Source organism: Pyrus communis, chromosome 2 (assembly GCF_041283825.1).
Source record: "Pyrus communis isolate YQ-2024b chromosome 2, ASM4128382v1, whole genome shotgun sequence".
Classification (NCBI taxonomy): Eukaryota; Viridiplantae; Streptophyta; class Magnoliopsida; order Rosales; family Rosaceae; genus Pyrus; species Pyrus communis.
In genome coordinates, this window is record NC_142566.1 from 7,848,484 (window position 1) to 7,992,662 (window position 144,179).

The 144,179-nt window shown below is 38.4% G+C and overlaps 5 protein-coding genes, 2 long non-coding RNA genes and 1 pseudogene across 8 annotated transcripts; 6 read left to right on the plus strand and 2 right to left on the minus strand.

The window, feature by feature from the left end:
- The first annotated feature begins 15,432 nt into the window (after positions 1 to 15,432).
- Positions 15,433 to 17,028, plus strand: LOC148698476 (cytochrome P450 714C2-like). Its single transcript, XM_088678206.1, has 3 exons — positions 15,433 to 15,674; positions 16,138 to 16,291; positions 16,603 to 17,028. The coding sequence occupies exons 1-3, from the start codon at positions 15,433 to 15,435 to the stop codon at positions 17,026 to 17,028; spliced, it is 822 nt and encodes a 273-aa protein (XP_088534332.1).
- A 7,084-nt stretch (positions 17,029 to 24,112) lies between these two features.
- Positions 24,113 to 28,571, plus strand: LOC148698477 (cytochrome P450 714C2-like; annotated as a pseudogene).
- A 7,772-nt stretch (positions 28,572 to 36,343) lies between these two features.
- LOC148698478 (cytochrome c oxidase-assembly factor COX23, mitochondrial-like) lies at positions 36,344 to 39,260 on the minus strand. The gene is made up of 3 exons (XM_088683734.1): positions 39,073 to 39,260; positions 37,261 to 37,337; positions 36,344 to 36,660 (listed from the first exon to the last, which is right to left on the minus strand). The coding sequence occupies exons 1-3, from the start codon at positions 39,161 to 39,163 to the stop codon at positions 36,613 to 36,615; spliced, it is 216 nt and encodes a 71-aa protein (XP_088539860.1). The 5' UTR covers positions 39,164 to 39,260; the 3' UTR covers positions 36,344 to 36,612.
- An 18,512-nt stretch (positions 39,261 to 57,772) lies between these two features.
- LOC148698479 (uncharacterized) lies at positions 57,773 to 59,281 on the plus strand. The gene is made up of 2 exons (XR_015951823.1): positions 57,773 to 58,172; positions 58,275 to 59,281. It is a non-coding gene; the product is annotated as an uncharacterized LOC148698479 (long non-coding RNA).
- A 6,137-nt stretch (positions 59,282 to 65,418) lies between these two features.
- Positions 65,419 to 68,225, minus strand: LOC148698480 (agamous-like MADS-box protein AGL62). Its single transcript, XM_088677073.1, has one exon. The coding sequence runs from the start codon at positions 66,232 to 66,234 to the stop codon at positions 65,530 to 65,532; it is 705 nt and encodes a 234-aa protein (XP_088533199.1). The 5' UTR covers positions 66,235 to 68,225; the 3' UTR covers positions 65,419 to 65,529.
- Positions 68,226 to 76,295: 8,070 nt separating this feature from the next.
- LOC148698481 (rac-like GTP-binding protein RAC2) lies at positions 76,296 to 82,188 on the plus strand. 2 transcript variants are annotated; one of them, XM_088683739.1, is made up of 7 exons: positions 76,296 to 76,650; positions 76,812 to 76,899; positions 80,224 to 80,333; positions 80,485 to 80,548; positions 81,161 to 81,225; positions 81,387 to 81,452; positions 81,884 to 82,188. In XM_088683739.1, exons 1-7 carry the CDS (start codon positions 76,495 to 76,497, stop codon positions 81,980 to 81,982), a joined length of 648 nt encoding a protein of 215 aa, XP_088539865.1. In that variant the 5' UTR covers positions 76,296 to 76,494; the 3' UTR covers positions 81,983 to 82,188. The 2 variants fall into 2 exon arrangements, with proteins under 2 accessions (XP_088539865.1, XP_088539867.1); XM_088683741.1 differs by having other exon boundaries at positions 81,387 to 81,456; positions 81,884 to 82,044.
- A 6,898-nt stretch (positions 82,189 to 89,086) lies between these two features.
- On the plus strand, positions 89,087 to 92,041 carry LOC148698482 (uncharacterized). The gene is made up of 2 exons (XR_015955486.1): positions 89,087 to 90,412; positions 90,539 to 92,041. It is a non-coding gene; the product is annotated as an uncharacterized LOC148698482 (long non-coding RNA).
- An 11,121-nt stretch (positions 92,042 to 103,162) lies between these two features.
- On the plus strand, positions 103,163 to 123,443 carry LOC148698483 (uncharacterized protein At1g28695-like). The gene is made up of 3 exons (XM_088683749.1): positions 103,163 to 103,531; positions 103,639 to 104,049; positions 122,689 to 123,443. The coding sequence occupies exons 1-3, from the start codon at positions 103,205 to 103,207 to the stop codon at positions 123,229 to 123,231; spliced, it is 1,281 nt and encodes a 426-aa protein (XP_088539875.1). The 5' UTR covers positions 103,163 to 103,204; the 3' UTR covers positions 123,232 to 123,443.
- Positions 123,444 to 144,179: the final 20,736 nt, after the last annotated feature.

A 144,179-nucleotide genomic window follows, 5' to 3' on the forward strand; every position in this document is an offset into this window, starting at 1 on the left:
TGTATATGCATTGGGAGTCTTGTACCCATGCATGTACAAATGCTTCTATCACCCTGCCGCCCAAAGTCGAGTTCAAAAGTAATCCAGTGACTCGTGTTTACGTAAGTTGGTGGTCAAAGGTACGTTATGCGAACTTGGGGACGGCAAGTGGTACCAATTCTTCTCATTCACGCCTTGATGTATCGAGAAGGGGTTGTTCTGTGGTTCCTATGCAACTGATACCTTTTGACTGTGCAAGTGTTGCTACTTTGCAAGATAGACCAGTGGTTTTAGCTTTTGTTTCTAACAGCTTTCTTTGTTTTCTTTAGGTTGGGTCTTCTTGTTCTTTTGACTTGGCGATCATAGGCATTTATTCCTATACGGAGATGCTATTTGGAGGTGACTTACCTACAGTGGGGAGATTGGGGATCTGCCTGGTACAGAGCTTGTTCCAAATCCGCCAAGTTTCCCAAGTTTATCGTGTGTAGGTGGAGGTATGCAACAGCCCATCATGCGTTCAATACCTTTGCCAGCTAGCTCTGAGATCTCTCTAAGAGGGCCAAACCTTAATGGTACTGAACAACTTATTCATCGCATCAATCTTCGTGTGGCAATGGATATCAAGAGCCATATTAAGGGGATGATTTCAAAATGCCCGTTGGAGAACCTTGCGTTGCTTAAGGAGGATTTGTCGAAGCTTGTTTCTGCAATTGACAATCTTAACGTTGATTTTTCATCCTTGAAGATCAAGATTGCCGAACTTATGGCCGCCTCAACTGAGTAATCTTCCTTGCGTGTTATTTCCTCGAAGAAGTTGAGTCCAGATGTTAGAACTCACCAGCTTGCGGCAATAGACTTATCACTAACCCAAGTCCGGTCTTCTTAACAAGCTGTTTTGGGAGATTATCAAGCCACAGAGACTTCTTTAGCTTCCGTCCAGGTACGTCTAGATACATTCATACGAGAGCAATAACAGCTGGGCATCGAAGCATCAAGACTTGAAAGTGTTATCGGGGAGCAGGGAGCTACATTTTCTCAATGCCAAGAGGAGATTTTACGCCTAGAACAAGAGAAAGGCATGGCTATGGAATTGCCCATCTTGTCTCTCACCTAGGTAGAGACTTTGAAGACTTTGGAAGGCTTGTTTGAAGATCACCTCCGTAGTTTTAGGGACATAGTTTTCGAGTAGTAACTTCTGCCTTTTTTTTTTTGTTTTTTTTTTTTTGTAATCAGACTTCTTCCTTTAAAGAAATAAAGTGTTTGCATTCTTGAATTTGCTCTTTATTTTTCAAAATGTTTGTGTTTTTTGTTGATGATGTGACTGTACTTGAAGTTTTGAAGTTTCAAGTTGCCTACTTACCCTTGGTTGAGGAGAGATCAAGTCATGACGTAGTTCAAATGAGTGATGGGTTTTTTTTTTTCTTTTTTTTTTTTTTTTTTGATGATTTTAATGGTGACTTTGATGATGATTTTGCCATACACAGTTTATGCTCTTACGGGCCAGGAGCGTGGTGCGTTTGCTTAGGGGTAGTAGTGCTTCAAAAATATGTCGTTGATGGGGCCAATCTTCAAGCTGTCTTCTGCCATGATTAAGTAGGCGCCGTTGGTGTAAACCTCTTGTATTACGTAAGGTCCATCCCACTTTGATGTGAACTTGCTTTTTGTCTTGTGAGTTGTGATGATATGCCTACGCAATGCCAGTACATGATCTCCGGCTTGGAAAGACCTTGGGCGGACTTTCTTATTGAATGCCTTGGATAGTCGTGCTTGGTAGCATTCCAAGTGTTGTTGAGCTTCGAGCCTTCTTTCATCCAGCGCTTCCAACTCTTGAAGGCGCAACTTTGCATTTTCTTCATCAGTCAAGCCTTCTTGTATAGCCATCCTTAGTGAGGGGATTTGACTTTCACGCGGTAGAACAGCTTCTACGCCATATACAAGAGAATAAGGCGTAGCTTAGGTGGGAGTTCTATGTATAGTCCTATATGCCCAAAGTGCTTCACTTATTCTTTCATGCCAATCTCTCTTTGTTCGGCCGATTACTTTTTTCAGGAGGTTGCACAGCATCTTGTTGAATTCTTCGGCGAGGCCATTAGCTGGAACATGATACATGGAAGATTATGCTGCTTGAACTTGTATTTGTCACAGAGCTCATCCATGAGTCGGTTGGAGAACTGTTTTCCATTGTCAGTGATAATGTAGTGAGGCATACCATATCGGTGGATGATATGCTCCTTGATGAAACGAATGACAATTTCCTTTTTGACTTCCCTTAGGGGTATGGCTTTAGCCCACTTGGAGAAGTAATCTGTTGCAGCTAGGATGTAAGCTTCTCTTACAAATGATTTTGGCGTAATTGGTCCTACGACGTCCAACCCCTATACGTCGAACGGCCATGAATCAACTGTAGGGTGTAAGAGTTCAGGCGGTTAATGTATGAAATTGGCGTGGAATTGGCAGGCTTGGCACCTTTTAGCATGTTCCAGGTAGTCCTTCACCATGCTTGGCCAGTAGTAACCCATTCTTTTGAGCTGGAAATATAGCTTTGGTCCAGACTGATGCGCCCCACACACATCTGAATGCACTTCTTCCATGGCTTGATTGGCTTCTTCCTCACCTAGGCATCTCATGAGCACTCCTTCAAAAGAGCGTAAGTAGAGTGTTCCTTTGTAGTAAAGGAAGCGAGGTGCTCGTCTACGTATTTCGGAACGGTGTCTAAGATCATCTGGAAGCTTTCCATGCTCTAAGTAGTCGATCAGCGGCTATCTCCACTCTTCAACTTCGACTGGAAGTACTGAGATGACATTTGTATCATCCAGTAACATTTCATTAACGAGCGGGATCACCCATCTTTGGAAAACTGGCACGTCTGCAGCTTCATCTTTTCCTAGTGTCATACTCGAGGCTAGATTGACGAGAGCATCTGCCATTTGATTTTCCTTTCTTGGCACATGTTCTAACGTTACTGCCTCGAACTTTTGTAGCAGTTGAGTTGCCAGCTAGAAGTATGGGACGGGATCATCTTTCCTCACCTCATATTCAGTTAAGAGTTGATTGATTATGAGCTTGGAGTCGCCATATACCTCAAGAGTTGTGATTTCCATGTTGATCGCCACTTGGAGCCCGATTATTAGCGCTTGGTACTCAGCGACATTGTTGGAGCATAGCTCACTCAGTTGGAATGAGTAAGGTAGTATTTGCCTTTGTGGCGACACGAATACTACTTCTGCCTCTGCTCCGTCTGCTCGTGCGGATCCGTCGAAGAACATCGTCCATGTCAGGAAGATGTCGATGTAGAACACCTCCTCGTCAAGCAAGTCGTTTGAGATTTTCCAATCAGCTGGGATTGGGTGATCGACAAGGAAGTCTGCTAGCGCTTCTCCTTTGATGACTTTAGCTGAGACGTAGATGATCTCGTATTGATTAAGAAGCAAAGCCCATTTAGCGAGTCGCCCTGTCAAGACTGGCTTGGACATGACGTATTTGACAGGATCAGCTTTAGCAACTAGGTGAATAGTGTAAGCATGCATATAATGTCTGAGCTTCTAATTGACGAACACCAGAGTGAGGCACATCTTTTCTATTGGGGAGTAGTTCAATTCAGCGCCGATGAGAGTTTGACTGAGGTAATACAGTGCTCCTTCTTTCTGGGATTCATTCTCTTGTGCCAAGAGTGCTCCAACTGAACTTTCCTGAGCAGCAATATACAATATGAGCGGTTTCCCGGGCACAGGTGCCCCCAGGACAGGTGGACTTGACAAATATTTCTTTATGCTTTCAAAAGCATTATGGCATGCTTCGTCCCATACGAATGGAACATCTTTCTTCATGAGGCGACTAAACGGTTGACAACGCCCTGCGAGGTTGGAGATGAAGCATCTGATGAAGGCTAGCCGTCCTTGTAGACTTTTCAGCTCGTGCAGGTTTCTTGGCTCGGGCATGCTTTGAATGGCCTTAATCTTTGATTGGTCCACTTCAATACCATGGTGCTTGACGATGAAGCCGAGGAATTTTCCAAAGGTGACACTAAACGCACACTTTAATGGGTTCATCTTGAGGTTGTATTTTTGCAACCTTTCAAACGTTATTCGCAAATCCTTCAAGTGATCTGATCTTTTCTTTGTCTTGACCACCACATCATCTACGTAACATTCTATGTTTTTGTGCAGCATGTCATTGAAAATTTTCTGCATTGCGCGTTGATACGTAGCTCCAGCGTTCTTTAGACCAAATGGCATCACCTTGTAGCAGTAGATACCTTTTGGAGTACGAAAGGCTGTTAGTTTCTCGTCTTCGAGGGCCATGCGAATTTGATTGTACCCAGAAGAGCCATCCATGAATGATAATGCCTTATGGCCAGTGGTTGCGTCCACCATGATTTCAATGATTGGCAAGGGGAAGTCGTCCTTCGGGCAAGCATCGTTAAGGTCCCGGAAGTCTACACAAACACGTATTTGTCCTGATTTCTTAAGGACAATGACGATGTTGGAGATCCACTTAGGGTATTTCACTTCTCGAATAAAGCCTGCTTCGATTAGCTTGTTGATCTCGACCTTAATTGTGGGATGAGCTCGAATCGATAGCGTCTTTGAGTTTGCTTTATCGGTCATGTTCCAGGCTTGACTGTAAGATAATGCACAGCGATGATAGGGTCCAGGCCGGGCATTTCTTTGTAGGTCCAAGCAAAGACATATTTGTACTCTAATAGTAGTTGGTAATACTCCTCTATCTCATCCGTACTTAATAATGCACTTACGAAGATAGGCTTTGGTTCCTCGCTTGTGCCTAAGTTTAGTTCCTTGAGATCATCAACCGTGGCTTGCTCCCCATCTTCGAGCTGTGGTGGTGCAGCAGTGACATCTATTGTACCCATTTGTAAATTTCTTAAAATATTTTCTTTTTTAAATGTGAAAAGATTTAACTAGCTACATAATATAATTGCAACTCAAACAAAGAAGTCAAATTTCCGCTTGAGAGTTTGAAAACTTAATATGTGAACTTGTCTAATAGGTGAATATTAACATTAATAAATTATAAGTTATAACTGGAAGAAATCAAGCATTATAATGCTAATTCCAATATTATTTTGATCAAAGAGAGACTTTGGCAGCGGTCCTTAGCTAGCTCTCAATGTTCTTTAGTTGAAACCTTATTGGTTACATTAATGTAATAATGTATTTGTACATAGGTTACTATATTTTTTTAAATTAAAAATTGAAGTTTTTAGTTGTTTATATTAATGAGATTTTAAATAAAACCCAATATTTGTGATATTAAAGATATTAAAATTTTATACTCTCCAATATATTTTGTCTCTGTGTGTGTGTGTATGTATGTATATATATAAACATGGGTAATATCCTCAAAATTAACAAAAAAATTTATTGCACCAAAACATGGGTACATTCTTCAAAACCACAAAAAAAAAAAAAAAAAAAAAAAAAAAAAAAAAAAATCAAGCTTAATAACATTATTAAATTTCTTCAATTAAACTTGACATGGATACATTTTTAAAATAACGAAAAAGAATGTACCCATATAAGTTTAAAATTGGATTAAAAAAAATGAAAGGATTTTACAAATAAAAAAAAAAAGTACATTTTATATATAATAAATTGGTATATTTAAGAATAGGTACATTTAAGATTACAATATTGAAAATCTTTTTATAAAAAACTAATGGGTGTTGTAAGCCTATTTGATTGAACGATGTAGGGTTTAAAGAGAGAGAGGGGGCACCGGCCACAATAAGATAGAAGAGAGATTGATTTAATTGTAAGGTGTGTTTGATTCACCCCATTGTGCCTTTATTTATAGTAGTAGGATAGGTAAAAACATTTCCCTTTAGGATTACAACATTTAATAGGTAATGTAGTCCTAATAGGAATATAATATACTTTCTCACATCTCCTAAGATTTACACAATCACATTCCTATTCTAAATATGACTGCAACACTCCCCTTGAGTGTGTAAATACTCAACAAACCATCGCATCAGATCTTCAGCAGATAAGGTGGAATGTTGATGAAGTCATCGGCACAATGGGGGATCGCAAGTCTCAAATTTAACTGAAGTATGCATTTGTAGTAAAATTCACAAAACCTCACTATGGTAAAACCCAAGGCATAGGGAACTCAACAGACGAAGTATGCATAATGTCTTTAAACAAACGTCAAACTGGACGAAGGTAAAGAACTCAACGGAGTATGATCATCCCAGGATGGGTGCCTCATTAAAACCTTGTTAGGTAGCAAAAACCCAGTGGGAAAAATGCTCCTAATTGTAGGAAAAAGAGTACATTAAGATCATGTGAGTATGCTTCTAGATACTCCTCCTGAGTTAGACATAACTTCTAAATAAGAGAACTACAAACGATTCAACTCAGATAATTTACGCATACTGATTCCTTGGAAAAGCTTCTGAAAAGTAAACTTGGGCAACAACTTGGTGAAGAGATCGGCCAGGTTGTCCTAGGAACGGATTTGCTTGACTTCAATGTTCTGATGCTACTGCTGCTGGTGTGAGTAAAAGAACTTCGGCGCTATGTGCTTGGTGTTGTCTTCCTTGATGTATCCCTTCTTCAACTGCTTGATACATGTTGCATTGTCTACAAAGATCGTCGTACAAAGGTCAACAACTAATGTAAGACCATTAGTGCTTCGAATGTGTCCCATAATTTCTCTCAGCCAAAAACACTCACGCGATGCTTCATGTAAGGCAAGAATCTCAGCATGGTTAAACGAAGTTGCAACTAGCATTTGCTTGGTAGACCTTCAAGATATAGCGGTGTCTCCAACGATAAAGACATAACCCATTTGAGAACGTGCTTTATGTGGGTCAGACAGATATCCAGCATCTGTGTAACGAACAAGGTGAGAATCAATCTTGAGTACCATAGAGTTCGGTAACATTTGGAGATTTACGGGTATAGAACAAGCCCAAATCCGTTGTACCTTTGAGGTAACATAAAATGTCTTTAACACCATTCCAATGCCTGCGTGTGGGCGCATTGCTGTATTTAGCCAATAGATTCACAGCGAAGGAGATGTCAGGTCTAGTGCACTGAACCAAGTACAAGAAAGTCCCAATTGCACTTAGGTAAGGAACTTCGGGTTCCAAAATCTCTTCCTTATCCTCGTTTGGACGGAAATGATCTCATTGAGCATCTAGAGTCCAAACGATCATGGGTGTACTCGAAGGCTTTGCTTTATCCTCATTAAAATGAAGCAACACCTTTTCGGCGTAGTTCAATTGATGTACTAGGATTCCATCCGAACAATGATCGATCTCCAGGCCGAGGCAATATCGAGTTTTCCCAATATCCTTCATCTCAAATTTCGATTTCAAGTGTACAACAATTTCTTTAAGCTCTACGAGAGTCCCAATGAGATTCATGTCATCGACATAACCTACAACGATTGCAAATCTGGAATGTGACTTCTTTATGAATATGTATAGGCATAGCTCATTGTTCACATAATCCTGACTTGTCAAATATTCTCTCAAACGATTATACCACATTCGCCCGGATTGTTTCAATCCATAGAGCGACCTCCTCAACCTAATTGAGAGAGTATTCTGTGGTCTAGAACTATTTGAGCCAGTCAATGGAAGTCCTTCTGGAACTTCATGTATATTTCCGTATCTAGATCCCTATAGAGATATGCGGTTACCACGTCCATAAGCTGCATATTCAGTTTTTCAGAAACTACCAAACTGATTAGGTAGCAAAACGTTATAACGTCCATTACGGGGGAATAAGTCTCCTCGTAATTAATCCCAGGGCACTAAGAGAAGCCTTACGCTACGAGGTGTGCTTTATATCGCACTATTTCATTATTCTCATTACGTTTCCTCACGAAACCCACTTGTAGCCAACAGGCTTCATGCATGGTGGTGTAGAAAGGATAGGTCCAAATACCTTACGTTTCGCGAGCAAATCGAGTTCGGCCTAGATTGATTGTTTCCAATTTGACCAATCAGTTCTACGTCGGCATTCATTGACGGAACATGATTTAATGTCATTGCTAAGCATGATGTCAGTAGCTACTGAGTACAAGAATATATCGTTGACGATCATCTCATTCCTATTCCAAACCTCATCCAATACTATGTAGTGGACTGAAATCCCACGATTCTCGGGAGGCCGACATGTTTCATCTGAAGCATCACCGTAATCTAAAATAATCTCATGGGTTGAAATAGATGAGTAAACGATGGTTGGATTCAAACTAGGGTTACTAGTTGGTGCCATTTTCCTCTTCCAGGGTTGTGAATCCTTTGAACCAAGGGGTCTGCCACGCTTCATGGTCGAAGCAAGTAATAGGCTAGCCACCAATGTACCTTGCCGCGTGGAGGGTGCGGCCTCCCTATCTTCGGGGATGGTCCTGTTTTCCCAAGCGGGTTGTTAACTTACGCAGGGTATATCTATCGTTGCAGGTGTGTTTGCAGCGGGTATATGTGATCTTGTTATCTTTGCTAGATCATTAAAAGCATCCGGCATGCTTTGAGCAATACTCCGAAGATCTATAATTCGTCGCCCTCAGTTTCAGGCTAGGCAGTGCGGGGATCTAAATGAGACATAGTGGGAGCATACCACCACAATTCGCGGAGTTCTACAGGAATGTTAGCCATGCTTATCTCCCTCTAACGACGGGAAGACTATCTTATCAAAGTGACAATCCGCAAAACATGCGGTAAATAAATCTCCTATCAAGGGTTCTAAGTATTGAACAATTGATGGCGAATCATAACTGACATAGATTCCCATTTTTCTCTGAGGACCCATTTTGGTATGTAGCAACGGCGCTATTGGCACATAAATGGCACACTCAAAACACCCGTAAATACGAGACGTAAGGCTCATATCTAGTGACCAACTATAACTGTGAATGTGGTTGGGTAGCGATGAGCCTCATGTGGGCCAACATAGCTGCGTGCAATATTGCATAACCCCAGGCAGATATTGATAATTTGGTTCTCATAACCAAAGTCTGAGTTATCAATTGAAGGCGCTTTATGAAAGCTTCTGCCAGGCCGTTTTGGGTGTGAACATGGGGCACAGGATGTTCCACATCAATCCCTTCTGACATGCAATAATCGTCAAAAGTCTGTGACATAAACTCTCCAGCATTATTCAGTCGAATCGACTTGATCGGATAATCAGGGTGGTGAGCCCTTAGCTTAATGATTTGAGCTAAGAGTTTAGCGAATGTGGCGTTACGTGTGGACAACAAGCAAACATGTGACCATCATGTCGATGCATCAACTAACACCATAAAGTATCTAAATGGTCCACAGGTTTGTTGGATAAGTCCACAAATGTCCCCTTGAATCCTCTGAAGAAATTTAGGGGGGTCGTTAATAATCTTTGTATATGATGGTTGAGTATTCAACTTCCTTAAAGAAGAAGCTTTGCATGGCATGAGTCCAACATAGGGATGTAAATTATGCCCGTGTGAAGATTTGAGGATACGGCGCATCATGTCATGTCCAAGATGTCCCAAACGGTCATGCCAAAGCAACAAAGTGTCCTGGAACTTAGGCATAGGGCCGGCCACACTGTGGGCTTCTATGCCGCGAATGGTTGTGATGTACAACCCACTCGGCAAGCGTTCCAACTTCTCGTGAATATGTTTCTGGCCACATTCATACGAAGTGATACAAAGAAATTCAAAACCATAATCTTCAGTGGTTTCAAGATGATATTGATTATCTCGAATATCTCTAAAACTCAACAACGTTCTTCCAGAACATGGAGAATAGAGTGCCTCCTTAATGGTCAGAATTGTACCATTGAACAACATGATACGTGCCTTTCCGTATCCTTCAATCAGGTTGGATGAGCCTGAGAAAGTTGTCAAATGAGCTTTCTTGGGTATGAAGTTAGTAAAATAGAGTTTTTCATGCAAGATGGTGTGCGTGGTTGCACTATTTGCCAGACAACTAACTTCCCCACTAGACATACCTAGAAATAAATTGATTGAATTGGTCACATGCATAGATATAAGTCTATTCATTCAAATAAGCAATTCGAGACAATAATATCCATTCAAATAACAATCCATAATTCAAAACAAACCAAAACCAAACAAATTATTCCAAATGCTTAGGAAAATTGTTCAAAATTAAACCATAAACCTAGCAAAATAGGGGGTAGGGCCGGCCACTCCTAGTGGGTTCGACCACTAGGGGTAAACACCCTAAAAACATGTCAAATTGAGCTTCACGTCTTGAACCCACTTTAGATAGTTTTTTCCAGAGACTTCTAGAGCAAAGAAATCAAGTTTGTTCATGTTCAACATGTCCCTAAAACAGAGGAAAAAAAACGTGAGTAGTCACATGGTAAGCCATAGACATATATCGTAGAACATATAGGTTCTATAAACATGTATTGGTTTAATTTATGCATGAAAACTACAGGTTTCATGTGGTATGTTTTGAATGAAAACTTCGGGTTTCAAAGGCACTAAATTTGAAACTGCAGGTTCAATTTAGTTTTATGAACAATTAGTTCATAATGAGAGGTTCCTGCAAGAAACACAGAATGCAATACACTAATTTGAATATAGTGGATATAAGGTTCTTCGGGAACTCAAGTGTGAGAGTTTCATTACTATGAAAGTATGTGACGGTTCAAAGTATAAAAATAAATTATTGAATCGTTAATGTCCAAAAGTGATCTTCAAGTCAATAATTTTGGATTCATTATCAGATTAATGGACTGCATATCACTTTTAATTAATTCAATAAATCGGGCCATACGGGGTTGATTGTAGAAGCTAGATAAGATTAAAATAATATTATTAGATCGAAAATATAGCCCCAAAATAATTTGGGCTTGGTGTCGTGGGTAAAAGACACGGGTTGGGTGCCTTAAGTATAAGGCAAGGCCCAAAAAAAGGACCTCGAGTCATGGCTGCAGGCCACGGGGTGGAAGAAATCCCCCAGCCGTAGCTGGGTTTTCATTTGGGCCGAAGGAGGGTGCATGGGACAAGGCCTAGCAGGAGCTAACTTTATGGGTGATGCATGGGAGGACAAAAACCTAGCCCTGTAGGCTGGCATGTGGGTTCGAGTGAAGGCCCAGCCTTAAAAAGGCTGGTGTCATGGCTGTGGGCCAATGCAGCAGGATGGCCATGGGACTTCAGGTCCTGCCGAGGTGAGTGCCAGGCCGAGGCCTGGTGGCTACTTCCACAGTGATGGTGCGGTGGTATGCCGTACCATGTCCAATCCCATTTTTTTTCTTTTCTTTTTTCAAAAATCCCTTAGGGTTTAGGAAAAACCCTAAATATGCTTCTAATTTTTCTATATAGTTTGACTCACAAATTTCACATAACAATTTAATTGTGCGATGCATGAAACAAATATATATATTGACAAATATATAAACATATACATTATATATATCAAAAGGAAAATATAAACAGAAAGGGGTTCATGCATCATGGAGAATGTTTTCATGCTTCGTGGACGTTTCAAATATCTTCTTTTATTTTAAGCGTACTTGATTAGCAGAAAACGAATAAGCCCTTGAATTTGGTGGATGACAGCCTCCTCCTACGATGCGTCAATTCCTCAGCTTCAGGTAACAGCGTGCCAATAATGTGTTGTAGGCCTATTTGATTGAATGATCTAGGGTTCAGAGAGAGAAAGGGGAGCCGGCCACAATAAGAGAGAAGAGAGATGGATTTAATTGTGCGGTGTGTTTGATTCACCCCATTGTGCCTTTATTTATAGTAGTAGGATAGGTAAAAACCTTTCCCTTTAGGATTACAATATTTAATAGGTAATCTAGTCCTAATATGAATATAAGATACTCTCTCATATCTCCTAGGATTTACGCTCTTAAGTTTGAGTGCAATTATTAATTCATACCTTATTTATAGAACACTACAACGTTTATATGTATCTAATATAAAGATAAATTACAATTTACACTCTTAAGTTTGAGTGCAATTGTTTATTCTACCTTATTTTTAAAACACTACAAAGTCATACACAAAGTTGTAGTTACAATGTCATACCTTCGTTAGTCAATTCGTCAACGTTTAGATTTTCATTATATTAAGTACATATTTTCACATAAATTATATCTGACTTTTAGATGATTAATACATGTAAACATTGTACCCATTTGTAAATTTCTTAAAATATTTTCTTTTTTACATGTGAAAAGATTTAACTAACCCTAGCTAGATAATAGAGAGAAAAAAACGTCACACATGATATAATTGCAACTCGAACAAAGAAGTCAAATTTCCGCTTGAGAATTTGAAAACTTAATATATGAACTTGTCTAATAGGTGAATATTAACATTATAAGTTATAACTGGAAGATATCAAGCATTATAATGCTAATTCCAATATTATTTTGATCAAAGAGAGACTTTGGATGCAGTCATTAGCTAGCTATCAATGTTTTTTAGCTGAAACCTTATTGACACACCCCAATCCAAAAATTGGGGTGTGTTGGCCATCATGTGAGGTGACATAGCCAAGTGCGCAATGTGGAAGTAATAGAGAGGAAAACAAGGAAGTAAAGTCGACAAGATAATTTACAATAAAAAGATCAGTGAGTGATAGTGACAACATGGAAGGAAAAAGGCAAAGTAGAAGTTCAAGTATCCTAGGTGCAATCCAGAAAAAACAAACACTACACAAGTGATAACTAGAAAGTCCTACATGGAGGGTGCTCTGTTAGAAATGCCACGATGCCTCTTTCGTCACCCACGTCCTCGCTACCTACAACTTGGAGGGGCGCAAAACAGAAAACGTGAGTGGGCAAAAAAAAAAGCTTTTCAAAATCATTTGATTCTCAAAAGTTATAACCCCTCTCTGTAACACCCGTATACTTTCCAAAAAATATTATACGTACTCGTATATCAAATCATGCTAAAAACGATAAAGCTCAAATATGCCATGCCAGAATATGCTGCGTCAGAATATCCAAACAAATAGTATAAGCATCAAGCAGGTGAGATAAAACAAATCATAATATGCCAGTAATATCAGTACGTCAGCCAGAGTCACCTAAAGTGACATGTATGGTTGAAACTATACCTCCTCAACCACTATCCTACACACAAGTCGGAACCACCTATAGTGGTCTGTACGACAGGCTAGTGTATATAAATACGCTCAGTGCTACGATCACGTGAAGGCTGTACGATGTATCGCGGGTCACCTATGAGTCAGAACCTCATATAGTGGTCTGTACGACAGGCTGGCACCTACCTTGGATCCAAGATGAGCATACGGTGCGGGAGGTGAACGATCACGTAAAGGCTAGGCCCTACTCTGGTAGAGCACAATCACCAAGGTGCAGGAATATAAGCTATAACTCAATCTCATCAACACCACATCTATCACTAACAATATACTCACCTGACTTACCTGAGCGTCCGCGGCACCAAAGCATAACCAACACAATCACAATAATAATAATGATGATGTTCGACATGGCATTTCAATTATAAAACCATTAAAACGTAATTTCTGGAAAGATACCAATCAATAAATATATACTGAAAACAAAAGCCCACTCACTGATACGTAAAAGGATCACAAGCCCCGAGCCTCGCGTGGCTGCGCTCGTCCTCCGGATAGTCCTCACCTATATGTGAAACAACTATATAAACGTCAAATTAATGCACATAACCAACCTTAGGTAATAACTTCTCATACATTGCTTAAATGGGGTGTTTGAATATATCAATGTGCTCTACTCAACCTCACGAACATCCCTATATTTTTAAAATAATTTTCTGACCTCCCACGCTCTGCCACGCGCCTGGTAAGCGTGCGAAACCTTAATGGCGTGAGGGAATATTCCATTAAAACCCTAGCAAACGTTAACAGTCGTTACCTAACGCCGTTAGAATATTCCGTTAACTCTGACAGAATATTCTCCTCCTTTTCCGGTGAGCCTCGCCGACCATCGCCGTCAGTGCCGCCGTCTGCAACTCAAATTTCATCGAAAACTAGGAAAAACTTCAAACCTTAATATCTTCTTCATTTCTCAACCAAATTCCATGAAATTTGAAACAAAATGAAGCTTACAACGAGTAGAACAAAACCTTACCACTTTGGGGACCTAAAACAAATGGAATCTCACTAGAGAAACATCGATAATCCGGCCAAACCTGCAACTCGACGAACTCGAGCTTCCCGATGTCCAAAACACGTAAAAATTACTCCCCAAGCTTCGTGAAGACGTCCTAAAGCTTCCTAGAACCTTAAAAACTTCTAAAAACCTCACGATCACGTGTGCATAAACAGCGGGTTCTCGGGTTTTCGAATGTCTCACGTCCTAAAAATGGTATGGATGAGTTCCTGGGCTTGCAAGGAATCCAAAACTAACCTTTAAACCTTCGATCCGTGCGTGGAAAGTTAGTTTGAAGTTCGTCCGTACGATGAGGAAGAAAAATGGAAGAAAGTTCGAGAAAGAAGGGAGAGAAAGGTCCATGAGAAAGAGATGGGTGTATGTGAGTGTGTGGTCCAGATGGCAACCCACTAACCAAAAACAAAACAAACCAAACACCCTACAACGCAAATTAACATCCAAGGGCAAAATCGTCATTTCACACCTACGGTACAAATGATTCGGGACGGGCTGTCACACTTATTGGTTACATTAATGTAATAATGTATTTGTACGTAGGTCACTATATTTTTTTAAATTAAAAATTGAAGTTTTTAGTTGTTTATACTATTGAGATTTTAAATAAAACCCAATATTTGTGATATTAAAAATATTAAAATTTTATTCTCTCCAATATATTTTGTCTGTGTCTGTGTGTGTGTGTGTGTGTGTAAACATGGGTACAATCCTCAAAATTAACAAAAAAATTATTATACCAAAACATGGGTACATTCTTCAAAACCACAACAACAACAACAACAACAAAAGAAGAAAAAAAAAAAAAAAAAAAAAAAAAAAGATATCAAGCTTAATAACGTTAGTAAATTTCTTCGATTAAAATTGACATGGATACATTTTTAAATCAACAAAAAAGAATGTACCCATATAAGTTTAAAATTGGATTAAAAAAATGAACGGATTTTATCTATAAAAAAAAAAAAAGGTACATTTTATATATAATAAATTGGTATATTTAAGAATGGGTACATTAAGATTACAATTTTGAAAATCCTTTCTATAAAAAACTACAAACTTATTCTATTTTTTTTTTTTTTTTTTTTTTGGAAATATTTTGAATTGATAATTAATTAGGAGTTTAATAAAGTTGTGAATATTAAAATCTTAAATCAATTACTAATTTTTATTTTAAACAATTTTGTGACTAACATGTAAATTCATATTATATTAATACTACGGACTTCGATGAAAATTGGAAAACTAATATGATTTCAGTCAATAAGCATTAGTAACTAGGGACTAGATACTAATTTTTTCTATTATAAATTATACGTGCAATTTTTTTTTTCCCAAGGGCATGGTGCACATGATGGTGGAGTCTACAACCTCAATGCTGAGAACTTGGGAAAGTAAAATCGAAAGCCATGGAGGAATTGCAGAAATTCGAGTTGATGAGTATTTGAGTAACTTAGCTGCAGATATAATCTCAAGAGCTTGTTTTCAGAGGAATTATCATCAAGGAGAAGAAATATTCCTAAAACTTAGGAATCGAAGAAACCTTCTGTGCAAGGAACTCATGACGGGGATTCCAGGCCTAAGGTATGATATAATCACATATGATCTAATTCATATAATAAAACATTCTCTTTCTTAATTCATATAATATTACAGTCTAGTTGTATTAGTTTTTCTCCACTTTTTAAATGAGAGATTTCATGTTCGACAATCATAAATGGTATTTTCGATACCTAATTAAGGCTGATCAGTTACTGTTTTCCTCAATATTTTTGTTATACAATCAGAAAAAATAAAATAAAAAATAAAAAATAAAAAGTTCAAGTAGATACTAGAATGCTTTATATAAGAAACACTAATTCCTCCACTTAAAAAAATATTAATTTTTGAGAAAAAAAATTTTTTACATGACCATCTAGTTGAATGGTACCAATCTCTATTTTATTAGAAGAGGTCATAGGTTTAAATCTCATGAACCACAACAACAACAACAACTGAATAGGAATAACAACATACATTTCATATGATGAAAATACATAACTGCAAGAATCTGGATTGATGTTACTACTGCCCTTGCAACATCATGGAGCTTGATGTTACTAGCAGCACATCCAGATTGGCAAGCTCGTGTTCGGGCTGAGGTGCTCGAAATCTGTGGGAATAAGCCTCCAGACGCAGATATGCTCCAAAGCATGAAAGTGGTATGCATTATGCTTCATGATAATGTTAATTACCAATCCATAAAAGATATCATTATTGCAAGTTCACATGGTAATTAAGACGATTTTCATTGCTTGCGTAATTTTCCACTGCCAGACTTATGCTGCCAAATAATGTTCAAGGATTTTATGCGGTGAAACCTAAGAAATCAATATGATGAAATTGTACTAGGCAGAAAAACATGGTCTGGGAGTATGATATATTAAGCTTTAAGATAGTTACAAGAAACATACCTGTCTAAAATTAAATGTTAATTACCAATTTACCACCTTTTCATTTGCATTTGTTGCAGCTAAAAATGGTGATCCAGGAGGTATTGCGTCTCTATCCATTAGTACTCTTTGCATCAAGAGAGGCCTTTGAGACTATCAAATTCAAAAACATTGTGATTCCGAAAGGTTGTCACCTTCAAATACCAATCACCTATCTACACCAGAACCCCGACATATGGGGACCGGATGCGCACAAGTTCAACCCAGAAAGATTTTCCAATGGTATTCTCGAAGCTTGCCAGCCTCCGCAAGCCTACATGCCATTTGGAATGGGTCCTAATATTTGTGTTGGCCAACACTTAGCTATGGCAGAAGTCAAGGTGATTCTTGCATTAAGTCTATCTAAGTTTTGCTTTTCCCTCTCACCCGCATATCAGCACTCCCCTGTGTATAACTTGGTTACTGTACCTGAACATGGTATTCTTCTCCATGTAAAAGGAGTGTGAATTCTTGATGTCTTTGAGAATGTCAAATTGCTTCTGTATTTTCAGATAGTGTGAATGTGCCATAGGCTTGAACAAAATCATGCAGGGGAATTATGCTGTTATCAACTTGTTAAATAATCTGTCACTGGAACAAATTCTGCAGTGAACCATATGCTAAATTGCTTATGTATTTTTTATCATTTAAGTTCTGTTTCCTACGGTCGTCTGCCGTGAGATTTGAGATCAAGACATTATCCTAACAAAATCAATGCCCACCGCTTTAACCCAAGGTGTATGCTTGTGCCCGTTCTTGTGAAACCATACCGTGAACCCTTTTGCAGAACAATCTTAGAACTAGGTTCACTCACTATAGCAACACACTTCCTTGGATGCAAGACCCCACAATGAGCCTCACGGGCTGCCATATGCCTCCACCCACCGCGGTAGCTGTGGTTCGACGGCCAAATTTCTGATTTCGAAAGGGCATTTACCTGGAATAGACATTATTTTTACACATGATCAGATTCTTGTCGGAAAACAACGAAGAAGTTTTAGGTGGGCTAATGCTTAGCGGGTTGATTTGCCACCTACGATGGGATATGCTGACTTGGGTTTTGGGGATATTTTCCCCTGGGGTGATAGGTTACGTTTTGGTGGCATCCGTTGTCACCAGAAGTGGCCATAAATGGTTGAGAACTTGTCATTGCAAATTTCCGCTGTCCTTTGTGCATCTGTAAAACAATCAACACCTTTAATTAAGGACCAAAAGCCTCACATGCCCACGATGGGAGGGGGGGAAGGGGAAGGTTTGGCCAATGGATCTCTGGTGACTAAGTTAGTTTCTTTAAAAAGAGTAAGTGTTTATGGCTTTTTGGGGTAGCAAAAGCTTACCAAAATTTGGTAGAGATGAAGGTATTTATAGGACGAGGTGGACGTCCATAAGGTTAAGGGTTTGCCTTACACATGGCAGCGTCCTATTGGCCAAGGTGTGTCATCCGTTGGATGTATAAGGAAAGAATATCCTAAGATATTAAATAGGAGAAAATATTTTGGGATAATGGTGAAAGTATCTCTAATTGATTGTAATAGGGATTCCTTACTTGATTGAATTGATCTTCAATTGGGACAGTATTAAAGATAGGATTTAGTAACTAACCCTATCTTTAACACCTTTGACTTTTTCATACCATGAGCATAGGAGATTTGAGTAGTCATAGTCAATTGCTTGGACCTTCAGCGATGATGAGCTGCGCGTGGGAGCAATTGAGGGTTTTTGCCCATTTAATGAGGGCAATCTTGTCTTTGTTGAGCAAAAGTCTATGTGTCATCTTCTGGATTTCTAAGATTATTTCTTGCTCAACAAATGCTCCCACACATGTTAGACTGCAAGCAGAAAAGGGTAGTAGGTATAGAGATCCCAAGCTTATTAGGCATGCAGAGAGTTGTTTCCCAATTTGATGTAGATTTTTCACCTTGTTTTGGAAACAGAGTCTTCATGAGAAAAAGAAGCCAATTGCCACCAAGACTTAATTAAGCATGTCTTAAGCAAAGGGCAAAATAAACCCATCCCTTAGTTTTCTTCTTTACTTACCCCTGCGAAGAGTTGATCGTCGTTGTTCTTTCTTATTCGTGTCGCACCAATGTAAGAAAAAATTAATTTTCTTTCTTCTTTATTTTTCTAAAGCCTTGGGGCTCGATGGAATGGCTCGGCAGGGGCCAAGGAAAAGATTGGGCAACCACAAGGCTATAGTACAGGTAGGGCAGCTCGTGGGAATTGTTGCAGGTTGGCGCGACTCGGCTGGCTGGCTGGGGCCCAAACTTGGCTTGGTTTGGGCCGAGGAGAATGGTGCAGGGCCGTGCTAGTAGGTTAGCTTGCATACTGGACCTTCATTTGAGAAGAAGTCTTTTTGCTACTTCTAGAAAGCCAGAAGTTTAGCTGCTTCCAACATCCAAGTCCAAAGATAAAGTGAAGTATCCATCTGTGGCTAAGTTTGGATCGGTTTCTAAAAGGCTTGCCACTAAGAAAAGTAGGGAAGGAAAGTTCGTCACTTGGAAAAGTGGATTCAGCTGTTAAAGAGGCGTCGAAGCATGCTCCTTCTGCTACTGCCACGTCTGTGTTGCTTGCCAAGAAGGAGGGAACTGCTTGAGTTTGATTTCTCAGTTGCCGTAGATGGAGCAGTTGAGGATGGAACTACAAAGATCGGAGTTGTTGAAGATGAAATGTCGGATAAGCAAACTGTTGAGCGCAAAGTGGCTGTTGAAGATAGGATGGCTGCTAAAGAGCCCAAGGTCATCCAAGCTACTAAATGAGTAGTCTACTTTGTTTAGCTAGTGTTGGATTTTGATGACCTTCATGCAAGTTTATCAATTTCTACAAATTTAATAAACTGCCTTCTTCACTTTACTCTATCTTTGTTTTTCTTGAAACTTTGATTGGTTAAAGCATGTTGCAAAACTTTTCATAGAACCGTTGGTTGGGCACGATGTTAGGGCGTCGAGCTGTTGAGTTCATCATGAGCTACTGCCCCCTGGCCATTTGCTACTTAGTTGGTCTTTGAGTATTCGAACATTTGAGTTGCGTGGCCTGTATCACAACATGATAAAGATCTGTGGGATATGATAATCGTTAACTAATCACATCAAAATGATTTTTTATGTGGAAATTCATAGGTAGTTTGCCCTCTTCTATTGAAGAGTAAACTCATAGGTGTCTGGAAATTAGTTTACCCTATCGCACTAGAGAGCAGACCCAGATGGGTGTCGAGGAATTAGTTTACCCTCTCGCACTAAAGAGCAGACCCAGATAGGTGTCAGGGAATCAGTTTACCCTCTCATATTAGAGAGCATGGAAGTCATTATGAGTGCAGCTGAGGAAGGCTAAATTATTGGACAATTGAAATAATCCTCAGCCTATGAGGTCTTATTCGACGATCTGCTTGTGGATTCCGCATAAAGGTGTAAATGGGGAGCGCAATGAGCTACTCCCGGACCTTTACCAAGTCTTGCGTCATCCTTAGATGTTTCGTTGTATACTCTCTTGAGGCTTGGTTGGTGGTCATCTGATAATCTAAATGGATTGCAAGCTTCTTTACCTAAGCCAGGGGCTTTTAGTAAAGCCTCGTATTTTGCACTATCGTTAGATGCTTTGAAGTTAGGAGTAACACTGACCTAATCGACCCAGCAGGGAATGGTAGAGCATTAGTTGGTGTGGCGGGAAGCCGTAGGACAAGTTTGGCACGGCTTGGAACCACTGTGCAGAATGGGTGTGGCTGGGAACTGCAATTCATTCTTGAGGTTACAAATGATCTGGTTGATCGGGACTAAGAACTTAGTGCATGCTTTGGGCGTCGAGCTCATTTTCTTTAGGGAATGGTCCCTTCACTTGCCTCTCGACTTGTTCTCGTTGTTTGACCTCTTTACATTGTCATGGGGTGTCGGAGCCTTCAACTTCCCCCGGTGGTGACCTACGAGTTTATGCTACCCTTCTTGTGTCATGCTCATTCATGTCGTGGTTGTGGTACACGTCGTTTGTTTTTAGCTGGCAAGCGGGCTGCTCGTGGTTAAGCTTGGCGTAGATTGCCAATAAAACTTGAGTTTGAGCATTTCCACTTCCATCTAGATGTGCCTCCGTTGGGGCGATGACACCTCAGTTGCCTTTGGTGGTGGTTTGCATGTCTGTGCTCCTTCTCATGGGGATTTGCTTGTCTGTGTCACGACTGCGTTACACATCGTTTGTCTTTAGCTAGCAAGCGGGCTACTTGTGACTACGCTAGGCATTGAGTTCCAGTTGAACTTGAGTTATAGTATCCTTAATTTTCTTCATGTTCCCTATGTTGCCTGCTCCAGTATAAGGTGGAAGGAACTCCCTACGAGCCATGTCCAGAGTAAACGATGCGCCTTATTTGGGTTTTGAGTGTTCATCAAAGCATGGACGTGCATTCACCGTTAGCCTTTCTGAGAGGTGGCCACTTTCTCAACGCACTAAGGCAGGAGAAAATGTTTCCCTGAAGGCCAATAAGGGAATGCATGCAACCTGAACGCCAAGTTCATGGTTTGTTAGGCCGCTACTTGTTGTGACGCCTTTGGAAAGAATATCATCCCCAGCTTTTGTCCTTCTTAGGGACACCTCATCAAGGGTGCACTGCTTGTTGATGTGCTCGAGGAGTTGACTCGTCAAAGTAGACTCGTGCGCGAGGGCACTTGTCAAGTTCGTAGTCTGCTGGGATATGTGTGAATTGCTATTTGGAGTGGAGCAGCTTGTTTGAAGTGCATCTCCGTGATTGATGGAAGTGTAGTGGACATCAAGCGTGAAATTCGAGTTTCAACGAGCCAAATCAGGATAAAACAGGTCAAAAACACCGAAAACAGGTCTGAAACATAGAAAAACGATTCTAGAAAATGGTTGCCACAGCCGGTCTGGGCGCACAAAGGTATTGATCCAAGTTCTTGGGTTGGGCTAACCCACGTGGCTGCAAGTTGGAGCATATGGACTTGCGAATGGGGGCCTACTGAATTGGCGCGCGCTAAACTTCTCTAAAATGGTTTTCTGCATGAGCCAGTGCCTTAACCTGCTTTGGATGCTTGCTTTTGGACTTCGACCAACTCCTAGCATTCCTAAGGCTCGCGGCTTGAGCCGCATTAGGGAAATTTCTGCAATATTTCTCCATGGGCCTTATGGTCCCAAGCTTCGCTGTTGCACTAGTGGATACCATGCTTCCACATAATGGGCCTCCTCATTTGGGCTTCATCTGTCTGCGTGTGACACCAGCTCGGGCTGGGTTTTGATTGGCTGCAGAAAGTAAGCCATGCCAGTGGCAATGGGTGGTGGCAGCCACCAGTGCTCCGTGATTCGCTGTGTGGGTGAAAACCCAAGTTTGTAGGGAACACCGTTCTTCGTGGTTTCAAAATTCCCGTCATCGTATTTCTTCCTCAGGGCTACTCAAAGAATTTATATAAAAATTCTAGGAATAGGATTATATGGAAAAAATTACGTTTAAACGAAAAATTCGAAACGTTAAATGTGAGAGTCTTCTTCGAGCGTTTGAATAAAACACTAAATGAAAGCACCAATTTATCGGTGTAAATTTCTACCGTCCTTTGCTTTGACGAAAATATACCAGCAAAACAATCAACACCTTTGATCAATGACCAAAAGCCCCATGCACCCACAATGAGTTAGGGAAGCGGGAAGAGGGGAGGCTTGACCAATGGATTTCCGATGCATAAGTTAATTTCTCTAAAAAGAGTAAGTGTTTTGGGTTTTTGGGGGTAGTAAAAGTTTACCAAAATTTGGTGGAGATTGATGTATTTGTAGGAGGAGGTGGCCGTCCATAGGGTTAGGGTTTTGCCTTACACATGGCGGCATCCTATTGGCCAAGCTGTGTCATTCGTTGGATAAATGAGGAAAGAATATTCCCAATATATTAATTAGGAGAAAATATCTTGAGATAATGGTGCAAGTATCCCTAATTGATTGTGATGAGATTCCTTACTTGATTGAGTTGATCTTCAATTGAGAATGTATTAAAAATAGGATTTAGTAATTAACCCTATTTTTAATACTTTTGACTTTTCCATGCCAAGAGCAGGGGAGCTTTGAGCAGTCGTTGTCAGTTGTTTGGACCTTCAAAGATGATGAGCTGCACATGGGAGCAGTTGACGGTCATGCCCATTTAAAAAGGGTAATCTTGTCTTTCTTGAGAAAAAATCCACGTGTTGTCTCGAATTATTTTTTACTCCACATAACTCATGTACTTGGGCTCTACCCAACTCAAAATTAGATTGAAAAGATCAATTTAAATTTAAAATTACAAAAATTTCATTAACTCCACCGAAAAAAAAAAAAAAATATGACGAAATTCAATTACATAACAGTGGTTGCTGGTGGTGATTTACATGATTATTTTTTTAGGAAAACTAATGGAAATGGCTTGAAAACTTTGAGTTTTAACGATAAGGAAAAAATAAAGGGTAAATTTTTAGTGTAAAAATGTGGTTTTTCATTAAAGTGAACAATATCGAGAGTTTTTCATTAAAGCTCTTTTTTTTTTCCCCCATCTACAGTTTGCTGCAACCTTATTCTATGATTAAATTCCAAGCATCCAATCTGCTGCATCCTCTCCTTCCATTTTTTTTTTTAATTACCCTTTTGCATTTTATTTTTGGGTAACTGACTGTAGCAAGTTACAGTCAAAACTCCTTCAACTTTTATTAAAACAGCAAACTCAAATTTACAAGCAAACTAAAGGTCCAACTTAAAAGTATACACAACCAGAAAATGGCCAAAACCAACACCAAAAATACGAAAGAAGGCCCAACAATAGTAAAGCCCAAAAAACACACAACAGCCTATAAGCTTCTACTGAAGTCCCTCCACCGACAGAGATCCAAGCCAGCCAACTCAAAACATCAACCACCATTGAGTAACCCTGCCTCAGACACCACCGCCAACCCCGAACAACAACTAGATCACAATCATTAACAATAAATAGCTGGCACCAAAAAGAGATTAGCCAACTACCAGTAAGAAGCTCGGGAAAACCCACGAGCAACACTGCCGAAAACGAGAGACAGCAATGAGAATGTGGTGGTGTGGGAAACACCCGAGCTAGGAAAAACATCCCAGCTCTACACATGAACTCAATAGGAAATATGGCTAAAGATCGGACTGAGGAAGAGATGGGGAGAGGTATACTGACTGGAATTGAAGAAGAGGACAAGCCGAAGAGAAAAGAAGGGAGAAACATCAATAGAAACGAAAAGAAAAGAAGAAGAAGAAAAGAGGAAAGAGGAAAGAGGATATGGCAACCGACCCCAGCCGAAGCTAGGGCCGGTACCACCGAAGGAATGGAGAAAGGAAAGGCTCACACAAATGGCGAGAAGGGCTCTCAATCTAGAGAGAAAAGCTCTCACTTTTGGAGAGAAGCGTTACCCTTTTGCAGTTATGTATGCTAATTTTAAATTCACATATATTTGAGTCATATACCCGTACGACACCAGAGTGGACTTCGATTATATAAACTCCCAACTCTCAAGTAATTTATGGGTAACAAATCTAATAGTTAGACATAGAGAGGACCAAGAGAGGATCAGTGGTAGGAACAAAATGGAAGGAGAGGTCGGAGGAGTGGCAGCACCGAAGATCATACTATCAGTACTTGTAGGTGGGTTTCTGGTCTTGTTTTTCTATCTGTGTGAACTTGTGGTTTTCAGGCCTAAACGGCTGAGATCAAGGCTCCAAAAGCAAGGATTTAGAGGGCCTCCTCCTTCATTTCTTCTGGGAAACCTCACTGCAATAAAAATCAAGATCAAAAGCAAGAGCCAGGCCGACACCAACTGAGACTGTTAATCGTGATGGCGTTGATGTAGCAGCGTCTATTTCTCATGAATGGCCTTCAAAAGTCTTCCCCCTACATAGAGCCCTGGACAAAAGAATATGGTACGTACTACGTAGGTACTCTCTTCCATATAATTCTACATCCAATGATCTAAATGATTTGTCTATCTTTTTTTCTTGAAAATGTTGAAATATTAGTTCTCTTCGTGAAATAAATATACCAACTGAAGAAAGTTAAGATTCTACTATAAAACGAATTAGTAATAAGGGGAATAACTCAACTACTGACAAACATATACAAAATCTCTCATTTCCCAATTATGAGATTCAATCTCAACATCAACACACTATTTCTAACATATATAAACCTTTTTCTTCTATTTTTTTCTACTTCAATGGGGAAAAGCAATCGAGGAAGGTGTACTAGGCTTTTTTTTTTAAGACTTATTTTCTCTCAATGATAAAATAGGAAATTTAGAAAAAAAAATTTCTTCTTGTTGTAGGGTTTCAATACAATATCTCTTACTTAATACCTTCTAATTTGGAAGATAGTTACGACCTGTTATGTATTGCTGGCAGGGCCAACATTCATGTTTGCAGCTGCACACGTACAAAAACCATATGTAACAGATGTGGAGTTGCTGAAGCAAATCTTTGTTCTTAGGGAACACGACTGGGATTTCCAGGGTTATTGTGCCACTGTTGGGTGAAGGCCTTACATCATCAAATGGTTCAAGCTGGGCCCACCAAAGAAAAGTGATTGCTCCTGAATTGTATTTGGATAAGGTTAAGGTATATCATCTAACAGTAATTTTTTTTTTTTTTTTTTCACGTTTTTATAAGCTCGAAATGATTTCAGGAATTTGGATACAATATTTACATTTATGTAAAAGGTATATGATAGTTTGCACTCTCAAGTTTAACAGCAGTATCATACTTCATCTTCAAAACACTGTAATGTTATATACGAAATTATGTTGTAGTTGCAATGTCATACATCTGTGATCAGATGGTTATTATATTAAATAGATATATTCGCATAAGTTATATATGATCGTTGGAATTCGTCTTCGGTGAAAAGATTTTGAACAAACGATATTATCCACACTAAGGGGAAGGGGGGTGAGCTAAGTCTCACAATGAGTTAGCAATAATGTGGTTCAAATTCGTCTTTGTTAAGAATCGAACCTAAAACCTCTTCCTTATAAATGAAGAAGAATACCTTTATTTTGAGAATTTGAAATCTTAATATGTGAACTTGTCTAATAGGAGAATATTAACATTATAAATATAACTAGAAGAAATCGAGCATTATAATGTTAATTCATGTATGCCTTTAATTCAGTTATAAATCATCACTGCAATTCTTTTTTCCAAGGGCATGGTGAACATAATGGTGGCGTCTACAATCTCAATGCTAAGAACTTGGGAAAGTGAAATCGAAAGCCATGGAGGAATTGCAGAAATTAGAGTTAATGAACATTTGAGTAACTTATCTTCAGATATAATCTCAAGAGCTTGTTTTAAGAGGAATTATCGTCAAGGAGAAGAAATATTCCTAAAATTTAGGCTCTAAGAGCAGTTCCACCGTGGTGTTTAGCCCGGTGGACAAGTGATGGAACAGTGCCAGATAGCCCGGCCTTGATGCTCCAGCATGTGCCAGCCTGGGGGAGAGGCCTGACATGAGTTGCCAGTCCCAAAGCCCGAAGGCAACCTGACGCCTAGACGTCAGCCACTTTTTTTATTTTTTTCTGTCAGGCCTCGAACTCCTCCAACATCGCCCCGATCTCGTCCACTATCCCCATCCTCTCCACCTCCAGCGGTGGTCACGGCAAAGGAGGATAAGGAGCTGACGGAGGATTCGAAACATGCGATTCTAGCGTCTGTGATGCGAGAGACGAAAACTGTGCAGCTGAGGATGTGGCGGTGGAGGAGAAGAAGGGGAGGAAGGATAGGTAGCAGAGTAGTGGTTGGCGAGTAGGAAGAGGGAGAGGGAGATGAGGGCGATGGCCGTAATTTTGATGCAAGTTGGAGTCTTTAGCATGTCAGTGGCGGTGGCCGCGAAGGCCGTCATGATTGGATTTGATTTTCTCAGGAATGCGAAGTAAACAACTGGAAAATTTTGAAGGGAAAACAGAGGATGGGTGTTAATGGAAATTAAGTAATTTAATTAATTAAAAATTAAATGGAAAATTAAATAATCGCGTAGTGGACTTTGCGAAATTACAAATAAAATTATTTTGTATTATTTTATAAATAAAAAAATAGAAATATTTTATTGTTAATTGTCAGGGCTATTCAGTGTAGAGGTAGAGATGCAAAATGTGGTTACTGTTCATTAAGGGCAGTTACTGTTCACTGGATGGATAGCATAGTGGATAGCCCTAGGGAGCCTCGACCACGATGGAACTGCTCTAAGAGACCCTTTGTGCAAGGAACTCATAACGAGGACAAGCTTAGGCTTAAGGTATGATAATCACATATAAACTAATTCATATTACATAACATTCTCTTCCTTGATTGAAATAGTGGCATCACTAGTAATAAAATGTAGTAGTATTAATTATTCTGCACTTCTAAATGGAAGATCTCATGTTCAACTATCATAAAGATTGGCCTAAGGCCTATTGTGTGGCTTACTCCCCATTACTCAAATATTTTTGTTATAAAAAAAAAAGGTTCTAGTACGTAGTATAAGAAATACTAATACCCCTTCACTTGAAAAAAAAAAATACTATTTTTGAAAAATATAAATTTTTACAATGACTATCTAGTTCAGTGGAGGGGTGTCAATCACCATTTTGTTAGAAGACATCCTACGTTTAAATCTCATGAACAATAGTAATTAGCATGATTTATTATAACTGCTCTTACTTGTATGGCCTTTGGATAACAACATCCATTTCATATGATGAAAATACTTAATTTCTATTGCATTTTTTGTTCTCCACATTTGTCTTTATTAAATGATTCCAGACTGTAACTTTTTTGTTGCTTGGACCATGGTGATAGACTCTTTCCTACGAAAGATAATAGAGAGAGATATGGAGATTAGAGAAAGAAATTAATTCAATGATATTAAAGGTGGTCAAACAACGTGTTGAAGCTGCATATGAGAAAGATTTAGTGCAAATGATTCTTGAGGGAGCCAAAAATTCTGCCGACAACAGTGCCCTATTACACAAGAATTTCATTGTTGATAACTGCAAGACTCTGTTCTTTGCTGGCCATGATACTACTGCCCTTGCAACATCATGGGCCTTGACGTTACTAGCAGCACATCCAGATTGGCAAGCTCGTGCTCGTGCTGAGGTGCTCGAAATCTGCCGGGATAAGCCTCTAGATGCAGATATGCTCCGAAGCATGAAAGTGGTATGCCATTATGCTTCATGTCAATGTTAATTATAAACATTTCACTGCAAGTTCGGATGGTAATTAAGACGATTTTCATAGCTCGCGTACTGCCAGATAAACATTGATGTCGTCAGACAAAACCCATAATGTTCAAGGATTTTAGGTAGAGAAGCCTAAGATAGATAGAAGAAATATACCTGCCTAAGATTAAATGTTGATTACCAATTTACCACCTTTGCATTTTGCATTTGTTGCAGCTAACAATGGTGATTCATGAGGTATTGCGTCTCTATTCGTTAGGACGCTTTGCAGCTAGAGATGCCTTTGAGACTATCACATTAACAAACATTGTGATTCCGAAGGGTTGTGTCCTTAAATACCAATAGCCTATCTACACCAGAACCCTGACATATGGGGACCGGATGCGCACAAGTTCAACCCAGAAAGATTAATTCTCAAAGCTTGCCAGCCTCCGCAAGCCCACATGCCATTTGGAATGGGTGCTAATATATGTGCTGGCCAACACTTAGCTATGACAGGACTGAAGGTGATTCTTGCATTGAGTCTATCTAAGTTTTGCTTCTCCCTCTCACCCGCATATCAGCACTCCCCTGTGTATAACTTGGCCACTGCACCAGAATATGGTATTCTTCTCCATGTAAAAAGAGTGTGAATTCTTGATGTCTTTGAGAATATGTCAAATTGCTTCTGTATTTTCAAATAGTATGAAAGTGCCATAGGCTCGAACAGATATCATTGCAGGGAAAATATGATGTTATCAACTTGTTAAATAATCTGTCAGTTGAACAAATTCTGCAGTGAACAATTTGCTAAATTGCTTATGTATTTTTTATAATATAAGTCTTATTTCCCACAGTCGTCCGCCGTGAGATTTGAGATCAAGACATTCTCCTAATCAATTTCATTCAATGAATACTTCAATTTCATTCAATGAATAATTTCAATGTAAACTTTGGTATATATACAGATACATTTCTGATAACCTTTCTATCCTTAGCTAACTTAACTAATTACAATCAAGTCCCCTAAGCAACACAACTAACTGGATACATTTGTAACAAACTATTTTATAACTGTGCAAGTATTATTTGGCTCTTTACACTCCCTCTAGCTAAGCTTGGGGTGCAGAAAATGTACCAAGAGGAAGCTTGGATTGCAGAAATCTAAATATGTGCTTAGAAAAGGATTTTGTATGAATGTCAGCTATTTGATCTTGACTCCAAACATAGAGAACCTTGACAAGATTAGCGAAGACCAACTCTCTTATGTAATGATAATCTATTTCTACATACTTTGTCCTAGCAAGAAAAACAGGGTTAGAAGCAAGAGAGATGGCTAAGATATTATCACATTAACAAGTCGAAACTCAAGATAAAGGAAAGCCAATGTCACAGAACACTTTGCAGATCTAAGTGATTTCAGTAGTTGTATGTGCCAAAGACCTATACTCAGCCTTAGTTGATAATCTAGCAACTGTGGGTTGCTTTGCGGCACTCCAACTAATGAGATTGTTATTTAGAAATACACATTAACCACTTGTGCATCATCTATCAAAGGTGCAGCATGCCCAATCTGCATTTGAATATGCAGAAAGATGTAAAGACCCTTTTTTGAACCATAAGCCATGAGTGAGATCCCTTTGCAAAATCTGAGTATCCTTTTTGCTGCCTATATGTGTTGTTCTCTTAGAGAATGCATGAATTGGCAGACTTGATTAACTACAAATGAGAGATTAGGTCTTGACCATACCTAACAATTGATCTATACTCAGTGGGATTAGTGAGAAAATGACCACTATGATCAAGCTTAGTTGTCCTAAGAAGAGTTAAACAAGGTTTAGCACCTTCCGTGTTTGTTTTTCCTAGAAGATCAAGTAAATACTTGCTTTGATGTAGAAAGATGTCATCAGAGGATCTTTGAACTTCCAAACCCAAGAAGTAATGAAGTGGAACAAATCCGAAACTGGGAAAACTTGACTTAGTTGAGTAATGAACTTTTGACAGAGCGAAGCATTTAGTCATGTAAACAAGATATCATCTACATAAACCAATACTGTGACAAGAACTGGTGCTTGTAAGACAAATAGAGAATATCTGATGATGATTGTTTAAACCCAAAACTGTGCAAAGCTTGAAACAGTTTGGCAAACGAAGCTCTTGGAGCTTGTTTTAAGCCATACAAAGACTTTCTTAACTTGCAAACATGATGAGGCAAGTTTGAATCAACAAAACCAAGTGGTTGCTGCATAATCAACAAAACCAAGTGGTTGCTGCATAAAGACATCCTCCTTTAAATCTCCATGATGAAAAGCATTACTAATGTCTAATTGGTTGAAAAACCAATCAAATTAAACAACCATGGACAATAAAATTCTAATAGTGACTAGTTTTGCAACTGGACTAAAATTCTCTTCATGGTCAATGCCTTCCTGTTTGTGAAATCCTTTTGCTACTAATCTAGCTTTATACCTGTCCACTAGGCCATCAGGTTTCCTTTTGATCCTACATACTGATTTACATCCATCAACATTCTAAGAGGAAAATGATGGAACCAAAGACAAAGTGCCTATGAGTTGAAGAGCATTGAATTCCTCTTGCGTAGCTAATCTCTAGTGAGCATACTTTGAAGCTTGTAAATATGTGGTTGGAACATAATCAACAGGTAATGGACACTTGGTTACAGAGTAAGCTTTAGGTTTGAATACCTGCCTTTGATCATGTAACCGTATGATGAGTGTTTGCAGCATTAGTAGGAGTAATTGGTACTTGATGGTGATTTGTGATTGGCATTGGTACTTGATGGTGATTTGTGATTGGCATTGTGAGATGATCAGTAGGTGGCATTGTGAGAGGATCTGTAAGTGGCATTGTGGGTGGCTTTGTAATTGGCACTGCAACTGGCATTGTGGAAGATAAGGTGACTGATGGAACTCTTTGAGTAGAGGGATGACTTTGTTGAACTAAGAAGTGTAGATCAAATGGAGATTCATTGTGGCGATGAGGGGATGAAGATGCTGCTGAGATAATTGTAGTTATAGAAGTGTGAAATGGAAAAGTAAATTTATCAAATTTCACATGTCTTGAAATGTAGATTCTTTGAGTAACTGGATCAAGACATCTATAACCTTTATGCTGTAAATTGTACCCCAAGAAAGCACAACACTTGTTTTTACCTTCTAACTTGAATGAAACATATGGTTTGAACCATGGAAAACAACTGCAACCAAATATTTTGAGCTTTAAATAAAATGGGAAAGTTTTGAAAATGAGCTTCTAAGGAAAAGTAGTTAATCCAAAAATAGGTAATCTATTGATAAGATAGGTTGCAGTGGAGAAAGCTTTAACCCAGTACAAGTTTTGGAACAAGGGAAACAACCAATAATGTTCTTGCTGTTTCAACCAAATATTTGTGCTTTCTTTGAGCACAACCATTTTGCTCAGGTGTATGTGGACAACTGAGTTGATGAGATATGCCATTTGATTTAAGAAAAGAGGTAAACAATGTACAAGTAAATTCCGTAAATTCATCCCTTGAGTTTGATCTCAAACACTTTATTTTATTTCCAAGAAAAGTTTCAACATAGTTTTCGAACATAACAAATGTAGAATACAGGGCCGATTTGGCCTTTAAGGAAAAAAGCAAGTGTATTTACTAAAGTCATCCACAATTAACAAGTAATACTTATAAACACACACAGAAACAACAAGTGATGGGCCTCATACATCACAATGTACCAAGTCCAAACTACTGGTTGAAGAGGAACTAGATACAAAAAATGGCAGCTTCTGTTTTTTGGCAATTACACAATCTAGGCAGAAGAAATCAACAAAGTGCTTGCCTTGTAATGCAAGTTTATTTCTAGAAATCTTCTAAAGATAGAAGATAAGGGATGTCCCAAACGACTATGCTACACTTTGACCTTTAACACTAACAAGAGCATGACTGACCAACTGGGGAGGATGGTGAATATCAGAAGCACCTTGAATTGGATAAAAATCATCTCTAACTGGTCCCCGCAAAAGCATATTCCTTGTAGAACAATCCTTAACATATGATCTATTTGAAGTTAAAGTCAAAGAATGGTAATTGTCCTTGGGGAATTGATATGCAGATAATAAATTGTGTTTGATTTTAGGAACATGTAAAACATTGATCAACTTAAATGAAGAACAAGTAGAGTTTAATGAAGAACTAGTATGATGAATTGATAGACCTTTACCATCGCCAATGTAGATCTTATCTTCACCAATGTATAGGTAGGAAATGAGATATGTAGGATATCATTGGTAATATGTAATGTTGCTCCAGAGTCAAGAATTGATGAAGGAGGTGGCTTAGAGACATAGTGAGTGTACATAATAGCAAGTTTGGTAGGATGAACCTTTCCAAAGATATCTGGACTCATGTGGTCATAACAGTTAATAGCCTCATGACTTGTAAATCCATATATTTGACAATGAAGAGGAACCTTGTGAGCGAAAACCTTGATAATTGGATATGTTGAAGCCTAATTTCCATGATTGTTTCCATGAAAATTTTGATTGCCACGATTACCATGATTATTATTAAATCGGTTGTTACCATGACCATAGTTAGAGTTATAGCTAAATGATTGTTGCAGAGGCTGATTTTGAGCTACATATGCTTGGGATGGATGTGGTGAATGAAGTAAAGGTGGTTAAGCTTAGAAATTAAAGGCCTGAAAAGGTTCAGTGACAGTTGAAGAAATTGCCTTTGACGATGAGCCATTGATAATTCTTTGGTGAGTAAAAGTCCACTTGAAGAAATTGCCTTTTGACGATGAGCCATTAAGAATTCTTTGGTGAATAAAAGTCCATGGAGCTCATCTAAAGTTGTAGATAAGAGACGAAAATTGATCGAATCAATGAATGACTCAAATTCTTTAGGCAATCCATGAAATGTTGCAGCAATTAGGTATGATCGGACACTGAAGCTCCAACGACAGTTAAAGAGTCAGATATCTCTTTGATTTGCTATAGATAATCAGAATTTGAGAGATCCATTCTAAAGAGATTGAAGACGAGAACGAAGCTGGTGGATATGAGCATTAAAGACTCATCTGAATCGCTGTTCCAGCTTAAGCCATAGTTTCCAAGACAGAGAAACTCCAATCGTCAAAGGAACGATATCTTCCGAGAGTGTAGAATTTAACCAGATTAAGAGATTTTGATCTTTTTCATATCACGATTCGAACTAAGGACTGAGAGATTGATCCGGAAGTAAAGGTTTCAGACAAGGCTCAAATCCGTCAATAATTCCAATGAGTTTGTAGCGTCTGAAAATCGGATCGAAGAGCACACACCATGGAAGATAATTGAATCTCTTGAACTTGATTAGAACCATGCTTCCAATATTCTAAAATGTGAGAGATGAGTAGCTGTTCATCGAGTTAGGGTTTGGAGCAGATTGATTTGGGAGAGAAGAAGACGAATCAAACGGAGAATCTATGAAAATAGAGAATCAAGATTCAGAGATGAACACAACCGGTGAGAAATCAAGAATTCAGGTATGAATTCAAGTAAGAATTGGATGAAAAATGAAGCGGAAGAAGATTGAGATGTCAACGAGTATAGGAAACTTAGCTTGTAAGGAAACCTCAGTTGTAAAAAAATATTTCGATTTCATTCAATGAATAATTTCAATGTACACTTTGTTATATATACATATACATTTCTGATGTCCTTTCTATCCTTAGCTATCATTTCCCGACCCGCGAATAAGGACTATTCACGAGTTAAGATGTGAGCCATATCTTAGCTATAGAAATAAATTCTACAACCAAGATATGGTGGAAAATAAAATAAAATTATAATGATTACACACACATCACATAACAAAATCTTACATAAAATTTATCAAATACACAGCGGAATAACGTTAGTGCATAAATTAGTTTACAACAAAAACTACCAATTAAATAATAATAAAATTGTAACAATTCTTTCAATGCATAAAATATATGCAAATGAGATGCATGAATGTACTCACTCCCTTCTAATCCCACTAACACATACCTAAGGTACCAAGCATTCACATCCCATACCATGCTTATACCACTTGGCTCCAGATACCTTAGAATACGAGTTAACTCTTGTTCATCCCTTAAACCCAATTCTCATAATTAAATTCTCAATTTTCACTTTATTTGTATAGGCACTTCCCTTGGCGCCCAATTGTATATTCAAGCCCTTCTCCCGACCCTGACATATACATGGTTCATTATTTTAGATTTAAGGCATTCTTCATCCCTTGAATATCCTCACTACTCAAACACAACTCAACTCTTTTTCTTACTTTACAAGAATGCATATGTATATGTCATGTAACATGGATATCAATAATCACATGCTCTAAAAAATCTGCAACACTAATCAAATTGTTAGTATCCAAAATTGTATTATATTATCACTAATATATTATTGATAACATACAATAATCTAATTGAGAAATATTACTTTACCATTTTACTCCATCTATCTTTGGGTGATATTGATAAATAACCCCATTTGAGTTCCATAGAGCAATTCTGTTGGGTAAGCTTTCATGCATTTTCTGGGATTTGTCTCTTATTTTATAGCATTCTTAAGGGAAGTAAATGGAAATTTTTGATGGTTTGGTAGGAGTGTTTCTCATGACAATGATCTCAAGAAGTAAACGCATAAACAACACAAGATTTAAGTGGTTCGCCAAATCAACTACATCCACTGGGGTTTGCTTTCATTGTATTTCACTATATATGAGAGGCTTATAAATACAATGAAAGATGGCTTAAAGCTTTAGCAATATATAAAAGAAAGATAAGAGGTAATATGAAAGGGAGAATGGCTTTTTGTTGGAGTTGGTTCTTTTTCTTTATTTTTTTCTTCTTCCTCTCTCTTTTCTCCATGTCCCTTCCATTGGTTCTTGCTCCTTCCTTTATAGAGATTGCATGATATCTTCCTCTACAAAAAATCTTCCAAGTGTGAAACCAAATGTTGTGCCAATCATTAGACATAAAATGTGTTCCAATAATAAGGCAACAAGTGTTGTCCTAATCATTAGCCATGAAATGTGGTCCAATAGAAAAACAACAAATGTTAAGCTAATCCTTAGCCCTAATATGTGTTCTAATAGAAACACACCACATGTGAAGTTAATCATTAACAATGGTATGTGTTCAAATGGAAAAGATACATGTGTTAAGTTAATCATGAACTAATGAATATCATGCAAGATGAATGCAAGCATCAAGGGCTATGTAAAGGTTTATCTCAAGGTAAGCTTGTTGGATCAAAACACATTGGTAAGTCTACAAAGAAATAGGCTAGCCAAATGGTGGTGAAATAAAAGCTCCAACTTAATGCATATTGCATTACAATTTATAATAAGATGTTAATTAGTACAAACATCTCCAATTGGAAAAAAAATTAAGTATAAAAGTACTAGCTAGACTAAATTATATTCTTGTAGTAAAAGAATCTTTACTTACATCCCAAAAATACAAATTTTTTTTTTTTTTTTTTTGTACTCATAGTGTATATTAGAAAACTTAATAAAATCATTGCATAAAAATAATTACTTACACACACACACACACACACACACACACACACACATATATATATATATATATATATATATATATTGTCATTTTTTTTTAAATACGGAGTATTATATTAACTAACTTAACTAATTACAACCAAGTTCCTAACCAACACAATAACTTGATACATTTGTAACAAACTATTTTATAATTGTGCAAGTATTTAAACCAAAGGTGTATGCCTTTGTGCCCGTTCTTGTGAAACCATACCGTGAACCCTTTTGCAAGAACTAGGTTCACCCACTATAGCGACGCACTTCCCTGGATGCAAGGCCCCACAATAAGCCTCACGGGCCACCATGTGGCTCCACCCACTGCGGTAACTGTAATTGTTCGACGATCAAAATTCTGATTTTCGAAATTGTAGTTGGCCGGAATAGACACATGTTGACATTTTTTACACGTGACTAGATTCTCGTCGGAAAACGGCGAAAAAGTTTCAGATGGCCTAATGCTTTGCGGGTTGATTTGTCATCTACAATGAGATACGATGACTTGGGTCTTTCGGATATTTTTCCCCTTGGGTGATGAGTTACGGTTTGGTGGTGGTGGCGTCCGTTGTCGCCGGAAGTGGCCAGAAACGGTTGAGAACCGTGTACTTATGCTCTATCTACCTAGCTCAAAATTAGATTGAAAAGATCAATTGAAATTTTAAATTACAAAAGTTCAATTAACTCATTCGAAAAAATAAAATATGACGAGATTCAATTATAACTAAAAATCAAAATACTATAAATGAAAAGTAAATCTTGGGATGGTTGATGGTGGTAATGGCAGTGATGTTGGAGACAACAGTGGTTGCTAGTGGTGATTTACATGATTAAATATATATATATATATATATATTTTTTTTTTTTTTTTTTTCTAGGAAATGACATCTCATTTGAAAAATTTTAGGAAATTTTAACGAAAAACCCGCAGTGCTATTCACTTTAACGAAAAACCATATTTTTACACTAAAAATTCAAACCTGGTACTATTCACTTTACCCTTTATTTTGTTTTTATCGTTAAAACTCAAAGTTTTCAAGCCCTTTTCATTAGTTTTCCTAAAATGTTAACCATACAAGACGATTATTGCCCGAACATGATTTCGTACAGCCGGGAATATTACACAAGTAAGCTACTCAATGAAACATGGATTGACTGAACAAATACGTGTGAATTCGAATTGAGCCTGCTCTACATTTGTCACGGTATCAAGTATAGCACTCTATAAATCTAATACCACCCCTAATGAGCACAAAACTAACTTTTGCGCCCTACGATACGAGCAGAAATCCTGAAGAGTTTCATGAGAAAAGAGACCTACTCTTGTTACGTTCCAATCGAGCTAGCCTCTGTTGCAACGAAAAACATAAACCATATAAGCAAACGAGCAGCGTACCAAATTACCAATGCAAACAGATGATGCCTTCTATCTTCAGACTTTGGTGTGTATGTGGGTAAACAATGGAAAATGACATGCCAACGAAATTTTTGACAATCGATTCATGCAACACATGATCATCATGTTCAAGTATCTACAAGAAACAAGATTAGACAGCTTAAATTTTTTATCGACTATGCCTGGAACTTCATTTTTAAGAATTTTTTTTTTTTTACGAAATTTTTTACAATCGATTCATGCAACACATGATCATCATGTTCAAGTATCTACAAGAAACAAGATTAGACAGCTTAAATTTTTTATCGACTATGCCTGGAACTTCATTTTTAAGATTTTTTTTTTTTTTTTTTTTTGTCAATAACCTGATTTCACTGTGTAAACAGATGAAGATTAAGTTGCATGGATTCTTTAAAACATATAATTATCCAATTATATTTATTTCTTAACCGGAAGGACCTCATAGGCAATGATGGATATCTAATCTTTCATCAGGATGTGCAATAAATGAATAAAGACTACAGAGCAATCAAGTATCTAAAAGCAATAATACCTCCTGTTTCTTGCATTCTTTGTAAATATCAAAATGCTTTTGACATTTGCTCTTGTCCGAGTTATATTCTTCTAGACCTGCAAAGTTTACAAAAGGAATCAACACTTAGCCAAAAATACAATTGATCTCCATTTTGAGTTTGTAAACTAAGAAACATTACTCATGAAAGAATATGATTATCAAACTAGTTCCAAGTTCCAACCCTCACTAGTATCTTTCCAACCCATGTTGTGTCCCTAAGTGCACATCTGCGTGCAGCCACCGCTAAAAGCTCAGACGTATAGATCTCTTATATCAAAGTATACCCTTCAGCATTACCACAAGATAAAGGACCTAGACGTTGCATACTCATAATTTAAGACCACACTCAAGTAAAATACAAGAAAAACAAAAACTAACCAAGAAAAAGAAATCCACTATAGGGAAGTCGAATACGTCAGTCTCATAGAAGAAAGGATGGAAAACGATGATAAAATGTAATTGGCATGTGTATGTTGGGCAGTTGGGGCCGATTAAGGAAGAAACCTATCTTAATCCAAAAGTAGTTAAATGCCGTGCGGATGACAAATACTATGGAAAATTTGTAATCAAGTTGGTCTTGGAAATGCGTGGCGAAAAGACTGGTACTGGTACACGCAACATGTGGTTGAGAATGAGGCATCATTCCAGTTGGTGTGATGAGCCAAATTTAACAATAGCTCTTCGGTAGCAACATTACGAATAACCTTACACAGAGGCCAGAATATCAGAGTGGAAGGGATGCAGTTAAAAGAGCTTACCGGAAAACTGCAATTCTTAATTATATCATGTCTTCTCTTATCATCTAGCCTAGTCTTCATTCCTAAATTCTCTGATCTAAACATCAATCAAGTTCGATGGAGTGTTCATATAATACAGTGGCAAAACTTTATGGTTCCCCTTAACAACCCAATCAGGCCACCAAATATCAGAATTTTTTCCACTTTGGCGATTGTCCAAACCTAATGATTCACTGCTAGACTTGTCAAGCAATGCAGTTCTTAAAAAGACCTATGAAAACTGGGTTAAGCTTTATAGAACATAATTAATGGTTTCTTTCTAGAGATAGATATATTGTGGATAATTCTTCTAAACTAATCATGGGTATTTCTGTGCTCTCAAATTGATAAAATATTCATAATTCTAACACCTTTATCCAATTTTCCACTAACAGAAATTTAACTGCCTTACCAAAACTGAAATTAACATGGCTACTCAATGAACGAGGAGGACTTCGTCCCCAATTCACTACGTGACTGATTTACGGAATTTCATGCATTCGATCAGAACCATTCATGTTATAAAAGACTTTGTAAAGATCATCTCAACAAAAAATCAACTAAAATATGCAGAGATGATAAATTATATGCGCAGTTCCGATCGATTTTCCGTGAATCAACCACAGCATATCCTGAGGAGGAAATCTTCCTCCATCTTAACGAGCCAAGCCTCTCTCACCAAAAATAACCGTTCAATTTCCACCAGATTACTGCTACCCCAAAAAAGAAAAGACAAAAACTTTTGAAACAAACTCTGCAAACTTCACAAACCCTAACTCGCAAATTCGATACCATACAGAAATTTGATCCTCAAAACTCAAAATTAAGCTTTAAATAACACCCCCAAATCCAATCCCAATTAATTTTTCTTTGGAGGTTGGAGCTTAAAAACAAATTTGTCTGATAATGATCGGGGGTAATCAAGAAAAATTAACAAAAAGGTTAAATTTGAAAGGAAATTTTATGCTTCGAAGTAAAACGGAAGAAAACAATGAAAGCGTTGGAAGTGGCATACACTTTAATGAGGCAGTGTACTGAGGATAACATTGAGAATCGGAGATTCTAGCAGCGCTTGGATACGGCGGTGTTGACGCTCCCGATGCCATGGCTGTTTCTACTCTGTCTCAGTCTCCCCCGATTAAGTTCATCTACAATTTACCGACTTTAAATCTTCTCCACACCAAATAGGTTTGGCAAGTCCGTAGCCTCAATTATAAGTTTACGACAATAAAGTTACAAAAAGTTAAATTTATAATTTCGTGTCAATCAATAATTAGGTTTATAGAGATATCATATTTATTTTGGGTGTAGAAGATTTGTACTAAAATTCGAATGAGGATCCTCTTTGGATTATAGGAATCAATTCATCTTAGCCGTTCATCGTCTATCGTGCGATCAGCTTTCTTCAGATACTATTTGTGTTCAATTTTAAATATAAAATTCAAAATTATTTATGGCAGCAAGATAACTGATGAACAAATATGATAAACTGATTAAGCACTGTGAAAGTTTAGATAACTAAATATGCCTCATCATTAATGGCTTTTCTTGCGCATCTTTTATTTCCAATCCATCTTGATCCCAAATTCTTTTAGCCTTCACATTTTTTGTCCACATTTTAATGATGAATGACTTATCTTGCACATCTTTTATTTCCAATCCATCTTGATCCCAAATCTTTAGCCTTCACATTTTTTGTCCACATTTTAATGATGTATTGGCTAGGAAAATCTACAATATGAATACTTCTAAGAAAAAATATAAATATGTATGCACGGAATTTCTTCGAATTCAAAATTTCAACAGGTGCATTTTGCAAAACTAGAAACTTTTTCATAAACAATATGTTGCAATTTTAAGCTTTCTACATCAACACGTATAACAACTTAAACACATTCCTTTTCCTCCTCCCTTATAGCATCACACTTCAAATAAACAGTACTTTGAATCACTTCATCCTGAAACTTTAAAAATATTGTTTTTGTAAATAAACCACGCATTTGCTTATAAACCACACATTTGCTTTTCAATTGAAAATAATGTCTTCAACTTTGGTACTTAATTAACATCCACATGACTAGAAACCAACTCTTTGTGCCTTTGGTGTCTAAGTGCCTTTTCAAATCGTGTTACAGAATCCCACAAAGAGTTGCATTTTGAAACATATTTCTTGAAGAAAGAGTGTCCACTTTCAACTCTTTGACTACTCGACATTCCTGCAAAAAATATAAGCATGCAAAATGTAGGGACCCATTGCTTACGGAGTTTGTATATTGGTAGTAGCCATTCATGATTCTCTGATGCACTATGTTGCAATAATGCATGCTTCCAACTTTCTTCTAATTCTTCTATAGTTTTGGAACGGTATACACTAGTGCTAAATTGTGGCATATAAATAAAAGCATTGGGCCAAGCTTTTTGGAAACTTATCCTTTATACGCCAAATACAATACCGATGGAATGCAAGGGGAAAAACTTGAGCAATGACCTTTGATATTGCTTGATCTTGATTCGTAATTATCATTTGGGGTGGATCACTAGGCATAGCTTTCAGCCATTGCTGAAACAACCAAATAAATGACTCAGTTTTCTCATCACTTAAAAACCCACGTCCAAATACAATTGTTTGATTGTGATGATTAACCCCTACAAAGGGAGCAAAGGTCATACTATACTTGTGTTGTAAGTCGTATCAAAAGCAACTACATCATCAAAAAAGAAGTACGCTTTTGTTGCAGTGGAATTGACCCAAAAACATCGGCTCAACCTATTTTCCTCATCTCAATCAACTTCAAAATAAAAAGATGGGTTCTTTTCCTTTTCTGAATCAAAATATTTAAGAAGCATTTTAGCATCATGTCCCTTGATTTCTTTCTGCAAATCTCTTTCTACGTTTCTCAAATCTTTATCAATACATCCAACATTTGCAATTCCACCTACTCAATTTCCATTATTCTGAATTGTTGACTTGTAGATACATTTGCACTGCTTAGTGTTTCCATTTAAATCTTCTTTGCTTTTGAAACCTTTCGGTGTGAAGGTAGTAGGTGTGCCTCTGTAGGTGTTGAAAGTACATGATTATGACACTCTTCAAAGTTACAAATAGACCACTTCATCCCAAACTTGTCTCGAGAAATGCTTAACTTTGCCTTACAACCCACACATGTTGATCCAAAATTGCTTTCTTCCTTGGTTGATGTATTCTTCTTTATTTTCTGATAAGCCTTCGTTTGAACAAACAAATTGTTTCCAGGGGATTTCATTCGTTCCTTTTTTTCTTCTTACTTGAACCCATTCTGACACTAAATCCAACTTCTCGAGCATATTGATTGTAAAAATCATATGCTTCCGTTAGTGATCCAAATTATTTGCCAACTATGGGAATATTTTCATCTACAACTTGAGGTAACGTGCCTTGGGAAGATTATTCTTCCATCACAAAGCAATCTGCAATTAAAATTAAAAGTGAAGCGAAAAAAAAAAAAAAAGAATGGTGTTAAGGTTGAACCACCACCACAAAGGAATATAAAATAAAATGGTGCTCAATTAGGAGAGCATTCCAGGGTTACTATGAAACGCAATTAAAAGAAGAATGGTGGGGATCATATCAATGCTCAAGTTTCCATTCTACCGAAAACATCAACATGATACTACTCTTTTTCGACAGCAGGGACCGAAAAATTGGAGAAATTGAAATCAATATAACCAAAAAAGAAATACCTTTTTGTAACTTCAAAGAGAATTTCAATTTTTCGAGGACCCTGTGAAATTGGAAGTCGTGCTACTCTCCTTCAAAACCGGATCTTCTCTGGACCCAAATAAACTGAGCCTAAGGATCAAAGGATCTAGTCCGTTGAAATTTGATCCAATGGCTACAATTACTATAACTTTTAGAGGGGCCTTCTGATTGTACCCGTTAGATCAAATTTCAACGGCCTGCATCCTTTGCTCAGGAGGCTCAGTTTATTTGGGTCTGGAAAGGATTCAGTTCCCTTTCCTTCAACCTACAGTTGTCGAAAATTTGAGTGTGAAAGCTATTTTTAATTTTTGGCGTGTTTTGATTTTGTTTAGGTGTAAAAGGGTTATATAAACTCATTAGTTTTTGTCCCGTTAGATTAATTCTATGGCTTTTATAAAAAAAGGTCCTCACAGATCCATAAAAAAATGACCTTAGAGCATCTCCAATAGAGTCCCTAAATAGGGATAACCACCGTATAAAATGGGTATAGAACAAATATTGGGACAAAATGAATCTACAATGGATCAGAAAAGGGGTCCCTAATGTATATAGACTCACTAGATATATAATGTATGTCCTCACACATAGGGACTTGATAGGAGCATATTTAGACGACTTACTTAGCTTGTTTTCGTGCATCTATGTTGTTAATTCATAGTTGTTTTAGTAGTTTAAGCCATTTTCGTGTGTTTTTAGGTTCATATGGCTAAGGAAGCAAAAAGATGCATTTTGGAGCATTTTGGAGCAAAATTGGACTTGGAATGGATAGCATATGCTTGGAGCCAAAGTGTTGGACGAATTTGAAAGCCTTGTATGCACTTTGGACATAGAACAAAGGGCCTAGCCCAATCAAACAATCCTTTGAGCCATGCAAAACCTCTAGCCCAATCAACAACCCTTAGTCACATGCATTCACATGCATCACAACCCCAAAACCATCAAGAAACACCCATTGCCGTGCCTTGCACTCCCCCTTTCATTTTCAGCCATTCCACTTCATCATTACACCACCTTCTCCATCTTTATTCCACATGCATTCATCATAATTCACCCTAGCTACCACCATTCACACACACATGCACTCACATGCATTCACACACTCTTCACACAAACAAACAACTCAATGCCGTGCCTTCCTCAATCATTTCAGCCACATTCTTCCACTTCCCACTTCATCATTGCACCACATATTCCATCCTTTAATTCACCCACATGCCCCTTTAAATCATTCAATCACACCATCACATATTCATTTTCCAACATTGCACATGCACTTTGCCTTTCATCATTGCACCACAAATCAACCACATTCACACATCAACCATTTCCTTTGCCGTGCATCACTCCCATTCTTTAATCCAATTCAGCCATTTAATCATTCAACCATGCTTTTCCTATTTCATTACTCATTGCACATGCATTCACACCCCTTTAATCCACATGCTTTCACAACCTAATTCACATGCATATTCTCCCATTCCCCCTATAAAAACCCATGCATTCATTCACAAAAGAGGATCTCATTTTTCATACACAACACACAACACAAAATCCTCCATTCTTGCCATGCATATCCCTTCATTTTCTGCATATTTTCTCTTCATTCCAACCACTCCAACCACTCCTTATCCCCCAAAAAAACTCACCTTAGACCTTGTGCTACAACAATGAGGAAGAGAAGAGTGCCTAAACGTTCATACAATTCAAGTTTGAGTTGTTGGAATGTTTAGGTGTTTCTTTGATTTCAATGTTTAAATTCAATTCTCTTTGTTTTGTAATGGAAGAGAAGAGTGTCTAAACGTTCATACAATTCAAGTTTGAGTTGTTGGAATGTTTAGGTGTTTCTTTGATTTCAAAGTTATGAGGAACTAAACCCCCTTTAGCTAGGGGGTGATTTGAAACTATGTTTATATTTGCAATATGAATTGATTAACTTTCGTTGGAATTTCATAAGTTGTGGATTCAATTTGTTTAACCGTTTGATTGATAACTTATTTATGAATGTTTATTAAGAATGCGCGCTTAATTTTCATGCATGAATATGACGCTAGAATATAAGTGAGTTTCACCTAATCGTTATGAACTTATATTCACAAGTAGTGGAGGTTGCTTATAAACAATCGCGTTAAATGAATTCTTGGCACAAGTTTCATGCTCATCATAGTAACGAATGCCTCGTCAATACTTATAGTTTTCATAATACTTAATGATCTTTAATTGTATCTTTATTGTGCATTTCACGTAAAGGACTTTTGGAGAATGTTGTGAATTGCGTTGCGCAAACCCATCCAATTCATTAACTTAAGGAAAACTTGACGGTTAATTTAAGCGGACCTAATTAACCCGGAGTGTTGAGTTTCATAATTTATCGAAAGACCAACTGAAAATCAATTTTGTATGCAAGTGTAACATGTGTGGAGAAGAACCCCTTAGCTATTCCATCATCCATATTTTCATCACATTCATCTTTACTATCTGTTTTAAATTATAATCTGTCCGTTTAATTTGATCTCGTCCAACCACAATCACCCCCCCTTATTTTGTTAAGTCTTAATCATTTGATTTGTCTTATTTTATGTTTTTGAGTATTTGGAGTCTTTTAAACTTGTTTTGAGTCTTTTAGTTTGTCTTAGTGTTTTAAAAGTTAGTTTTATTTATTTGAGTCAAGTATTTAGCATCCCTAGTTAATCCCCGGTTAGAACGATCCCTACTTACATCATTACTACAATTGTCACAAATAGGGTTTAGTTTGTGTGCGTATAAATCTCGCATCAAATTTTGGCGCCGTTGCCGGGGATTGGCAAATTTGCTAATCCCTTATCTTGAGTCTTGTTTAAATTGTTTAGTTTCTATTTTGTTTTAATTTTTTTGCACCGTGTGTATGTGTTTTGTTTTTTTTGCTAAGTCTATTAAGTTGATTACTTATCTTGTTTACTCTTGTGTGTAGGTACTAGTTTATGACCCGTAGCTCACAACCTGTTCGTGAGCATATCTCCGACTTTGACGGTGATTTCGAGAGGACTTTGAGAAGGAAAAAGAAATCACAAGCATCTAATCCTCCTAGTCCCGAACCTGAATTTAAAGAAGAAGTACCAACCATGGCAGTGGACAATCGGACCATCAAGGAGCTCTCTGCCTCAGGTATGGGCAATGCCGCTCCTTTATGCATACAATACCCTACGGCAGCTGAAGGTAAGACAGAAGAATTTGAACTTAAGTCTAGTTTATTACATTATATTCCTAAATTCCATGGGTTGTCCATGGAAGATCCTAACAAACATCTTAAGGAATTTGAGGTAGTTTGCTCATGTATGACACCCATCAACGTTGATGGGAGTATTTTGAAGATGAAGGCCTTTCCATTCTCACTTATGGACAAGGCCAAAGATTGGTTGTTTGAATTGTCTCCTGGAACTGTCAATTCTTGGGAAAGTATGAAACGTGCATTCTTAGAGAAATTCTTTCCCACTGCAAAGATCATTCTCTTGAGGAAACGAATTAGTGGCATTCAACAAAATCAAGGTGAGTCGTTCCCATCTTATTATGAACGTTTTAAATCACTTGTTGCTTCATGTCCACAGCACCAAATGAAGGAGGAGCTGCTCATTCAATATTTCTACGAGGGACTCCTTCCCATGGAACGTCAAATGCTAGATGCTTCGGCGGGTGGTGCATTAGTGGACAAGAATCTAATGGATGCCAAAGCTCTAATTGCCAACCGAGCACACAACGCTCAACAATATGAAGGTGTTGGACAAAGAGAGAGGCCACGACAACAAAGTGTGAATGAGGTAAGTGCAATTTCTGATATTCAGTCACAATTGGCTAATCTTACTTCTCTCGTGTCTCAGGTTGTCAAGGGGTCAAAACCACAAGAAAACCAAGTGTGTGGCGTGTGTTCAATGCAAGGGCATCCATCGGAGACGTGCCCTCAGTTAATAGAGAATGGAGGTTGGGAATCTGCCAATGCCGTGGGTTTTGGGAACCAAAATCAACCACGCCATGATCCATACTCTAATACCTACAATCAGGGTTGGAGGGACCATCCAAATTTCAAATGGCGGGATCCTCAACAACCCCAACAACAAGGAGGATTTAGGCAGCAACCACCGGGCTTTTATACAAAGCCATTCATCCCCAATCAAAACCAAGTGCAATCTGCCCCAACAACCTCAGGTATGCCTTTGGATAATGATCAAGTTGTTAAGTTACTTACTACTTTGACGCAGGAAGTACAAACTCAAAATAAGGAGAGACAAATCCAAGACAAACGGGTGGATAATTTGGAGAAGCAAATGGGTCAAATTGCCGAGTTTATGGGGCAAATTAGAGAACAAGGCACATTGCCTAGTTCAACCGTTATGAACCCGAAGGGAGGATTTGAAACCGCTAAGGCCATCATGTTGAGAAGTGGTAAACAGGTTGGAACGGACTCAAATACATCCAAATCAAGTCAAGACGAGGAGGACAAGTTGCTGCAAGAAGAAGCACGGGGAGCAAAGCCCACGACCAAGGATGACCAAACCTTGCCGAATTCATCTAGTCCTCCTAAACCATTCCAAACCACCAAGGTAAGTCCCAATTCAACTTTTTCTAGTTCTATTCCACTAAATGTGCCCTTTCCTGGCAGGTTTAGGCAATCAAAGAAAGAAGAAGCTGAGAAGGACATTCTAGAGACCTTTCGGAAAGTTCAAGTTAATATTCCGCTCCTTGATGCGATTAAGCAAGTCCCGAGGTATGCTAAGTTTTTAAAAGAACTTTGTACAACAAGGAGACGGATTTCAAACAAAGAGGTGGTTCAAGTAAGTGAAAATGTCTCTGCTGTGTTACAAAGGAAATTACCCCCTAAATGCAAAGATCCGGGTAGTTTTACAATTCCGTGCGTTATGGGTAATACTAAGTTTGAACAATGCATGTTAGACTTAGGGGCTTCGATTAATGTTATGCCATACTCTATTTATGCATCTATGAACTTAGGTGAGCTTAAAAATGATGGTGTGATAATTCAATTAGCCGATCGTTCTAATGCATATCCAAAGGGTGTTTTGGAAGATGTTTTGGTATAGGTTGGTAACTTGATTTTTCCAGCGGATTTCTATGTGCTTGACATGGAGGATTCACCCCATTCCACCCCATTGCCGATTCTATTAGGGAGGCCCTTCATGAAAACAGCCCGCACCAAGATAGATGTGTTTAAAGGAACTTTAACGATGGAATTTGATGGGGAAGTCATTGATTTCAATCTTTCTGAAAGTATTAAATTTCCTAAAGACGATCATTCTTGCTTTTCTATTGATATAATTGATGATTTGGCGCAGGATTTTCTCGATTGTTTGGAGAGGGATACACTTGAAACAACAATTTCACAAGGAATTGGGCAAAAATCTGGTTTTGCCGTGCCTAGAAGTGTGGAGGAGGCCGAGATAGTGGCTGCCCTTGAGTCACTACCTCAACACCATGGTAAGCCTTCTAACCCAATTTCAATTTCAGTTTCCACTAATAAGTTGTTACCCTCAATGATTCAGGCACCCGTACTTGAGCTTAAACCGTTGCCCGATCATTTAAAGTACGTCTATCTTGGAGACAACGAGACATTGCCCGTCATTGTCTCCTCATCACTCACCGCCATAGAGGAGGAGAAGTTGATCCGAGTGTTGAAAGAGCACAAGACGGCCATTGGGTGGACTTTGGCCGATATTAGGGGAATTAGCCCGACTACGTGCATGCATCGCATACTTCTAGAGGAGGGGGCTAAACCAACTCGAGAGGCTCAGCGCCGTCTCAACCCTCCAATGATGGAAGTTGTAAAAAATGAGATTATCAAACTTCTTGATTGTGGAGTGATTTATCCGATCTCTGATAGTCGTTGGGTGTCACCGGTGCAATGTGTTCCAAAGAAGTCCGGAGTGACAGTGGTGAAGAATGCCGAGAATGAGCTTGTGCCAACCCGTATCCAAACAGGTTGGCGTGTGTGCATTGATTATAGGAAGCTCAACGCCACCACAAGGAAGGATCACTTCCCTTTGTCGTTCATTGATCAAATGCTTGAAAGGTTAGCCGGTCATTCTTTTTATTGTTTCCTTGATGGTTATTCTGGATATAATCAGATTGTCATAGCGCCGGATGACCAAGAAAAGACAACTTTCACGTGCCCCTTTGGTACTTTTGCTTATCGTCGCATGCCTTTTGGTTTATGCAATGCTCCGGCCACGTTTCAAAGGTGTATGGTAAGTATCTTTTCAGATTTTGTGGAAAAGATTATTGAGGTATTTATGGATGATTTCAGTGTGTTTGGTGATTCATTTGATGGTTGTTTGGAAAATCTCACAATAATTTTGAAACGATGTGTAGAAACTAACCTTGTGCTTAATTGGGAAAAATGTCACTTTATGGTTAGACAATGCATAGTTCTAGGGCATATTGTTTCTGAAAGAGGAATTGAAGTGGATAAATCGAAAATAGATCTTGTGCGCTACTTACCCTCTCCTACTTCGGTTCGAGAGGTTCGTTCGTTTCTTGGTCATGCAGGATTTTATAGGCGATTTATCAAGGACTTCTCCAAGATCTCAAACCCTCTTTGCCGTCTCCTCCAGAAAGATGTGGCATTTGACTTCAACGAGGAGTGTGAGAAGGCGTTCAATCACCTCAAAGAAATGCTAACTTCGGCCCTTATCATAGTTCCACCGGATTGGAGCCTTCCTTTTGAGCTTATGTGCGATGCTTCCGATTACGCATTAGGAGCTGTTTTGGGGCAAAGGAAGGAAAAGAGGCCGCATGTTATCTATTATGCCTCTCGGACTTTAAATGATGCACAATTGAATTATTCTACCACTGAAAAAGAACTTCTTGCTGTTGTATTTGCTTTAGATAAATTCCGTTCTTATTTGCTTGGTACTAAAGTTATTATTTATACTGACCATGCAGCATTGAAGTATTTGTTCACCAAGAAAGAGGCCAAACCACGACTCATTCGTTGGATGCTTCTTCTCCAAGAATTCGATATCGAAATCCGGGACAAGAAAGGAAGTGAAAACGTGGTGGCTGACCACTTGAGCCGTATGGTGCATGAGGAGGATGCCGTGCCTATCATAGAGACATTCCCAGATGAGCAACTGATGTCCGTCAAGGTAAGTGAACCCTGGTATGCTGATTTGGTGAATTATTTAGTGTCTAAACATGTTCCTAGTGAATTACTTAAACACCAATGTGATAAATTGAAGAAAGAGGCACGGTTTTATGTGTGGGATGACCCGTATTTATGGAAATATTGCCCTGACCAAGTTATACGTAAGTGTGTGCACGATTCTGAGTTTAATGCTATTCTAACCTTTTGTCACACTTATGCTTGTGGGGGACACTTTGGCACTCAAAGAACAGCACTTAAGGTGTTAGAATGTGGTTTCTATTGGCCTACCATCTTTAGGGATGCTAGAACATTTTGCATGTCTTGTGATAGATGCCAAAGAACGGGCAATATTGGTCCTAAACAACAAATGCCGCAAACCCCCATTTTTAGTGTTGAAATCTTTGACGTTTGGGGTATTGATTTTATGGGTCCCTTTCCTTCGTCACATGGGTTTCTGTATATATTGCTTGCTGTGGACTATGTGTCGAAATGGGTGGAAGCAAAAGCCACCCGAACTAATGATTCTCGAGTGGTTGCAGATTTTGTGAAAACTAACATTTTTGCAAGGTTTGGAATGCCACGAGTGCTAATCAGTGATGGAGGTTCCCATTTTTGCAATCGAACCATCGAGGCGTTGCTCAAGAAATACAATGTCATGCATAAGGTGGCCACACCTTATCATCCTCAAACGAGCAGGCAAGCCGAGGTTTCGAATAGGGAAATCAAGCAGATTCTTGAGAAGACCGTGGGGTCTACAAGGAAGGATTGGAGTTTGCGCTTAAACGATGCATTGTGGGCGTATCGCACTGCCTACAAAACCCCCATTGGGATGTCACCTTTTCGGCTCATCTATGGGAAACCATGCCATCTTCCCGTCGAATTAGAGCATCGTGCACATTGGGCCGTCAAAACATTCAATATGGACCTTGATGCCGCAGGTTTACATAGGAAGCTTCAATTGTGTGAGCTTGATGAAATCCGAAACGAAGCATATGAGAATGCCCGGATTTACAAGGAGAAAACGAAGGCATTCCATGACAAGATGATTCGTGCCAAGACGTTCTCTATTGGGCAGAAAGTGTTGTTGTTCAATTCTCGCCTTCGGTTGTTTCCGGGTAAGTTGCGTTCCAAATGGGTTGGTCCTTTTATTGTCACTAATGTTTTCCCTCATGGTGCAGTACAAATCAAAAGTTCAAGGACGCAGCAAGAATTCAAAGTGAATGGGCATCGATTGAAGCCCTATTACGAGACGTTTGAGGAGCATGTCGTGGAGGAGGTACCCCTCCATGCCGTGGAACCTAGTCAAGCTTAAACGGAGGTACCGTCCGGCTGCAAGACGTAAAAGAAAGCGCTACTTGGGAGGCAACCCATGCATTCAACAAAGGAAGACTTAGAAAGCACTCCAATTCCAGATTCCTAAAAACTCTTCTCTTTGTTGCTATTTCGTTTCTGCCTTGTTAGGTTGTTTAGTTGTTATTGTTTGTTTGTTTATTAATTGTGTGAGTCTATGATTGTAACATTGAGAAAATGTTTGGTTTATTGATAGGCACTGCTAAACAAAGAAAGATGGAGCCTTCACAAAGAGCGTTTACTTGAAGCCCTACTACGAGGTGTCGAAGCAGAAGGCATAGAAGCGGGAGGCATAGAAGCGGGAGGCATCGGAGCAGAAGGCATCGGAGCTAGAGCATTCCAGGCCTCAATACTTGGCCAAACGCTGGATGACCCAGGAAAAAGGTGCCTCTGGAGATAAGCCGCAAGCCTTTGACGGTCACTTTGAATTCGACCTTCGGATTCTTGCAGCTCATCAAGCTTCCTCTTCATGCCCGACGAATAGTTGTTTGCAAGCACGTGCAAACTTCTATTCTCATACTTCAGCTGCTTGATCTCTTGCTTGAGACTTTCCACCTCTGCCATCAACGATTCAACCTGACGGGAGCGAGCAAGCAGGCGTTGGCCCATGTTGGACACAGAACTCGCACACTGAACACTAAGTGCGAGGGACTCTTGAACGGCCAACTCATCGGACCGTCCTGACAGCAGCTTACTATCTTTTGGAGTGAGGAGGTTCCTAGCTACAATTGTAGCTGTTGTGGCGTCCTGCATCACGGAGTCTTCACCTGTAAGAAGACCGTTAGAAGATAAGAAAGAAGGGCGCCATACGTTACCTTGACGCGGCGCGCCCGTATCACTGCTAAGGCTCAATTCCAAGCTAAGGTTCGATGAGTTTGCCATTTTTCAAAAGTGTTCAAAGAGAAGGGATGGAGTTAAATTTCAAAGGACCGGAGTCGATTTTCAAGAATGGGAAATCTTCAGAGTGTGTTTGTTGTGGTGATCGATAGCTCTATAAAAAGCCAAGGCGACGCGTCCTCCGATTCAAAAAGCCGGAATTTCCGGCGTAATTTAGGCGACGCTTTCTCGGCTTTTCAGAAGACGTGTTCAACTTTGTCAAAAGATTTCTTCTTTTCAGACAACACGTGGAGGCCATCATCGCAACTACACATCTTTAGCCGACAAGCGCAAAGTTCGGCGACGCTTTCTCTGCTTTTCAGAAAATGCGTGCAGCTTTGTCAAAAGGGGCGTCGTTCAGAAATCGAAGGGGCGCCTGCTCAGAAATCGAAGAGGCGTCGTTTAGATATCGAAGAGACATTTGTCGACAAGGGTAAAAGAACAGTACCACCACTTGATATTATCTCTATATATGTCGACCTTCGTCTTTTATGGAAAGGCAAACCTGAAGAAAATGCCCAACTCTCCCTCACCTCTGAGGGCGCACTCCCAGCAAAGCCTTTCGAAATACTCAATTCTTTCTTCTTCCCCAAAGATGATACCAGATGCCTGGAGTACAGATGACCCAGGAGGAAACGGCGGATTGAAGTATGCTGATTCATTCACCGCTTCTTCAAAAGCAAAGGTATCTCATATCATCAAGGTCAAAAGCAAAAGTATCTCATATCATGCTCTTTCCCTGTCTTTTTCTTTGTCCTTGTTTTTACTCGCATGGCAAAGTAAAAGAAGCAATCAGCCGGCACTTGGAGTCAGTCTTCCGATCTGGAGCCAACTGCCTGGAATCTATTCCTGATTGCTTACCTAGCGTTGCTCTCGAGTAGTCATCTTCAACGGTTGATACACTTCCAGAGAAGGGACCACTTCTGCAAAGGGGAGCGAGTAAGGCAAGTGAAAATGATACATTGAAGCATGTGGAGACAAACATAGGCTGAGTTATCCTCCAACCCTTTTCAATACGAATTGGAAAGATTGAACAAAGAAACAGACCAAAGGGCTAAGCTCAGACCTTAGGGGAAGACCAATTGAATCCTGCTGCCCAGTTCAAGAGTAGCACAAAGGAAAATCAACGATGGGCGGAAACCAGTTCAAGAGTAAGCCTGTGGAATCATCAAGATCAAGCCTCAATGCAATCAACAAAGAGAAGATGGAATTTACACTCCATAACCAGATTTGCGTCCCTAAACTCTTCTCTTTGTTAATTACATTTTGCCATGTTTAGTATGTTTAAGTGCTTTTTATGTGTTTACTTATGTTTTGTGTGAATCTATGCTTAAAACATTGAGGACAATGTTTGATTTAAGTGTGGGGGGGGGGGGGGGTAACTAATGTTGTTAATGCAAATTCGTGGGATTTTATCACCCATAACTTCAAATGTTGTTCCTTGCTGTTTTAAGGTGTTTTTAAATTGTTTTAGAGTGTTTTAGTGTGTTTTGTTTTATAACTCCGAAAATCACATAAAAATTTGAAATAAAAAAATGTTTTGAAAAGCCTAAAAAGAGTGTTTTGAGTCGTTTTTGTGTGTTTGTGTCTTAGGGTACCTTCCAACACAATGATAAGGATTTGGTTTATAATTGCATGACGGTTAAAAAGAGTTATTAACATAGAGAAAAGTTTGATTTACTCTTGGTATATGCTTGGTTATGGTTATAATGTATGACTTCACATGCAATCATAAAAGAAAAATTCGTTTTTGTAACATGCTTGAAGGTAGGAACTCAAACAAACGCTACAACCCTGTGAGACTCGAGCCATTACCTTCTTTGGAGAGTTATTTTCCGTGATTCTTTGTTTTCTAAAGTTGTTGCATGATCTCATTATTCCTTGCTTGGTTGCTACTTAGAATGCAATTGTATCATGATAGAACTAAATGCTAGAACTTATATCCGTTTCATTCAAAGCATGATATTGATTGCATAACATACAATAAGATGAAGTTGTTAGTCAAGCCAAAGCCAAAAAGCCTATCCCTTTTCACATGTATTGTAGGATTACCCCTTTTTGAGCCTTTTCAAGCTTATTTTCTTTGTTAACCCCTTGTTCTTAAAGGATAGTGAAGCATGACTTAGAATGAACTCCTTTTGATCAATATACTGCAGAAAATAAGTGTGGGGGAAGATAATAGGGCACGGCCAAAGAATGAAATAAAGAAAAAAAAAATTGTTGAAAAGAAAGAAAAAAAAAAAAAAAAAAAAGAGTTGAAAAATAAGTGAGAATGATCTCACAAGCATTGGTTATTGAAGGAAGGGTCCAAAAGAGTGAATTTGACCCTAGTTGTTGCATGAATCTTCCCTTATATTTAAAAGTTGATTTCTGCCATTAAAAGTGAGTTTAAGTGTCAATTTCAATACTTCGCTTCCTATTACTTTAAGAACCTTTGTTTTACTTTACCTTTCTTTGTTAAACCATTACCCTTAGCCCCGTTACAACCCTCAACTTCTATCTTGATGTTATGTATTCAATATGTGAAGTTTCGAATTGATATGAGCTTATGGAATCACTGGTTCTCATTCTAAGTAGTAGCATTCCATTCATGAGATCATATTCATATCATTATCGTAAATCCAGAAAATGCTTTCTTTGTTATAACATATGTGAGATGCTAGTCTTTCATGTTTACATCAATCTCTCACATATAACTAGTGTAGGGTGTGTAGTCAGAAAATCTGTGTGAAAATAGAGTGCATTCTAGTAAGGAATTGAGCAAATTCTCTAAGCATGTTACTACATTCAAAACATGGTTTTAAATGCTTAATTGTGAAATAGTATGTGGTGACTATGATTAAGAATGTACTTAAGTGTAAAGATGGCTAAAATCTGTGAGAATAATGATTTTTAATTTGTCATGTGCATTGGAAATCCCTAAGACGGTTGTTGGAAGGTTTAGGTTGTGTTTTACTTGTTTAGTGTCGTTTTGTTTATTTGTTATTATTTTGTTTTTCTCGAGGACTAGCAAAAGCTAAGTGTGGGGGAATTTGATAGGAGCATATTTAGGCGACTTACTTAGCTTGTTTTCGTGCATCTATGTTGTTAATTCATAGTTGTTTTAGTAGTTTAAGCCATTTTCGTGTGTTTTTAGGTTCATATGGCTAAGGAAGCAAAAAGATGCATTTTGGAGCATTTTGGAGCAAAATTGGGCTTGGAATGGATAGCATATGCTTGGAGCCAAAGTGTTGGACGAATTTGAAAGCCTTGTATGCACTTTGGACATAGAACAAAGGGCCTAGCCCAATCAAACAATCCTTTGAGCCATGCAAAACCTCTAGCCCAATCAACAACCCTTAGTCACATGCATTCACATGCATCACAACCCCAAAACCATCAAGAAACACCCATTGCCGTGCCTTGCACTCCCCCTTTCATTTTCAGCCATTCTACTTCATCATTACACCACCTTCTCCATCTTTATTCCACATGCATTCATCATAATTCACCCTAGCTACCACCATTCACACACACATGCACTCACATGCATTCACACACACTTCACACAAACAAACAACTCAATGCCGTGCCTTCCTCAATCATTTCAGCCACATTCTTCCACTTCCCACTTCATCATTGCACCACATATTCCATCCTTTAATTCACCCACATGCCCCTTTAAATCATTCAATCACACCATCACACATTCATTTTCCAACATTGCACATGCACTTTGCCTTTCATCATTGCACCACAAATCAACCACATTCACACATCAACCATTTCCTTTGTCGTGCATCACTCCCATTCTTTAATCCAATTCAGCCATTTAATCATTCAACCATGCTTTTCCTATTTCATTACTCATTGCACATGCATTCACACCCCTTTAATCCACATGCTTTCACAACCTAATTCACATGCATATTCTCCCATTCCCCCTATAAAAACCCATGCATTCATTCACAAAAGAGGATCTCATTTTTCATACACAACACACAACACAAAATCCTCCATTCTTGCCGTGCATATCCCTTCATTTTCTGCATATTTTCTCTTCATTCCAACCACTCCAACCACTCCTCATCCCCCAAAAAAACTCACCTTAGACCTTGTGCTACAACAACGAGGAAGAGAAGAGTGCCTAAACGTTCATACAATTCAAGTTTGAGTTGTTGGAATGTTTAGGTGTTTCTTTGATTTCAATGTTTAAATTCAATTCTCTTTGTTTTGTAATGGAAGAGAAGAGTGTCTAAACGTTCATACAATTCAAGTTTGAGTTGTTGGAATGTTTAGGTGTTTCTTTGATTTCAAAGTTATGAGGAACTAAACCCCCTTTAGCTAGGGGGTGATTTGAAACTATGTTTATATTTGCAATATGAATTGATTAACTTTCGTTGGAATTTCATAAATTGTGGATTCAATTTGTTTAACCGTTTGATTGATAACTTATTTATGAATGTTTATTAAGAATGCGCGCTTAATTTTCATGCATGAATATGACGCTAGAATATAAGTGAGTTTCACCTAATCGTTATGAACTTATATTCACAAGTAGTGGAGGTTGCTTATAAACAATCGCGTTAAATGAATTCTTGGCACAAGTTTCATGCTCATCATAGTAACGAATGCCTCGTCAATACTTATAGTTTTCATAATACTTAATGATCTTTAATTGTATCTTTATTGTGCATTTCACGTAAAGGACTTTTGGAGAATGTTGTGAATTGCGTTGCGCAAACCCATCCAATTCATTAACTTAAGGAAAACTTGACGGTTAATTTAAGCGGACCTAATTAACCCGGAGTGTTGAGTTTCATAATTTATCGAAAGACCAACTGAGAATCAATTTTGTATGCAAGTGTAACATGTGTGGAGAAGAACCCCTTAGCTATTCCATCATCCATATTTTCATCACATTCATCTTTACTATCTGTTTTAAATTATAATCTGTCCGTTTAATTTAATCTCGTCCAACCACAATCACCCCCCCTTATTTTGTTAAGTCTTAATCATTTGATTTGTCTTATTTTATGTTTTTGAGTATTTGGAGTCTTTTAAACTTGTTTTGAGTCTTTTAGTTTGTCTTAGTGTTTTAAAAGTTAGTTTTATTTATTTGAGTCAAGTATTTAGCATCCCTAGTTAATCCCCGGTTAGAACGATCCCTACTTACATCATTACTACAATTGTCACAAATAGGGTTTAGTTTGTGTGCGTATAAATCTCGCATCAGGACTGTATAGGGATAACCTTGTGACACGCCCCAATCCCAATATCATCTAATCATCAAGATGGGTACGTGCTGGCTGACATCTGAGGGTGACGAAAGCCGATCTAACATGCTTATGCTAAGAACATGCAAAACATGTTCGCAAATCTGGTGTGAAATAAAGTAAACATAACTAAAAATGCATAACTCAAACATGAGAATGTGTGAACATGTTCAAAGCATACAACTAATCAAGATTATCAGCGGAAGGAATATTATAGGAAAAGTGTGATTACGAAGAAAAGGTCCTACCTAGAGAAAAGGACTCGGAACTACCAATACAAGAATGCCTCAACGCCAAAATCATATGCCTCGTTTCTAAGTCCTGAAGGGGGCGCCAAAACAAAGGGTGAGTGGATCAAAGTTTATAATAATAATAATAATAATAATAATAAGTAAAACCAATTTTCTTTTTGAAAATAGTAAACCCCCCATCCCGAGCGTTTTGAAAACACTATATCATACTACATAGTAGGTTTCTCTGAAAACTCTAGCATGTCATGAAAACGTTCATAAATAGTATAACCATGTATTTAAATAGTGGTATCATAATCGCCCAAAGGCAAATCCATTATATGCTCGTAAATCATAAAATAGTGTACTTAAATAGGGGTATCATAGTCGCCCGAAGGCATATCTATCACCTGAGCGTGAAGCTGCAAGACATTAGGTTACGCCAATGAAGAAATATGATAGGCCTATCACCCGAAGGTGAAGCTGTACAACTTTGGGTTACACTAGAGAAGAAAAGGTACATAATACACTGACACTAGTCATGGCTAATGACACTGTCCGAACTTGTTTCGCTAGTGAAGTTAGGAGTATGTCATAAATATCCAATACACGTAACATATTACACCGGATCCATCACCCGAATGTGCTGTACGATTGGGTTGCGCCAATACGCATAAATTGAGTCATATGGCCACAGACAGGAACATACTCGTGTTGTGTGTATGTGTTGTATGATTACCCACTAAGTAAGCACATAAAACATAAATCACATTTTTCATATCAAACCTCAGAGCTTAAAAGTTCAGACTTCATATCATAAATGTAAGAACATAATTTGAACTATACAAATTATGATAAGGCTTAATTCCAAAATATCTTCAGTTAATGTCAGTTAAGAGTTAATAATAAGGTTAAAACATACTCATTGAAAGTAGGACCACAAGATACACACATTGAGATAGTGGAGCAACCCACGATTGCCATTAAGTAGAAGTGCTTGAGATTATCAACTGCTGTCCATAATAGGTAGTAGACAGTTAGATGATCACTTTATGAATATATTGGTCCCTGCTCATGGAAAGTGTGCATTCCATTAAGTATTCTAGATCCATTACTAGAGTGAATTATAATGTTTTCCATTGAGTAGAAGAACGATCCCTATGCAAGTAATAAAATGTCAAGTAGAATTCTTGTACTAATACTGCACAAGCATGAAAGTTAGTTTAACAAGTTGTAGCATTATCCTTATCATATACAAAGTAACAAATGAGTTATTATCCTAATGAGTTTTTACATTTGGTATCAGAGCCAAGGTTTTCTTGGTCTTGAATTTAGGGTTATAGCTTTTCATTATGTTATATATATGTATGTTGTCTTCTTCAATTTTTGTTTTGCAAAAAGCTTGTACAAAGAAGAAATGAAATCAGTAAGGGATAAGGAACAAGACTCATATATGATAGAACAATTGGTTGAAAACCTTCATCAAAATGGGGTTTTATGAAATATTATCCAGGAAGTCCTTTGCCTTGTCATATGTAGGTATGCATCCCCTAACTATCTCACTCATGGTCCTCTTCATGACCATAAGTGACATTCTGGTTGCCTTATGCCATGTCTCATGCTTAACTTTATCTTCAGCAGTGCTTGCAGAGGTTAATGCAGATGATACATTCTCCTAAGAGCTAAGTCGTGGTCCATCAACCTTAGCATGATCTCCACATCTTGTCATCATTTCTTATATTTCCCTCCATTTAGGGACTCAATGGAGGAAAAGTTGAGGGAATTAGTATTCACTGAAGAAGACATTTAACACACATTAATTGACGTGGATGCTACTAGAAAACTCAAGGACCTTGAAGTCTCGGTGGACGAAACTTTTGATGTTCATATGGCCCTCAATTCACTCCAGATGCATTTGAACAGCTCAAGGTTTCATACAACACACATAAGGAAAAATAAGGAATGGATGAGATGATTTCCATATGTGTGTAGGAGGTGAATAAGCTCAAGAAAGGCAAGGTTGAATCGGTGAATTATGTGCATGCAGGAAATGGCAGGAAACCTATGAACATTGGTAAGACTTTCAAGCCTTATAACTCCTATGGTACTAATGTCGTTGGTGCTCCTTCTTTCTTCAGAGGGCCTCAAGTTTATAAGGGAAATTATGAAAACATTAAGTGCTTTTTTTGTAAGAAGCATGGTCACATGAAAAGAGACTGTGAAAAGCATAACAAATGGGCTGCTAAGAGAGGTATTAAAATTATAAGTATTTTTGTTTGTTTTGAATTAAACCTTGTTTAAGCCCCTCCAAATACTTGGTGGTTTGACACTGGTTGTTCGGTGCATATTACCAATTCCTTGTAGGGATTCACAAGAAGAATTTTAACAAGAAATGAAGTTTTTCAAGTGCATGTTGGGAATGGAAATAAAGTAGTTGTGGAGGTAATAAGCACCCTCAAGCTTAGACTATCAAATGGTTTTATTTTAGAGTTGTTTAATGTTTTATATGTACCTTCTTTGAGAATGAGTTTAATTTCAGCTTCCAACTTTGTAAAATCTGGTTTTACTTTCTTTGGAGACAATGAGAGTATCAGAATTTCTTTGAAAAACAATTTGAACGAAGTACTTGGTATTTATCTTTTAAGTAATGATCTTTGGTAGCTACTGTGCAATGTTTGCATTGATTCAAGTTGTTTAAATATTGATTCCATTTTGTTGCTTAAAAGACCTCTCATGGATGAAAAATCTAATGTGCTTTGGCATAGGTGATTGGGACATATTTCAAAAAAAAAAAAAAAAAAAAAAAAAAAAAAAAAGAATGGAACGTCTGATAAAGGATAATATCTTGCCAAATTTGGATTTGTCAAAGCCCAATGATTGTATCAATTGTTTTAAGGGAAAGTTAACAAACAAAAGGAAATTTGGTTCAATTAGGAGTAAAAAACTTCTAGAAATTATACATTCAGATGTCTGTGGTCCATTTCCAAACTCAACAATCTGCAAAAATGTCTATTTTGTGACCTTCATTGATGATTTTTCAAGATATGGATATGTATATTTAATATCAGAAAAATCGATGGTTTTAAACTGTTTTAAGTTTTCAAAAATGAGGTTGAGAAACAATTAGACATGAACATTAAAATCTTGAGGTCTGACAGAGGGGGAGAGTACTATGGCAAGTATTATGAGGAAGGGTAACATAAGGGACCATTGGCTGTGTGTTTTGGAAGAATGTGGTATACAAGCACAATACACCACTCCTGGTAGTCCTTACTAGAATGGCGTGGCAGAGAGAAGAAATAGAAGCTTGAAAAAGATGGTAAGATATATGATGAGTCGCACAAATTTGCCTATATTTCTTTGGGGAGAGGCGTTAAAAATGGCAAACTATAATTTAAATAGAGACCCAACCTAGTCAGTGGATAAGACTCCTTTTGTTATATGAACTTCTAGGAAGCCTAGTTTAAATCACTTACATATTGGGGGTGTAAAGCTGAAGCCAGGATGTATAATCCCACAAAAAAGAAGCTTGATTCAAGGACAATGAGTTGCAATTTCATTGGTTTTCTAGAGAAGTCCAAGGGATATAGATTTTATACTTTCACTTTGATCACAAGAATTATTGTGACTAACAACGCCTAGTTCCTTGAAGATGAAGATGGTCAAACTTGTTCACATCAACCTAGTCAACAAACAATGGTTGACATGAAATTGTTGCCCTTGCATGAAATCATAACAACTTAAGCCACTACAAATGTGGGCCTCCTCAGTTGCAAACTATGCAGCATGAACAACATGAGCAAGTTGATGAGACGATGAATGACATTATTAAGAATGAAGACAAAGAGGAGATAACTAGGAGAGTATCTCAAAGAGCTAGAAAACTAGCCATCTCTAATGACTATTTGTTGTATCTGCATGAGGTGGAACATGAATAAGGTATCAAGGATGATCTATTGACTTTTGAGCAAGCTATAAGTAGTGACAAAGCTATTCTTTGGCAGTAGGCTATGAATGAATAGATTGAATCAATGAACAAGAATGCAATTTGGTCATTGGTTGAGTTAAATGAAACAGTGAGGCCCATAGGATGCAAACGAGTACTCAAGACAAAAAAAGATTCGAATGGAGATGTAGAGAGATATAAGGCAACATTGGTTGCCAAAGGTTTTACATAGAGGGAGGGTATAGATTACACTGACACTTTTTCACCAGTGTCATCCAAGGATTCACCAAGAATCATATTGTCATTGATAGCTCATTTAGACCTTGAGTTTCATCAAATGGATGTCAAGACAACCTTTGTGAATGGAGACTTGGAAGAAAACATTTATATGCAGCAAGCCTTTGGGTTTCATTGAAAAAGGAAATGAAGAAATGGTTTGCAAGTTGAGAAAGTCAACTTATGGATTGAAACAAGCATCAAGGTAATGGTTCCTTAAATTTGAAGAGAAAATCACAACTTTGGGTTTTACAGAAAACAAAATTGAAGACTGCTTGTACATTAAGGTTTGTGGTTCGAAGTTCATTTTCCTTGTGCTTTGCGTTGATGACATACTCTTGGCTAGCAATGATTTGAACTTGTTGCTGGAAATAAAAAGGGTGCTGAGCAAAACATTTGATATGAAAGATCTTGGAGAAACATATTTTGTTTTGGGAATAGAGATCATACAAGACAGAAAGAGAAATCTTTTAGGTTTATCTCAGAAGTCTTTTGTATAAAAGGTTTTAAGGAGATTTAATATGCATAATTGTTTAAATAGTGAAGTCTCTATGGGAAAGAAAGACAAACTCAACAAGAATCAGTGCCCCAAGAACAATCTAAAGAAACAAAGCATGCAACACAAGCCATATGCTTCTCTAGCCAATCTTGGAGAACAACATTGGAAAACAACTAAAAAGGTAATAAGATACCTTCAAATAACTAAAAGCTTCATGCTAGTCTATAAAATGGTTGATAATTTGGAGCTACTAGGATATACAGGTGCTGATTTTGCAAGGTGTGTGGATGATCGAAGGTCTATTAGTGGGTACATATTTTTCTTAGCTGGAGGTGTTGTGTCTTGGAGAAGCTAAATAGAAAACCGTAGCAACATCCACAATGCAAGCTGAGTACATCACTTGTTTCGAAGTCATGGAACAAGGGCTATTGCTAAAAAATATCATTTCATTTTTAATGGTGGTGGATTCAATCCCTAGACCATTGGTCATTGTGACAATAATTCAGTAGTTTTATACTCCAAGAACAACAAGAAGTCCTCAACTACAAGACTTATGGATGTGAAGTTTCTGGCCATGAAGGAAAATGTCAAGAAAGGAATGTTTTCAATAGAACACATTGATTTTGCATCAATGATTGCATATCCTCTCACAAAGCCTCTTGCAGTGGGAATTTTCAAGCAGCATGTCACAAAGATGGAAGTGCCAGAGTCATTTGATTCTACTGAAGCGTGAGAGTAAAAGTTAGTATGTTTCAAATTTTCAGTACATGATTGGGTGTTGTTGCTTTACTTTTGTACGTGAAAATGTATGAACTCTATTGCTTGGATAAATATACATTAGGAACTATATTTCATTCAGACTGAAATATTGCATGAAAGTTATGCATATAGGCAAACATGTACTGTAAACATTAAGGGTGCAATAGACCATCATTGCTGGATTTAAGAGAATGCCAAGGCAATAAACTCATAAAAGGTGATTAAGTTAAAGTATGATAACTTAATTAAAGGGCATAAGGATGTTGTGTGGGAGTATAATATTTGAACTCTCATTCATTCAACGTGTAATGTATCATGTGTGACTGATGAAAGAGGGATGTAATTTCGAAGTGCTTGTGCTAAATTTTGCACAAGATTTTCTAGGGTTCGAACTTATAAATTAGCCATGACAGATGTGTGAGGAATTACAGAACCATATTGACCCATGTGATCACTAAGGAACTGGCGTTGTTGAAACATATATTGATGATTAAACATGATTTGTAAAGTCCAAAGTGGGAGAATGTAAGAACTTAGTTTGGACTATACAAATTATGATAAGGCTTAATTCCAATATATCTTCAACTAATGTTGGTTAAGAGTTAATAATAAGGTTAAAACATATTCCTTGAAAGTAGGACCATAAGATACACACATTGAGATAGTGGAGCAACCCATGATTGCCATTAAGCAGAAGTTCTTGAGATTATCAACTGTTGTCCATAATGGGTGGTAGGCAGTTAGATGATCACTCTATAAATATATTGGTCCTTGATCATGGAAAGTGTGCATTCCATTAAGTATTCTGGATCCATTACTAGAGTGAACCATAAGGTTTTCCATTGAGTAGAAGAGCGATCCTTGTGCAAGTAACTAGATGTCTTCTTCAGGTAGAATTCTTGTACTAACACTAAACAGACATGAGAGTTATAGTTTAACAAGTTGTAGTATTATCCTTATCATATACAAACAAAGTAACAAATGAATTCTAATCCTAATGAGTTTTACAATAAATCCATAGGAGCGTTCTAGCTCAAATTATCATATCATAAACCACACCTTTCGAATCAATCATCGGAGCTCAAAAGCTTGAAATCTCATATCGCAAATCATAGAAAATTTCTAACTTAAAGCATCATCACAAAATCATATTCATAAATATTTTCATGAAGCGTAAAATCAGGAAGTCATGCTTCTCATGAATGCAATCCTAGTATTTATATAAAATCATGCAATTTGAGAAGGGGTCCACCCACAGTTACTCTGACGTCGATGAGCCGTTCAAACTAGGGAGGATGGGGTCGCTACTAACAAACGCTCCAATTTGGAAGCCAAATGTTGGCCGGACGTGGCCAAAAATCGCCTGCAAAAATTGCTGTTCTCGCCAAAAAACAAGGGAAAGCTTCCCCCGTATTGGTCTTCTTCGGAATTGTCGACAACTCGCATGGAGTTTGACGAAGGAGAAAGTGAATAGTGGCCTTTACCACTGTGTGGTTCAAGGCCTTGGCTTGGGTTCATGATGAAGAAGATTAGCTAGTGGTGGGGGTAGTCACCAGAGTGGCGAGGCCAGTGGAGGTGCCTCTTGGGTTTTACAGAGGAGGGAGAGAGTGATGAAAAAGAGTATGAGGGAAAGAGAGACAAGGGAAATGGTTCAAAAGAGTCCCCCAAGAGTTTGGGCAAGAAAATGACACGAGGAAGGAGGAGAAGTGGGGTGTGAACCCCATTGGCCAAAAAAACTCACCAGAAAATTATTAAAATAACACAAATATCCAACCCTAATATCTTGAATAATGAATTGACTATTTTGCCCCCCAACTTCGTAATTCCCTAACATGATCATCATAACTCCGAAATCGATTCTGCTTGTGCCCACGCTTTCGTAGTGATGAATACCACTAGAATATACTAAAAGAATGGGTCAAATGTGTCACTACATGACGGCCAACGAAATTCAACACTCTCGCCTCCAGGGGCCTTTTAGTCATTTCACACATTTGATATTAAAATACTGTAAAATCAGGGACGGGTCCTAACACCTTGAGTGGAAAAAAGTTGCCACAATCTTGATTGAAGCTTTTAATGCTTTTAATGTTTTTAATTTCAATGCTTTCAATTATTTTGAAAAAATGTTAATATAAACAAAAATAATGTGCATATTTAGTGGAAAACTGGATCCACAATCTTGATTGAAGATTTTAATGCTTTTAATTAATTAAAAAAAGGTTAACATAAACAAAAAAATATGCACCTAATCAAATTATCACATAAAAGCATAAAAACTTCAAATTTAAAGATTCTACTATAAGGACTCCGCTATTGGAGGCAATATTAATTTATGGACACAAAGATTCCCCTTAAGTCCTTAAATGAGTACTCTAAAGTGGTGATTGGAGTCCCTAAATATTAAAAATCACTAAATCGACACCTTGAAACTTGTGGAACATTATTAAAGAATATAAAACACATGGAAGAATTTTTTTTTTAAATTATTTTAGCCGTTTGATTTAATGAATTTGTAAATATAAAACTAAAAAAACACACATATATGGTGGGTCAGCCCACTAAACCAGAGAGAATTCTAGGTTAAATTTGCTCCAAAAATGAGTTTTGGGTTAAAGCTCATATATGGTTCAAGGGTTGGGGTAAGTTGGGGTAGGTTTAGAACCTAAAATTTGGATTTTACTCAAAGGGTTAGACTAGGTCTTAGGGGAGCATTCCTGAGTAAAGCTATTAACAATTTTTCTTTGCCATATATATAGCTGGAATTATTATCTTTCTCACTACTTAATTGTGTGGTTGCAAGCGAACACCATATGCAAGAAGGTGCTATATACAAGTGTAACATGGGTTGGTCTCGAGTTGTAATCAGACCTCAATGTGGCATGAAAAACTATTCAACAGTTTAACTTCTAGAACTTTAATAGAATACAAGCAGACAACTAAAAAAAAAAAAAAAAAAAAAATTAGAGTCTAACAACTAAAGCAATCGAGAACTAATGTTTATTGTCATGCTAAACATTGACAAGCCGAACAGCAATAGCAGAAACCACACGTCCACAAGCACATGGTGAAACCCCATTCGCGAAGCAACAGAAACACCATAATAAAGTCCCCAAACTTCTGCAGTAAGAACTTCCCCAAACCCTAATTTGACATCAAACCTACAGAACTTGGTTTCGGTTACGTATCTGAAAAGGTAAGTGTTTTGCTTCATTGTTCTGCATTACTTATATATACATGGCGAAAAGCTCTAAGAAAAATTAATCATCCAACAAGAATTAATTTTTATGAATATAGCACAAGGTGGCATTGCTCTATCAAAAGAAAGGAGCATAAACATTTTATTGCGCAAACATAACAACATGATTAACAAAAAATGAGAAAAAGAAAAAAGAAAAAATCAAAATTACTCTAAACTAGATCCCAAAACCATGATAACCACCACCAAATTGGCCACCGTGACCACTAAAACCATTTGTCATCATTGGGAGATGACAAAGTCGATGAACTGCCGGAATCGGTGGAAACGCCCCCGGGTTCAACGTCCCATTCAAAATCTTCATGTCATGAAGCCTAGCGGCAACCTGCTTCCTCACATCCTCTAATGCGATCAAGTAATGCTCGACTTCCTGCACATCCAACGCATCCAAGTCAACACTCTCATCCTCCCACCAAAACCTCTCACCACACCCACCCACTACACCCATCACAACCTTCTTCATCTTTGCCGCCTCTTTGACCTCCGCAACTCTCTTCTTCTGTTCCTCCAACTCCCTAATAGCCTCCATGTACTCCTTGTTGAACTCTGCCACGGGAACCCTATTAGGGCTTTTATCTCCTGCGGTATCATCAGACACTGCAGGAGGAGTTACCCCACTGCAATACCAATCTAGAATGGTGTCCACGCTAGGGTGCCCATAGCAAAACACTTTTCCTGCTGTCGAGAAAACAATGACCGCCACATCAGCGCCGCACAAAACGCTCAGTTCCGCAGCCTTCTTGAATATACCAGCGCGGCGCTTGGAGAAGGTGACTTGTTTGCTGTTAAGGTTCTCAAGTTTCTTGATCTCGATCCTCTTTCGACCTTGGGTCTTCTTAGGAAGATTTTTTAAGAGAACCATGGTGATAATATTGGAGTTCGATAAAGATCAAAGAGGACCGTTAACACTAACTAGCATTAGCACAAAGTAAACATATTATATGGTGGGTTCATTTAGGAGAGTTTTCAATTGTCATTTTGTTTGACTTTGCACCTAATTAATTTCCTAATTTTTTTGCGAATTTATTTTCTAAAAACTTGTAATTCATAGTATTGATGATGAGGAAAACCATTAGTGGACTATGCCTGTTTGATCCTAATTTGTTAAATATATACCAAAATATCAGCATTAGATATTCATATACCAAACGATTTACAAGGTTAATTAATTCAAATTTGAATTATGAAACTAGTCAAATTTAATTAATTTCTACCTTTGTGATGAAGTAAATATTTACAATTATGTTTTGGACATTATAATTTGAGTTTTGAGTATATGTATAAGTATAAACTTGAAGCTCTTACGTTAAATATGTTTTCTTTACCATTAATTAATATAATATGGTGTTCCTAAGTTTCTGCTAGCACTACTAGAAAATATATAGAAAAGAGGAATTAATAATTTTTTTTTCTACATTTCCTAAATTTTGGTGTTTTGAAAACTTTGGTGAAATTGTGTCTGTGTAATAAAGAGACAATTAGCAGTATCTTAAGCAGAGAAGATTGCGCTTAATTGCCAAAATTGAAGATTAATTTAAATGAAATCGATTTTTTTTTTTTTTCAAACAAATGTTCTCATAAATCAATTAATTGCCACAAATGCAGATGTTTTGTCCAACACATAAACGATGCTGTGGTATAACTTACAAAGCCCTTGCTTTCGGCCTGCAGATAATTGTCTGTTACTTTTTTTTTTTTTTTAAAAAAAAAAAAAAGGACAACAAGTGACAAATCATGGTTATCATTCCCTTTCAGAGGTCATTCAACCTCTCCCTAACTACAAATCTGGTTTCAGCAGCAGGTTTCGAACCTGAAATCTTCATTTTTTAATTTGAAAAAAACCTTGTAATCTGTTTTTTACCATTAAGCCATCAACTCGTGGTTGATAATTGTGTTACTTCATTTCTGTCCTCAGTGCCTTGCGTTTAACAAACTGGCAGGCACCGGCGGAACTACCAACAGGCTGGGCTGGGCTTAGCCCAAGGAAGGTTTTTGGGAAGCAAGTGGACCCTAATACTTTATATATGAACAAATAGTCCTTATTATAATCATGTAGCACTCACTAAGAAACGGAAATAATGATGTATTTAAATTGGCCCTATATTAAGAAGGTTTTTTAGCCAAAATAATGTTTGAGATTTACATAGCTCCTCACTTTGGTTTCTAAGATATGAAATCAATAGAATTGGTTCTTGAGTTTGTCCACCATCAATCATTTTCGTCATTGCGTGAAAAATCTCCAATAAATAAGAATAAGATGACCAAAATACCCTTAATTTTGTCAAATCATTTTGGCCTATTAAATTGTGGGTATATTTATCATTTTGATCCTTATCTAACATAATTTTGAACGAAATTACCAAAATGATTGATCGTGGACAATCTCAGGGATCACTTCTATTGGTTTCAGATCTCAAGGACCAAAATTATGTGTTATGAAAATCTCAATGACTATTTTGGCTAAAAAGCTTATTAAGAATAATGTTTGGCTACTAAAAAATGAGTAAGAATTCTTACTTAAAACTCTTCGTGTTCGAAGTATAGAGGTTTATGTTTAAAATCAGAACCGTTCATATTATGAATCACTTTGTAAAGATCATCTCTGTAATAACTAAATGACATTAGTTTTAACTAAACTAGCTGGTGGCCTAGTGGTAAAGGGTAGATTGCGAGGCTTCCTTCAAACTAAAAACTGGAGGCCTAAGGTTCGAAACCTGCTACTGGTGTGGAAGCCAAACTTATGGCTAGGAGGAGGCTGAAATGCCTCTGTGAGTTTTTCCGGCCCTGGAATGGGTGGATAACCATGGTTTGCCACCAGTTGTCCCCTTTTTTTTTTTTTTTTTTAAAAAAAAAAAATTTATAGTATGAACGTGCTAATCATAAACACAAAATTGTATGAATCACAACGAATAGTTTTGAGTAGGAAGTCCTACTTATTCTTTGAGTAGCAAAGTATATATTAATCCTATATTAACTAGAGGGTTTCTCTAGTGGGGACATTGCTAAATAGTAAATGAGAAATTTTATTTAGACCCATTTATTCTCTTTCTACACCTAACTTATTATTTTTTATCTTGAAATTCCAAATGTGCCCAATAATTCTCTTTCTACACCCAACAAGAACAAAAAGAAAATAATAATAATTTAGCAATAGGCAACTCCAGCCATCCTATCTCTTCAAACCTCAACCACCCAATTTCTAACCTCCCTAATTCCCCACCGCCGCCTCCCTTTCCACCCACAATAATTTGGAAATTGAAACATTATTCCCAACAACCCATGATTAAAAAACCCAAAAGAAACATGTCAATATTTTTTATTTTTTGAAAAAATTAATGGTATTATTAACACATGGTCCAACACAATTAGATTCGACATGTCGACAATTTCGACATAATTCGGACATGTTAGAAGGACTGCATGGAAGAGAGAGCTATTGTATGGCCGGCGAAAGGTCGGGAAAGGGACATTGATGGCTAAGATATTTGGGGGTTTCATTGTGGGTGATAAGAAGATGGCGGTGGGGGGTTGGGGAGGGGTAGAAATTGGGGGTGGTTAGGGTTTGGAGTGATGGCACAGCCCGGATTTTCTAGTGTTGGAATTTTATTTTTTATTTTTGTTGTTCTTTTTCATTATGGGTGTAAAAAGAAAATTGTTGGGCAGATTCAGAATTTCAAGATTAAAAACTACAAGTTGAGTGTAGAAAGAAGATAAATGGGTTTGAATAAAACTTCTCATGGTAAATACATGCGCTATTTTCACATATCGTTCTTGACCATCTCTACGGCTGGTGTAAAATTTTTATTAATGCTATAACTGGGTCTTTTCATATAACCCAATGACTTCTCTCTCTCGTATCGCCACCTCAACTTTCTCCCCCTTTGCATCTCTATCACTCTCTCCTCCATCGAAACCAACTAACCCTTCATCGGAGCCGGCTTGGATCTCCTTCTCTTAATCCTCAAAGCCCAGCCGTCGCCTAATTTTGCTTTGCTTGGTTAAACAACCAGATCAATAACCATAAGCCATATATTGGCGGATTGAATTTTTACACATGTAAAAATCGGATCCAAATATGATTTCTTTTGGTTGCATTTTCGTATGTTTTTATGTTTATGTTAAAAGCTATGGAAAAATAGCCATGAACTAGCCTGTTTTATTCGAAATTATTTATATTATTTCTAGAAAGACTAGTAACCGAATGTATACCAAAAAATTAATCATTACATTTTTAGCTATAATTTTTGCTAGCCCATCCGCTATAAAATTCATGGTTCCGCCCTTGCTAGCAGGATTAGTGGCATTGTGACATAAGTTCCTCGAGGAACTTATGATGCCATTATACTTAATGCATTCTGCAGCATGGTAATTCCGGCTGCCTTTGTAGAGAAGGTTTATCGGTCCCAAGAGCTTGTTATTACGATGAACATCTTTGCAATAGTGAAAGGACGTTAAGCATGGCGGACATCATAGTATTTCTAGAGCTATGAGAGTACATTGCTTGCTCTGGTTGTCAAAGATGAACTGATGTCTATTTTAACAATAATCGAGGAGGATTGAATGCTGTAGACAAGACGGAGAAAATGGCGGCAATCAAAGCTGTTGTGGTCATTTTTTGTACTTGAACATTGAAGACTACAATTTCACAATTCTTAAATACTACTTCAATTCTTTATTCTTCTCGATAAGGAAGTATTTATAAGATTACAAAGGAGAAATACTAGGAAATAGAACAGCTTCTATGACGAGAGGTGTAAAGGCATGATTAGTTCCACAAATCTCACTGCTATTCTTCCGGACTTGAAGCCAAGTAAAAGCGGAATGTTGATGTGTTTGGGAATTAGAAGGAAAAAAAGGAGTAAGGATTTAGTGATGGACTCTTCTAGCAATCGTTTTGATCAAAACAATAATTTGTCCACAAGACAAGGAAACTTATGCCAAATCAAATCATATCAACTTCCTAATTAAATCATATAAAATCACTAATTAAATCATATCCCTAAAATATTTTCCTTTTAATTTTCCAACACTAACAAGAGTGAGATGCAAGTGATGAATTGTCTTAATAGTTAAGGCTTTTTTCTTCAACCCACAATGTCTTCCGTTCAAACCCTCTACTTTAAAATAGATTGATATAAAATATCGCATATAATCAAATAAATAAATAAATAATAAGAATTAGTGAGGGCATGAAACCAATATTATGCACGTCTTATGCTTGTAGGATATCTTGGAATACACGTATTCACAATTCTCAATACATTGGGACGTTGATTGAATACAATTGAAAACGATGTTTAATAAATTCTTTGAAAATGGAACTACAATCATGCCGTGATTTATCCATTATTACCCAGACAATCCCAAAGGATAGGAAGTCAAATTTTATGATCTGCAAGGCTCACCTAGTTTTTTTTTTTTTTTTTTCAAAGGTAGAAACTTTTAAGGTAGATTGTAGCGAAGGCTATATCATGAGTTTCTTATTCGTTCTTGAATTCTACTAATAGTTTCTCTCGTTCTTGTATTATGTCATTTTGTTGCATTAGTAGTCTTCTGGTTAACTCCATCAACTTTTCCATTATAAGTTAAGGGGTAAAATAGGAATTTTATTTAAAAAATAAGAAAATGAAGTTTTAAAGAGAAAGACTTGGCTTTTCAAGGATTGTGGAGGAATTTCTCCTTAAAATATCTTGTGACCTATTCATAAAATTTTGTGCTTATGATCAGAACTCCTTAAAGATTTGATAAACGATTTTAATTTCAATTAATTCTTTGCAGAGATGCTCTTTAGAGAAGGATTTATAATATAAAATGTTTCGATCATAAGCACGAAATTCTGTAAATAGGTCACGAAGTATTTTGAGGAGGAACTTCTCCTTAACCTTAAGGAGTCGAGCTCTTCTCCTTTTAAAATAAATTAGATTTTTTCTGTATGAAAAGATCACTACACCCTTAAATTTGATGGAAAAGAAGACATATTTGACTGAAGAACTACTCATGCAACGCAAAATTAAGCTGGAGCATGGAAGAAACTAATATGAGAGTTTAAGGACGAAAATTAAACATAGGGTAAAGTTCAAAGACCTTTGCTACCAAACACCCTTTTATTGATTAGTTATTTGTCTCTATTTGACATGGTTTTAATAAAATAAGTTTTGGGCTTTATTTAATTAAAAATGGTCCAAGTCACAGTCTAGGAGGGCAAGTGAAAGTGGACTTGATGCAAGGCACGTGACCTTAGCTGTCAAACACTAAAAGGTGCGACTAAGGGTGTACATATATCCCTTATGTTTCGCATATGTCTCTAATGCTAAGTGCAGTCAGTTTTTTTACCTCAAAGAAAAGAGAAAAAATCCCTAAGCTAAAAACACTTATGTGCCACCCAAAACCTATCGATCCAAGAGAGATATTGCTAGCACATTTAAATTAACTGCTTCATCATCCGTTGCTAATTTATCAATATGGATACTTTTAGGCCATTACATCGTAGGCCGAAAAAAGTGAGTGTCATACCAATATATTAACTTATATGAGAATCACACTTCTACGATGAGTGAAATTTTTTAGTGTGATACCAATTTATTGAAATCACGAATTCAATATATTAGACTTATGAATTCAGTATATCAAACTCATGAGTGTGGTACCAATATGTTGAACTCACACTAGTATAGCAGTAGTGTTATATAAATTAATCTCATGATGTATGACTCTTATATATAGGTATCACACTCACCTAAATCATTGTGGAAGGCGTTAGAGGTTTAACACTTGGAGAGCTTCACATGATCAATCATAAAGAGGAAGATCACAACCATGAAGATGATCCAATCAAGGGACACTTGCGTGGCTAAAAATTCATGTATCTCTTCGCCGTTTATTTGTTGAATTATCAATTACAACCAACCGCGTACATAATTAGGATAACATATTGTATGTGAATTATTATTTTTCCGTTACATATTTAATTATTCGAATTAAATTTGTTTCAATAATATGCTCGAAAACCCAACAGAAAGCCATACAACTGTCAGTACTTAAAGCCCAAATCTTGTCGAGCACTCACATAGACAACTTGGCCCACATAGTCGTCGACTCCTTGTTAAACTCGACCCTTTGGTCAGTCAAGCATGACCAGATGAAAGTTTTAGTGGTATTCTTTACTTGTAAGTGAGAGGTCTCAAGTTCTACTCACATGGATGGCTAGGAGGTATTATATTTGTTTAGAGACCGATAACTATTTAGCATAGGTTGACCTTCATGTAGAATATTGTTGTATATATTAAAAAAGCACTTGGACATTTGATGTAAATGTTATTAATATATTTATTATGATAATATATCTACACTAAAGGGTGGACGAACAAATTGGTTTTGAATTTGTCATTTACGAGATTCGAACTTAAGTCCTTTCACTTACAAGTGAAAAGGAATACCACTATACTGTAGTACTAACTAAGACTAAAACAACGATAACAACAACAACAACAACAATAGCAACAACAACAACAACAAAGCCTTATTCCACTAAGTGGGGTCGACTGTATGAATCCTAGAACACCATTACACTCGGTTTTGCACTATATCTATAGTCACTTTCTAAGTCCTCCTAAGTCTTCCTCGAACTCAACCCTTTTTGCCTGAGCATGTTTTATAATCACAGCTTCTAATTGGAGCATCTATAGGTCTTTCGTTCACATGTCCAAACCACCTTAACTGATGTTCTATCATCTTATCTTCAATTGCAACCACTCCTACTTTACCTTAGATATCTTCGTTCTTAATCATGTCCATTTTCATGTGCCCACACATCCAACGAAGCATTCTCATATCTGCTATACTCATTTTTTGCACATGGTGATACTTATCGCCCAACATTGAGTGCTATAAAGCATTGATGGCCTTACTGTCATCCTATAAAAAAATTCTTGAGCTATAGTGGCATACAACGATCGCACAACACACTCAATGCACTCTTCCATTTCATCCATCAAGCTTGCATTCTATGGTTAAGATTTCCATCCAATTTTTCGTTCTTTTGCAAGAAAAATCCAAGGTAGTAAAAGCATTTAATCTTTGGTATTTCTTGATCTCCAATCCTCTCTCCTATCTCATTTGGACCCTTATTTCCATCGAACTTGCACTCCATATACTTTATCTTTGACCTACTTAGGTGAAGACCTTTGGATTCGAACACCTCATGTCAAAGGTTAAGCTTCGCATTTACTCCCTCTTACGTTTCATATATCAACCTTATATTATCTGTGAAAAGCATACACGAAGGGATATCGTTTGTTGTACAACATATGGTTATGGGAAAGCTTTTAGTTTTTTTTTCATGAGTTCTTTCTACAATCATTGTTCCATCATACAGATCCTTTATTGCTTGGTACATGTTACTCGTACTCCTTTATTCTCTAGAATCCTCAAATACATTTCTCTTAGGACCCTATCATACGCTCATTCGAATCCTGTAAAAGTCATGTTCTAATCTTTTTGCATATCTCTATATTGTTCCACTAGTCTTCGAAAGAGATAGATTGCCTCCATAGTTGAGCATCCTAGTGTGAACCTAAATTAATTTTCTGGGACACTTGTCTCTTGCCTCAATCTATGCACAATTACTCTCTCCCAAAGCTTCATTGTATAACTCATAAACTGAATACCCCTATAGTTCCTGTAATTTTGTATGTCACCCTTATTCTTGTAGATAGGTACCAAAATGTTTTTTCTCCACTCATTTGGCATCTTCTTTGTTTTCAAAACATAATTGAAAATGTTTGTGAGCCATGTTATACTTGCCTTTTTCAAGACCATCTACACTTCAACAGGTATATCGTTGAGACCCAATGGTTTTTTGTTTCATCTTTTTTAGAGCTACAAACACTTTCCCTTTCTTGAACCACGTTCTCTATAGTTAGAACATTTCTATTCTCATACTTGATACAACTTACTTGGTTTAAGTTTCTTGTCTTCATTTCCCTTACTTTCTCCTATTTATCGATATCCAACTCTCCTTCTTTGGTATCTAATTGCTTATACATATCGCCAAATTCGCTAGCTTCACTTCTCTCATGGCTTTGTTCACCTTTTTCTTTGCTATCTTATACCTCTCATAGTTTTAATTGGTTATATCCTTGTATAAGGCTTTTCAACATTCCATCTTAGCCTTAACCTTTTTCCTTACCTCCTCCTTCCACCACCAAGATTCTTTTTGATGTGGAGCAAAACCCTTAGACTCTTCTAATACCCCTTTTGCAATTTCCAGATACACTAGACATGGAATCCCACATTTGGCTTGCGTTTCCTTTTGTATCCCAAACGCATAGGGCGAGTACTTTCTCTTTGCAAGTGACCTTTTTTTCTCTTTTTAGATTCCACCACCTAGTTCTTGGAGACTTCAAGGTCTTGTTCTTTCTTCTATCTTTTCTGATATGTACATCTGTCACCAACATGCATATTGGTTAGCCATGCTCTCTCCCATCATAATTTTGCAATCCTGACGATCACCATTCCTTATTGAAAGAAATCTATTTATGTTTTTTATGACCCACTCTTGTAGGTGAAGCACCCTTAGTGTGGAAAAAAGAAGAAGAAGATATTGACTAGAAAGAGATCGTATGCCATTGCAAAAGTGGCTTAAACATCATAATAAGTTTGGATAAATTGTGGCCAAGGTCCCTAAACTATATCACGAGTTCATTTTTCATCCCTAAACTCTACTAATAGTTTCTTCTATCCTCGAATTATGTCATTTATTGCACTAGTAGTCCTTTTGTTAACTTTGTCAACTTTTCCATTAAGATGAGGTAAAATAGGAATTTTATCTAAATAAATAAGAAAATGATTTTTTTAAGAGAATGGCTTTCCAAGGAATGAGGAGGACCTATTCATAGAATTTTGTGCATGTTCAGAACTCCAAAAGAATTAACTAAACGATCATAGTTACATGAAACTCTGTAAATAGGTCACGAAATATTTTGAGGAGGAACTTCCCCTTAACCATAAGAAGTCAAGCTCTTTTCTTTTTTAAATAAATTAGATGTTTTTTGTATAAAAAGACCAATGTACGCTTAAATTTAACGGAAAAAAAGATATATTTGACGGAAAGACCACTCATGTAACGTAGAGTTAAATTAGAGAACAGGAGAAATTAATTTAAAAGTTCAATGATGAAAACTAAACATGAGGTCCAGTTCAAAGACCTTTACTACTACCCATCCTTTATAATAATATGAATACGGTTTGGATGAATCCAAATTTCCATTCACCCGGTCGCGTTAGCGTGCCATCTTCGTTGCGTCATTAACCCCTAAAAGTGAAAAAAGGTCAACCGTAAACAGTAAAGGAAATGAAATGTCAAAGGCACGTAGGCGTGATTGAAACGGAGGCTATACTCACATGCACTCTGTCCTTGATTAAGATGGATAATACTGTTATTTCCATGGGAAACTCATTTTTGTTCTCACACGATTAACGTATTTTCATTATACAAACATTATAATTAGGACCTTTCGTTCTCTTTATCAACACCTAAAAATCATCTTTTTAAAAATTATTCAATTTAGAGATCGTTTTGTTATTTTCATCGTATGAACATCATAATTGAAACCTTTTATTCTTTTTGTCATCATCTAAAGATTTTCTTTATAAAATTATTCAATTTGGAGATTGTTGTCATCCATAAATAACATCCTTATGATGAACCGTACATTTGTTTGAAACAATCGTCAAATTAATTTCTAATTTACAAATATGTTCTTTAGATAGTAAAAAAAATGAACAGATCTTATTATAATATTTAATCAAAGAAGATACGTAAATCTCAAGTGATGGACAAGTAGACTCCTCCATGGAAGGGACACAAGTAGGTTCCTTTTGCCTCTGACAGCTCAAATTAAAGTGATCTCAATAATCACCACCATCTTTCCCTTCCTTTCAAAAAGCTCTAAGAAAACTTTTGTCGCAAGTCTCTCTCTCTCTCGCTCTTGAGCAACCTTACATAACGAGAGCTAAATCGGATTGTTGATTTTATATCAACGAAAAACATTTGAGAGAGACAGAGATCAGTTTTAATTGTTTAATCACTTTAATTTAAGCACATGTGTAGGTAGCCAGGCATATGGATAATGCTAATACTAGAACAACAACAGCAGCAGCAGGTGCAGCAGCTCCAGCAGCATCAACATCAAAGTTCATCAAATGTGTGACAGTTGGAGATGGTGCTGTTGGAAAGACATGCCTTCTCATCTCCTATACTAGCAACACATTTCCCACTGTATATATTTTTCTTACCTTCAACCCCTTTACATCTTTGTTTTTTCCTTTTTTTCATTGCCATTGATTTTTTTTTCTATTTTTTCCAATTACTTTCTTGTTTTATGACAGTTACATATGATCTTTCTCTGGACTCATTTCTTTTTTCTTTTTAATTGACAGGATTATGTTCCAACTGTTTTTGACAACTTCAGTGCCAATGTTTCGGTTGATGGGCAGACTGTTAATTTGGGTCTCTGGGATACTGCTGGTACTCTCTCTCTCTCTCTCTCTCTCTCTCTCTCTCTCTCTCTCCTTTGTATAATTTGCATTCTGATAGGAATTTTGAACTTTGGTTGCTTGCTTGTACTTCAGTTTTCTGCCAATTTTGTTATGACAATTATTGGTACTTTTGTTTTAGTTAAAGCGGCTTAAGACTGCATCTTAATTTCAGCTTCATGCCACTAAAGCAAACAAACTAAGATCATTTTCCAGTATGCATCCATGAGCCATGTGTTCTTCGCAATAAAACAAACAATAAACTATAAAGCTTTGGTCCTAATAAGTAGGATATGAATGCCAATACTTTCAAATGAAAAGGAAAAATTCCAAGCAAAGTTGAAAATTAGAGTTTTATTATATAGAAGCTACAATGGATGAGAGAACCGAACGTAGGACCTTGAGTGTTGGGGTAAGTGTTCTTACTCACTTTGTAAGTTCATAGCCGCTGTTAAATGTTAATGCAAGCCGCTTGCAATAGTAGAGTTGTTTAAAAAAAATTAATATTAGCCAAATGTGTGATGCCCAAAGACCGCAATAATATAAATCAGTTATGTTCACATATTATAAGTTCTTTCTTGTTAGTGTTAACTGTAAAAAGCAAAAGAATTCTTTATTTAGATTAATTCTTATGCACTTATAGCATTGTGCCATTCGATAAATGTTTCCACTCACTGCATAATGTTATTTTTACGTTTCATTTATGTCAAGCTTTTCGTAAAGAGAAAAAGGTGGAGTGAGTGAGCTGGGGCCTCTTAGAGCAATTCTATTTTTAAAGACTTTACATCAACACCTAGCTCATTTATCCACTCAAGTAAACAGTAATAGACTCCAGTGAACAGTAATAGGCCAAAGCATCTTCACCCCTAACAAAAAATAGCCTAGTCAATTTTATTAAAATATTATTAATTTTTATTATAAAATAATAATTTGGTTTTTTAATTTTTGACTTCTTTTCTCTGACTCCCCCTACTCCCGTTGTCTTCTTCTTCTTCTTATTCTTTCCACTTTTCCCAGTTTTTTCTTCTCTCTGTACACCATCTTCTTCTTCTTCTTGTTCTTCCTTTTTTTCTCCTCTCTGTACACCACTTCGTCGAATCTACCCTATTCTGAACATGGACACCCACCATCCTGGACCTGCGCACACCGTAAACCCCCAAAAGTCAACACCTACATATTCAAAAATTCATCGAAAATATACAAAACGGAAAAAAAATTCCAGTTGCAAGAAGATCCGAGTTAATCAACCGATCGACGACAATCCGAGTTGCAGGAAGATCACGATTTCGAAAGGGGACATGGTGTTGAATATATGGATTTATCAGGGGGAAGGGGTTTGATGGGGTTCCAGGGATCGGGATGGGTTCCAAGGATCGGGATAGGTTCCAGGGATGCGAATGGGGTTCTAGATGGAAGAGACTGTAGCCATGACGTTAGCAAGGCGTCAGATGAGCCGTCTCCTTCCTCTGTCGATTTTAGGCCGACCTGTGGACTGGCTTGGGCTGGGTGCCAGTCTATTCCACGGGCTGGAGTGGATTGGCTGAGTCTTAGCTTGTTTTTTCCACTGGGTGCCAGCCTCTTTTGCTTCCGGTGGAAGTGCTCTTAGATTCAGCAAGTCAGTTGCCATGAAAATAGAAAACTGAAAAATTTGCATATATTTGAGAAAAAAATGCATCTAACAAACAAAAAAAAAATCTAAATTAAGTTTAACAAAATTAGATATATGATTAGTTGGAAAAGTATCAACAATCAATCACAGATTATATATATTGCGGAAATAAATTCAAAATATATATATACAAACTATATGCTAATCAACAGTAAATCATAACTATATATTGACAAAATCATAATGAAACAAACTAAAATTGAACAAACGAAATCAATGGGTATAATTTCATTTGAGAGCAACTTCTTAAGAGTATTATGCCTACGCCTGATATGTCTCTGCTTCCCATTGTATACATGGCTTTGGCTCTTGATTGGGTGCAGCCATACTATCACAATGTATATGCATAGCAATCACAGGCTTTGGCCACATTGGAATATCCTCCATAATATGTTTGAGCCACTCGGCTTCTTCACCAGCCAAGGCTAAAGCTATAAATTCTAACTCCATGGTGGAACGAGTTATACATTTATGTTTAGAGGATTTCCAAAATATTGTGCACCTCCCAGAGTAAAACCTTATCTACTTGTCGATTTGGATTCTATAGTGTCAGAAATCCAATTGCCGAAGCCTTCCACAACAAGTGGATACTTGGTGTAGTGCAAACTGTAGTCAAGCATATTTCTCAAGCACCTTAACACTCTTACTAAAGTATCCCAATGCTCTTGTGCCGATTACTGGTATATCTACTAAGCCTACTTACTGAATAAGCTAGGTCATGATTAGTGGACTTCAAAAAGTAAATTAAAGTACTTCCAATTACTTGGAAATATTCAAGTTGAGATATTGCCTTGCTATTATTTTTCTCTAACTTGAATCCATCATCAAAGGGAGTCGCAGCAGGTATGTAGTCAAATTGACCTAACCTCCTTACTAATTTTTCTTCATAATGAGACTAGGTAAGGACATAAGCTTCACTATTTCTCTTAATTTGAATTCCTAGAATGATATTGGCTTTACCTAAGTCTTTTAGGTCAAAACTTGTATTCAACATTTTCTTTGTTTTATTTAAGACGTCTCATGCCATTGCTTTGGTGCTTGTTTAAGTCGATATAATGACTTAACTAAGTTTGATCAAACTTCTCATGCCATTGCTTTGGTGCTTGTTTAAGTCGATATAATGACTTAACTAATTTGCACACTTGCTTTCTTGTCCGTTAAGCACAAACCCTTCAGGTTGCTCAATGTATATTTCTTCATCTTTTTCTCCATTCAAAAATATTGTTTTTACATAAATTTGATGTATATCAAAATTGTACACAACTGCAATTGCTATTAACGTCATAATAGACATTAGTGAGAAACTGGGGAATACGTGTCAAAATATCCAACCCTTCCTTTTGGCAATAACCCTTGACTACTAAACGTGTCTTAAACTTGTGGCAGTAACCCTTGGCTACTCAACTTGTCTTGAGCTTGTCAACCAAATATTATATATATATATATATATATATATATATATAATTATCACACCCAAAAACCCAAACCCAAGGTTGAACTCAATGTTTGTTCTCTACCGTCCATCTTTCCAATCACTTTTAAGAGGGACTAGATGTTATAAAATGTGAGAGACTTTTAATGGTGATCAGTGTGTTCTACTAAAAAAACTCCAACATGATCTTCTTTCTATGTGAATTAATTTTGCAGGTCAAGAAGATTACAACAGATTGAGGCCTCTTAGTTACAGAGGAGCTGATGTGTTCCTTCTTGCCTTTTCTCTCATAAGTAGGCCTAGCTATGAGAACATATCAAAGAAAGTGAGTTTCTTTTTTCTCTACTTTAGCTATTAAATTCTTCTTAAGATTCACTTTTTCTAATTGCATGTACCAAATGTATATACTAATCAGATTCAGTGTTTTCTATCTCTCCTTTTCCTTTTCCTTTTCTCCTCTTGTTATGTTGGAGAAGTGGATCCCTGAGCTAAGACATTATGCCTCATCAGTGCCTATCATTCTTGTGGGGACAAAACTAGGTAACCATTCTTTCCACTAGGAATTGCTACCTCTGCAAATTTGAGTGATTTAGCTATGTTTTTTTTTCCCATTTATAAATTTCTCTATGCTCTAAATAATGGAGAATGTTTGGTTAGGAAAGCTAAAAATTATATGTAACAAAAGAAAAAGCAACTGTCTTTAAACTTCAATCTAATATTTTTCCTTAAAGATTACTTTAGTCATGAAGCATAATAGACCAAGGGGTTGGAGAAGGTACATTAAATGTTACACTTAATTAGTATAGGCCCCTAACAATTGTTTTTTTTTTTTGAACAAATGATATAATCTACACTAAAAGGGAGTCGGGGCCCCTAAAAATTGTTAATATTAGTAAAAAAAACACTTCAAGAATAATACTATAGGAAAAATAAAGCTATCAACTAAAAATGTTGAGTGCAGCTGAGTTCAGGATTATTTTTCTCGAAACAGTGTGTTAAGTAGTTTTTGCTATGAAATAAAGTTTTGAGAGGTTTATTTGTTGAAGAGCCCTGAAGATTAAAATTAGAACGCAGTGGCTCATTTTCTTTTAATTTTTCTGTGTTTTTGTCTCTGCTGTTTTCCTACAACTTATGGTTTCTTTGCTATGGCAGATCTGAGAGAAGACAGACAATTCCTAATGGATTATCCCGGGGCAAGTACCATCTCTACACAACAGGTAGATTTCCACTTCAGCTACTTTGGTCCTTATTACTGCTGTTTTGTGACATTGGTAAAGCTGAATTATTTTAATATGATAGAAAATTCAATTCTGGGGAACTTTTTAATTTTATTTTATTATAATTTAATTATTCTTCTGCATTTTTAAAAATGTTGTAGGGTGAAGATTTGAAGAAGCGAATAGGTGCTGTGGCATATATAGAGTGCAGCTCAAAGAAACAGCATGTAGGTATATAGATATACGTGCGCTCATGAAATTCACAAAAGATAAACATGAAAAGAAAAATGGGGTTCTTTTATGTTTAATTCAATATATGGTCTTCTTGAGGAACTTCTCCAGGAACCTAAAAATGTGTTTTTTTTTTTAAATGTTAAAATATGTGAATATTTGGTGCAATTTGCAATCACATTAGGGTTAATTTCAGTATATATTAATTACCCAGAAATTTCATGTCTGCACTCATGGTTATAATTTGGATGCATTGTTGAAATTTCGCTGAGTAAGGGTAACTGAAGTGTCCAAAATAAAACCGTGTGTATAAACGGTGCTCTTTGGTGCAAAACTTATGGTACCATGTTGAAATCGACCCTATTAATTTTTCACTAGGTCTTGTGGCTTGTGCTGATGAGTTGAAAAATTATTGTTAAAATTGCAGAATGTGAAGGCTGTTTTTGACGCAGCTATCAAGTTGGCTCTCCATCCTCCAAAGTCCGAGAAGCAAAAGAGAAAATTGAGCATCTGCAGCGTTCAATAACCTATCTCTCACTGAGAGCTTATTTTATACTATCCATTCTTTCCATCCCTCTTTTTCTTTCTGGGTGCTTCCTTCTCTTTTCTGAGAGAATATTTGTTGTTTTGTTTTCCTAGTTATAAGGTTATTGGTTTTGGGTACTCATGACAGACCATATTAAAAATAGTATGTGCCAAAATCATGTATATTAGACCTTCTCTTTTTTTTTTTTTTTTTTTTTTTTTTTTTTTTTTGGTTGTTAAGGCAACGGCCCCGTCAACATTAATTTTTAGATGGCCTGCATGGGGTGTTCCCACTTACAGATCTCCAAGCCTCCTACGCTAGCAAATTACCTGTGGAAGGAAAATTTCATGTAGTCCTGCCACCAGCTAACTGCTCGAGAGATAGAGATATCCGGTCGCACCATCTTAGCTTTCCATAGGACGTCATTCTTGGAGACCGAAACTGCCCACCAAACCACCAGATAGGTCAAAAGTGTGCCCAACTTAGCTTCAAGACCAAGTGAAGTGCCCGTTCTTCCGTTGAGTTCAATTGCACTCCTCTGTCAGGGTACCTCAGTGGTGTCGAAAGCCATCCACAAATAGCAGAGGGACAATCCCTCATAGGGTGAAGCGTTGTTTCTCCTTGAAAACGACAGAGTACACGAGCGATCCGTCCCAACATGTCTTTTCATCAAATTCTCCCTAGTAGGATGATATCTCGATAGATTCCGTTCGCACATCTTCACTTTATAGGGAACGCTTGCTGCCCATATACAGCTCTGCACAGAACTCCAAAAGGGTTTTGATTGATAGAAGAAGAAGCTACATCATGAGCCCCTCATTGTTGAGAATGAATTCCACACTCATGAGAGTAGGGACCTTGCATGTGCTTATAAGTAGTTGGGTTACTCCCCATATCGTTAATTAGTTTTATGGTGGAATCTTTCTTCATTGTTAGGATAAGGTTGAGAATTTGACAGAAAAAATGACTTTGAGGCACGTTAATACATTTTCCTTAAAGTGATATTTGCCCTCACTCTAATATGAGTTTGCTAACAGGTCTAAAGCAAATCAATTCCAGGATACAACAAAGTTTGGAATTTTAGTTTAGCAAGAATTGAAATTCCCTTAAAATCTTCTAAAAGGAAACTATATGATTTAGATAGAGAGAAAGAGGATAAGAAATTGTTGCTTTGAAAATGTATATACAAATATGCAGCCAACGTGGGCTATATATAGATTATATGGTACCCGTAGAACTTATTTCAAAGTGTGCACTAAAAAGTCACATCTTTTAACTGAAAGTGTGTGAAGATCAAATAGATCTTTCCAGCATTCTTTCATTTCCACCGAATGGATGCAAGTTTGCTGTCTTTTCATACATGTGCCTTTTACCAAAAAGGCATAACCTTCTAATTAAATAATCAAGGGACATATCCCTTAGTTGTGCTTCTTCAATCCAAGAGACATGGCACTGCAACCAATCTCTCATTATACACGCAACACCATATTATATATATATATATATATATATATATATTAATGAAATACACCAACAATTTTTCCCTATTTCAAGAATATATATGCTCATATATTTGGAAACATCTTCTCTATCTCAAAATATATAAAACTAGAAATATTATAATTGAAACAACCTGTTCCGAGATTTACGGAAGAAAATGGGTATTTTTGTATTTTCACTAAGTTTGGGGAATACTTTCTTTTTTTTAAAATTGTTTTTGAGCCTTAATTGGTAAGCCCAAGGGGCCCACCCCCTGTTTTGTTCCCCGGTTCCTTTCCCTTTCCCTTTTCTTTTATTTTTTTTCTGAAAAGTCTCTCTCTTCTCCCTCACTCTCTCTTCTCTACCCGTGCTCTCTCCTTTCCCCCCTCTTGGTGCTCTTTTCTCCGACAAGAACACACATACCTATGCCCACACCTATAGCTCTTTTCTAACCCCGTGGTTGTGTTTTGGATGTCAAATCACGAAGAAACCACCTCAGAGACATTTCCCAGTTTTCCGGCGAGAACCGCCCCTTTCAAGGCAATTTCCGGCCAAACCACAGTGAGTTGGCAGGCGTGCAAGGTATCAATCTCTTCGTCTCGCTGAGTACTACAACTTTCCTTTTTTGTTTCACCCAATTTCCTTGAGTATTGAAGAAGTTATACGCATTTGAATCTTACCCAGTTTCCGGCGGACACCGGTGGCTTCCAGGCTGTTTTCCGGCCAACTTCGGCCACGATGACGGGAAACAAGGGTATATTTCGATTCCTTACCTTCGAGGCTTCAATTTGGTATATTGAATGACATGTTTTGGTTGAGTTTTGAGCTCCATCGGAGCTTGGGAATTCTCCGGCCAAAATCCGGCCTTTTCCTTCCTTGGAATCCGGCGAACCACCAAACCCAAGGCCTTTGGGCCTTTCCTGCCAAGCCCAAAACCCTGGGCAGCCCAACCCAACCTTTTTATTATTTTTATTTTTGTTTTATTAATTTAAAGGCCTTTGGGCCGTTTCTTTTAGGGCCTCCAGCTCGTTAACCCTAAACCCATTAGACCCAAACCCTTTAGGCTCAAACCCGAATCCAACCCAAGTCCAAACCCTTTAAACCAATCCAGATCCAAGCCCAGACCCGTTTGACTTGTTGACCCGGACCCGGATCCGGTCTGACCGTTGACCCGGTCAACGGTCAGCGTTGACTTTGACTTTGACGGGTCAACAGTCAACGTTGACTTTGACCGTTGACTTTTTGGGTTTTGGTGCGGGACCCCTCCTAGGCTAATTTCGACGTCCTGAACCCGTTTCCGATGTCCGTTTTCCCAAATTCAGTTGTTTGAGTAGAGTTTGACTAAATGTACCATTTATGTGCTTAGGGGCAATTATCTGTGGCGTTTCCTTCTTTGCTAGATGGCGTGGTTTTTCGACGGCAAAGTACTATGAGTGGACCCCTTCTAAAAACGCATGTTTTGATAGTATAAATGCATACATGAAAAGCATGATTTGATAATTATGTTTTATGAAACGTTTTACGAGATAACATGCTTACTGAGGCTAGTTTGAATTATTACTATTTTTCCTATAACCCATGTTCTTATAGAATATCTGATGGATGACGATATGATATTTAGAACATGTTTAGAACACCTCTTTATAGTATAGATGATGCATGACTTTATACTATGAAGTTGATTTTCAATATATGTATGTTCACTGGTTTTGTACTTACCTAGTGGTCCTTTCCGCTACGGGACGTAGGGATAGATCCGGTCCGTCCCAGGCGACGGTTTGGTGTTGGCATAGGGCCTGAAGTGTATTTTCCTCTCACTGTCTCCTCAAAGACGGGGAGCCGGCATGGGGCCTGAAGAGTTATCGGACATTCACTAGTGTTTATTATTTATGCGAATTATGATTTATGACATTGCACGACATGCTAGGTTTCGGAAAACCTATGTTTATCATTATATTTGTGTTTTCATAAAACCTGGGGGTTAGTACGTTGATAACTGTTTTATTATATATATATATCAACTTGGTCCACTCATGTTTGTTTTGTGCCCCCTTCAGGACATAGAATCGAGGCATACAATTCCGACGTCCAGGCACTTCCGCATCGGCATCTTCGAGTCCTCGTGGTGTAGGACCCACTCCTTTGTTTCATTCAATTTTATATTATCTTCTTCTAATGTTCTAGATTAGAGGTGTGCTCTGAACACGGTCCTTATTTGCATATTCATTAGTCTTTTATATTTATAAGCCTTATTTATCCTTTGTTTTCAGCATTTGCACTTAATAGATGGCTTTCGTCACCCTCTGGTGTCGGCCAGCATGTTCCTATCCTGGTATTCGGGGAATATCGGGGTCGGGGCATGTCAATAATGAATCAATCTTTATGTTATTAACTTTAATCATACACATATATTCATCCATACAAAAAGGTATCTTTCAATTTTAACCTTCAATTAGTATAAGTATCTCAAGATTCTTACAAATACAATAGTGGCCTTTCCATATCTTAAACTATGTATTTATCAGTCAAAACTAGAAAATATTACACATATGATCATATTATTGCTTCCTTGGAGAAAACTTTGTATTTGGTTAGCACTATTATGGCCATGTGCGGCATCCTGGTTTCATAAACATTTAGAAGAGAAACCCAGAAAAACTCTTGGTAGAAGTGGCACCACTCCTTATGTTTATATAGGTGAGGTTACTTTTATATATTCGTACCATTCGAACATCTTATATTATTATGCCTCATTAAGAATTTAAATTTCATCCTCTCTATCATAGCACTATGCACTGACATTCTGGAATAGGCTATATAAATTATTCAGTGCTTATTCAAACCACTTATCAATAACTTGTTATTACCCATTGAACTTTGGTCTAGTGATATTCTAGGCAAAGTTGGGTTACCATTACTGGTGATTTATAGTAAAGAGTTTCAGCCCCATTCCACTAGATGTACTTTGTACCATATCTCTCGAGAGTCCCTTAGTAAAAGGATCTGCCAAATTTTTATTTGACCTTACGTAAGTTATGTTAACAACTCCTTGTGTTATTAACTGTTTGACAAATTCATCTCTAAAGCTAATATGTCTAGATTTGCCTTTATATACTTTGCTATAAGCTCTAGACAACATAGCTTTACAATCACAATACAAAGAAATAGATGGCATTGGTTGTGGCCACAACTCTATGTCGAACAATAAATCTCTCAACCATTCTGCTTCTTTGCATGCGACTGCTAATGCTATAAACTCATATTCCATAGTGGAGTGTGATATAACAGTTTGTTTCTTTGATACCTAAGAAACTGTACCTCCCCCAATAGTGAATATCCATCCTGTTGTCGATTTATTATCGCTTGCGCTAGTAATCCAACTAGCATTTGAGTACCCTTCTAGTACCACTGGAATCTTGAATAAAATAGACGCAAATTAGTAGTCTTTTTAAGATAACCAAAAACTCTACAAATTGATTTCCAATGTAAAGTACTAGGGTTGCTAGTGTATCTTGAAAGTTTACAAACAGTAAATGCTATATCTGGCCTTGTGCTATATGAAGCATACATCAATTCTCCAATTGCACTAGCATACTCAAGTTGTGTAACTGATCTCCTAGAATTTACTAGCATGTTGGTCTTAGAGTCATAAGGGGTCGGTGCTTCTTTTATTTGCAATTTGCAAATGATTTTCTGCAATATTTTTTCAATATAGTGTGACTAACACAATGCAAAACCCCTATCATGTCTCTTTACTTTAATCTCTAAGATAGTATCCACTTCATTTAAATCTTTCATTTTGAAATTTGAATTTGGATACTTTTTAGTTTCGGATATAGCTTTCATGTTGGTCCCAAATATTAGTAAATCATCTACATATAAGCATATGACAACACGGTATTCATCAGTGAATTTATCGGCATTGTTGTGTCTAAAACCATTTGACAAAATGACGAAGTCAAATTTTTCATGCCATTGTTTTGGCGCTTGTTTTAGACCATATAATGATTTCAATAATTAAGAAACCTTATTTTTATTACCAGGAAGAACAAATCCTTCTAGCTGCTCCATATATACCTCTTCATTCAAATCTCCATTTAAAAGGGTTGTTTTCACGTCTATTTGATGTACATATAGATTATATACAGATGCCAAAGCAAACAACACTCTAATGGAGGTGATTGTCGCAACTGGTGCATAGGTATCAAAGTAGTCAACTTCCATTTTCTGTTTAAAACCTTTGGCTACCAATCTGACTTTGAAGGTTTGCAGAGAACCATTAGTATTATATTTCCTTCTAAACACCCACTTACAACCAATTGGTTTAGATCCATGTGGTAAGTCAACCAAAGTCCATGTTTGGTTTGATAACAATGAGTTCATCTCATCATCTATAACTTCTTTCCAGAAAGCAGCATCTCTAGAAAGTCATTGCTTCTTTCAACGTGGGCTATATATAGATTATTTTGTACTTGTTGAACTTATTTCAAAGTGTGCATAGAAAAGCCACATCCTTCAACTGAAAGTGTGTGAAGATCAAATAGATCTTTCCAACATTTTTCATTTCCACCGAATGGATGCAAGTCTGCTGCCTTTTCATACATGTGCCTTTTACCAAAAATGCATAACCTTCTGATTAAATAATCAAGGGACATATCCCTTAGTTGTGCTTCTTCAATCCAAGAGACACAGCACTGCAACCAATCTCTCATTATACATGCAACACCATATTATATATATATATATATATATATATTTATGAAATGCACCAACATTCATGGTATCAGAGCATGTTGTCCCACATGTAAAATTCAATGGCCACACGTACTTCACATCACCCAAGGAGTTGTGTTGTCCACGTGTTAGGCTTGAAAAATTCGCCACACATGAGGGGGCATGTTGAGAATGAATCCCACATCTATGAGAGAAGAGACATTGCATATGCTTATAAGTAATTAGGTTACTCCCCATATTGCCAATTGATTTTATAGTGGAACCCTAACTTTCTTCATTCATATTCAACTAAAAGCAACATAAAAAGCACTCTTAACTGTCAAAAGTCCCTTCAAGTTGAAACGCATGATCAATCTATCCTTTGGCTTACAAATGCTCGAAGGCATAAATCGAATGTAACCCACCAAGCCTACCTCTACTAGAAAATGTGTCATATTTATGGATGGCTTAACAAACAAAACTCATATATTTGCTGACAAACTCTAAGATACAAATGAGGCACGTATAATAGTAAAACTTACCGCTATCAGAGGATGAGTGTTCTAAGAAGTCAAGAGCGTTTATCTTGCTCATCCTCTACATTTTGTTCCTTTACAAGAGTAAGAGGAAAAGTCAAACCACAAAACGTCCTATTGAAAGCTAGATGTCGACTATTGCATTGGAAATACCATTGTTCCTTCATACTAATCTCATCCCACTAGTAGAAAAATCTGTTAGCGTGATGAAAATTTATAAGTCGTTGTGCAAAGTTAAAAAATCAAATTAAAAAGAATAAAAACTTTGCGCGACAAAAAAATTATCGCCCCCAAAAGCAATTTGCGCGACTGGTTGTGCAAAGTCCTTGAAAAAGAAAAATAAAAGAAAAGCAACTTGGCGCGAGGAGCAATAGCCATTCGTTGCACAAAGTCCTTCCTCTGCTTTTTCTTTCCCAATTCCCATTCCCAATTCCTTTTGCAAATTCCACTTCCATCCATCCCCCGTCTCAACCCAAATACGCTCTCCAACACTTGTTCTTTTTAAGTCTTCCCTCTCACCCTTCTTCGATCTTCACTCTCTCTCTCTCTCTCTCAATTCTAAAAATCTCTCCTTTTGCTCTTACTGCACGACTAAGGTTCTCGTCGATCTCCCTCCTGTCGCAAGTCTTTCCCAAAGACAATCATCAGTAATAAGGTATTCATGTGGGTAATTTTCAATTTTATATTTTTTTTCTCTTACTAATGCGGGAATAAACTATAATATTCCCTAATTTCAGGTTTAATTTGATATGGGGTTGAATTTTGAGTTTAAGTTTTAGGGTTAGGAACTTCATAAATTGGGGATTTCAGGGAAATCAATTCTAGGGGTTAGGAATCTGGAATATAGGAACTGTTGCTTATCACTGTTAAGTGAATTTCTATATCAATGTTTGAACATGGTTGTATAGAATATTGAGTAATATTTACTTTAAAACTATATTTAGATAAGGGAAATAAACTTGGAATTTGGACAAATGTCAGATTTATGAATTGACATGCACTGATTCCTTTATTTGGATTCATAAACATAGAAATTTAGAATTTTCACGTGGAAAAAACTTGTAATACGGGACTTCCAATTCTCATGTTTAAATTCTATGTAAATAAATCTCACTTTCTAATTTTTATGAGTGAGAGTTTAAATATAACAAATTTTGTTTTCAAATTGCATTGTTCTTTTAGGTTAACCAAATAAGAAAATTCACAAATTCTAGAAAATAAAATTCTGTCATATCAATTTTCGTCATTTTAAAATTTCATAATAATCTTAAATTTTCTCATCTAAACAGAGTGTAAGTTTTAGGTGTAGCTTTATTTTAATTTTACAATATTTACATATTTAGCATCTGCATAGCTGGGCTGACGCATATGAAGACTATCCCAATGCCAAATTCTAAAGATGAAGCTTTTATGGACTAATGGTGATCAATTCTGTGATTCCCAATTGCCTTTTGCTGCAGCAGTAATCAAATTTTCAAGTTACAACTAGATTACATTAGCTCGTTTCGATGAATATATGGTCTTTTAATCTTAGGATGATTGAACTTATCTATTTGTAGAGTAGAAAATATAGTTTCTTTTAAAGGAATAAGAGCATATGGTTCAAAGGTGCAATGAAGGTTATCATTAATCTGCTCCAAGAAAGGGTGCTCTCATGTTACGAGAAGGAATACGAGCCAGAGATTGCTGTTACCTTTTCATGGTACATTGCTTTTGGACTGTTATGTTTGTACTTCGTATAAAATGTTAAAATTTCCCATTCTAAAGTTAAGGTTTTTTTGTTTCATTGTATTTGATTTTTCTGCATAACTTTGATCTTGGTTTGCAGTGGGCTATAACATGTTGATGTTTCTGCTTCACTCCCCACTCTCTTTGTCCACAAAAGTAAGTATGTCAAATAATTTTGGGGGTTTAATGGTTTTATGTGGTGGAAAGGATGTTTTGTGAGTTCTATTTACTGACTTTCATTTTATTGAGAAAAACTTTGATAACGATGGAGAAATTTTTTGGTGTCATAAAGAATGATTAATTAAGCAGATGAACAAGAGATTGTAAAGAAATCTTTTTCGAATTTGTATGAAATATTTTGAATTGTTTGTATACCATATCGCAATAGCCAATTCTTATGTCTTACATTGATTTCGAAAATTAGAATCTCAGGCTTCTCGTCCTTATATATCTAGGTACTTGATCTATCTTGAACTTGATATTTGAAAACAGATAACCTCTTGCTTGATATAAGGAAATGGTAGCCTATTGCTTGATTATTTTCGTCCAGGTACTTGGAGTTTTACAAATGCTACTTTAGATTATATTGTTTGTTATGGACTTTAATAAATTCTTGATTACATGCTCTTGTTTGTCAATTATTGATCTACTTCTTCCATTAATTAGCTAGCTTTTTATCAGAAAATTAGAGTGACAGAAAACGTGGTATGAGCCCTTTTTGGTAAGTCACCCTCTTTTCTCCCAAGTTCCAATCGCTTCTCATATGCGAATCCATTTCTTTCTATACATTCGCTGGATTGTTATAGTTGTTAAGGGAATTCTTATTGATATTACCTTTTCACGCTAGATGCAGAAAATATACGAATTCTCCCTACACTCAATAGTTTATTGCTTTTGGGCTGCTCTCTTTGTACAGCTCAAGGAATGCAATCGCGTTTGATTATGGAAGAGCTCAAGAAATGATGATTGAGTGAGGAATATTATGAACACATGCTACAAATCATTTTAGTGATCTTCTTTCATGTTTTATATTATTGTCAAGTGTGGGATACAATGTAAATTCATAGAATACAAGTTGGATGGATGAAGTGGAAAAGTGCATCTGGCGTGTTGTGTGACCGCCGTATGCCACTAAAGCTCAAGGAAAATTTTTATAGGACAGCAGCTGTATGGCACGAAATGTTGGACGGTGAAGCATTTAACACGTACATAAAATGAGTGTAGCAGAGATTAGGATGCTTCGTTGGATGTGTGGGCACACGAGAAATGATAAGATTAGGAATGAGAATATCCGAGGTAAAGTAGGAGTAGCCAAAATTGAAGGAAAAATGAGAGAAAATCGAGTGGTTTGGACATGTGCAAAGAAGGCCTACTGACACTCCGGTTAGAAGATGCGACTATGGGACAAAGGTCCAGGGCCGAAGGGTTAAAGGAAGACCTAGGAAAACTTTGGAAGAGACTCTAAGAAAAGACTTAGAGTACTTGGATCTAACGGAGGACATGACATAGAACCGAGCGCAATGGCGTTTTAGGATTCATATAGCTGACCCCACTTAGCAGGAAAAGACTTTGTTGTTGTTGATTGAGATGGCCTTCCTCAGTATGTTTAAAATTGCCAAATTAATTTTTTTTTTTAAATTTTGAATTACTCCAATTAAATTAAAAATATAAAAAAATAAACTGTCATATCCAGGCTTGGGGTCTACCACATCCCGGGCCCGCTCCACCATTATAGCACGATATTGTCCGCTTTGGGTCCCGACCATACCATCACGGTTTTGTTTCTGGGAACTCACACGAGAACTTCCCAATGGGTCACCCATCATGGGAGTGCTCTTGCGCGCTACTCGCTTAATTTCGGAGTTCCCATGGAATCCGAAGCCAGTGAGCTCCCAAAAAGCCTCGTGCTAGGTAGGGATGAGAATATACATATAAGGCTTATAGGATCTATTCCCTTGGGTGATGTGGGATGTCACAATTCACCCCCCTTAGGGGCCCGACATCCTCGTTGGCACTCCAAGGCCAAGGTTAGGCTCTGAAACCAAATTATCACATCCTAGGCCGGGGTCCACCATATCTCGAGCTCGCTCCACCATTGCTTAAATGGGGTGTTTGAATATGCCATAAACGAAACTAACTAATAACTTCTCATACATTGCTCAAATGTGGTGTTTGAATATGCCAACGTGATCTACTCAACACCACAAATATCCCCATATTTTTAGAAAAATTTTCCGACCACCCACGCACCAGCCAAGGCACGGTCAGACGCGCCCCCACACGCGTCTAACCCTAATGGAACAGTTAACGACAATTAGGAATATTTTGTTAAAACCTTAACAGAAGTTAACGGCGTTACTTGACACCATTAGAATATTCCGTTAACTTTGACGGAATATTCGTCTCCTTCTCCGGCGAGCCTCGCCGGTCGCCATCGTCCGTCGCCATCAGCGCCGCTGTCTAAAACTCAAATTTTCACCGGTTTTTGGAAAAACTTTAAAACTTCATATCTTTCTCATTTCTTAACCAAAATCCATGAAATTTGTACCAAAATGAAGCTTGCAATGAGTAAAACAAAACCTTACCACTTTTAGGACTTAAATCCGACAGGATCTCGTCGGAAAAACCCACGATAATCCAGCCACCACTGCAACTCTCCAAAACTAAGCTTCCCGACGTCTAAAACACTTCAACTTTCTTCCCCGAGCTTCGTGAAGATGTTCTAAAGCTTCTTAGGACCTCAAAACTCCTTGAAAATTCCACGATCACGATCACATGAACAGTGCTCAAAATATGGGATTTCTGGGTTCTCGAGTTTTCGAAGGATTCACGTTCTTAAAATAGTATGGATGTGTTCCTAAGCTCACAAGGAACATGAAGATGGCTTCCAAAACCTTGATCTGTGAATGCTCAAGTGGTTTAAGAAGTTGTTCGTACAATTGTACGAAAATAGAAAGGAATCCGAAGGGGAAGGAGAGAGAGAGGGTTAACGGGTAAGGGTATGGGTGTGTGTGAGTATGTGTGGTCCAGATGGCAGCCAACCAAAACAAAAGAAAATAAAAGCTAAGTCCTAAGTAGTTCCAAAAGTATAGGAAAGTTAGGAATTAGACCACAACCAAAACATATCACCCATGACACCAACAATCGTCCAACCGTAAAATCATCATTCCACTCTAGCAAAGATAAAATAGATTATGTTTCGAGATGGGTTGTCACATAAACACTTTGCGGGGCGAAATATTTTGTTGCGTAAATTATATAAAAATAATTAAATTAAAAAAATAAATACTTTGCGCTATGAAATATTTCATCGTGTAAAATAACCTTGCATGATGAATTATAAATTTTGTCGCGCAAAACTTTTCTGTACGAGCCTTGCACGACCAACAGTGTGCGACAAATATTTCGTTGCCCAAAACCTTGTGCGACGAGTTTTGACTTTAGGCGACGAACAATATTTCATTGCGCAAAATATTATTTGTAGTAAAGTCCTTCCTTACAAGCAAATTTACATAAACTAGAAGGCCATCAGCTATCCCATTGAATGAGACTTAAGAACATAAGTTATGGTGAAATTCTTCGACTTTTCTTAACTACTCTGTTGCACTCTTTGTTTGAATAATTTATAGAAGTATTCATCAATTTACCCCCTGAACTTGTAAGGATTCGCCAATTTCCCCCCTCAACTTTCATAATTAGTCAATTTGCACCCTACTGTTAATTTTTTTAATTTTTCATCTATTATTTCGTTAAGTAGGTATCCGCATGACTGTCTTTAAAGGGCAAAAAGTCATTTTCCTTACACCTTCGATCTTCTTCTTTTTCTTCAAACTTTCTCTTCTTTTTCCTTGTCTCCATGCTGAGCCCGTGACTACCGCCAATGCCTCCCTCCTCCGCTGTTTGCAGCCTAGTCCATTTGATATGCTACTTTTGCAGTTTACAGCTGCCCACACCCCGTCGCCTCCTCCCTCAGCCTAGTCTACCTTTGGTAAGGTGTAGGGAAACCTACTTAACGTAAAATAACAGTAGGGTGCACATTGAAAAAATGACAATAGGGTGCAAATTGACTTTTTTTGCCCTTCAAAGGCAATTATACGGATACCTACTTAATGGAAGAATAGATGGGAAATTAAAAAAAAATAACAGTAGGGTGCAAATTGACTAATTATGAGAGTTGAGGGGGGAAATTGGTCAAAATTAAAGTTAAGGGGAGAAATTGGCCAATAGTCACAAGTTCAGGGGGTAAATTGATGAATACCTCTAATTTATATGTTGTTATTCTAATAAATATTGGTTTTATGGATGAGAGGAGGGACCTTGCATATGCTTATAAGTGGTTGAGTTACTTCTATGTTGCCAATTGATTTTATGGTGGAACCCCAACTTTTGTCACTCAAATCCAGCTCAAAGCAACATAAAAAGGAGGCAGATTGTTTGCCCTCCTGTTTAGATGCCTTTCCCATCCCCTCCTATTTTGTGTGGTCACGATTAAGCCACGTCAATATTTTATATTGATTTTTTATAGAGATAATAAGACAAAAAGCAATAGGAATATAAAATGTTCACGTGACTTAACTGTGACCGCATAAATAGAAGGGGATGGGAAGGGCATCCAAACAGGAGGGCAGACGATCTGCCTCCACATAAAAAAAGCACTCTTGATAGTCAAAAGTCCCTTGAAGTTGAAACGCCTGATCAATCTATCCTTTGGCTTACGAATGCTCAAAGGCATGGAGCGAATGTGACCCACCAAGCCTACTTCTATTAGAAAATGTGTCATATTTGTTGATGGCTTGACAAACAAAACTCACATATTTGCTAACAAACTCTGAAATACAAGCGAGACACGTATAATTTGTAAAACTTAAATGAGTTATCTAAGAAATCAAGGGCGTTTATCTGCTCATCCTCTACATTTTGTTCTTTTACAGAAGTAAGAGGAAAAGTCAATCCACGAAACGTCCTACTGAAAACTAGATGTCGACTGTTGCGTTGGCAACGTCATTGTTCCTTCATATTAATCTCATCCTTCCGTACAATCAAATTTACACAAACTACAAGCCCGCCAGCCCATCCCATTAAATGAGATTTAATACATAAGTTACGGTGAAATTCTTCGAGTTTTCTTAACTGCTCTGTTGCACTTTTTGTTTGGATAATTTATATGTTGTCATTCTAATAAAGTTCTTCCCTCACTCTCCTGACTGTGATGGAAAACCATGAAAGAAATAAATAGTCATCCAATAAAAGATCTCAAGCTTTTGCGCATTCATCTGACCAAAACAAAATGAAAACCATGAAGACATGAAAACCCTTATCTAGAAAAACACAAGCAACCCTTAATATTTGCATTTGTTGATGTACAGAATCGGGTTGATCTTGGACCATTGTAAATCACACGCACAAGAATACAAAGATATATCGTGGTTCACCCCAAGTTGAGGCTATGTCCACACTGGTGTCTATCCGGTTTCACTATGTAAATTAAGGGCTACAATGTACATGGAGGCTATTGAGGCTAGGGTTTGCTCTCTTTACTTTCCTCCCAAAGTAGGGGTGAAGGATCTCTTTTATAGAGCAAGAGTTTCCTTCACCTCTTACTTGCATCATGGGCTAAATAGTGAGGTCCAAATATTGAGGCTCAGTATATGGTACAACAACGTCTTCGATATGTATGATATTGACATTATATTTGTACTGTATTTGATTATCTCTCCTCTTGACGATATATCCACTAACTCACTTGTTTATGAAATATTGATTACATATCGTTAATATAAATATAAAGATGTTGATCTTGTCGAGTGTGTATGAGTAAGTTTTTGTGTTTATCTAAGGTTACTTGTTAATAGAAATGTAAGATTACTCGTAGTTTGTAGATTAGTTTTTTTAGTTGGTGTTTAAACATTACTTGTATACCCTATGATATGGTACATTATCCCCGTGTCAATTAAAATCACATATTCATGCACAAATTCCTCCAATTAAGATTAGTGTTTTTTTTTTTTTTTTGTAGATTAGGTGATTAGTGTTGTAAAATTAGCATGAGTAGCCCAACTCCTTGTAAAGACATGCAATCAATGTCCCTTAACTAGCTTTTTTAGGATAAACTCTCAACATGCCCTCTCAAATGCACCTACTTTTCAAATCTAACACGTGGACTACATACAATAGATGATGTGAGGCATGTGTGAGTATTGAACTTCCACACGTGGCCCAACATGCTTTACCATAAGGAAGTTGAAATTAAGTCATAAATCCAATTGGCCTTAAAGCATAATAACACAATTTCTTATAAGCATATGTAAGGTCTCTTAATTCTCGAATTTGACATTCATTCTCAAGACAAACTGTCTTGTTGTGGGCTTAGATCCTAAACCATTTTGTTTATTGGGAAAAAGAAGATTTTATAGTTGACCCAACATAGGATTAACAAACTTTTACTATCTGAATATACTAATTGGAACTATTCATTCTCTTTATCATCATCTACAGATCATATATGCAAAAAAATCATTCAATTTGGAGAGTTTTCGATGATGATAAAGAGAATGAACGGTTCCTATTATAGTGTTCGGAGAGTAAAAGTTCGTTAATTGCAGTGGCGGAGCCAGAACTTTATTGCAATAGGGGCAAAATTAAGAAATATTCAAATCTTGAGTACAAATAATTTCATCCACAAAATATTGTCAGATTATCATACTTGTGCATATATGTTTTCTATATTCACTTTTCCTATATACAATGTGAGGCTAATGGATTCTAAGTAGATGTTGTTAGTGCGGTAGCAAATTTCCGCCATCTTTAGTCTTAACGAAAAAGTACCTACAAAACAATCAAAACTTTTGATCAAAGGCCAAAGCCTCACGCACCCACGAGGAGTGGGGGGGTTGTGTGGTTTGGCCAATGGATCTCCAATGCCTAAGTTAGTTTCTCTGAAAAGAGTGAGTTTTTAGGGTTTGCATGTGTAATAAAAGCTTATCAAATTTTGTTGGAGATGGAGGTATTCATAGGAGGGTGGGGCCAGCCTAGGTGTTAGGGTTTTGCACCTACACATTGCAGCATCCTATTAGCCAAGGTATGTAATCCGTTGGGTGAATGACGAAAGAATAATCCCAAGATATTAATTAGGAGATAATATGTTGGGATAATGGTGGAAGTATCCCTAATTGATTGAAATACGTATTACTTACTTGATAGAGTTGATCTTCAATTGAGAATGTATTAAACATATGATTTAGTAATTAATTCTATCTTTAATGCCTTTGACTTTTTCATGCCCTGAGCAGGGGAGCTTTGGGCAACCATAGTCCGCTGTCTGCACTTCTAGGCTGATAAGCTGCACGTGGGAATATAAGTGTGCCCTATCCATTTAATGAGAGCAATCTTGTATTTCTTAAGCAAAAGTCCACATGTCGCCTCCAAGATTTTTGAGATTATTTTTGGCTCCACAATTAGTACTTCACCTATCTAAGCAAATTATGTACCTCATATATTATTGGATAATACTTGCATTCCCTCTTTGTGGAGTAAGCTAATTTTTCCCTTGCGAATAATTTATCTTGACCTAAAAATTTCATAATCGGAACCGTTCAACTTCTTATTCTTTCATTTTGAAGATCACCCCTACAAAAAATCATTTCAATTAGAGATCATTTAGTCATTCAAGTGTATTAAACAAATCGAGGTATAGGTACCAAGTAGCATATCCATGACGAACCATCCATTTATTTGATTCATTTGAATGATTAAATGATCTTTAATTTTAATGATTTTTTGTAGAAGTAAGCTTCAAATGAAGATTAATAAATTGAATGATTATGTTCGTTGATTTTATCCGGTCAAGATACGTTAAATGAGGGATATACATGCATCCACATGGAGGTTGCAAGTATTATCTTATATTATTTTGACCCTAAATACACATATTCCATATCTAATACATATCTCAGGTACGTACATTTTAACGGAAATAAAGAACATATCGTTAATTACCTGCAAAAGCGCATAATTGGGGTCAAATACTAATATTGAGGGGAAGAAAATTGACCTTATGCATCCAACGGCTTGCGGCCCCCTCTCCGCTTCGCCGCTAGTTATGGTAAGGGGAGGAACAAATAAGTCTTCCCATGAAGAGACACAAGCATTATCAATGGAGAAATGTACCATGAAAGCAATAACTATAAATAATCCATTTCTCAAATATTCACCCCCGCTGTTTGAAACATCAAAGTTTGCACCACATGGAGCGCACTCCCAACAAGATCCAATATTTCTGCTTCTTGGTGGAGCAACAAAGCGATCAACAAGTAAATGTCCATCATAAAAGGAAGACCAATTCCAAATGCTAAAATACTTAAACTATACAAATTCATATAAATTCCTTTACCAAGAAAAGTTCAATATAGGTTGTTCGTTGAACCATAATTCTTTGATGACCGACCACCAACTACTACTCGGGCAAATTTGACTTTTAATTCTGAAATTTAAGCCATCAGAGTCTCCTATGTATATGGTCTGGATAAATTAAAAATAATACTTGGATATATACTAAAAAACAAGTAAGATTTCTTACACAAAAAACTTTTTTGGCCACTTCGTGCTTATGATCAGAATCGGTTATATTATAAATTATTTTGTAAAGATCTATCTCTGAAAAAAATTAATTAAAATTGAGTATATTTAATCAGTTAATGTCACATCCCGGCCCGAGGCGGACCACTTCCCGGGCCCGCTCCACCACCGTAGCACGATATTGTCCGTTTTGGGCCCCGACCACGCCCTCACAGTTTTGTTTCTGGGAACTCACACGAGAACTTCCCGATGGGTCACCCATCCTGGGAATGCTCTCGCACGCTACTCGCTTAACTTCAGAGTTCCTACGGAACCCGAAGCCAGTGAGCTCCCAAAAGGCCTCGTGCTAGGTAGGGATGTGAATATACATTTAAGGATCACTCCCCTGGGCGATGTGGGATGTCACAATCCACCCCCCTTAGGGGCCCGACGTCCTCGTCGGCACATCACGGCCAGGGTTAGGCTCTGATACCAAATTGTCACATCCCGGCCCGAGACGGACCACTTCCCGGTCCTGCGTCACCACCGTAGCACGATATTGTCCGCTTTAGGCCCCGACCACGCCCTCACGGTTTTGTTTCTAGGAACTCGCACGAGAACTTCCCGATGGGTCACCCATCCTGGGAATGCTCTCGCGCGCTACTCGCTTAACTTCAGAGTTCCTACGGAACCCGAAACCAGTGAGCTCCCAAAAGGCCTCGTGCTAGGTAGGGATGGGAATATACATTTAAGGATCACTCCCCTGGGCGATGTGGGATGTCACAGTTAACTGTAGTAAATAGATAAATGTTTCGTAATGTTGTAGTTAATTGACTAAACAAACCCTCCATTTGCTACATATGATTGATTACGCAATCTTAATTTTAAGTAGTTTTTTTGTAGAAATAATTTTTATAGATGGATTTATTATATGACTGGTTCCCCATAAGCACCATGTTATATGAATCGGCCATGAAGATTCTTTTTGTAGGGATTCCTACTATTTTTTAGTAGCTAAATATTATTCGCAAATTAATTGTTTTAGCAATATTTCTCCTAAGTTGATTAATTGAGGTTAATATTTTTTCTGCTAAAATTTATAATTTTTTATGGGAATCTTGGAGTACGCTGAGGAAACTGCCTACCTGATATTCTCTTCCTTTTTTTGTTTTTTTTTTTGGAAAATGGGAAGTTTTATAACGAAGGCAACAACCACCAAATACAAAGAAAGTCAAGAGGAACCTAACTAACAAACACAGATTAGCGAGAGAAGGGAGTACAAAAGAGACGCTGCCAACAGAGTCTAATACGCCTTCCCCATCCCACTTCAGCGCCAACTAAGAAGGACATGGCAAGGCATCTTTGTTCAAGATTCTCACTAACAAAGATGGGGTCTCACGACCAAACGGAATCACTCATCTCTGCTCCATTGTACCCAGCGACAAAGTTCGCCGCTATATTCTCTAACATATATAAAAGATTAAGCTTTCGATTAATTATTTTATGGGTCTTTGAATTATTGCTCATCATTAGTTAGAAAGTTTTACTCCGAAGTGCTATAGATTTAACAAAAGAATAAGAAAAGGACAAAGGTACATCATCTCAGAAGTATGATTAAAGGGGCCCTTAATTTTGTTAATTTTCTGCTACGAGAATTGGGTTATAGATACCATTAGGTGTAGTAGTAATAAAAAAATGGTTTAGTGGTTAGGTTTACTGGGTTTTCTTTGCATTCTAGAGATTGTAATATTGAGCAATCAAATAATATCCATGATAATTTTCACAAAAATAAATAAATAAATAATTGGTTTATCTGTATATATAAAGCTAGAAGGCAAAAATGGTAATTAATGTACTGGTGCGATCAATACGTTCTTTGATGCATGTTTCACTTTTGGGTCTAACGATACAATAGTTTTCTCACAAAGAATGATTATATGAAGTTTGACAAAAGAAAAGAAAAGGGCAACAATTAGGCAAGTAAATCAAGATTTCAAGTTACGACAACATAATAGGTCGTCCACAATTATCAAACTCACTACATATATGTTATGCTCACATTATATAACGTCAAAGAAACCTGAAAATTCTTCCAAATAAAGTTTTAGGTTAGATTGACAAAGTTGTTAGAACTAGCTCACCAGTATTCCTTTCAAAAAAGTATAAGTACCTTATAAAAATAGATATACCTACAAATTAGTAAATGAATGATTAAGCTTAAAAACTCTTTATTATGTATGAACACTTTTAGGCGAGATGTCTAACCTAAACAAATAGGAATCGTCAACTCATTAAAATTGTCTCGCAAAAAAAAAAAAAAAAAAAAAAAAAAAAAAAAAAAACCTCATTAAAATTGTCTCATAAAAGAAAAACTCATTAAAATTGATATATATAATGGTGGATTAACTACAATAAACTCGCAAGTGGCTCTTTACTATAGTAGTGAGGAGTGCTGTCATTGTAGCATGACGTGGATTCCAACCCCCGTTAAAACTCCCCTAAAAAAGTATTAAAAAAAAGTCAAATGCGAGTAATGTTAAAAGAACTAAAGGGAAGGCGAAGAAGGGATATCACACACATGTAGAAGCATTTACATCGCCGTCCTGGTCAGTGGTGAGTAATAAATCCCCATAAATTGTAGTTTCAATTTAGACGCATGTACTGTTTCTGAATGGATATCGGTTTCGGTAGACTTATGATATGAAAAATCACTGTTTGTTTATACGTAGGAGTTTGAGTTTGAGTTTGTTTCTAATCAACAATTTGAAGAGGACGTTGAAGGTCACCGTCAAAGTCGCGGATCGCTACAATGGTAAAGCTTCGCCATGCTACCATGGCTATTCCAATGGGCAATCAGACCCAGGTTTCTCTTCTTGGGGTCGAGAGCAGCCGACTAAGGGTGGTGGAGAGAGCCAGAGAGAACTTGGAAAATGAGATACCTGAAGATAGTAGATGAACAACATGTCGTTTAAGAACAAAAATAAAAGGAAAAGTGAAAAATGGAGATGCAACTTATCGATCGAACCCCGTACTTGCTTATGTTCTAATGGGTGTCAAACATGCACATATTTGTTTTATTAATGCCAAAAAAAATAGTCCAATTGGACTCCAAATAGAAAAATTGAGTAGTGTGAGCATACACAACCAAGACCTCAAATTTAAAATTCAGTTAGAAGTTAGGACCACATCCACAAATCAATTTAAATTGCTCCCCTCCAACAGTGACGCCTGATTTTTCCTAAAGTTAGAATTTCAGCATGAAAACTGTTATCCACATAGTTCCCCTCCCTGTTGGATACTACCATCTTAACAGCAACTGTATCCCGTCGTTAAGACTGCTTTGTACACGGTCCCACGAGCTCCTCTTCCAATTGCAAAGCTCTCATCAATATTTTCAGCCACCACCTTACCATCACCATCTCCACTACGTCTACTGCCTTGGTTAGTTCAACACCCGGTTGTTGCGGTCATTAGAACAACCAATTTCTCAAAAAGTATTCTCATATTTGTAGGGCTCCTAAATCTAACAAATTTATCATTTGACCAAAAAAAAAAAACTGCAATAGACTTAATTAGTATGATATCAACCCAAAATAAAACATAAAATACTCATATATATTTTTTCCACACAAAAGGGGACAATACTTAGATACTCGACACGTAAAGTGGCCCAATAAAAATAGTCCACATTTCATATCTAAAATCTCTCAAACACTTGCTATGTTTTAATCAAACACTCATCATTTTCCTCATCCCAATCCTTCTATTTTGCATCGACTCCATCCCCTCTTCCCAGCGTCCGCAACCCCAATCTTATCCAGCGAAACCATCTTCTTCCTCCCCTCTGCTATGGCTCTTCATCATCACACACCTAAATAAAACAAATAACAATATCCTTTCTTTGCCATGAATTCCACTACCAAAATAACTCCCTCGAACCTTTCACTCACCGAGGGTTATGTGTTTGGAGATTTACAAGGACAGGTGACATTCCTTAATTGTGCCTCATAATAAGTTCAGTATACTGTGTCCCGACTGGTCAGGACCTAATAAGTACAGTCCCACAAAAATGTATGGACTTTAGACCACCAACACAAAGACCCAAAGCCAAAGAAATTACCACAAAAAAAAAAAAAAAAAAAAAAAAAAAAAAAACCGCTGTCTATATAAGCCTTGAAAATATTGATGGCACCGAAGGTCTCAGGCGCATTGCATGACCTATCTACCTAACCTACTCATCCACCTGCCACGTTCTTCTCTGCTTGATCAGAGGCTTAGAGTTCATCCATATGACCGAATACCCAACACTCTAGTTTTGGAACCCCAAAACCAAAAACCACCATCGGATATACACAAAACACAACACACACACACTCCAATGGATCACCCAAAACACTCCTCTCTCGGATTACATCTTACCTTCCTCTCTTTACTCTTGGCTTGCGTTGTTTATCTTTGCATATGGTTGTCTTCGTCCTCTCTCATAAACCCTCTCTTTCCCTTTCAGAAACATGACATCGACTGCACTGCACAAACCCCGGTAAGTAATGAATTCAATGCTTTTAATCATCTGTGCCACAAGCGAGATTGCCGATCACCAGTATGTTCAATTTTCTTAATTGTCTTTTTCTGTTAATTTTTTCGCAGATCGCAGCCGTGACCACCACTACGGAATTTAATGTGGTGGAAGACGAGCTTGAGACCGTCTTAGCCAAGGCCTCTATGGATAACAAGAGCGTGATCATTGCTGTTATCAACAAGGCATATGCAGTCCAAGATGTGAAGGCAGACACCACCATGCTTGACCTTTTCATTGAGAGTTTCTGGCAAGGGGAGGGGACAAGGACGTTGGTCGACCACCTTGTCCTTGTGGCGGTTGATCAAATCGCCTACGACCGCTGCATGTTTCTGCGGCTCAATTGCTACCGGTTAGAGACGGACGGTGTGGATTTTGGGGGAGAGAAGCTTTACATGTCTGAAGACTTTATCAAGATGATGTGGAGAAGAACTTGGTTGCTGTTGGAGGTTCTCAAGCGTGGCTACAGCTTCGTGTTCACGGTAACTTCTAATCTTTGTTTTATTATTTCTTTAGTCAATAGTTTAAACCACCACGCAGCAACGCTAATGGTGTCGGTTATGGCATATACATAAATGGAAGGGAAACAGCACTGAATAAGATGTATACGGTTTAGGGGTGCAGCGGGTTGGACATGATGGATGGTCAATCAAACCCTAATTCAACTTTTATAATTTGGGTTTGGGTTAGGTTAGAGTTTAAACCCAACCCAAGTTGCACTCTTAGTTTTAGATGGATCTTGCCCTAAGATGTTTGCCTCTCTTTCTTTTTCTCCATCTTTTATTTAGAGAGCTACTAGACTCACCTCATTATCCTATTTATCTATTCACGTTATAATCTCACCCACCATAAAAAATTGAAAAAAATTAAAATTCGATTTTCCCACCCACTTTTATTCCTAAAATATCTTCATTAGCGCTCTCACTCCACTCTGAACTTGTCTCTAGAATTATTGCACCAGTGGAGAAATAATTTCAATTAAAACATCCAACCAAAACAAAAACATTAAAATTGAACCGGAGAGTGGCCGGAGAAAGCAGTGAAGCAAACTTTGGTTGCCTGCTGGTTATTGTGTTTGTCTTTGTCTTCAAGATTTTTATGAGAAAGTATTTATCAAATATTGTCAAAAATTAACTCTTAATTTCAAAAATGTCACTTTTTATAAAAACTTTCAAATATATACAAAATTTTACTTAAATAGACACAAATACCCTCAAATTTAACAATTAAATAAATTAAAGGGTTTTTAGCTACTGTCGCCTTAAGCTCCGATCCAACTTCACCTTCGCTTCTACACTCCACCACCACAACCCTATCCCCTTCAACCCCCTCATCACCAACATTGGGTGTCGTCGCGGTTACCGCAAGTGGGAGCAACAAACTTTTCAATCATGCATTCAACGCCTTTTTTCTTACTAATATCATTTTTAGTTTTAAATATAAAATAGGTTTTAAAGTTAATTTTGAAAAAATTTTCACAAAAAAACTAAAATGATCACGATGGACAAATTCACAGAAAGACTAAAATGATTCACGATAGACAAATTCAAGAACACTACTATTGATTATCATTAATTGTTAAGGACCAGATTAAGGAGTTATGTGTCACATCCCGGCTCAAGCCCCCATGACATCTCGGGCTCGAATCCACCGTAGTATGATATTGTCCGCTTTTGGCCCCGACCACGCCCTCACGGTTTTGTTTCTGGGAACTCACACAAGAACTTCCTAATAGGTCAGCCATCTTGGGATTGCTCTCGTGCGAACTCGCTTAACTTTGAAGTTCTAATGGAATCCGAAGCTAGTGAACTCCTAAAAGACCTCGTGTTAGGTAGAGATGAGAATATACATATAAAGCTGTTGACCCTAATAATTACAAAACCTACGTGGCGCGCAGGCCGAGTAACTAGTAAGCTAACTACGTCCTTCGGTTGAATGCGGGGCGTGCCAACTCGTCGGCCGAGCTCGGCCGAGGAGTAAAATTTGTTGATGTCGCTTGGAGCGCGTCGTTGACTTCTGTATCTTGCGATTGCGACCGAGGAATGAACGCTCTCGGTCTCTGAGTTCTACAGCCTGAAGACAAGGCTGCCAATTCTGCGGAGTTCAATAATCGTCGGAGCCCGATTCGGTCACCGTGATTATATTCGTGAGAGTATAAGCACGTCGAATCGAGACCAAGGTGTATGGGCACAGGTACTCGAACGTGATGTATGTCTTGATGGTAAACGTAGTTCGGCCGTCGGAATGCCGAACCCTGAAACCTACTTGCGAGTATCCAATCATAAAACCACTCGGCGTCCTGTACGCCGAGCAATGTGATTCGTAACACCTAACTATGCCGAGAAAGCTTAGCAAGGTGACCTCTGCCAAAAAAGGTTCGAAAACCTTTCTCGACCGAGACTTGGATAGATAATCGGTCGACCTCGACGCAGTGCTGTTTATCCAAACTGAAGGTGCTTCTCGGTCGGCTGATTCTGCGGCAGCAGTGCTGTTTATCCAAACTGAAGGTGCTCGCCGGGCGCTTCCACAGTGCTGTTTATCCAAACTGAAGGTGTGTCGGCAAGAAAAAGAAAAGGAAAAAATCTCAAGGTGTTTGAGAGGTTTTGCGCAGGGCAATTGTATGCTGATTGTGAAGGTCCTTTCTGTTTGCATGATTTCTTGTATTTATAGTGCCCCATTCCTTGAAACTGACTCCGATTTGGATTGGGAGTCCTTGTCCCATTTCGCTTCTTCTTCGAACAAACCTACTCCTACTGGGATTCTGAATTTTCCTTCGTTTCGGGACTTCATTCCTTGCTGGTCGAGAATCCCAGTCGCAACAGGACTCCCTCGACCCTTCTATTTATCTGGACCATTAATGATAGGATTTGGCCGACCCTGTTAGCTGGCCCGGGCCTTATTATTCGGCCCATAGTATTTATCATCTCCTTGGGTCGAGCACATCCTGCTGCTCGGCCCAGCAATAATATTTTGGGCCCAAACATTGCCCCCTCGCTTCTGAGGTCGCCGACTATTAACTCTTGGTCGGGCCTCGACCTTGAAGAAGCGAAAACGTTCATTGTTTTTTGGAACTCTACTTAATGACCGTTATTCCTGCGTATTTATGAGGCATGATTGCACTTTCCTCGTTGCCCCCAAAGCGTGGCCACGTGTCGCTTCTACGCCGTTCTCAAAACTTTCAATCGTGGGCCTCGAAACCGTGCAAACTGGAACGTCTTATCCTCATTAATGCCTTAAAACTGGCGCCGCACGCAATCGTGCATCCTGGATTTTCGACTCCTCGATCCCCTCTTCGCAGGTTCCCAAAATATTCGAAATGATTGGGAACTTTTCCGGTTAAATTTTCCCCCAATTTCGAATTCCAGTCGTTTGATATTCATTCTGAAAAACCTATAAATGCCCACATTTCTGCCATTCGCATCTTACGCTTTCAGAAACTCCAAAATCCCAATTTGCTCACACTTGTTTTAAGCCAAAAACCCTTCCAGTGTTTCCTTCTGCGATTTCTTCCCCAGTTTTCCTTTCTGCAATTCCTTCTTCTTCCAATGGCCTCCTTTATCTCAAAACTCTCCGACGAAATCAACAAGTGCAAAGACTTCATCGATCGGAGCGCAATCAAAACCCTACGCTTCGAGAATGACATGGCCACGACTCATCAGATTCTGGGCCCCCTCTTCAGAGATGCAGTGCCAATGTGCATCACCACCCTTCTCAAGGAGCAGTGCCTAGCACCCCTGCTTCAAGGGTTCGACTGGTCCAAGTGGTGCTTGGCTCGGCCTCAAGGAGCTTGGCCCTCGACCACCACAGCTTGGGCCGCCTGGGTGGATCGAATGAAATCATTCTTCGGCGAGGAGTGGAAAGCCCTCGGCATCTATGATGCCATCCTTCTCTCGACCATGGAAATTACCATGGACAGAGAGCTGCTTATGGCGGCCTTGACCCTATGGTGTTCGGCCACCAACACCATGGTCCTTCCATTCGGACCCCTCGGCCCTACGATCCTCGACATCTCGGCCATTCTTGGGACTCCACCATCCGGTCTCCCAATCGATGCCGCTCTTTCTGGATGCCCCTCCCTCCTCGACCTGAAGGCGCTTTTCGACGAGCGGGCTGTCGAAACGCTCAACCGAGGCAGTCGGGAGCCTTCAAGAGAAGAAGTTCAGAAGCTTCATAAGAACTTCTTCAACTACAATACTCTGATTCTCCATTTTGCCGGCCGAGGCGAGGAAAGTCTCAGGAAGGGAGAACATGAAGCCTTCCTCTTCTATTGGTACAACAAATTTATTTGTTGTACCAGGTCGAACAAATGCTTGGTCGAGAATATGCCAGTGGCCCAGGCCCTGGCTAGTGGTCACACTCTGGCGCTTAGCCCGGCTATTCTTGCCAACCTTTTTCGTTGCTTGGCCGAGACGACCATCAACAAGATTGACCCGCACCAGAATGGGCCCCTCTGGGTTTTCCAACTCTGGCTGCAGGTCTATTTTTCCACTCTTCGGCCTGAGGTCCCCGCCTTCCAGCGCTCGGCCGCCCTAGGCCCCCAACTTGCCTCTCGACCGGCTCCTCCTCACCGGGCTGACGAGGTCCTCAAGCACTTTTTCAATCTCAAAGTTCTTTCGGACGACGAGTTCTTGGTGTGCCGGCGCCAGGAGTACCCTGCGTCAATCAGGCTCCAGACGGCAACTTGGGCCTCGGCCGAGGACGCGGGCCTTCGTCAGTCCTGGGGGTCAATCGTACTGGCTCGCGACCTTCCCCTTGGTTGCGACGCTCGCCGAGCCGGTTGGGAGGTCTACCAGCCCCACTTTGTCGCTCGACAGCTCGGCTACCTCCAAAGTTGCCCTGTACCCCTGATCGTCTCTCGTTCCCTCCTGAGCCGGGGACGTCTTTCTGGTTCTTCCGAGAGGGAGTGCCGGACGATGGAGCAGGAGTTTCAGGATCGGTGCAAGAAGTTCCGTCTTCGGCCAACCGTTCCGGAATCCTTGGGCATCGACACGTTTGGGGACTGGTGGGACGAGTACGCTGGCGACTTCTTCGGCGTCTCGGCCGAAGACGTGGTGAGCAAAGTGTTTGGTGACCGGCCCAGACCAGTGCCCTCGACTCAACCTAAGGAGTCGGTCCAAGGTATATTGTTGATTAATTGCTTTGCCGGTTCAGAAAAACTCACTTGTCTTTGTTTATTAATTGCCTTGCTATTTCAGGGGGTCGCGGGTCGAAAACTGTCGAGGTGGTCACCGCGGTGACAAGGACGAAAAAACTGGTGCCCAAGGGGACCCTTGTCACCAAGCGGTCGGTCCCTACCAAACGCCCCCACCAAGAGACCGAGCCGGCGGAAAAGGCCCCTTGCCCTTCTAAACGCGTCAAGAAATTGGCGAAGAAGGGCGACCGGGAAATTCATGTCGTCCCCAGTGACACTACTGGGACGCCTGCTCCTGCCGGCTCTCTAACTGTGCCGGCTACCCCGGCATCTCCAACCCCGAATCCTCCAGCCGTCTCCCCGGCCGATCCGATCGTCGCGCCCGCTCCAGCTTCGGAGCCGGTCGTGGTACCTGAAGTGGGGAAGTCGGCTGCGCCTGCCGAAGCACCCTTGTCTCCAACGGTCGTTTTGGAGGTATAATTCTGCTTCCACTTGCTTCTTTAGGTTTCTAGTCGTAATGCTAACTGTTTTCTCTTTTTGTTCAGGATGTCGAGAGCGAGAGTGACGAAGTCCCGCTGCAACGCCGCCGTCGACTAGTCAACTCTCCTCCCGTCCATCCTCCTCCTGTAGTCGAGGTGACCGCTCGACCACGTCCTACTGCGGCGGAACGCGGCAAGAGACCCATGGTCGATCCTGAGGCCACGGCTGAGTCACCGATCCACCCGCAGGACGAAGACCCTCCCATTCCTCCACAGGAAGTCTCTTCGGCCTTTGTAAGTATTGTTTCTTTTGTGTTTTGAGTTTTTTGTGACATGTTTTTGAAAAGATATTAAATGTCAGGTGCCTGAACATTCATTTCACCGGCAATTTTACGCGCCGAGGGGCGTTGTCTATATTTCCTGGCCGCCGTCGTGGCCATCAAATGTAGATAACCTCCATCGGCCGCGTGAATTGCGTAGCGGTCTAAGGCACTGGGCTCGGCCATTAAGCTCCCTGGGTTCGAGCAATGACCCAGAGGGCATGGCCGAGGTCTCTTCTCAGCAGGTCTAAAACAATCCCCTTTTTTTTTTTTATGCACTATATCACGTCTTACTTTCCTTCACAGTTTTCCTATTATGTGCACAGCCATCGTGGGAAGTGGAACTTGACGCTCTGCTTCAAAGCACGACCGGTGAGGTCGGCTCCTCTGCAGCTCAGGCCGAATCGGCAGGAGCCACGCCCGCCGAAGTCTTCGTGAAGCTGCACGAAGTCCTATCTCTGACTGCTTCTCAAGCTCTCCAGTGCAAGGGCCTTGACTCTGTTGGGGAGTGTCTTAATGACCTCGCCAGCGGTGGTCACCTGAGCCCGGAGGGCATCTCTTTCCTAACCGACCTCCTGGAGCGGACTCGGCAACACTTTCTTATCTTTGAGCGTGCCCTACAGGCCGAGGACGATTTGAAGGTGGCCAAGGTTGCGCATGAGGCTGGCCGAGTAGAGATGGAGGCTTTCAAGGCAAAGAAAGCAAAGCTGACCGAGTTTGATCTCCAGATCTCTGACCTCCAGCGTCAGATTTCTGACCTTCAACGTCAAAGGTCGGCTGCTGCTTCCGAGCTTGAGAAGGATTTTGAGGCTAACAAGGCTCGGCTGACGGCCTTCGCTGCCGGCGCACGGCGTATCCAGCAACTGCAGTGCAACAAGAAAACGCGGCAGGCTGAGATAATTTTGAGCGAGGCGAAGTGGCTGGAGCTGAAAGCTGCCCTTGAGACTTACCTCCCCTCGACCCCTTAGGAGTTCATCATTGTATTTGTACTTGTAATGATTTTTTGTTATCAATACAATGGTCGTTTTGCTATACAATGGTCGTCTTGCTCTCAATACAATGGTCTTACTCTTGCATTTCCCATGTAATTGGATAGTACTTCTTTAAAAACTTTCCATTAATCGGTAATTTGTGAACTGAACCCGTCCGATCTCTTAGATGATATGCCCCCCTGCCGAGGACTTTGTGAACGATGAATGGCCCTTCCCAATTTGGCGACCACTTGCCAAATCTGGGGTCTTTAATTCCAACAGGCAACAACAGTTTGCCAAACCAGTTCTCCCTCGCCGAACGTTTTTTGTCTTACACGCTGATTATATGCTCGCTCGGCAATTTTCTTTTGTGCTATCAACAAGTTACCCGCGTCGATTCGACTTTCTTCCAAGTCTTCTAACTCTTGTCGCATCGCTTGACTATATTCAATACTGCACAAATCATTCTGCTCAATTACTCGCAACGAGCTTATACTCAATTCGACTGGTAACATAGCGTCGTGTCCATAAGTCAATGCGTAGGGAGTGGTTCCAGTGGCCGACCGGGGTGAAGTTCGGTATGCCCATAATGCTTCATTTAACTTCAAATGCCACAACCCCGGTTTCTCTTTTACCATTTTTTCAAGGATGCCGATCAACACTTTATTGCTTGCCTCGGCCTGCCCGTTTGCCTGTGGGTAATACGGCGTAGATTGCTCCAGTCGGATATTCAAACTTGTCGCGTATTCCCTAAACCTATCGGCCTTAAATATCGTACCATTATCAGTTATGATCGTTTCTGGCACGCCGAATCTGGTCACAATATTCTCCTCTACGAAGTTGCATACCTCTTTAGCAGTTAATTCGGCGTATGACCTTGCCTCGACCCACTTAGTGAAATAGTCAGTTGCTACCATTATCCACGCGTGTTTCGCTGCCCCTGATGATGGCGTGATTTTGCCAATTACGTCCATTGCCCAACCCCTGAATGGCCAAGGTTTAGTGACCGAGTGTAGTAAATCGGCCGGGGCTCTCTGTATAGGTCCATGAATTTGGCATGGTACGCACCTCCGTGCATATTCGATGCAATCTTTTAATATATTGGGCCAAAAATAACCGTGTCGTCGGAGCAACCAACGCATCTTTCGTCCGGACTGATGTGCCCCACAAATTCCTTCATGTACCTCGGCCATTACTTGGGTGGCCTCTTGTGGGCCGAGGCACAATAGTAGTAACCCGTCCTCGCCCTTGCGATATAACTCATTTTGGTACGACACGTAATTCGTGGCGTGGACCTTCGTTCTTCGGTCATGTTTCCCATTGGGGTTATCGAGGTATCGTAACATCGTCCTTCTCCAATCATCTGGTTCTACTTCGACGGCACATATTTCCACGGGATCTCCTCGTTCTAGTAGGGATGGGAGAGACATTACCCTTGTGCGTATTACGTGTGCGCGCTGGAGAGTTTGCCGATTGATCAAGGCTGGGTACGAGCGCAGACTTGTGACTGCAATTCGGCCTAGCTTGCCCCCCATGAGTTGTGCTCCGGAGGCGATCTGGGCGAGTTCGTCGGCGTCTGTGTTGTGGATGCGTGAAATGTGTTCAAAGGTGATCCGTTCGAACGACTCGGCCAGGTAGGTGGCGACCATGTGATAGGGCGCTAAAGTACAACTCATGCAACGAAACAGGCCGTTTATCTGGTTAATTACAAGTTCGGAATCACCGAGGACGAGAACGCGGGAGGCCCGTAGATCGTGTAAAACGTGGAGGCCGATAATGAGGGCTTCATATTCGGCCTGATTATTGGTGCAGCTGAAATCTAACTTGAGAGAAAAATACCATCGGCAGTGGTCAGGCGATTGAATTGCAATGCCCACACCCGCCGAGGTCGAAGTGCTGGAACCATCAAAATGCATAGTCCAATGACCATCGCGCGTGGTGATTAAACCGATATCGACGTTGTCTCCCTCAGAATCATAAGGGGAAGGGTGTTGGGCCAAGAAATCGGCGAGAGCTTGCCCCTTGACGGCTTTTTGGGGTACATACTGAAGGCTGAACTCGGATAACGCGAGCGTCCATTTCCCGATTCGGCCTTTGACAATAGGCCGAGTGAGCATGTATCGAATTACGTCTGTTTGGGCGATGACCTGCGTTACTGATGGGAGCATGTAATGCCGAAGCTTGGATGCAGCAAAAAACAAAGCTAAGCACAGTTTTTCGACAGGGGAGTAATTGAGCTCTGGTTCATTCAGATTTCGGCTAAGATAAAAGATCGCTTGTTCACGCCCTCCATTGTTGTCTTGAGCGAGGAGGCAACCAATGGATTCAGTAGCTGCCGAAATGTATAATTTAAGGGGTTTGTTGCGACATGGTGGAACGAGCACGGGTGGGGTTGAAAGGGCCACCTTGATTTGCGTAAATGCCATTTGATGCTCTTCGCGCCATTCAAATTTGTCGGTATCCTTAAGTTTTAAGAGCGTAGAGAATGCCTTCATCTTACCCGCCGAATTGGCGATGAAGCGACGGAGGAAATTTATCTGCCCGAGTAACGACTGGAGCTGCTTCTTTGTCGTCGGCGGTGGTGCGCTAATGATGGCGCGGGCTTTATTTTCGTCGACCTCGATGCCGCGATGGTGCACCAAAAATCCTAAGAAATTACCGGCCGAAACACCGAAAGCACACTTGGCCGGGTTCATCTTGAGGTTGTTTTTGCGCATGCGAAGGAACGCTTGCCTCAGGTCGTCCAGGTGTGTTTGACGACGTTTGGATTTTACGACCACATCATCGATATAAACTTCGACGATTGTACCGATTAAGTCGTGGAAGATCATATTCATGGCTCTTTGGTATGTGGCGCCAGCATTCTTGAGGCCGAAAGGCATGACTACCCATTCGTAAGTACCAAGTGCCCCCGGGCAACGGAAAGCCGTCTTGTGGACGTCAGCTTCGGCGATGAAAATCTGGTTATAACCCGTATGACCGTCCATAAAAGAGAGCAGTTCATGATTAGCCGCGGCATCAATTAATAAATCTGAGATCGGCATCGTATATTCATCCTTGGGAGTAGCCAGATTTAGATTACGGAAATCGATGCAAATGCGAAGGGCACCGTTTTTCTTTAATACGGGGACGATATTGGCCAACCATTCGACATACCGAGCGGTCCTAATAAACCCGGCTTTTAGAAGCCGAACTAATTCTTCCTTAATGCCGAGTTGTACTTCGTTTGAAAATCGGCGAGGAGGCTGTCGAAAAGGCTTACACCCCTCCTTGATGCGTAGTTCGTGCTCCACAAGGTTTCGGTCGAGGCCTGGCATTTCATGATAACTCCACGCAAAGCAATCTTTAAATTCGTGGAGTAATTTACGGAGTTCGACCTTCATGGACGATGGGAGTAACGCACTAATAAACATTGTTCGAGGATCCTCAGCCGTGCCGACGTTCACTTCCTCTAACGGGTCCTTGACTTGAGGTCGATGGTCTTCGAGTTCGGCCGGCGCAGCCTGAACTTTATCGAAAGATAGAACGGGGCCGTTATCTGATTCGGCCAGAAATTCGATTAAATTGACGCCAGAATGTGGTTGCTTGGTAATGGCGTACCAATGGACCAGCAGACGTTCCATTGTAGATGAAACCGCGGCCTGACGCCGTTCTTGTGTGGTGTGCTCAATCATCGGCATTGATAACCAAGTTCGCCAAGCCAAGTCTCGCCGAATCCTGTTGGACAGTCTCGGCGCGGACCTCAATCACTTTTTGTACTGAAATTCTCGTCGGCCGTCCATCCTCGTTAAGGCCTTGGAGGGTGATGTAGCCGACGTGATCATCATAATAGCGAGCCTGAATCATGTTGGTTTCAAATGGTTGGTTATCGGCCGGGTGAACTACGACCGATTTGCCATCCCAAAAGATGAGGACTTGGTATAATGATGAAGGAATGCAACTGGTTTGGTGGATCCAGTCGCGGCCAAGTAATGCGTTATAATCCGTCTTGGAATCAATGACAAAGAATGCCGTCATGTGTTGACGACCGGCAATGCTAACTTCCAGCGGGAGCACCCCTTTGGTCTGAGATTTGTCACCAACAAAGCTGCTCATAGTGATCCCTGACGGAATGAGTTCATTATCAGAACGGCGTAAAGCCTTCATGACGGATATTGGCATAATGTTGACCGTGGCTCCACAGTCGACAAATACTTTAGAAATGGGAAATCCTTCGATGTGTGCCGTGACGTACAACGGCTTCAGGTGTTGGAGATTAACCGAGGAGGAGCGGGGAAATAGCTCGGCCAAAGCTGCCTTAAGGTTATCTCCGCTTTGGTTTTCTCGGTCGTCGTCGTTTGCGACGAAGTCTACTTGTGTGGCTTCCTCGGCAACTACGTCCCCGTCCAAGAAACTCGACTGGTGGGTACTCGGTTGGAATTCAGCGGGTAGAACGTGTACCATACTAATCTCCATATGTTCGAGGACCGAGGGGCCCATTGGGTCATGGTCGTCGTCTTCCGGAGAACTATCCTCTGTAGCAGTCGTCGGAAAATCCTCGATCAGACTTTTGAGTTCCTCGGTAAGAGCCGGTATCCGAGACGTGGGAACCAAATCGAGTGTGGGTGGGCCATTTCCTTCGACGATGTGGACTGCCGAAGATTTATGTTGGTCCTTTGTTACACGGGCTCGTTCTTCATATGCAATACGGGCGTTCCTCGTGTCTAGATAGGTATCCAATCGTGCTATCCGTTTTTCCTCGTCGGCCGTGAGGCCGAAGAGCGATACAGCTGAGAAGACTTCGAAATGATAGCGTAAATGCTGAAGGTCTTCGAGCGAAAAGGGTAATTCGGCGGCATCGATATCTATATAAGGATCGACCTCAAAACCAAGGACCCGAGCCTCCCGTATATGTTGGAACCTAGCTTTAATGGCTGGATCAGAAGTTTTCTGGATAATCTGCTCGGCATCAGGACAAGTTAGCGCTAAGTCGAGGGCTTCCTGACATGCCTTGGGGAGTCCGTACAAATCATTTGCGGAGTATTTCTTATGAAATTCTCGCATGTATTCCATGGATGCACCGAGGAATGGAGGGTGTAAGTTGCGCCGTATTTTGATAAACGGCTCGCGCGTTGGTAACGGAGAAAGTTTCCTTTCGGCCTCTTGTGTAAAGTACTCTAGACGAGCTCTCGTTTCCCCAGGCCGGAGAAGGATCTTAATACGTTTCTCAGCCTCCTCAATAGTGGTTTCGAAATCAGCATCCGCTACTTTCTTCCCTTCGACTAACTCGGTCATGATAGTCGGGGTTGGCCGTTCGCCAATATCTTCCACGGCCTTTTTTGGTTGCCATTGGTTGGCCGGGCTAGCTTGCGCTTCTTGTCGCCGAGCCATGCAATCTATCCGTTGGCGGCGACGTTTTTGAGATTTAGATAGCGCCGTATACAAGCCAGTTGGAGAGTTGTAACTGTACCAGCGTTGATCTGATGTCCTCGGTGGTTTGAAAGTTTTGCGATCGGCTGGTAATCCTGAACTGTTGGCATTGCGCGAGTAATAATCCTCATTATAGAAAGGTGCGTCGAAATCAAGACGCCGCCTGGCCGAGGTCTGGTCTTTTGGCTGTACTTGTGGGCCGAGTCGATCAAACACTTAACGTCGTGGACCTAATCCCTTTGATGATGTAAGGGCCGTAGGTGATGTTGAAGATTTCTTCCCAGGTTCGACTGGTGTTTTACAATGGTCACATAAAACCTTCGAGCCACAAGTTCCGTCGGATTTTGACCTTGTCATCGGCTCCTCGGCGGGTCGCACCGATTGTTCCGTTGGCGGTGCATTTGAAAATATATCAAGCTTTAGTCTTGTTCGACCATTTTGTTGACGGATATGCTGCACCGGGACATATTCGGCCTTCCCTTTGTTCTTGGGAAGGTGGGCATCCACCATACCAATCGTTGTCGAAGGGAAAGGATTAACGTCGACCGCCATTTTTTCCGGAAATTTCAACTTTCCTTTTTCGATCCAGCTTTGAATTGTGTCCCGGAACACAACACAATTATTGGTTGCATGCTTATTAGAATTATGATACTTGCAGTATATCTTTCCTTTTAATTCATCGGCCTTAGGGATAGTATGCCCCGGCCGAAGCTTGATGATTTTTGCTGCCAATAACTGATCGAAAATTGCGTCAGCTTTGGTGATATCAAAAGTGTATACTTTTGATGACTTACCCGTTTTCTCGGCGGTCAAACGGGTTTTGGCGTATTTGGTATTTACTTGCGCCAAAGCCTTGCAAACATAGGGTTTGTCTATTATGATCTTGGCCGCATCCACACTCGCATACTGAGGGTCTTCACTTTCGGCCGATGCATAGCTCACCGTGGGGTTCTTATACAACATCCCCCGGGATGGTGACTTTGATATCTTTTCTTCTCGGAGCAGATACTCATATTGTTCGACGTGTTGAGCAAGTTCGTACATATCTCGAATATTTGCCCCCAGAAACTTCTTCTTGTACTCCACGTCCAATCCGTTGAGGGCGATCCTGACGAATTCCACTTCGGGGAGTGGCACTCGGCACCAATTCCTGGCCGATTTAAACCTTGTTAGGTATTCCATTGGAGATTCATCAGATGCTTGAGCCATCCTGGCCAAGGATGATACGGACATCTCCATCCCTGGCCGATAGAATTGTTCATGGAACTTTTCGACCAACTCTTCCCAACTCTGCACGGAGTTGGGTGGAAGATTAATGTACCAGGCGAAGGCTGAGCCTGTTAGTGAAAAGTTAAACAGCCGTAGTTTGTAGAAATCACTATTGACGTCCCCACACTGCGCTGTGAACCGAGCCACATGTTCTAGTGAGGATAAAGATGATTCCCCGGCGAAGAGGCTGAAATCAGGGATCTTAAATCCTCGTGGGTATTCAAACCTTTCCACATAAGCCGGGTATGGGTGAATGAATTTTGGAAACTTCGGCCCTTTCTTTAGGGCCGAATCAATCATTCTCTGGATTTCTGTCACGTTTATGGAAGCGTCTTCATCTCCCTGGCTTGGTCCCTCGGATCTATTTCCTGGTCCTCTTCTCTCTAAGGGGACTGGCTGCGGCCGAGCGGACCCTCTCTCGGCTGGTATGGGCACATTTGTCGGGAACTGCCGCGGTTGGCCGACCTGTCCATCTTCGAAAGCTTTACTGACTAGTAGTTCAAGCATTCTGGTCTGTGTATCGCTGCTACTACGTATTGCGTCTAGCAAATCATTCATCTTCTGACCAATCGACTGCTCGACCTGACGATATTGTTCATCCAGTCGTCTTCGAAGGAAAGTCCTAGTTGGTGGATCGGAACCTTCCCTGCCATCGTCATCACAATCTTCCACAATCCCTTCCATGAACATTCCAGCTGTTTGATTCGGGACTGCGGGGTTGTGAAGTTGCCCGCCGAAACAGACCTCATTCTCTCGGCGTGTTACACTTGTGGCCTCGAGCGGCGCAATTATGATCGGATTTTTTGTAGAGTGCAAATCCTGCCCAAGGCCTTGCACTGGTAAGTCAGTCGTTGACTTTCCCATGGTTGTTTTCTGCTTCGTAGACCGTGTCTCAATGGTCATGAACTCCGAAGGTTTAGCACAAATGGTCCCACTGGGCGTGCCAAAATGTTGACCCTAATAATTACAAAACCTACGTGGCGCGCAGGCCGAGTAACTAGTAAGCTAACTACGTCCTTCGGTTGAATGCGGGGCGTGCCAACTCGTCGGCCGAGCTCGGCCGAGGAGTAAAATTTGTTGATGTCGCTTGGAGCGCGTCGTTGACTTCTGTATCTTGCGATTGCGACCGAGGAAGGAACGCTCTCGGTCTCTGAGTTCTACAGCCTGAAGACAAGGCTGCCAATTCTGCGGAGTTCAATAATCGTCGGAGCCCGATTCGGTCACCGTGATTATATTCGTGAGAGTATAAGCACGTCGAATCGAGACCAAGGTGTATGGGCACAGGTACTCGAACGTGATGTATGTCTTGATGGTAAACGTAGTTCGGCCGTCGGAATGCCGAACCCTGAAACCTACTTGCGAGTATCCAATCATAAAACCAATCGGCGTCCTGTACGCCGAGCAATGTGATTCGTAACACCTAACTATGCCGAGAAAGCTTAGCAAGGTGACCTCTGCCAACAAAGGTTCGAAAACCTTTCTCGACCGAGACTTGGATAGATAATCGGTCGACCTCGACGCAGTACTGTTTATCCAAACTGAAGGTGCTTCTCGGTCGGCTGATTCTGCGGCAGCAGTGCTGTTTATCCAAACTGAAGGTGCTCGCCGGGCGCTTCCACAGTGCTGTTTATCCAAACTGAAGGTGTGTCGGCAAGAAAAAGAAAAGGAAAAAATCTCAAGGTGTTTGAGAGGTTTTGCGCAGGGCAATTGTATGCTGATTGTGAAGGTCCTTTCTGTTTGCATGATTTCTTGTATTTATAGTGCCCCATTCCTTGAAACTGACTCCGATTTGGATTGGGAGTCCTTGTCCCATTTCGCTTCTTCTTCGAACAAACCTACTCCTACTGGGATTCTGAATTTTCCTTCGTTTCGGGACTTCATTCCTTGCTGGTCGAGAATCCCAGTCGCAACAGGACTCCCTCGACCCTTCTATTTATCTGGACCATTAATGATAGGATTTGGCCGACCCTGTTAGCTGGCCCGGGCCTTATTATTCGGCCCATAGTATTTATCATCTCCTTGGGCCGAGCACATCCTGCTGCTCGGCCCAGCAATAATATTTTGGGCCCAAACAAAAGCTTAGAGGATCCACTCCCCTGAGCGATGTGGGATGTTACATTATGTCAATGTCACGAATCATTCTGGCTAAAAAGTCTTTAATTTATTTGATTGTTAAATTTGAGGGTATTTATGTCTATTTAGATGGAATTTTGGATATATTTGAAAGATTTTATAAAAAGTGACATTTTTGAAATTAAGGGTTAATTTTTTGCTATATTTGATAAATACTCGATAAGAAACTGGTAGGAATAACAACACTCTTTATTTTTTGGAATATTTAGAAGTGAAGGCGATTGACAGTGGGGCTTTTTTCCCAATGTCGGCGAATTCCATTTAGTTCATCTAAACAACAAACTGGAAAAATTTAAAACGAAAAATAAACATGAAAGCATAAGAGCGTGTTATGAGAGTATGAATACCGATTCACTGAATTAAAAGTATATATACGTTTATATGCGCCGGTAACATTTATCAACATCTGTTTAAAATGTTTTATAAGTGACAAGAAAAAAATTAGGGCGAATTTAGAGTTCAATATCCTGTAATGTAAGCAAAATAAAAGTGAGTTCAAGCACGATGAAGCTTTTGGTGATGCACGTTTAATGAATGTGATGGGTTGGTGGGTATCCAGAAGAGTACTAGCTAGATGGGGATGGTGCCCTAGATAGCGATATTTAGGGATTACTTCTATGATTGACTTTGTATACAAGAACCAAGAAAAATAAGATATTGTTGGCAAATAATGTGGAGGGGATGGATTTAGGTTTACGTAGCAATAATATGATTTAAATTCATTTTCATTGTCAAGGTATGTGGGTTTTGTCAAATTTTCACCTGTATTTAGATTATTTTGTCGATAAGAGGTGTAGAAATAATTTTACCCTCCTTTCTATATCGATGCTTCAAAATCATGACATATAACAAGTATCTAATAGATAAATAATGTAGTGTTAGAGCACATTACAATTATCTTTATCATCGAAACCACCACCACTAAATATCGGTTTCATCGGTCGTACTTTGCTGTGCGCCAAAAGTTTGGAAACTATTTTAGTTGACCATTGGCAGTCACCACTTTTAGATATGACAGTAAGTAACACTGAGGGCAAGGATGTTGAGTCCCACTCAATCACATGAAAATTAAGAAAACAAGCTTTTATTAATTGTCAGTCCGGAGTATTGGCATTTGTTTTATTGATTGGCTTATTGACTATGCACATTTTTCTCGTATAAGATATAACTATTTTCACTTGTCATTTAGTATTATACTCTAATCTAGTGATATTATTGTAAGTGAGAAGTTTTAGATTTGATTATTTTCAAAAGCGAATTTAAACCACATTATTGTTAGGATAACGTCATTTGTTAAAAAATTAATATTTACACTTAAAATTTCTTTTTTATAGGAGATGATTTTTTATTTGTTTATTTATTAAAGCTCATATTCTAATCAAACTGAAATTATAGGAAGAAAATTCGGATTTAGCGTAATGACTGCAACCTCTCTTATGAAAACATGAAAAAAAAAAAATACACTGAAAATTTTACGTACATTTTAATGTGCTTTTGCATAATTGTTCATAATCAGCACCACATGATACATTGAACAATTTAAAAACATTTTGATGCGCTTATGCATAATTGTTCATAATTAGCACCACATGATTTATAAAGATCATTCATATGTCTGTTTTTCCAAAGAATATGTATCAAGAAATTAAAACAATTTAAATTAAGTTAGTCGGTGTGGTCTGAAATGAAAAATGAAATATGTTAGTCTAAATAGGTGGAATTGATTTTGCTTTTGTGTAGCCTACCTTACCTATGTGTATATAAAATGACACCATCCAGTTTTGCATCTTTTCCACTTTGAATTATATTTTGTTTTATAACTACTCAACATTGCCATGATGATTTGATATAATTACTATATTAATTTCTTTTCTTTTTTTTCGCTTGTGTATTCTTGTTAATTGTTATAATAATTAACGAGAAATAAAAGTCCAAAATTAAAGTAATATGGAATAAAACATAATGTGAGGATAATCATCTGAAGATATTACCACGTTTGTATACAACTTTCTATTGAAAATGTGAGCATATGTACATGTTTTATTGCTGACACTCCTTGAACCAATTATCTTATGAGATCTTTTTCATCTTTCTTTCTGCTTGTATTTTACACTTTTGGGAAGAGCTGAAAAGAATAAAGCCCTCACCAGTCAGTCACCATGCATGTCATTTTCCTACGAAAAAAACGTGATCACCTGAGATTGATTATTGAGCTGGTAGTTTAACTAATCTAATAAAATTAATTAGTCAATTTTGATCATAAAAAGAGAGGCTAATCTAGTTCAACTAATCTAATAAAATTAGTCAAGTTTCAACTAATCTAGGTTTTCCCTCGAGTGATTTCCTTAATTGTTTCCTTAATTATGTCATAGGCATTATAAAATAAATATATTTTGACATATATGTGAATAGAATGATACGACCAATATGCATGTTGTAGAGAAACTTGCATGCTTTGTAGTGATGAGATAACTGATGAGTGCTATACCAGGATAAAACCCTAAACCCTAGAACGTGTGTAACTTATTACATGTAACAGCAGATCTAACGTTAATCAAATGTTCCCCCATAATAGGATAACAACTTATATGAAATAGGTTCGTGGGTGCTATCATGACGTCTAATACATTATTACGTGGAGAAAAATTACACATGATAATGCGTTATTGGAGAACGCCACATGACTGTGAACTTTTTTCATGTAAGTCTTTCTCCAATAATAGAGCTACGAGCATTGGATGGCCTATCTTGATTCTAATTGTTGTTTTTATTGTAGTCCTGTGAATCCAGCCATACAATACTCAGAGTATTTAGTGCTACATAGCATGAAAATTGAATCCAATATGATGATGACAGTTCAACTTTTTGCTTTGAAAATTAGTTGTATAGGACCCCATTTTCCTCTTTCCCTTTCTCCAATTGTTGCATATGTTTCTTGATTTCTTTGCATCTTTCTTTTGTCTGTCAGTATCTCTTGGGGTATAACTGTTATTCTTGTCATGGGATAAGACTCTTGCACCACATGCCCGAGTTGACATCCATTTCTTCTTGCCAGTTGCCAGACAAAGTTAATGGAAACTTTATGTGCTACCGCAAGAGATATTTTCTATGAGTGTGTATGGTGCTATTTTATCAGATTTTAATGTGCCATTAAATATTTAAGGGAGTAAAATTTCTGTGTGTAAGACACCGGTCGGAGAAAGGATTTTGTGTCGATAGTGTAAATACTTATAACGATAATGTTGATAGTGTATTGAAAATACGTTGACATACTGATATTATATGATCAATGTTATCGATAGCTTATTGATATGCTATCGTCAATCCGTCCGTTAATAATGAACATACGAAACAGAAGACTTTGTTTAAATCACTTAATTTTTTCCTTTGGGCTTATCATTTGTAACAGGATACTGATGTGTTGTGGCTAAGGGACCCCTTCACAAAACTAAGCAAAAACGAAACAGAAGATTTACAAATAAGTACGGATATGTTCTTTGGGGATCCATGGAACATAAGCCAGTTAATCAACACTGGCTTCTACTACATCAGATCCAATAATAAGACCATTGCACTGTTTGATAGATGGTACACCTCCAAGGACAATGCCACGGGACTAAAAGAGCAGGATGTCCTATTGAACCTAATCCGAGGGGGTATTGTTGACGAGTTGGGACTTAGGGTAAGGTTCTTAGACACCCTATATTTTAGTGGTTTTTGCCAAGATAGCAAGGATTTCGAGCAAGTGAGCACGGTCCATGCCAATTGTTGCCGCAGTATTGTCGCCAAGGTTATGGACTTGAAGGCCATCCTCGGGGATTGGAAGCGGTTCAAGAAGTTCATGTCCCACAAAAGGAGTTCTGGAACAAGTACGAGGAGTTTCCAATGGACTGGGCACTTTGGATGTTTGAATTCATGGGCTGTTCCTAATAACTCTGGTAGCAACTCATAAGACAAGAATAATGTGTTTTTTTTTTTTTTTTTAAAGAAGACTTGAGTAATGTTAAGAGAAAGGTTAATCATTAGGGAAGGAAATAGTTTTCTATTTTATTACGTTCAGGTGAAAGAAGGGAAGAATTGAACACTGTCGTTTAAAATTTGAGGATAAATGCTCTACCACTAGAGTTATAAGCCCCAGGAAGTAGTTCGATAAATTCAAATTTAGGTCTCGGTCTCTTTTTCTCCTTTTTTATTTCTTTTAAGATTATCAAAATAAGTCTGTACGCGATTCAATCATTCAAAGGTACTTCAAAAAATTAAAGTAGTGTATATAAAGAATTTAGAAGTCTTAATACAGTTCTTCTTAGCATATTGTGTCCTTTTTCTATATGGTTCGAACTCAAACTACCCACATTTATCAATCACTTTGTACAGATCATATTACTAACAAAAGTGTGATTCTTATCGAATATGTAATGGTAAATGTTGTTCTACACATGAGTACTACAACTATTGTTCATTGTTAACCATGTATTACTTCAAAACCAAAAGGTGCTCACATTTTTCTTTTTATTTTGTATTGCGTACTACATAAGTTGAAAATACCACTTCTGATAACACTAAACGAACTTTGTTTTATTTCAAGTTATATACCTTCCTTAAACTCTCTAAAGCTCTCGGTTTCTTTTTATATGGATCTTTGATTTTAAACCAATAAAAAACCCATAATAATATATCAATCATATTTTATCTTAATGAACAAGAGGTTTATGGACTTTTGTTGTACACGATGCACCAAAACTAAACAAAAATTATAGAAAAAGATACTCGCCGGATTCTTTTCCTAGGAATCCAGTGATCATGATCTTTCATCGTACATTGTGCGATCAGAAATTATTTCGATATTTAAAATTTAAAATTAAATATAAATAGTACTTAACGAAAACTGACCGCACAATGTACAATGAACGGTCGTGATCACAGGATCCCCAGGAAAAGGATCCTCACTGGATCCTTTTCCAAAAATTACAAACCAATTCCATTACATGTACATGTGGCAACCCTTTTCTCAAACTTCTGATATTTTGGAATAGGTCATCCCAACTTTAGATTTTGCTTCACAATTTCTGTTTCATTGTAGTCGAATTAATGTCATTTTATGTTAGATTTTAATATAAATATTGTGTGACAACCCGTCCCTAATTTAACGATTTTATTAATTTTAAAAGAGTGAATGGTCGAAAATGCGCCTAGAGGCGAGATTATTGACTTTTGTTGACCATCTTTTTGGAACACGTATGAGCTATTATTTTACCGTAACCTCGAAGTACTTGACGAAACGAATGCGTAGGCGCAAGCAGAATCGAATTTGGAGCTACAGTAAAGATTTTACGCAACTACGAAACTTGAGGGTGCTTTATGAAATTTGAATTTTGAGTATTTTATTATTTTAATATTTTATGAGAATATTTTAAATATTTTATAATTTTTCTGGCCTGAGGGGCCCACACCCACACAAACTCTGCACTCTCTTCTTGCCATGTTTCCTCTTTTCCACCACTCTTAGACGCCTCTATTCTCTCTACCTTCTCTCTCTGTTACTCTCACTTCTCCCTCACCTTTCTCCCATGTCTCACCCTGCAACCACAATGGCAACACCAATGTCCACCAACTCGCCATCTCTTTTGGCAAACTCCACCAAACCACCACTTGGGTTTTCTCTCTCTTCCATCTTGCTGCAAGCTTTCTCTTGTCCCCCTCAAGTTCTCTTACTTTCCCGTCTCTTTGGGATGCATCGAGCCACCACCATCATCGTTTCAACGAGTTTCAACCACAAAACAACTCACTCCATTCTCTCATTCGGATTTTTCACTTTCTGGACTCTGTGCACACTTCACAGAAACATAACGGGGAACGCCGCCATGTTTTCCGGCAAGTTTGCAAACTTTCAACAAGGTTAAGCTATGAAAACAACCTAAAAAATTCTTGGATCATGTTTTAGTACATGTTCTAGCTTTCTTAAGGGTTTTGATGAGGGTTTTGGTACAAAACCGTTATGGGGAAGACTTCTCAGATTTTTCGATGACTTTTGAGCCCATTTTCAGCCACCTCCAGCCACGGATAAGGAACCCAATGGTATATTTTGACTCCTTGTTTCTTGGGCTTCATTTTGATAGATTGGACGATTAGGTTTAGTAAAGTTTTATGCTTGATCAAAGCCAGGGACTTCTGGCTTTCTTCTTTGTTGGGTTCGGCGACTTGCGAGTCCAAACGGGTCAACCCGAGCCAGTATAGAAACAAGAAAAATTTTTTTTTTTAAATAAAATGGGGCCTAAGCCCAAACCTCTGGCCTAACCTGGCCCAATTCCGAAATGGGCTGAGAATATTCTTGTGTTGACTTTTTCGAAATTTTCTCGGAAACCCCCTTAGGCTAATTTCGACGTCCCGAGTCCGTTTGTAACATCCATTTAGTGAAATTTCAAAGTTTTAACATAGTTGACCGCTGGGTCGACTTGGTTGACTTTTTAGGGTTGACTGTTGATTTTTTGTTAACTTTTTACAAAATTTTCCCGGGACCTTTCTTAGCGTATTTATACGCGCTGATTCTGAATCCGCCGTCCATTTCTTCAAATTTAATTGTTTCAATAGAATTTTACTATTGAATCCCAATATTATGCTTAAGTGTGATTACTATCAGAGACTCCGGCTTTCCTAGCTTGAACAGCTGCAACCTCACAAATATCTGTGAATGGGTCTTTGCTTTCAAATAGTATATATTTATTTAGTTTCCATTTATATATTTGAAAAAGAATTTCTTATGTATGCCTAGATTTGTCTAATGTTTATAAAAATTAGCGAAATGACTTTGTGGGATTTTAATTATGGCTATGATTAAATTTTATTGAATAGTATTATGTCAACGTAAATTATTGACTTACCGCTGTGTGATTTTATTTACGTTATCTGCTCATCGTTGTTGCACTGGTGTTAGTACTCGCCATGGCCAGGGCCAGTCTTCCACGTGTATGTTCACAACATACCATATGCTCACTTTGGATCCATTGTAGGTGCCAGTCCTATCATAGATTGCTATAGGCAATTAGGACTCGTATGTGATGAGCATAGCACCAGTCTTCACGTGATTGTAGTACTAGAGCGTAAATCATTATATCACCCAGTCATGTTCATGTCAAAATACCTCTGCATGAACTCGTGTGTCAGCATATGTCAATGAGCACTCGATGTGATATGTTCATTTCTGCGAGATATTGTGATTACTGGTAGTTATATGCCAATTTACACATTTTGTGACGTATTGAAATCTTGAGATATTGCAGACTACGGTAAGTGTTTTCATACTATATGTAGTATGTATATTTGGAAACTATACTTGTTTTACGGCGAGGGGTTATAATGTTTTCAAAACGGTTTTTATTTTGGTATAGGTGGTTTACCTTCAATGGTATGATTATCAACCTACCTAACTGTACTTTACTTATGCTTTGACATCACATGTGAAATGAGTTCATTCCCGCTCACAAGTGCACTCTCATATTTAGGCACTTTTAGGTTTAAATTTATTCATATTTTCCACATCACTACACTTTAAGGCTTCGTCACCCTTCTGGTATCGGCCAACATAGCTCAATTTAGAGTCTAGTGGACATTCCGGATCGGGGTGTGTTAGTGGGTATCAAAGCATAAGTTTGGGTTGTATTTCGTTCATCACACGCGTGATGTAAGCATTCTTGGTTCTTGAACCTAAGTGTCGAATCTTGCCACCTTGTCGAATATGAAAAACGTGTTAGCTTTTCCCTAAGTTTTGGAGATTTTAGACGACTTATCGACATTCGAGAAGAACATTTCGGGGACCACCTCTAGAATTTAAACAAAGAACCTTCCTATCAAGGAAAAGCCCGATTCAGAGATGAGTTTGTGGCCCTGAAGCAGGGCTATTGTGTCGGTAATTATGTACCACCGAAGATTTTACTCATCAATTCCACTACTATTATCTCGTCCTCTTTGTTAACTACATTGCAATGTTTGGGAATCTAAGGGAAAATCAAGAAGAAAGGACGGATGAACACAGAGATATTAGAGAGGGAAAGTTTAGAGAGAGAAATAGGATTTGTATTAACTAACTGATAACTCATATATTTCATACATTTATACCATCCATTCCTAGTCTCTTTGTGATATTTTTTAGTTATACAAGTTGCATTTTACCCTCTTTTGTGTTAGTGTGCAGCTAATCATATTTTGGAGCTTAGTTAAGGATAAATAAGGCAAAATGGTACTAAAAGTGGAGAATTGAATAAAGATGTTGATGTAGAGAAAGAATTAAAAGTAGAAACTGAATATGGTGATGAATATGGCTATTTATAAGACCAATAACAGAAAATAAAAAAAATAAAAAAAAAACGTGGGAATTAAATGCCCAATTACTAGGATATATTGGTAATTTGTAACAGCCTCTTTAACCTTATAGAACTGAGAGTTTCAGCCACTTTTACATAAGCTTCCCCTTGGGGTCGCCCAAAGCTCTCTCTTTTCTTTCTTTAGCCTTTCTTCCAAAAATAAAACCCTATTCCCTTCACCATCCGCTGCCAGTGAAGAAACCACACAGCTGCGTTGTTCTTGGAGAAGTTAAACATCAGAATTGCTTCAAGGGGCTTCTTCTACGAACTTTAATTTCACTCATGTTGTTCTTGATATTTATATAGTCTGTAATCATGTTGTTCTTCATAGCTGGGGATTTTGATGTAGCTTTGCAAAACTATTCTATGTTATTAAGTTAAAGTATTCGATTCATTAATCTGTTTTCTTGTTTCATTCACTGATTTTATAGTTCAATTTGTTTGTTTATCTTAATGTTTAATCACCATTAGGGTTTCTTACAGATTATTTGATTAAGGTTATAGTACACATCATGCTTAATCTTGGTAGACATGTGAATGAATGAAGAAACTGCTATGCATACATCCTACCATGTGATTTCTTTGGTTCTTGGAAGTTATCTTGTTCTTAATAGATTCTTATTTGGTAATCTAAGTTCAACATCACAACTAGGTTGCGGATTAGGAGTACTTGATCACAACCACACATCAAATGGATGAATGCATTTTGGAGATTGGAGAGTTGAATGCATTTTGACTTAATTTTCATGGAATTGGCTTGTAACTGAGAAATCGGTATCCCTAGTTCCATTCCCATTATTTATGAATCAACTTATCATTTATCTTTATATTTCTTGCATTTTTAAGTTATTTTAGTTTTCAATTGAAAAATCTAAATTCAGTTTGCGTTTTCATTGTTTAGTTAGGGTTTACATAAAGCTAGTAATTTGTAGGGTTCTAATTAGTCCCTGTGATTCAACACCTTTACTTGTGCCACTATACTATCCTTATTTTTGCACTTGAAAGGAACACAACACTAACCAAATGAATATTACACACTCAGTTTTTATAAGAGAAATCCTAATTACTTTAACCAAATACTAACAAATTTACTAACTGTATTTCTAACTGTATTACTTAATACTCCTCCTCAATCTCAACTGGGAAAATCCAATTTGAGATTGAAAGAACATCTGTAATCAATACTATGAAACCTAGAAAAACATAACAAACTTGAACCAACTGCAATCTTGCAATCCTTCTGTTCAGTAGAAAAAGAACCAATTTACTGGCACTGCTCAATTCTCCATGCTGCCTTTTTCCTGTCTTACTTTTCATCTTCTTAGGCAGATCCAAATAACCAAGTTTTGGTTCTGGAGGAACCCCACATGTATTTTCATTAGTTTCCAAATAGGCTTGCTTATGCAGCTTATTTTCCTTGATCCCAATCTGAGACCTGAAATAATCCCCACTTGCTTTGCTGATAATTCGGTTTCCATCAGTCACAAACAATGGTATCATACTTGGACTAGATGCACAAACTCAATATCTAGCCATCAATTACCTTCAAAGTCTCATCAGTGCCCAAAATTTTGTAAGTCCACTGCTGAAATAGAGAATCAAAACATTGAAAGTAACGGTTATGAAGCAAATGGTAGAAGAAGAATAATAGCTAGAATTAACACCCATCCTCTGCCTCTAACATAAGTTTCTCAAAGGACAACCTTCCATAAAATTGTCATAGCACACCTTCATGCCGGTATAACAACTTCTTACAGGTTTACCCTTCGTGGGATTTACCGTCAACAATCTCATTCAACTTGGCTTCAACCTTTAATATTTACAAAAACAGAAAATTAACAAACTATAGTGTGACATCGACCTTAACTATAGCATCACAAGATCGCCCTTTGTGGATTTTACCAAAAAAACTACTACTTTGAACAATGGCATCGGCCTTCACAATTTCAACAACTGAAAATCAAAATCTATGTAGGATTACCCTTCGTGGGATTTACCTACTCAAGATACAGGATTACCTTTTGTGGGATTTACCGTTGACAACTTCTTCTACCCTTCGTGGGATTTACCTATTCACATCATGGAATTACCCTTCGTAGGATTTACCGTTTACAACTTCTTCAAACTTCATCTTATAACTGGACTTATAGTAGATTCATGCTAACAATTGAGTTGATTAGACTTTGAAATTATAGGCTGAGATAAGAAAACATATTGCACAAACTCCTCAATAAACACCTGAACAATCTTTTCAAACATTACACTTCTCATTTTGGCATAAACCATAATCTGAATAACCATTTCGCAGAAAAAAAATCAAACCCATCAAAGAGAGATGTGACCAACAATGCACTGTGTGCATTTTAGAATGTGACCAACATTCTCTGTAAACCTTCAAATGCAGACTGCTTCAAGGCAAAAGAAAGATGGCTCCAAGCCAAAAGAAAGTGTGTTTGCTACTTTGTGTATAACTCTAAGCCATTCTTGAACTAGAACAACTTTGTGCCCAATACTCTGATCATAAATCTGGCGAGCTGAATGTGCAATACCTTCATCCTCATGCAGCCTTTGATTCAAGCATAGGCATGAACCCAACCTTTCTTTTAGAACTATCAGGGATAATTGGAAGTAAAGATCTTAGTTTGTCAAGAGAGAAAATAAGCAGCAAAACATCAAAGATGCAGAACCCAAAGAGAACAAAGAACTATCTTGTCTGGAGCAATTAGTCGAAACCGTTAACAACCACCAAAAAAACCCAGAAAAGTTTCATTCTAATTATTCCAGAATTCGGAGAAAATGGACTAAAAAAACATAACCTTCACATGAAAATTTTGAGTTAGGCATTTCGACAAACACCTGGACTGCACACATGTCTAATCTTTCTTCCATACCAGATAACAGAGTACATATCAAATAATTCACTGACCCATTTCTTCAAACAGTTGGAAAGCACACAAATTAGAACTTGAAGAAATCTCAAGATTTGTAATCTTGAACAAACAAACACCACCAAAGAATTCAGAAAGTGATTTCTACATGTAAGTGTGATTGATTTAATCACCATGATTAAGGTTCGACTACTATATACAAAAAACCTGGATCACGGTGTACATATACTGGCCATAATTGCTTGACAAATATCATCAACAGAAACTCTTAATGTGAAATGCCTATGTCCTTTCATTCTCTGACTTTTATAAAGTTCCCTGCTTGACTATTATATCGACAACACTTCAACCAGGACCATAGATGCCTCTGAGCCGAAATACGAAAAGGAAGAATGGAGACAACCATGTGCGTATGGTTCTTGATAGCATCAAGGATGATCACATCTAGTTCATTTGCATCAAAAAGTAAATCTCAAAGCTCATTTCTTCCTTAAGTTTCTTCTTCTTGTTAATGCTAGTGCAAATAGCAGAGACATCTCATACGTGGTTCTTGAGCTCGAGCCCCAGGCGCTAGCCGACGAAACCCATTCCAGCGATGAACATTTGGTTCTGTGATTTGAACTTTGTGTCAGTCATTCGGAAGATAGAACGTTTCGGGAGATGTGAAGGCGTCGGTGGAGAAATCTCCTAATCAAACAATTAACCCAACAATCGCAGAAAATTCAACCCAAGAACAATTATGGAAACAACGAAAATCTAATGGAAGTTTGAAGAGAAACTAAACTAGGAAAAAAAAAATGTAAACTACTACGAAAAGAAACCACCAGAATCCATGGCATGAGCCTGGTGGCTCTGATACCATGTTAACTACATTGCAATGTTTGGGAATCGAAGGGAAAGTCAAGAGGAAATGATGGATGAACACAGAGATATTAGAGAGAGAGAGTTTAGAGAGAGAAATATAATTTGTATTAACTAACCAAATGAATATTACATACTCTGTTTTTATGAGAGAAATCCTAACTACTTTAACCAAATACTAACAAACTTACTAACTGTATTACTTAATACTCTTTACCAACCCTTTCGAATTAGGAAACCAAGAATAGTTTTGATTCATTGGCAGTATCTATTAGTATACCATCTATTAGAATTCCTACAAAGTTTACTTTCGTCGAGATTCCATAAATGTCTTGAGCAACAACCTAGTGCTAAAGTGGTAGCACTTGACGGAAGAACATCTGGGTGATAGCCACTTTTGGTCCCTAATAGCACTAATCTTTTCAAACGCACAAGTGATCGTTTCGGATCTTCAGGAGGAAGATCGACTTTCATTTAAGTCCATTCTAAAGTAGATTATTAGGAAATTCCTTTTCCCGGCCTTAGGACATTTTAACCAATACTAGTTTTAGAGTTTCTTTTGGTGTTGTACTTGTCATTTTGATGAGCACAGGCACAGGTGTACGAGTTGTTATACCTACGGTCAGTAGAAATCTCTGATGTAGTAAGTATTTTCTTTAGAATTAATGAAACCACCTCACAAGAATAGTTCATTAACATTCATCTGAAATCATCTACCCAAGCGAGATCTAACCTGTAATCAGCCTATGGTGGGGCTACTAATTGAAGATATTGTCTGATATTTAGGAGCTGTCAACCATTATTCAGGCAGTATGATTTCTGATACCAGACACATGCTAGTATCTGGGAATGATACCTTTATACAAGAACAACGGGTAACAAGCAATATTAAAAATAGCATGAATGCATTAATTAGCGGCATGATGGTCAGACTAATTAATAATGATTACTTGAGCCGAAGAAATAAAATCGTGGAAATTAGGAACAAGCCTTGTAGGAGGACCGTAAACTCGCAGTTGTGTTAACCATTTTACCCAACTAGGTAAACAGAACATTCTCGATCAGTCACCTTTCTGATCACTACCACAGGAAAACATTAGAATTGTAACACGCGTCGTAGAGAAATGAAGTAGTATTGTACGTTTTGAGGACGTATAATTTTGGCGTCATTTCTCAAAATTTTACTTGGGATATCACCAAATGGTGAAATGAAGGACATCATCGATCCACTTTCTCGTACTACACAAGTTATCCTTGCGTCTTTTTGAACAAGTCCTACATTATTTCGAGAACTTTGTTACTAAAGCTTACCGATTAGGAATTTATCCAACCAAATACATTATCTAGGGAATCTCAAACCTATCCGCGAAGGTGAAAGGCCAAACCTTAGGATCGTACCTAGATTTTAACAACATAATCGGATGACAATTAAAAATCGTTAACCCCTACTTCAAGTTGATGGTTTCTCTAACCAACTTTTGGAACCCGAGTTTTCTTCCATAGCCTGACGAATTCGTTTTAGTCTTACAGACGACTTTCCCACCTACTTCAGCAACGAGATCAAATTTTCTAAACACTAATAGTCTGCTTTATAGCAAATTTCTCAAATGTCATTTTTGTTTAAATTGGTACTCTTCTTGGGATATGTGATCTTAGTAGACAATATTCTTTTTTTTCTTTTCCAAAAAGGTTTTAGTGGAAGAAGGTTGAAATCCTCACAAAGTGTTGTGAAATACGTGATATCCTTTGTTTTGTCGGTTTTATCGGTCGTTCGTTAGCGATTTTTTGGCTATGGCATTTTTCTTCACATGTCAACCGAGGAAAGTTAGTTTAGTTGTGATGCTAATTATGAATAAAGTTTCTGATAAGCGAATTGTTGTCTCACCTCACCTTTGTTTTACACCTTTCAATGACATTGATCAATTCGAAATCCACGGCGACTTTTTCTTTGGATGTTTTGGCTATGTAGATCCAGCATGAGGGAGTATCACTTATCTTTCCCAATGGTTAGAACCATTCAAAATGAACCATCTTATTCATGGCCTAGGGTCAATAGTTATCATCTTCATTTAAAAACCGGATGACATTTCTCTGTGGAGAAAAGTGTCCAAAATCTTTACTAACCTTAGACCTCTCAAATACATCTTCATTAGAAAGGAACTAGATTTCTGACTGTGGTGATGGAAAAACCAAATCAATGCCTATGATTGCACCATTATGTGTTATCCCAATTGTGCAAACATAATTACTAATTACCGTAGCAAAATACATATCTACCCTTGAACATTTTCAACTTGTCCTACCTCATTTCAATTGGAATTCATGAGTATTGATATGATGTTACTTACAAATCATCAAGAATCATTTGAGTGGTTATAATCACTTTTAGTATTCAAATAGAGATGGGGAAATATCAGCATAGACTTCCGGTATAAGGTGTTTTGCACATGTGGAGATTATGGTGATGTTTCAGTGATTATCGACCAACTTGACAAGCTAACTTACTTTTCATTGGTCCAGAGGGACTACATTTTAGACCACTTGGTCAAATTTCTCATTTTTGAATTTATCGGATTTTCTGGCATTTCGATCGACATCTACTTTGACCGTGATTCCATAGTCACCTCCTTGTGCTTGAAGGCATTCCAGTTAACCTTGAGTACATAGTCACCTCCTTGTGCTTGAAGGCATTCCAGTTAACCTTGAGTACATTTCTACCCTATTGGACTTTGTATTGTTTCTAAATCAGACAAATCGTTTAGGAAAATCACTCAAACATCTAATTTTTAGCTGTGACCATTCATTCTTCAATCACCCAACAAATACTCTGCTGAACGAATCTTTACCATTGGTGATTAAATATTACGGAAGCTACCATTGTAGCGAGATGTTATGCATTTGATCTAGTTATCTTATACTCTAGATTTGATGGACTTGTCTTGACCCTCAAATTCTTGAGTGTTCGTTTAGCCTTCTAGACATTGTTTTTTGCTAAACCTGAGAGAAAATTCATAATGAATCTACCTGCTGAGGCATATGTGAATTACAATGTTTGGTTGCATAGTGTGCATGACATTATTGTATCTCACTGTGGTGCTCGTATCGCTTCCAAGTCTTGGAAAATCTTCTTGAAAGTCATGGGTGCAAAGTTGTCATTCAATACCCTATTTTACCCTCAGACTAATGGCCAGTCTAAATGAACTATCTAAACCTTAGAGAACATGTTGCTTTTGCCTGTTCTGCAGTTTTAGCATGACTATTACAGATATCTATCTTTGTTTAAGTTGCATACAACTATAGTTATTTTTCTGGTTTATCTATTTAGCTATAGTATTGTTTAAGCCGTTCTATAGAGATTTTACTCATAGAACACGATTGACAGACGAGTATTGCGAACAGGTATTCGAATGATCGAGATTACGATATAGAAAATTGTATAATATTGATGATGTTGCCCAAGAGGGTCGTGCGTGAGCACGATCGAGGCTTTGATCAAACGATGTATGTGTATTTCCCAATGGGGGCATGATGGTAATATTTCACCATCAGGAATTTATTACTTGCTTATCAAGACAACAATGTGTTGTTAGTATTACGGGTTGCATACTATAATATCGGTAACTTATTTATTGGATTCATTAAGCAAGTGGACAAATAGGCCATCTACGTTAGCATTTGTATTTGTTTATTTAATTAGTTATTTATTGTTTGGGCTTGACCCAAAGATACTACACACTTATCTTCGGAGTACGTGATGCAACGAGTGCGTAGGTGAAAAATATTTTATGTCCAATTTTAATTTCTATACAATTATTGTAACTTTACGTTATTATATATATGTATTTTGATGTGATGTTATTATACATATATAAATATTTTCGATTTTATGTTTTTATAAAAGGTATTATATTATACTATTGTACTAATGGAGAATGAAAGTATGAGTTTGGAGGCATGAAAGAGGAATCATTGCAATCCGATCACGACGGAATGACATTCTCTTTTATGCAACCGCTCCAGCTTGATTTCTTCTTTATATATTTTCTTTCTATTTTGAGTATTTTCTGTATAGCATCCTATTTCACATTTCGGGGACAAAATTTTTTTAAGGTGGGTAGACTGTGACAACCTGTCCCTAATTTTACGATTTTATTAATTTTGAAAGAGTGAATGGACAAAAATGCACCTAGAGATGAGATTGTTGACTTTCGTTGACTGTCATTTGGGACACGTATGAGCTATTATTTTACTGTAGCATCAAAGTACTTGATGATACGAACATGTAGGCGCAAGCGTAATCGAATTTGGAGCTACGATAAAGATTTTACAGAACTACGAAACTTGAGAGTGTTTTATGAAATTTAAATTTTAGGTATTTTATTATTTTATTATTTTCTGAGTTGCTATTTTAAATATTTTATAATTTTTGTGGCCTGTGGGGCGCACACCCACACAAACTCTCCACTGTCTTCTTGCCATGTTTCCTCTTTTCCACCACTCTTAAATGCCTCTCTCTTCTCTCTCCCCTCTCTCTCCCTCTCTCTCTCTCTCTTTTACAAGGTCTGGCTTGGTATGGAATACCGAACCGAAACTAGTATCTCGAATCCCAAACCGAAATTTTTCAGGATGAGAATTTGAAAACCAATTCCAAACAAATTTTTGGGAATCCCAAAATATTTTCAGGATTTCGAGACAAATCGGGAATCCCCAATTGAAATATGAAATTATGAATTGTTCTTCAAATATATTCTACTATCAAACTATTTAAATTCAACATTCCACATGAATATTAAACACAATGGAAGTGAACTAAAGTAAGCAGAGCTGACCAACTTTTAATCAATTTTCATGTTTACTATGCGAATAATTAGTTCTCGTATGGGAAGTGGACGAAGAAAAATCAGGAGGCGAACATACCAGCCTTAACTCTGAAAATTCCTCCCACTGTTTCAAGGGCATCAATTGTTCTGGACACTTGGCAATCTCAGGGATCTAAGCACTCTGCTCCTTTTTAAATTTACTTCTATCAACCCTGGCTATCTTCACTTTCGGAATTTGGGCAGCTTCCCGCCTAATAAAGAGAGACAAATACCATTAGTACAATTATCACCTTCAAACTTACTCAGGATTGCCACATGACTACCTAAGCACATCCCCTTATACATTGATCTATTGGCAATGGAATCAAATAAAAAAAGAAATATTTCTGAGTCAAACAGGTTTCTCACATAAAGGACAAAATAATTAAACCAACCTATTAAATCTATTTAAAACATCTTCAAAAATTAGAACTCATAAGAAGCTGAGAGACAGAGAGCGATTCAATAGTTTCATCTTCATCAAGTCTTTCTAATGTGCCAAAATTTTAGTTATAGAGGCTTCTTTTTGGTTCAAATCTCGCTCTCAATGAATTTGATTAGTCGCTCACCATATGACATTTTGACTTCGACCTTTACACAATTCCTGACAGCCGAACTTTAGCAACTTTTGGCAAAAGCTCTCAGTGGATGCACCGCATTTCAGATGCTTTAGCCAATAGGTGATCTGGACTGTGAAGATATGGACCACCGATCTATTTTCTAACACTCTCGCTTAACCTTGGGCTCTCTAATTATGAAATTGAACATAAATACGAAGAGTGTTGCAGGGATATAAACACAGAGATCTTCCACTCTAAGACCATTCGAACCCTAAATTAAATTTCAAACCTTAAATTAATTCCAAAATTTACCTGTTTGGGATAAAATCGGTGCACAGTGCACTAGATGAAGAAGACTCTCAGACTTTGAGTGTCTAATAGAGAAAATCGCGAGAGAGAGCAGTGGTCATGGCTCTGTCCTCTGTGTGGTGAAGGAAGGCTCCACAGTGAGGGCTGAGAAGTCGAGAGAGAGAGAGAGAGAAAGAGATCAGAGAAGTCAGTCGAGAGAGAGGTGAGTCACTTGTGTGATGTGGCCGGATTCGAAGACGGCAAATAAGGAGGAGGAGAGAGATCGAGAGAAATTAGTGAGGATGAGAGAGCATGGTGATGTGAGGTTGAGAAAGAGAGTGACTAAGTCAGGTTTATTTTGGATTCAACGGTTGAGATTAAATCTCAACCAAATCCGACGGCTATTACAATTCCAAATATATATTTAAAATTAAATAATATATACATATATATATATATATATATATATATATATATTATTTCGGTTCAGTTTGGGATTACCGAACGAATGAAAATGTAAGATTGATTCCCGTACCGAAATTTCAGGATTAGGTACCGAAATTTTCTGGATTTTCAGTTTGGGATTTTTTTGGATTTGGTTTGGAATTTTCGGTATTTTTTTCCACCCTTATCTGTTACTCTCACTTCTCCTTCACCTTTCTCTCGTGTCTCACCCTGCAACCACAACGGCGACACCGGCGTCCACCAATCGCCATCTCCTCCAGCAAACTCCAGCAAACCGCCACCTGGCTTTTCTTTCTCTTCCCTCTTCCCTCAGTCTTTCTCTCGTCCCCCTTAAACTCTCTTACTCTCCTGTCTTTTTGGGATGCACTGAGATGGTGCAACGGCAAACACCGAGCACCACCATCGTCGTTTCAACCACAAAAAAACTCACTCCATTCTCTCCTTCGGATTTTGCACTCTTTGGACTCTGTGCACACTGCACATAAACGTAATGGGGAACGCCGCCATGTTTTTCGGCTAGTTTGCAAACTTTCGACAAAGGTAAGCTATGAAAACAACCTAAAAAATTCTTGGATCATGTTTTAGAATATGTTCTAGCTTTCTTAAGGGTTTTGGTATAGAACCGCTGCAGGGAAGACTTCCTAGATTTTTCAGTGACTTTCAAGCCTTTTTCCAGCCACTTCCGGCTAAGGTCTAGGAACCCAATGGTATATTTCGACTCCTTGTTTCTTGGGCTTCATTTTGATATATTCAATGATTAGGTTAAGTAAAGTTTTGTGGTTGATCAGAGCTGGGAGCTTCCAACCTTTCGTCTACATTGGATGTGGCAACCAGCGAGTCCAAACAGGTCAACCAAACCGAGTACAGAAACAGAAAAAAATAATAAAATAAAATGGGGCCTAAGCCCAAACATTTGGGCCAACTCGGCACAAACCTTTGGGCTATTGTTCCAACCCAGCCTAATTCTAAAATGGGCTCAGAATATTCTTGGAATATTCTCTGGAATATTCCTCATGTTGACTTTTTCAAAATTTTCTCGGAAACCCCCTTAGGCTAATTTCGACATTCTAAGTCAGTTTTTGACATCCATTTAGTGAATTTCAAAGTTTTAACGTGGTTGATTGTTGGGGCGGCTCGGTTGACTTTTTAGGATTGATCGTTTACTTTTTACAAAATTTGTCTGGGACCCTTCTTAGCGTATTTCGACGCGTTGATTCCAAATCCACCGTCCGTTTCTTCAAATTTAATTGTTTCAGTAGAGTTTTACTAACGGGCCTTAATATTATGGTTAGGTGCGATTATTATCGGAGATTTCGGCTTTCCTAGTTCGAACAGCTGCGACCTCGCAAATAATTGTGAGTAGGTCTTTGCTTTTAAATATATTTATTTAGTTTCTATTTATATATTTGAAAAAGAATTTCTTACGTATGCCTAGATTAGTCTAATGTTTATAAAAATTAGCAAAATGATGAAATTTACGAAATTATCCTAAATCCTACAGGATACACAAGTATGCATGCCTTTGTGGGATTTTAATTGTGGCCATGATTAAATTTTATTGAATAGTATTATGTCGACATAAATTATTGATTTGCCGCTATATGATTTTATTTATGTTACTTGCTCATTGTTGCTACACCGGTGTTAGTACTCACCTGGGCTACGGCTAGTCTTTCACGTGTATGTTCACATCGCATCGTACGCTCACTTTAGTTCCATTGTAGGTTTCAGTCCTGTTCTAGATTGTTATAGGCTACTAGGACTCGTATGTGATGCGCATAGCGCCAGTCTTCACGTAATTGTAGTATTAGAGTGTAAATCATTATTACACCAAGTCTTGTCCATGTCAGAATACCTCTGTATGAACTCGTGTGTCAGCATATGTCAATGAGTAATCGATGTGATATGTTCATTTCTGCAAGATAATTTGATTAATGGTACCTATTTACGCATTTTGTGACATATTGAATTCTTGAAATATTATAGGTTACAGTAAGTGTTTTCATACTATACATAGTATGTATATTTGGAAACTATACTTGTAACATCCCACATCGCCCAGGGGAGTGGATCTTGTAAGCCTTATATTTATATTCCCATCTCTACTTAGCACGAGGCATTTTGGGAGCTCACTGGCTTCGGGTTTCATGGGAACTCCGAAGTTAAGCGAGTAGCGCACGAGAGCACTTCCATGATGGGTGACCTACTGGGAATTTCTCGTGTGAGTTCCTAGAAACAAAACCGTGAAGGTATGGTTGGGGCCCAAAGCGGACAATATCGTGCTACGGTGGAGTCGAGCCCGGAATGTGGTGTGACCTGGGCCGGGATGTGACAATTTGGTATCAAAGACAATCCTTGGCGGGAAGTGTGCCGACAAGGACGTCAGGCCCCTAAGGGGTGGATTGTAACATTCCACATTGCCCAGGAGAGTGAATCTTGTAAGCCTTATATGTATATTCTCATCTCTACTTAGCATGAGGCCTTTTGGGAGCTCACTGTCTTCGGGTTTTATAGGAACTTCGAAGTTAAGCGAGTAACATGCGAGAGCACTCCCATGATGGGTGACCCACTGGGAAGTTCTTGTGTGAGTTCCCAGAAAAAAAAACCGTGAGAGCGTGATCGGGCCCAAAGCGAACAATATCGTGCTATGGTGATAGAGCGGGCTCGGGATGTGGTGGACCCTGGGCCGGGATGTGACAATACTTGTTTTACGGTAAGGGGTTATAATGTTTTCAAAAAGGCTTTTATAAAACTTTATTTTTAGGCCCACTCACCCTTATTTTTCACCCCTCCAGGTCTTAGTGCTAAGTTTTCGTGTCGACGAAGATTATTGGCAAATCTTGGTATAGGTGGTTACCTTCGATGGTATGATTCTCTTCCTACCTTACTGTACTTTACTTATGCTCTAACATCATGTGTGAAATGGGTTCATTCTTGCTCATAAGCACACTCTTATATTTAGGCACTTTTAGGTTTAAATTTATTCATATTTTCCACATCACTACACTTTGTGGCTTCATCACCTTTCTGGTGTTGGTCAGCACAACTCGATTTGAACTCCAGTAGACATTCCGGGTCGAGGTGTGTCATATTGGCTATTTTAATTATTTTTTCTCATTTTTTACTTGATCCTATGTTAAGTTAAACGCTTATGGCTTAGAATTTAGCTCTCAAATTGCAGGCAAATTCCAAAGCCTAAGTCATAAGCTTCACCACAACTAAAAAATGTTCATTCTAAAACCCTAAATCCTCCTCAAAAAAACTTATTTCTTAATTTTGAAAACCCCTATTTTACATTCTAAACTAACATTGTCAAACCTCAAACAACCAATACCAGAACCTAGAAGCATTAAAATAATTAATAGGGTAATTTTCATTTTACTACTCTCTAAGTATTGTGAAATTATAACTTTCATACCTCAAATTGTTTTTCATCCCACTTTCATACATAAAGTTTGAATTTTGTGACACTTTCATATTTCCGTTAACCTTCAAGTCAAAAAACTCAGTTAACCGAAGACATGGCACTTCTAAATGATGATTGTGCAAAAATGAGACACTATAAGTCCCACGTGATCATATGGAACGTTAGAAAAATTAAAATGTTTTTATAGCCCACTCCCTTCTCCAATAAGAACCACCTCCTTCTCCATCCAAAGTTGGGTTCTTCCTCCACACCCGCATCTCTAGATCCAGATCTTCCAACAGCTCGAGAAGGCAAAATCAATTGTGCCCTCGATTCCACCACAGTCAACCATGTTGTGTCTAAGCGTCCGAGGTCCCCTAAGCCAATCTAGTGAGAGAGATTAGATTGTAATCACAAAAATAAGAAAAAGGAAAAACATAAATTGTACAAATTCCAGAAATATAATCAATTGATTTTATTCATCAAACTCCGAATTAAATTTTTCATTCACTTTTATTTTCTTTTGTGTCAAAATATATACAAATGACAAAAATGGCACACTGTCTGGTGGTGGTACTGTAATACCCTGAAAAATTAAAATATAAATTAGTTATATTTATGGTTATGTGGGGGAAAATAAAAAATAAATAAAATAAATAAAATAAAAAATAGATAGATTGAGTTATGGTTACGAAACTCGAATGCGGAAAATGTGAAATCCCGCTTAGGGATTTTATTATTATTTATGTCGTATAATTTTTTGTTAAGTGGGAAATGACGAAAATGTCCCATTTTTGGTTAATGTAATTATACGAGGACGTATTTTATCCTCATATATTTTATCGTATTTCTTGATATATTTGGATAGAACTCGATTTCACGAGCGTGTAGGCGCAAACCATTCATGAAACAGAGTTATAACAAATAAGTTATGAACGAGCAATGTTAATGACATTTTGGTAATTTTAACCTTCTTTAGAAGGCTCCACATTTTCTGGAGCCATGTGATACGCCACGTGTGTGACTGGGATGAAAGGAAAAGAAAAGAAGAGAGAGATGGACGGCTGGGATGAGCAGGAGAGAAAGGAAGAATGGGACCAGCCAATTAGGACGAGAGGAAATGAGGGGAAATGAGGGAGAAGAAAAATACAGAACCCAATCTCCCTTCAACCCGATTACATTTCGACCCGACCTGACTTTTTTTTTCAATTCCGACCACCATTGACGATGGGACTGGTACTAAAATGATCCTTACCTCGAAATCAGTAGTTCTCTCTACCAATTCCACCCAAAAATATAGGAAATTGGCCTTAAATTTGGGATAAACCGCACGGTGGGTGCGGGGGTTCTTGTCGTCGATCCTCCCATTTCCGAAACAAATTCCTTCAATCACTGCCACCTATAGCATCCTCTTGAGTCCAAGTTTGGGAGCGGCGAAGCTGTTTTGGAGTCGAATCAAGACCACCCAAATCAAGGATTTTCGACGGATCGAAAGCGATTTTAGGTGTTTCCCGACCGAATTGGACTTCGACCCAAGTATGAAAGTTATTCCACTCATTGAACTCTACTTTCCTGTAAAATTTGATAATTTTTAGAGTTAGTCGGAAAATTGGGTTTCCATTCGCCACCCACGGCAACGCATGGCCAGTGGGCCGATGCTGCCATTTTGTGTAAATTTTGATATCTAATTGATGTGTTTCGATTATTAAACCTAATGTAGGTTATTTGGGTAACTTGAATGTCTTCGGAAATGGATTGAAAATGAAAGGTGAACTATGAAAGCCTTGATCCCGTATGAAATGGTACGTAGGCAGTCTAATGAGAAGCTTAATGCAGTCATTATATAATTGAGATTAATATTTTGTTGGAAATTTAAGGGAAGATACAAAATTATGGTGGATAAATTGAAAATTAAATCTTATGTTTTTAGTAAGTAAATTTTGGTTTTAGATTTTGTGAGTGATTAGGAAATTTAATAAAGAATTGTGATTAATAGTAGTTTATTAAACAAGAGTTTAATTTTGGCTTTTAAGGTAGCTTAGGATTCTTTTGACAATGAGTAGATGTTTCACAGATGGTGCATGCATAAACTGGCTAACCAAGCTCACAACATAGGTAATATCAGGTTGAGTTATTGTAAGGTATATAAGTTTTCCAACTAACCTTTTGTAGTGACTCACATCGGTGAGAACTTCTCCATCCATATCAAGCTTTAGCGTGCTATCAAGAGGGGTTGCAGCCGACTTGCAATCAAGTAATTCAGCCTCAGTAAGAAGATCCACAATGTACTTATGTTGGTTTAGGAACAAACCCTTTTGAGATGTTGCCATTTCAATGCCAAGAAAATATTTTAATCTCCCCAGGTCTTTAATGGCAAAAGTGTGATTGAGAGATTGCTTGAGAGCTTCATTTTCAATTTCATTTTCACCAGTGAAAATGAGATCGTCTACATAGATGAGAACCACCAATAGATCAGCTGATCCTTTACGAATGAGCAAAGATGAGTCTGCATTACTTCAAATAAAACCAGCAACTTCCAACACATAACTCAACTTTGCATACCATGCACGTAGAGACAGTTTCAACCTGTAAATTGCTTTGTGCGGCCTATAAACCATACCATTATTTGCTTGAGAAGAACCTGGTGGAGGTTACATATATACTTCCTCTTGTAAATCCCTATGGAGGAACGCATTTTTGACATCCATTTGATACAACGACCAATCACAATTCACAGCCACTGAAAGAAGAACTTTAACAATATTCATTTTGGCTATTGGGGCAAATGTCTCCTTGTAGTCTACTCCAAATATCTGAGTAAAACCACGTGCAACCAATCTGGCCTTCTGACATTTAATTGATTCATCAGCCTTAAACTTTGTCTATAAATCCACCTACTCCCAACAGCTTATTTTCCCAGAGGTAACTTCATAATGCTCCATGTTTAGTTGCCATCCAAGGCATGAAGTTCATCTTTCATAGCATTTCTCCATTCAGGAGTTAGTTGAGCTTCTTGAAAGGTTCGCAGTTCAATGTGTCGGGAGATTTCAGCAAGGAACATAGTCTAGGAACCTTGGTGGAGGTTGTCAAACACGAACTGGGATACACCTTATAGAAGGCAAAATAAGAACCTTCTCTTGACTTACATCTTAAGTAGACCCATCATCGTCCCCCTGATTGCTAGGTTGTGAGGGTGCATGAGTAGTATCATTCACA

Excerpts from the sequence above, each read along its gene's own strand:
- LOC148698476 (XM_088678206.1), top strand. The coding sequence starts at position 15,433 with ATGGTGCACATGATGGTGGAGTCTACAACCTCAATGCTGAGAACTTGG. Across the intron at positions 15,675-16,137 it reads ACGGGGATTCCAGGCCTAAG|AATCTGGATTGATGTTACTA; the intron begins GTATGATATAAT and ends CATAACTGCAAG. Across the intron at positions 16,292-16,602 it reads TGCTCCAAAGCATGAAAGTG|CTAAAAATGGTGATCCAGGA; the intron begins GTATGCATTATG and ends CATTTGTTGCAG.
- LOC148698478 (XM_088683734.1), bottom strand. The coding sequence starts at position 39,163 with ATGGCATCGGGAGCGTCAACACCGCCGTATCCAAGCGCTGCTAGAATC. Across the intron at positions 37,338-39,072 it reads GTACACTGCCTCATTAAAGT|GTCTAGAAGAATATAACTCG; the intron begins GTATGCCACTTC and ends TAAACTTTGCAG. Across the intron at positions 36,661-37,260 it reads AAGAATGCAAGAAACAGGAG|AGGCTAGCTCGATTGGAACG; the intron begins GTATTATTGCTT and ends TCGTTGCAACAG.
- LOC148698480 (XM_088677073.1), bottom strand. The coding sequence starts at position 66,234 with ATGGTTCTCTTAAAAAATCTTCCTAAGAAGACCCAAGGTCGAAAGAGG.
- LOC148698481 (XM_088683739.1), top strand. The coding sequence starts at position 76,495 with ATGGATAATGCTAATACTAGAACAACAACAGCAGCAGCAGGTGCAGCA. Across the intron at positions 76,900-80,223 it reads GGGTCTCTGGGATACTGCTG|GTCAAGAAGATTACAACAGA; the intron begins GTACTCTCTCTC and ends TTAATTTTGCAG. Across the intron at positions 80,334-80,484 it reads ATGAGAACATATCAAAGAAA|TGGATCCCTGAGCTAAGACA; the intron begins GTGAGTTTCTTT and ends ATGTTGGAGAAG.
- LOC148698483 (XM_088683749.1), top strand. The coding sequence starts at position 103,205 with ATGACCTATCTACCTAACCTACTCATCCACCTGCCACGTTCTTCTCTG. Across the intron at positions 103,532-103,638 it reads ACTGCACTGCACAAACCCCG|ATCGCAGCCGTGACCACCAC; the intron begins GTAAGTAATGAA and ends ATTTTTTCGCAG. Across the intron at positions 104,050-122,688 it reads GCTACAGCTTCGTGTTCACG|GATACTGATGTGTTGTGGCT; the intron begins GTAACTTCTAAT and ends CATTTGTAACAG.